The sequence below is a fragment of the Corythoichthys intestinalis genome, chromosome 3, assembly GCF_030265065.1.
Source record: "Corythoichthys intestinalis isolate RoL2023-P3 chromosome 3, ASM3026506v1, whole genome shotgun sequence".
Lineage (NCBI taxonomy): Eukaryota > Metazoa > Chordata > Actinopteri > Syngnathiformes > Syngnathidae > Corythoichthys > Corythoichthys intestinalis.
The window spans coordinates 16,315,873-16,460,051 of NC_080397.1; the positions used below are offsets into that span (position 1 = coordinate 16,315,873).

Genomic DNA, 144,179 nt, shown 5'->3' on the forward strand with positions numbered 1-144,179 from the left:
GCGAACCCTGGGTGAGTTACATTCCAATTCCAAAGTATGTTCGTTTTTTGCCCATCGTGTAATTTTATATTTACTGGATTTTTCTGCCACAAATTGGCGGTCCGTGAAAAAAGGCTTACATCACACCGGTCCGTGGTGCAAAAAAGGTTGGGGACCACTGATGTATAACTTGTATAAAAATGTCAATATTGTGTGTGATGTCCAAAAATGTGGATGCCAGGCTGTGAATTGAGTTTATCACGAGTAGACGTCCATTACGTTTGAAGTGGAAGGATGAACATTCACTGCTACCCTCCCACTTCAAACGGACTGGACGTCTATGTCTATCAGTGTCTGCTAGAGTTTAATTTTGAGGCATTTTAGGTCATTTCCTGTTGATTTTCGGTCACATCCTTTTGGGGGCATTTACCATTCGCTTCCTGTTGATTTTGGGGCATATACAGGTCACTTCCTAGGAACTGACCCCAAATCAACAGTAAACAACCTGTCAATGCTCTAAAATGAACAGGAAGTGACCTATAAATGCCTACAAAAGACTGGCTTGGATCTCCAGCGCTGTCAATGGCAGCCAACGTAGTGAGCTAACATAGACACTATTTTAATGGAAGATTTTGGTAGCACCCTGTTGGTTCCTTTAAATAGTGACGCCTTTTTAAAACTATGTATCGATTCTTGGTGGGTGGGAGCATATCATTAACCTTTTGGTCTACAAAGTATCGTAATGTATCACCTTTTCGAAATATTTTCACACCTCTAGTCTCATTTACAATTAACTCTGCCTGCAGGTGAAATCTACGGAAGGGGGAGGTTATGTATTCGGTTCTGTTTTTTCTGTTTGTGTTCAAGGTCACTCAAGAACAGATAAAGGGATTATTATCAAACTTGTAGGATATGCTTGTAATATGAAGCGGAAGAGGTGATTAAATTTGGAGGGAATGAGGCCAAAGAAGAATTTAGTGCTAACTTGATAAAAGATAAGCTTACTGAATGTAAATTTGTATTATAGGTGAATTGTCTGTATGCTAAGTGTCTAGAAAGTGAAAATTGAGTGCCCGCTCCATCAAATATGGTGATCCTTTGAATTTGGTTGCTTAGGCCTAAGTCTACTCTCTCAGAGTGTCCTTCTAGTTATAGATTTACTGTATATATTTCTTTTGTTATTTATTGTTAATCTTTCTTTTATTTTGTATTTTTCTATGGATAAATACAATTATAAATTGATAAAATGTTATTAAAGGCAATATCAAAACACATTAAAATGAATATAACAGAAATACAATCTGGTTATGGTGCCCAATAACTTTTCAATTAGAAAATTCACAGTATTTTACTCATTGTCTGATAATGTCAACGATAGACGTCAAACTTTAAACTGAGAGAACTGGCTGTGAATTTTCATGTTTCACTGTCATTGACAATGCTAGACATTAGAGGTGCAACGGTTCAGTTAGCCCACAGTTCGGTTTGAACCTCGGTTTTGAGATCACGGTTTTGGTTCGGTTTTGGTTTGCTTTTTGCATTTTTTTTAAACTGCCTTTATTTTGTTTTTAAGAAAATGAAATAAACACTTAAAATGTAAAAATGTTCGACTGTTAAAATGCCTCTTAGCTCTTTGGCTAGTTTAGTGACTGTCTACTGAAATACACACACAGTAGTAAAAAAGTTACTTGGCAAAGTAACTGGTGTTACCTTTCATGTTTTATTTTCCATTTTTTTCAAAAAACAAAACAAAAAAAAACATAGTAACCTTTGCTATGTTTGGACGTCATTTAATGTTCTGAATCAACCGTTAAAGTTGATAAAATTGCTCCCGTTTTTGCCTTAGTTCCCTTCTGTCTACTTTTGACATGTGAAAATTTTAAAACTGTTTCATCATTTAAAGATAGACTCAAGTCAAGATTTTGCCGATTTAGAAGTATTTTAGATAAAAAGTTACCTAAGTTCACTCGGAAGGTTCACGACAACAGAGCCTTTCTGAGAAGTTTACTGCTCTAAAATGGCGGCTGTTTACTAACGCTACTGAGTCTGTCATTTCACATGTAGTTCTATATGCATGAGATATCTAGGCGTACTGTAGGTTGTAGGCTGTCGGCTACAGTCAGGAAATATTGGAGCCACCTAGCCTAGCATCGCGTTTGCTACAGCGTCACAACAAACACTCTTCCCTCTCCGTGCCTCTGACTTTTCTCGCGTCATTCAACCAACGTATTAACGAATGGAGGAAAAAAAACGCAATGCACGAAAAACGTACAGAATTTGAACATAACGTATGGCGTACACATTTAAAAATCAGTGCTCACTTGTACAAATTACGCCGAGACCGTACAACTTGACAGGTATGAATTATAGGGGACTGTCACAGTTAGGTAGTAGCACTCTGTAGCACGGGACGTCCAACTATCAGTGGTCACGGCGAAACTATGTGCTTTAGCGAAGTCATCTTCGATGGCTTTGCGTGCCATTTCATAAATGTCGGGGAATACGTTGTTGGAGAAATATGTCTGCGAAGGAACAAGTCAACGGGTCAAGCAAATAAATTAACGAAGCCCGCCGTGTGTTTTCACTGGTGTCATCTCCGTGGTTGTCCTGCTCTGAGAAAGTGATATCTGTGGGTGATGCCGGTGTTCTGGTGTTCATGTTCTCAGTGTTCCATTAGCATAGGGAACAAGCGCTGAGCAATGCTTGCAAATTGTTTTTTTATTTTTTTCAATATTTTCTCTCCCACCTACTTTCTCTCCCACCGCATTGTAGTCCACGGGGAAACCGAAATGTTGCCACACCGCAGATTTGAAAGAAGCCAGTGCTTCCTCAAAATTCGGTCTCTTCACTCCTCCGCTCGTCATAGCTTTTTGTTTTCTTTCTTGTTTAACTTTCACTTCGCTCGTAAGCGAGAGAGGGCATTACTCGGCTTCTATTACATAGGCGCTTGACAGCGATCGGACATTTACTTGCGGTGGGGCGGGAATTTCTCCACAGCTGTGCTTCACGTCGCACACAGAGCTCAACCAATTCATTCCACAAGCGTTCGGAATAAATTAATTGCAAAACCGAAAAGGCGTGGTTCATAAAGGCGTATTGAACCGTACAGGGCGATACGTACAGTTCGGCTTTGAACCGCAAACCGTTGCAATCCTACTAGACATCCAATTCGTTTTTGCCGTCAATCTCTCCCAATCAAAATAGATTGGACGTTTAGCTCTGTCAATGGCAGCCAGTGAGTTAAATGAGTGCCATACTGCACTACTTGGCTGAAACCAGTAGAGATGCTCAGAATTTAGTTGCAATTATAATTATAATTATTATTTAGCCAAACCACATGATATACTTAGATACAGACAGACAGACAGACAGACAGACAGACAGATAGCTATAGATACATCAATTTATCACTTCTGTTATTTTTGAATAATAATAATAATATATAATCATGTTTGATTAAACCCAGTCAATAAACCAATTTTATGTATTAATTTGAGTTTTTAAGTGAACAATTGAGACAATAATTAATTTGAGTTTGTTGTTATTGTTGTTGTTGTTGTTTTTTCCAAAAAGGTAATCTATTCAATAGATTATTTGTGTAGTTATTTAGTTGTATTCGGGGCCTGACAGCACAAATAGGGGGAGAGAAAAATATATTTAAAACAGAAGCTTTGCACTTTATTTTCGATTACATTTCTATGTTTTTTAAACTTGTTTTGAGCTTTATGTGTCTTTTGTTCTTATTTTATAAAAAAAATAAATTTAAAAAAGGTGGAGGGAGGAATAAACCTGGCAAAAATATCATGAATATGGTGGAAACCACAGACAATGCTGAAACAGTAGTTTCTGCTCTTGCACCCCTCTTTAGAATAAACTGCATTATTTTAAGCCTAAAGAACTGTTGTGTTTAATAGAACAATATGTGTATATGCTGCCGTAGCAGTTTCATGGCGCATTAAGCCACCGAACTATTTTTAATTTGTCCATTTTACCCTGGAGACCTCCATTTACAGAAACCATGCAACCGCTTTGGTTTCAACCCAGCCATTAAAGAAGGTAAGTAATTACATTTACTATTCGAAATGGCTATCATTTTTAGCTTAGAATCATTAATAAATGTCTAATATTTAGTTTGAAAAAGGACTTTATAAAATTATTCACTTGCATATTTTAAACTTTAAAACAAATTGCATCATAATGAAAAAAATAGTGTCTGTAAATAGGTCACAGATATCTACCTCATAACTAATGCTTGCTTGTATTTTTTTTTTCTTAGAGTCGCATTTCCCCCGATATTTAAGATGATAAATAATTGATCCAAACAAAGAAACATTTTGGAAAAAAAACATGTTTAAAAGGGTAAATATTTGAAAAAGAAAATCTCGACCAATCGTTGATGTCTGTGATTTCTGCATTGCGACCCTTGCTATATTATCGTGTTTCACCCATGAAATCCCCAAAAATTCCAGCTGTGGTTATCCACAGCTGTGTCTTGACACTCTGTGAGACATGCTACACAGAGGTTTTGGATCAAAACAACGTAAATATGAGATAATATCTCGTTAAAATCGTGGTGTCTTTAATCACGCTCTCTCATGCATGCTCTCACCTTGAGTTAGGGTTTAGGGATTAATTTATTTTTTATTTTTTTTTAATGCCATCCTGTTCAAAATCTTTCTTCTCCCAGAAAATTGAAATTGTAAGCTTTCCAATGATGTATCACACATACATGCAAATAGGACTTTTTTGAAATTGGGGGTCTCACAGCGGAACTTCAAGTCACTTTGGAACTTCAAGTGAACTAAGGGTTTTCCACCATATATATTTGGTGGGAAAAAAATCGCTGATTTTAATCTTATGCTATATCGTCCAGCCCTGTTGGGTGTTGAAAAAATATATATATTCACTTGATACACCAGCTATCATTTACACATAGACAATCATGAACTGCATTTTCCAAAAATCAACAAATGAATCTTTCCACAGTCCCATAGATTTTCAAGTGTGACAGTCACGCGTGAATTAAGGTCTGTTGTATGAAGAACATTTTCTCAATTTTCACAGCCAACAGGGTGATGTTCTTACACCATCTAGTGAAGAGCAAGAGAACTTCATGTGTATGTGTGTGTAAGTACTCTTATGTTCTGTTTTAAAACGACCCAATTTCGTTCTAAATGCACATTTTAATCATTTTGAACACCTTTAACTCCCCAAATACCTTTTATTTGCTGATTAATATTTGTGAGAGCACAGGCAGACAACATAAGGATAGTGTGTCCTTAAGCACATTAAAAAAAGGAAAATATCTGTCTGATTAAAAACGGAGCGGGAGTGCTTCGGAAATACGTGTGTGCTTTAAATGTCACATTTTCCAGACACAAAGACTAGAATGGCTAATGGCGACAACCGCCCGACAAGGCTTTTTGTGAGGCGAGTCCACAGGAGGCCCGTGAACATCTCGCAAGAATGCGGTCGGACAAAAAAGAGAGACGGCGACAATTAGGAAAACAAGTGGGAGGGTGCCAGCTATTACACAGGAATTAACAGCAGCTCAACAGGAATATAGCATTTCTTACACTCATATTATTAACTCTCTGATGCATGAATTATAAAATTCTGGGTAAATATTTTTATGAAGTGTTTTTATTCTTCTTATGACATGAAAATATGTTTTTTTTTAATTTTTTTTTTTTTTATGTTAGACATGTCCAATTCCGTGGACTCCATGCGCCTGAACAATCAACATGAAACAATGTGAATTTACAGTAAAAATGAATTCAGTTGTGTTCTATTGTAAATATAGAAACGCTTGTTTCTTTTTATACTTTAATAAACAATTTTGGGGTGATTTCACCACTTTCAACACAATCTATAGGCCTGAACAAGAAAACCAATTAAACCTATAGTTGTGACTACTAAACCTATCTAAGCAGTGCACCAATGTTGTTCTAACGCAGCCACTCATCATCACGGTTGTCACTATACCATCACTGGAGCTGGATGGAATTTCCTAGGCTATTCTGTAGTGTACACTGCCTTATTATTTTAGTTTAAAGTAATTTTAACATAGGGCTGCAGCTATCGAATATTTAAGTAATTGATTAATCTATCGATTAGTTAGTTCGAATAATCGAGTAATCGGATTATGAACCTTTAATGTGTTGCAGAATAAATTTTGGGATATGTAAAACAAATAAACAAGTGTTTATGCTCGCAATAATATTTATTTTGGCTTACCCAGATTGCACTTTCAAAAGAGCATTAAATGCGAATACAAAATAAAATACCTAATTGTTTCTTCCAACTAACGCAGAACTGCACTTTCATTTCACAAGAGCAATGAATACATTTAAAAATAAATTAAAGTACCTGATCTTAGCCTCAAACAGTATTTGAAAAAAAATAATAATAATAATAATTAATGAGGATCTAAGTGCAACAAAAGAACAATTGGCTAACTTTCATAGCATACGTCCGCTATCTTAAATGCTTAAAATGCTAAAATTTTTCTAAGCTCTTAACAAATCGTCCAAACTCATATTCCCACAAAAACTGCTAAATATACCTCAAAACTACATTACGAATGCTTAAACAAACATATTAGCTCAAACAAAAATTTACAAACTTACGTTGGTCTTAACAGTGAGCCTCTGGATTCAGCCATGTTAGATGAGTTATGCCGTATTCACTGTTGCCACTAGAGGACATTGTATCCCAAATCAATAAAACTAAAAGCAAAACACTTCCAAACAAATCCTTACAACACCACTCTAATTAAACAAATCATCGAAGCAGCAAGGAAATAGGAAGCCATTAGTAGGCAGCCCAGTTTTCACAAATATAAGATATTGGCCTGATATCTTTATAAATATGGACAGCACACACATTAACTATGGACAATTGCAACATTATGGTTACATTGGATTTTGACGTAAAGTACAGTCGTAGTGTTATCCATAAAATCAGCATATTAGACATACAATGCCAGGATTTGAGCTTTGAGTTTTTTCTTGATAATGGAGATGGAATGTGACATTTTAAGCATTTCATCAAATGCATTCCAAATCTGTGGTCCTCAGACCACAATACTAAAGCTTGTACGCTTTAGCCTTCTTTTTTCCCAGAGTTTTTTGCTGTTTTTGAAGTCTACAAAATAAGACAAAATGCATAAAGTCATGCAAACTACAGCTAATCTGCACAGCTTTTAAATTTAACAAATACATACTAGTTTATAACCAAAACAGCTATTAAAAACAGTGACGCAATTACTTGACTTGTGTTCAAAAATATACTGCATAGGGGATGCATGATGTCCACTTTATTGGACACATAGTTAATTGTACATTTCCATATATTACACACAAATACTTCATATTTCCAAACTGATATAGAAGACATAAAAGTATTGACAGGAAATGCCAGTTGTGGTCGACTGTTTGTTGGCTATGTTAGATTAAGAGGATATTTACTTGCAGTTACATCAATTGACCACTGAATTGACCTCAACAGAGTATGGCAGTAGAGAGCACTCTTGAGGTTAATATACAGATCAACCATAGAAACCAATGCATTAAGAGATAAGTACATTTTATTAGCTGTCCACTGTGAATGTGTGCTCAAGTATTTGCTTTTACACTAACAATTATAACAATAACAAAGAAACGGCTTTTTTTTTCAGGAGACGAAAGTGCACGTCTCATTTTATTCACTCAAATGTGTACATATTTAAAAGCTATCCGGTCTAATTTGCTGTGCTGGAGTGTGATTTTGACAACCACTTGCTGGGAAGGTCAGCCTTTCACCTGGAAGTAGCAAAATTACCCTGCTCTAATTCTTGCTGTCCTTCAGGTGCAGCCTGACAGCCCGTTTTGCATTTTAATGCACACAACCTGATTATTAAATCGCAGTGTTTTTTTTTTTTTTTGTCTGAAAAAATGATTTAGGTTGCCCAGCAACCTGACTTGATCAAACTGGCCCCATCCCCCTGTTTTTAAACACAACTCAAGTGTGAAGCTTCTGATTAAAATAGAGTCCAAACGCTGTATACACTGGTTAACCTTTACATTTACACGTTTAGGAAATTTGAAATCTAGAAAATGATGTCATAAGCAAATACATATTTTTATCATAAAGGTAATGATAAACTTATGATTGTGAGGACTAGTAATATGACAGACTGTTAAGAAATAGAAAAGCGGGTAGGTTTTAATAAGCAAATGCTTCATCCGGCTCCTTTTTGGGCATATTGAATAAATTCTGTTGTTATTATTATTGTCTTGACTATTGTCGTTGTTATTTTAAATGTCTCATTAATTTTGTCAGATTTTTCTTTAATCTTACTCCTGGCAAATGTCCAAAATAAAGCATTAATTAATTGTATAACACTTTATGGGGCAGTCATTTCCCTCATTGGCTGCCATTGACTGCCCTACACATCCAATCCATTTTGACTGGGAAGGTCAAGTCTAAATAGATTGGATGTATTCTGCCGTCAATGGAACTGGAGCATGAGAATTCACAGCTAGTCTTCCCAGTTTAAATAAATTTGGTGAATATCCTTAAAAAACAAAATCAACTGAGTGTTTATGGGGGGATCATAATATACATCACATAAACTATAACATAACATAAAATAACAGATAAAATAACAAATACAGTAATATTGTGTGCTTCTGTTTGGACTAATTTTAATTGTGTTCATTTTCTTTTTAATTAACATTTCATTAACTGAGTTGAATTGGAGTCATTTGGACGCCATTTTTTTCTAAATTACCAAAAATAGTCATTTCCCCTATTTAACAAATTCACTGCTATTAACAATAATAGACAAATTTATTTGAAATGGGATGGCTGGCATTGAGTGATCACATTTCACTGCCATTGTCCGTCCGGGCTCTCAGTCAAAATGGATTGGACGTCTCGCGCCGCAAATGGTAGCCAACGAGTTAATTGTTAATGCCAACTTGGAATACCAATAATAATACCAATAATACCAATAATAAATGCCAAAGCTATGTTTTCTTGTGGCATAAAATATTACCATTTGACAATAAAATATGCTAAAATAAAATAAACAATACATAACATAATACAAAACCTAACAATCACATCCAAATGCCAATGCAGTATAACTGAATTATTTAAGGCCATATGTGCCATTAACCTGTCGATATGTTGTACTGCAATACACACTCCAACAAATGCCCTAAAGATGATAAACAAAATGAACATGCAAAGTAAGCAATAGCAACCTGCGCAGAGCCATTTGACCTAAATATCCCCATTTTCAAAGGGTAACAGCGTTTACAGTGAATACAGTATTTGTTCACTCAAGAGATTGCAAGCATATGATTTCCACCCACACTGGCAAGCATTTACATACAAGCATCAATTATTTAGATTTCAAACCTTTACGATGTTAAGTTCAATTCCCTCTCATGGATTATTCCATATGAAGCGCATTTAAAGTGACACACCTCCCCCATCTTAAAACAAAGGAAATGTTATCAAAGTAAAAATTGTCCTTAAGTTGATACTTCTTTTAAAAGGGCTTGCTTAGCATGAAGTGTTTTTTTTGTTGTTGTTGTTGCATCGATCAAAAATCTATGATATCGCTTTGACTAAAATGTCACTGAAATTGTGACATAAAAAAAGAAGAAAAATGGCTTCTTTCCAGGCCTTGCTGGCTACTGTGGATTGAGTTTAGGCCTCTGTTCACATCAAAATTTAAAATTAACTCGGTGAGTTATTAGTATTTTCTGATTTTGTTATTAAGTCTCAGACAACGTGTGATTCATTTTATATCCATATTCATTTTGACGCGAAGATATTGTTAAACTACAGTGGTTACTTAGTAAAATGAGGATGAAAATTTCATTACTGTCAATTTAATATTAAGTTAATATTCCATGTAGTCAATGGTGAATAATGCAGTTCTGCATGTATATTATTTTCTTTCAAAAATACAGGCTAGCAGTTTGTCAGGTGTTTATCTTTTATCTGTAAGTGTCTCAGCATGAATTAGTGGCTTTGTACTGCAGAGCAAAAGTTTTTAAAGTGTGGTACGAGGGCGCCCTCAAGTGGTATGCAAAAGAATCAGTAACTCCAGTTCAGTTGTATTTCACTTTTTATTTAACCCTTTATAGGTTAATTATGGTATTTTAAAAACAACAACAACAACATCATAAAGGCCGGACATAGACTTATGTGGACACCACATTTTGTCATGTAAGCTGGACTATTATCTTTTAAATAAATCTATCTATCTATCTATCTATCTATCTATCTATCTATCTATCTATCTATCTATCTATCTATCTATCTATCTATCTATCTATCTATCTATCTATCTATCTATCTATCTATCTATCTATCTATCTATCTATCTATCTATCTATCTACCTACCTACCTACCTACCTACCTACCTACCTACTTACCTACCTACCTACCTACCTACCTACCTACCTACCTAACCCCCATCCATCCATCCATCCATCCATCCATCCATCCATCCATCCATCCATCCATCCATCCATCCATCCATCCATCCATTATATTTCTTGTATTATGTTGTTTTTTATGAATAAATACATTTACAAATTGATCAAATATTAAACAAATAAAAAATAAACCACTTATGTTGATTCGCCCCTCTCCGTCAAAAGCATCTAGCGCCGTCTAGTGGCCAAAAGAATGCCTTATAAAGGCTTAAATGTATTTATTTGCATTTTATATTACACGGTATTAACACACTTAGCTACACTGCTATGTAATATTCATAACAATCCTGCTAACTCCATTTTAAGTCATTGCTTCAAATTAATCAACCTAAAGAGCCTTCTTAAAATTTAATTACTATACTGCAGTTTTTTTGTTGTATATTTTTAAGGTGTTAAGATTACTTAACAAATGTGCTTAGTAGTTTTGACATTGTACAAAACGGATTTAAAAAGTACTCCAAAGTTTGAAATTTAGATTCGCGCCCTGAATTGCACGTTCTATGACATCTTTACATGGGGGTGTGACAATATATCGAAAAGGTGACATACTGTATCTTGATATTTTGTAGCCCAAAAGGTTATCGATATGCTCCCGCCAAGAATCGATACGTCATTTTAAAAAGGTGCCATTGTTTTTAAATAAAAAGGAACCACCAGGCTGCTTCAAAAATCATAATCAAATCAGAATAGTGTCTACTTACCTCACTGGCTGCCATTGACGGTGCTAGACATCCTATTGATTTTGACTGGATTGGACATCTAGCACCGTCAATTCCTGCTGATTTTCAGTCACCTCTTGTTGATTCTGGGGCTTTTCTGGGTCACTTCCTGTTGATTTCGGGTTACAGAACAGAAGGAAACACAGGAAAGAATAGGCAGTGACTCAAAATCAACAGGAAGTGACCAGTAAATGTCCTAAAATAAACAGAATGTTACCCGCAAATACCCCAAAAATCAGAAATACTGTGAATGCTCTGGTTTCGAATGAACGAACATTCCCAGTCTTAATGGAAGGCGTCTAGGTAGCAACTTGTTGGTTACGAAGACAATTTTTTAGGGGTGCACGATATCCATTTTTTTTAAACCGATAACGATATTGATAACTTCCTGCTCCTCAAGGCCGATACAAATACGATAACCGATAATATATATATAATTTTTCAATGTATATTAACCTGAGTTTTTGAACACCTGTAGGTCAAAAGTACTAGTGGTTGATTCAGCATAGATTCGCCTTTGACCGAACCAGAATTTTCATGATGATATGAACATTGTTATAATGTACAAAACAAAGACAAGAACAGTTTTGACTTCAAATAAAGTGGCCACATTAATTTTTTCAAATAAATATAATTTGAGTCAATCACAATTAATCAGTCAATATCATTGATGAGGTGTTCCCCTGAACAATGAGCATTGATCTAAAACAAACCTAAACCAAACAGGTTTTGTGTTTTGTCAGCAGATAAAACTTGATTGATTTGAAGAAGTGAGGAGAGGAGAGGAGACTTTTGTCGTGTTGGTCTATGAAACAACTTTTTTAACCTGGCAATTATAGAACAGCAAGCCTATCAATAACCAAAACATAACACTGTAAAATGCAAACATTTGCTAATTGCCATAGTAAGGTTTATAACTCCATGAAGGAAAAGTACGTCCTCTAGAACAGTAACAAAACTTTGCATACTGGCAAAAAAGGAGTGGAAACAAACGCACACATCCCAAAAATATTATTAATAGGCCCCGATAACATATATTGTTATCGGATTTATTGGGATGACGTCATAATTCCTCTTATCGGACTGATAATTATCGGACCGATAATTATCGTGCACCTCTATTTTTTTGAAACAGTGACACCTTTTTAAAATAATGTATCGATTCTTGGCAGGAGCGTATTGATAACCATTTGGGATACAAAGTATCCTGATATGTCACCATTTCGATATTTTGTCACACCCCTGGTGTGGACGCTCATCTCTCAAGTGTTTGTCATATTTTCAGGAAACACTGACAGGATGTGAAGGCTACTTGGTATTCACTTCACGTAAAGTGGGGCTGTGTTCCTCATTTAGTTCTGTACTGTACTGTACAGCTGGGGAGCTGTCTGCGGTACTACGGCACTATGCAAATGAGAGTGTTTGAATGGAAATGGCAGTAGACACAAAGCTCAATTAGAGAATGGTGGTGGTGGGGTGGGGTGGGTGTTGAGTGTCTGCAGGGATGGGGGAAGGGAGGGGAAAACAATGCCAACCAGAGGAAACCAAATATAAGGATGCGTTTAAGCAAATTGGTCATTTTTGTCGACAAACCTGTGGCTTGAAAAATCTTCTTTTTGTTTCAAGCTAAACATAAACTCCCTGATGTGGCAAAATACAGGGTTGATCAGTGGCCATCTTGGTGCTGATGCCCACCTTCAGTGCACATGACTGCACGAGTGTCCTTGGAGGTGTCTCAGAAATCAAGCGGCGGTTACCACGACAACGGAGTACTGGGGTCACGTTGTAATAGAAGGAAGCGTAATTAATATGCACATGAGGGGATTTAGAATCAGGCTTTAATTGTATTTGTTGGCGCGTGAAGTTGAGCTGCTTAAGAAAAATGAAGACCGTCAAATGAGATTTTGTGAGCTCATTGGTCAGAAAAATCATTTGCCTGGCTGCCAAGGTTATTTCCAAATGATTTCTTTTTATACACGAGAGGCAAGATGGTAACTATCACCCGAAATGTGTACAGCTAAGGTGACCATGTACCAATGCATCGTCAGTGATTGGATTTCATGTGACTTTGCGTCCAAGAATTGCAGTCTTTTCATATTTTGTGCATGAAAAGGTTTGTGATATGCGAGCAAAGGCACCATTCAAGGTGGGCGGGAGTCTAACTTGATTATAGAGGCAATAAAGTCAAATATCTGACAGCAGGGGTGAATCTAGAATGGCAACGTTAGAGAAGATCATCTTTCCCCGGCAGTGACTTATAAATATTTTTTAGTGCCATTGATACGAATGAATCTATTTGACGTGTATTGGCATCAATGGCAGTCAGTGTGTGAATGAAATGAAAATATTAGCAGCAGTTTCTCTTTGAAAGTGAAATGGTGACATCTTATGGTCGATATTTTAACAAACCTGCCCCAACTCTCTGCCATTGCACTGAATTTTGTTGTATTTTTATGCGTAAAAGCTGCGTTTAAAGAATGGCTTTTTGCAAGACATTTAGGTATTGTTAATAAATGGGAAGTTCTGGGAACCCCTGGGTACCTCACGGTACGATATGATTTGCAATACAAGGCTCACGATAATGATGACCTCACGATAATTACTGGTACACTGGTCAGGAAATAATTCTACCATATTTATTTGTATTTTGAGTTCCTCACGAGTAGACTTCCAATTCGTCTGAAATGGGACTATCACTCCCACTTGAAACGGACTGGACGTCAATGGCGGTCAATGGCAACCAATGAGTTGAGCATTTCAGGTCATTTGTCATCTGTTGATTTTCAGTCACTTCCTGTTGACTTGGTGGCATTTCTGGGTCACTTCCTGTTGATTTTGGGGCATTTATGGGGCACTTGCTGTTGATTTTGGGCTACAGAAGAGTGATCTGTAAATGCCCTACAACAGGGGTGTCAAATGTGTGGTCGGTGGGCTGGAGGCGACCCACCAGGGGGTTCAATCCGGAGCAATCGATCCAATAATCAACCCCGGTAGGGTTGTTCTGCCTGACAGGCACGTTGTAGCTCTTTTGTACTGTACATACAAAATCACATGTTTTTATTTTGACATCGGACCCATAAAACCAGAATTTTTCCTGTGTGATCGAGTGAGTGCACGACAACTGAACTTGGCTCACTATTGTGTCAGCAGTTACATTCCTTCATTCGCCCACTCCCAGTCAACATGGATTAGATGTCTAGCGCCGTCAATGGCAGCCAATAAGGTAACAAGGAAGTGACCCAAAAGTGCCCCAAAACCAACATGAAGTGACTTAAAATCACCAGGTAGTCACCTGGAAATGCTCCGAAATCAATAGGAAGCAGCCTGGCTATGCCTAAGAAATCAACAGGAAATGCTCCAAAATTTACAGGAAGTAAGTCGTTAGAATCTTCAAATTACAATGAAGTGACGTAAAATGAACTCCTTGCCTGCCATTGACAATGATAGACATCCAATTCATACTGTAAGGAGTGGCTGTAAATACTAATTTCCCGGTGCGACTACCGGTGAGTTTGTTCATTCGACCCTCCCAGTCAAAATGGATTGGATATCGAGCGCCATCAATGGCAGCCAGTGAGTTTACTTATTTGGCCAAAAATAAACTACCGGTTATCCGGCCCAAGTTAAATTTAATCACCATGCCCGTGGGTACAAGACCATTTTCAACTCCTGCAGTTTCTCACACACAAAAAACAATATTACACAATTGACAATACTTAATATGGCTAGTGTTAGGACTACATGGAAAACACCCAGCAATTACAGGGTAACTGGGTCAGGTAACGGTGCGATGGGTGAGGGGGGTGTTCGGGGGCACACTCACCACTATGTGGTGTTTTTTTGCATCAAGCGAATGATATAAAGAGAGCAAAAAATAGCTTCAGATATATACTAAAAGTAGATGACTGACGTGCACTGTGAGCCAGCGGTGACGAACGTCATCACTTGTCAGCCATTTTGTGTCGGAGCTGTTTGATAAATATTATTGTATTATATTATTAGTAATAGTATTATCAACCAAGTGATCAAAACAGATCAAAAGGTTATTACCTGATTGATTGATTAATTAATTGCAGACTTATTGTTGCCTGTAGGCAGTGTTGTTAATAACGGCATTAGAGTATAACGGCGTTATTTTTTCCAGTAGTGTGTAATCTAATGAATTACTTTTGTCATCTTTGCAATGCCGTTACCGTTACTGAGGATGTCCAGGTGTGCGTTACTATGCGTTACTACGTTGGTTGACGACGCGAGAAAAGTAAAAGACACAAACTCACGGAGAAAGCGGAGTGGGAAGTAGGAAAGGAGTTGTGACGTCACTGCAAACGCGATGCTAGGTGGCTCCAATAATACATGACTGTAGCCGATAGCCTACAAACTATGCCCACATGATGCTACGATAGATGTCACATGAATAGAGAACTAGATGTGAAATTATAGACTTGCCGGAGTTAGTAAACAGCTGCCATCTTAAAGCAGTAGACTTCTCAGGAAGAGTCTGTTGGAGAGAACCTTCCGAGTGAACCTAAGTTAACTTTTTATTTTAAACACCCACAAATCGGCAAAATCTTGACTTGAATCTATCTATAAATGATCATGTTTTTTTTGTTTGTTCTTTTGGGAATGAAAAAAAAAACCATGACAAGTAACACAAGTTACTTTACCAAGTAACTAATTAATCTTACATTGAGGTAACAGTTATTAACTCACTAATTGGGAAAAGTAATTTGTAACTGTAATTAATTACTTTTTTCAAAGTAAGATTAACAACAATGCGTGTAGGTTATAGGGGTAGAGCAGGTGCTTAGTCGTAGCTTTCAGCCTGTAGTAGCACATTAGTGCTTTTGTGTTGTATTGCCAACCCCCCCACCCCCCAGTATTTACATAATTTACAATATTAGAATGGGTCTTTAAAAATAGTCGTTTTTGTTTGTTTTATGGGTTATAACAGATTAATAGAATATGCATCCATTTTGATGGTGAAAGAGTTGAGATACACACACGCACAAGCCAACCCCCCCCCCCCCGCACGCACACGCACACACACACACGCACATACTGTACCAAAAAAAAAAAAAAGTGATGCTCTATTTCCCTATCGTGCACACGATGGTCTCATCAATATTGCATGTTTCCTTATGTTTATGCAATTACAGGACGGAGCAAAGGACTGAGTTGAGGTAACCCTGGAACAATCCTCATGTAAACAAGTCCACCACAGATAGACTCAATTTTTTTAAGCATGCACCATAGCGGAGTTATTTCAGAAGCACGTACCTGTTTAAGATGTAATTCCTTACTTGTGGTTTTTGTAGGCTAGCAGGACTGTTAAGGACAATAGCACCGAGCTAGAAAATCAAACCAAAGCTAGGCTGCTATGCAAATGAGCGGCTCCCGCTCAACTCATGTGTATTCATTATTCATAAATGACTCCTGTTTATGCAAATTACGGTGTACAGAAACACGGGTGGGGGCAATGAGTGGCTACGTTTCAAACAATGCCTGTGATTAAGAGCCAGTATTCTTCTGTATCCAAAATAAATGTGTATTTATACATTAAGGAAGCATAAACGTTGTTGTATTGTGAATAAATAAATATTAAAGTAGACGTAAATCCGTCAAAAAGTAGGACTCTTAATAACGATTCATGGGCTCTTACGTTTTTTATTATATTTCGGTGTTTAAGTTTTTTTTTTTTTTTTTTTTTTTTTTTAAACAAGAACTTAAAACACAAATTAATAATTATAAAGATAGCAAACTAGAAAAATCAGAGCACAGCCTGTCAATTACAGGAGCGTCATCAACAAGCGACAATTTGGCGTGACGCAAGATGACGTCATACGAGCGGCCAGTATTTAATGGCTGCTTATGTTTTCTCATGAGAAGAATCACGGACCTAAATAAGCTGTATTGTAAAGAATTGTTATCATCAAAGGTATTTTCTTTTGTTTGTTTAATTTGATACCGAAGCTATTGTTTTCGGTAGACATGTTAGAGAGAACATAACATGCGCGACATCCCTCTTTAAATGCATAATAGAATAGTTGAAATAATCATAATATCTTAACACAATGTAAATGATCTCACGTTCTTCTTGCTGGTTTCATCACATACTATCGACAGTATTAATGAAGTAGATTAATGGGTTTTAAATTTGAAGCGTCAACAAAATGTAATTTTTATCGTCACGTCCTATTTTTGCAGACATGTTCCATGACAGCTCCCAAAGAAAATATTGGACATTTAACAGCGAAGCTGAGCTGGAACAGTTGAGACATGAAGCCAACCAGAAGTTCAGAACAAAGATAAAAGAAAATGGAAAGGTTAATGATATATTATTGACAATATTATACTACTTCTTAATTTCAGACTGCCAACACTCCTTATTTTGTTCTTCCGCAGCAAGTGATCAACGAGTCTATATTCCTAGACCCACATGAAGAAGATGTTCTCTTTCGAAACTACGAGAGGAGGCTTCTGGACTTCTGCAATGTGTTCAAACCAGCCATGCCTAAATCTGTTATCGTATGTATTCTCATTTTCAGACTTCAAAACAGTACTGTAGATAAGAGAAAAACTGTATCTTGTGTGCAGGGTACAGCAATCATGTACTTCAGAAGATTCTACATGAACAACTCACTAATGGAATATCACCCAAGGATTATCATGTGAGTAGGACTTCAATGGAGCTGTGTTCTTCGCCCAATAAAATACCTTAAAGTCCCCCATCACATTTTTTTTTGTTTTCACACTAATTAAATGATTGAATCTTGTCAAAGAGTATCTAAAAATCAATTATCAAAACTCACACAGATTCATAACTATTCAATAAGTTTTATAACGGTTTGCCTCTGCATCGCTGAAACCGATGACATCATCAAGGGCAAGGATTCCGTCAGATGCCATAGGACTCAATGTAAAATAGCAATTAAGACTCATTGACTTTATCGTGCAACGGGTCCCAATACGAAATTGAAAGGGGGTCAGAGTAATTAAGTCCCGAAGAACATGGTTTTGGGAAGATTTTACCATAAAAGTTCAAACCGGAGGCAGAAATTCATCATAACACAGCGCGAGAGAGAGCGTGAAACACGGAACCAAGTGGACTATCATCGGATCTCTAGCGCCTGAATGGTAAATATCTAACCTAAAACTGGGATTTTTTTTTTTTTTTTTTACCAGTACACTTTTGGCGAAGTCTTGTTATTTCGTTCCAATGTCATTGTTGACAACTCTTCATCGGCAACACGTCATTAGTCACATGGTCAAAGTAGTAAAATGTTTTGATCAAAACAACAGAATAATTGCCAACTGGCCCACTCTATGTGCTCAATCAATTCAGCTCATCGTTTGGTCAGACGGAAAAAAATAGAGACTTGTATCAGCAGTATAGGTGTTGGAGCAATTTCCTACACAACATGTCAGTGGTAGAACAAATGTGAACAGGGCCTGGGTGCGATGAACATAAATGGCACCCCCCGAGCGGACCGTCCAACAGGTAGTGGACAACTATTTGCAGGCCCCTGCAGACTTTCGCAAGCCCTTCAAGATTATCGTCCAGTGTGTGTGTTTAAGTAGAAAAAATTTTGCAGGCCACTCCAGACAACAGATTTGATATGTGATTTAACTGAAAATACTAAACCTTTGGAGTCCAGTGGTACCTCTACTTAAGAAGTTAAATTAAATAGTCCTGGAAGTAGCTCTGTAAACTGAAAAATCTGTATATAGAGACGTGCTTTCCATGAAAATGCCCTAATCCGTTGGACGCCCCCCAAAATTCTGACATAAATCATTTAAAAAGCATAACAATGCATCAAAACAAGTAAAAACTACATGTTACAATTATATTATTTTACCCTAACCCTAATAAACATAAAATGAGAGTTGTGCAAAGTGTAAAAAACAATAAGAGTGAAGAATAAGAGTTAAGACATGTAGAGCTGTCAGAACACCTTGTGGCGAATGAAGAGGATATACAGAGATACACACATACACATACAGTAGAGGTCTTAGCCAGTTGAATGCCTTGGAAGATGCTAGGTAATAGCCAATGTCAGAGTAGTTACAAGTATGTTACGTTCAGTAAACTCTGGGAGCTGCAAGTAGCAGCCCATACTGTATTTTTGCCTTTCGAATCCTAAAATTTATTTCGTAAAAAGAAGCGATATTTTCCCGTTGAGCAGTGTTGTAACCTGAAAATTCCGTATTGAGAGATACCGCTGTATTTTGTTTTCGGGTCAAGAATGACCCATTTATAAGTTTGGGTATGTAAAAAGTACTATTGATTTTTGCATACCTTTAAAATGGGTCAATTTTTACTCAACCTTAATATGAGGGTTAAACACTAGATTACAGCTCTGCACATCATCTTACCTCTGTTTGACCCTCCCCCCGCCCAACCACGGCACACTTTATACCAGCAAACCAAGCCCCTTAGAGACCCGAACCCAGGTGCGGTCACACACCCCCAAGTTCCGCCCCTACATCACGTATTAACCATTGCTCTGCACACAGCACATATTAACCATTTTCACAATTAAAATCGATTACATTTCTTGGAAAAAACAGCCAAAACGCTGTCCGCCACAGCAATAAAACTAAACTGAGGAAAGCCTGCCTTTGATTGCATCTCTTCCGTTTACTGACGCCTGCTTACTGGCAAACAGCAAAATGGGATTCAAATTGTGTTGTGCGCTTTTTTTGGTTCATTTTAGACAAAGGGACTAAGGGTTGTGGCTCAGTAAAGTACAATCTATCAAATTCTGTAATTCGTGATACAGGGACTTTAAACTATGATATGCTGGATTTTCCTTTCCTGTGTTTCAGGCTGACGTGTGCTTATCTAGCCTGCAAGGTGGACGAGTTCAATGTGTCTAGCAGCCAGTTCGCGGGCAACCTTGTCCAGCAGAGTCCGGCGGAACAAGAACAGGATTTAGAGCAGATCCTGGAGTACGAACTGCTGCTCGTCCAGCAACTCAACTTCCACTTGGTGGTCCACAACCCGTATCGACCCTTGGAGGGGCTGCTGATTGACCTCAAGGTGTGTTGACTGCATTTGCATGCGATATATTGTTGGATTTGACCTGGCATTCTTCAGACCAGATATCCTACACTTGAGAATCCGGAGTCACTGAGGAAGAATGTGGATGACTTTTTGGCGTATGCGGCCATGACGGACGCTGGGCTGCTCTTTTCTCCGTCGCAGATCGCGCTCACCGCTATCATGAGCAGTGCCTCAAGGGCTGGCCTCAACATGGAGAGGTAAACCATTTACTGCTTTTTTTGCATTGACATCTAGGGGTGGTAACATTTGGGTACCTCACGATACGATACGATTTGTGATACAAGGCTCACGATAAACATGATCTCACGATATGGCGATACAACAATTATTGATACATGGTTCAGGAAATAATTCTAGGATATTTTACATATCAACTAATAAACAGAAAAACAAGGTATTTTCAGCCCTCTGTTGTGAATTTGAGTTTATCACTTGTTAATCCAGTTCAAATGGATTGGACGTCATTGGCAGTCAATGCTAGGCAATAATTTCATTTTTGGGCATTTCCTGTTGTTTTTCAGTAACTTCCTGTTCATTATGGGTCACTTCTAGGGCTGCAGCTATCGATTATTTAGGAAATCGATTATCAATTAGTTAGTTCGAATAATCGAGTAATTGGGTTTCAAGCATAGCAACAAACAAAAAAAATAGCGTTTATGCCTGCAATAACATTTATTTTGGCTTGCTAAAATTGCACTTTCAAAAGAGCATTATATGCAAATATAAAATAAAATACCTGAGTGTTTCTTCAAAATATCCAGATTTGCGCTTTCATATCACAATAGCAATAAATGCATTTAGAAATTAATTAAAATAATTCAGCTTAGCCTCAAACAGTATAAAAAAATGAATAAATGAGGATCTTAGTCGAACAAAAGAACAATTGGCTAACTTGTATAGCAAAGGTCCGCTAGCTTAAATGCTAACTCATAACAAATCGTCCAAACACATATTCCTGCAAAAAGATGGTAAATAAACTAAATTACTAATGGATAAGCAAACATTTTGGCTCAAAAAAAAACTTATGTTGACCTTAGGGATCATCTAGACCAGGGTTTACTGAATCCGGACCTCGGTGCCTTTCCTGTTTTCCATGTCTCTCTCCTCCAACACACCTGAATCAAAATAATCAGGATCATTATCAGGCTTCTGGAGAGGTTGCTGATGACATAATCATTTGATTTAGGTGTGTTAGGGGAGAGAGACGTGGAAAACACGACAGGAAAAGTGGCACCGAGGTCCGGATTTAGTGAACCCTGATCTAGACTCCACATTAGATGAGTTATGTCATATTAAATGTTGCCACTAGAGGGCAGTGTATGCACCCAAATCAATAAAACTAATGCAACACTTTCAAAATAAACCCTTACAACAGCACTCTATGTCCACATCAAATGGATTGAACGTACAATATTGATGATCTCATTCCAAATTCACAGCAGAAGGATAAAAATAGCTTGATTTTCTGTTATCGATAATCTTTGTGTCGCCATATTTTGAGATCATCCTTATCGTGAGCCTTGTATCGCAAATTGTATCGGACCAGAGGTTCCCACCCCAAATTATGTAACTAAAAACAAATGTTACTAAAGAAAATTTGAGTTTCCCAAATTTGAGTTTCCCATACCCCGTAAATTCCGGACCATTGAGCGCCCCGGATTACAAGCCTCACCCAGTACATTTTTAAAGGAAAAAGCATTTTGTACATACATAAGCCTCTCCTGCCTATAAGCCCGCGTGTGGCCACATATTAAACTGAAATATTTATAAAGAAATACACAGTTTTCAAAGTTTAAATACCATACTTTAACGAATCGGGTTATGATACAGCGCGTGACTTACAGGTAAGGGAGGTGCGGAAGAGCAAGAGACGTGCTGTCGTTGTTGTTGCGGGTGTGTCTGTGTGTGTGCGTCGGCTGCTAGAGGCAGCAGTCGTGTGTTGTTCGACGAGTTTTCAAAGTAAAGAATTGCAACCTAACTTAACGGGTTACTATTTGTCATCGTTACAATACCTTAACTTTTCTTTCCAAACAGCGCCAGCAACACGGCACTTAGCTGAGTCCTCAAGCTCACTCCTTAGCGTGTCGTTCTCTTCATCACGCAGCAGACCGGCTTTTCGAAACCCGTTGGTGTTGGTGGATTTTTTTCACGCTGCTCCACGCTGTCAGACTTTGGCAAAAGTTGCTCTTCGCATACGACCACTTTTGTAAACGATCTGACGCCGCTGGCCATCCAAGCCTTCAATTCAACTCGGCACATCATATCCATTTCTTCTAGCATGATGCGGGTATGCTAATTCTTGCCTGGCACGGCCAGACTGTTTTCCGTGTGTTTTTCAAACACTGAGAGAATAGTCTGAGACCCAGCCCATTAAAGCCCTCTCGAGCAAGTACAAAATCAATCGATAAATCAGATTCGTTTATTTGCGTGACGTGCTCTTAACGAGCGGTGTCACTCTTCCGCGTCGGAAGTCGTCTCCACAACACAGATGGCGAACAGGAGAGCCGAAAATATGATCCAATCCACGGTAAAATCAGTTTTAAATTACCAAAAACACATCGACACAAGTCAGTGACAACAGTCTGTCTCGCGCTAGCTGTGTTGAATAAACTCCGCTCTCCTCGTTTGTTTACTTCCGCGCGCAAGTCCCTCGTCCCGTCCGTCGCTGATTGGTCCACTCCGCTGTCTGTTTGCTGTGGCTTGCTCCGCCCTGAAAATTTTATCCGCTTAATGGTGGCCAGACTCAATACCTGGAACAGCGGTGAGTCTGGAGTACCAGGCTATGCTAATTCTACTAATGCACAAAGATGAGGGTCTGCTACTTTTATTCGTGCACAAAGCACAAAGTTAAAATACGGGTAAGAGTGCCAACTAGCGTCTTCCTCGACACACATATTCCACGTGTCTTATGCTTGCATTTTATGCTCGAGCGCTCCTGGCGGTCGTTAGAAAAAATGATAAATTGGCCGCATCATTGCATACGCCGCAGGATTCAAAATGAGGGGAAAAAGTAGCGGCTTGTAATCCGGAATTTACGGTAAACTCTTGAATTACCATGCAGTTTTTTTTTTTAACCGTGTACAGTACTTTTGGGTGCCACTACTAATATACAACTTCTGCATATTATTACGGTACCTAAAATTATGGAAAGGTATATTGGTTTTGGTTCCTAGCTACCTGACCGGATGCATAGGACTGAAGAACGACCAAGAAACGTTGTCCAAGATGTACGACGCCATGAGACGTGAGTAACCTGCCACAAGATGGTGATGTGGCGTGCATTTTCCAGGCTGCTAATTTGCACTATGTAGGGATTAAAAACCTCCTGAAAAGATACCAACTTCCAACACCTGAAGAAGTGAATGCTTGCAAACAGAAGCTGGTGAGAATCCACACCGAATTTGCTCCAAGTTCAAACAAGTAAGGATCATTACCCTCATTTGTCTGTCCATTAAAACGGCAAATGACATGACAGTGTCACTCAAAGCATGCCACATTTGCGTTATGTCACAACAGTTGATTTTATTCGTACCAGGTTGTCGTATCTAAGATGCAAAAAGGTTCAGTTCCAGGTATAAAAATAAAAAGGAACACATTATCCACCGTATGAAATAACAGGGAAGTACAATATGCCGCGCCACGTTGCCGGTCGGATCTCACACGTTGACACTCGGTGAGCTCGTTGAGGTCTGAGGCATTACATGTTGCGAAGGTAAAAATGCTTTGAGCTACATGAGAGGCATGGGTACAAACAAAAGACTTGTCATGGTGAGCAAAGTTATGGGAATTTTCAAAGTTGGAACATTTCCATGGGACTAAAACAGGAATGTACAAAATTGAAATATTTGATTGATAATATACAGTATATTTCATCATAATACGTAACGCCTTCACTGCTGATAACTTAACCCTTTATAGGGCACTCATTCAACTCACTAGCGACGTCACTGTCATTGAAACATTAGCATTCACAAAGTCCTCCCAGTAAAAACTAATTGGATCGTCTATCGTTGTCAATGGCGTTCACCATAGTGTTATTTGTGGCCATAATCAGACTACTGATATTCTGTTTTTAATTAATTTCCTTTTTTTTTAAACATTGTATCAATGTATTTCTTCATAAAAACATATGTATTTATATGTAAAATAATGATTAATACCTAATAGTTATTAAATTAATAACTATTTATATATCATTATTACATAAATGTAAATATGTGATACATATATATATATATATATATATATATATATATATACACATACACAGACAGTATGTATGTGTGTGTATATACTGTATATTTGATTTCAGCTATTACGGTAATTACAAAGGTCACAGAAGTAGAAAAAGCATTTTGCGATAACTCCAGAACGAATAAAGGGATTATTATCAAACTTGCATTCTATCTTTGTTATATGAAACGGATTTAGTGGGGTAATTAAGTCAGAGGTCCGAAAAAGAGTTTTGCAATAACAAATTAGCGTATTTAACTAAAATTTCCAGACCAGGTGTTAATATTGTGACCTACATTAGTGATCCCCAACCACCGGGCCTGGGACCGGCACCAATCCGTGGCGCATTTGCTACCGAGCTGCAAAGAAATAAATCATTTGTTAATGACTGCAATATGGCCTGGGCCCCTTGACACATTAATATGCCTGTCTACTCTATTGATTAATCCGAGGAGAGATTTGCGTACTTTGCTATTTGGCTGCCATAACTGGGGTGTTTGCACACATATAGCAGCCCAGCGTCAGTCAATGCTGCTGTTGGCTGTGTGCTACGGGCGGCGACGTCTTTGGACTGCTTTTTTACGGGGAAAAGGCCACTAGCTGAGCCAGGAGAGGAGCCTACAACCAAGTCCATTCTGCATAATATGTGGCTAAAACCTAGCAACAAAAGTGAATGCACTCAGAGCATCATACCTTGTGGCGAACCATATTGCTAAACCTTTCACGATTGAATAACTCATTATGCTAGCTACAAAGAATATTTGCCGTCAAATTTTAGGTGAGGCAGCCATTAAAAAAAGGTTGATTCAGCAGACGGTGAGTTACATTTTCCTTGCACTAAATGTTCGTTTTTAGCCCCATCGTGTTATTTTATATTTACTTTATAATTTTCTGCCATAAATTGCCGGTCCGTGGAAAAAAAGGGCCCATATTACGCCGGTCCGTGGTGCAAAAAAATTGGGCGCCACCGGCCTACATGGCCCAAAATGTGACGTCCACATATGTAGACGCAAAGTCTTTATGAGGTTAAGTTTCTTGTTTTAATTCCAAAAATCCCTTACTTGCACTATAGAGGGTTACTATAACATCCTGATTTCCTGCTAGCACAGTGGCACCTTGAGTTTTGTGTTTATTTTTTTACTTTAATTTGACAAAACTTTGATTTTTGAAAATTCCGTATGGAAAGTTTCCAATTCGCATTTTAGTATTTTCAAAGATCCCGCGGAAATGGTCAATGTTTTCACTCTTTCGAATGTGACATGATGACTTGCGTACAGGAGAATGGTCAGAAGAATTGAGTGGCGTACTGATCAATTGAAAGGGTGAGACTGCAGCTAAAGCGGGGTACACGCATAGTTTTCCTGATTTAATGACGCAAACAAAATTTGCGTCTAGAGCGCGCTATTTTCGGCATGGGCTCACTCTTTCGCCCGCCCTCACATTCGGTTCTCGTGTGCTAGCTAGCTAAAAAAAGACCACCATCTTTTTTATTCTGTTATTTCTCTTTAATCTTATTCTCCTGACTTTTGGGGTACGCTGCTCCTTCCACGCGCTTTCACTTAATGAATCAATGCCAACTTCCGCATATTCCAAAAAATTCATGCCATGCGGGCTTCTATTCAGTTTTTGCCAAACTTTACGCGACTTCCAAGATACTAATTTTTATGACCAAAAAAAGTCCCATTTTCAGTGACACATTAAATATTTCACCAAAGTGTCATGATTTTTTACTAAAACCTTACAACACGACACCCATGTATGACAATTATATTGATGCCATTGACAACTATGTACGTCAACTCCGTTGGCGCCCATGTATGTCGATGCCAATGACTGCCATACATGTCCAATTCAATTACGGCCATGTACAGTTGTGGTCAAAAGTTTACATACACTTGTGAAGAACATAATGTCATGGCTCTCTTGAGTTTCCAGTTATTTCTACAACTCTGATTTTTCTCTGATAGAGTGATTGGAACAGATACTTCTATGTCACAAAAAACATTCATGAAGTTTGGTTCTTTTATGACTTTATTATGGGTGAACAGAAAAAAGTGATCAAATCTGCTGGGTCAAAAATATACATACAGCAGCGCTAATATTTGGTAACACGTCCCTTGGCCATTTTGACTTCAATTAGGCGCTTTTGGTAGCCATCCACAAGCCTCTGGCAAGCTTCTGGTTGAATCCTTGACCACTCCTCTTGACGGAATTGGTGCAGTTCAGTTAAATTTGATGGCTTTCTGACATGGACTTGTTTCTTTAGCATTGTCCACAAGTTCTCAATGGGGTTTAAGTCAGGACTTTGGGAAGGCCATTCGAAAACCTTAATTCTGGAATGATTTAGCAATTCCATTACCACTTTTGATGTGTGTTTGGGGTCATTGTCCTGTTGGAACACCCAACTGCGCCCAAGACCCAATCTTCGGGCTGATGACGTTAGGTTATCTTGAAGAATTTGAAGATAATCCTTCTTCTTCATTATCCCATTTACTCTCTGTAAAGCACCAGTTCCATTGGCAGCAAAACAGCCCCACAGCACAATACTACCACCACCGTGCTTGACGGTAGGCATGGTGTACTTGGTGTTAAAGGCCTCACCTTTTCTCCTCCAAACATATTGCTGGGCATTGTGGCCAAACAGCTCGATTTTTGTTTCGTCTGACCACAGAACTTTCCTCCAGAAGGTCTTATCTTTGTCCATGTGATCAGCAGCAAACTTCAGTCGAGCCTTAAGGTGCCGCTTTTGGAGCAAGGGCTTCCTTCTTGCACGGCAGCCTCTCAGTCCATGGAGATGCAAAACACGCTTGACTGTGGACACTGACACCTGTGTTCCAGCAGCTTCTAATTCTTGGCAGATCTGCTTTTTGGTGATTCTCGGTTGAATCTTCACCCTCCTGACCAATTTTCTCTCAGCAGCAGGTGATAGCTTGCGTTTTCTTCCTGATCGTGGCAGTGACAAAACAGTGCCATGCACTTTATACTTACAAACAATTGTTTGCACTGTTGTTCTTGGGACCTGCAGCTGCTTCAAAATGGCTCCAAGTGACTTTCCTGACTTGTTCAAGTCAATGATTCGCTTTTTCAGATCCATGTATGTATATTTTTGACACAGCGGATTTGATCCCTTTTTCTGTTAACCCATAATAGTCATAAAAGAACCAAACTTCATGAATGTTTTTGTGACAAAGAAGTATCTGTTCCAATCACTCTATCGGAGAAAAATCAGAGTTGTAGAAAGAACTGGAAACTCAAGAGAGCCATGACATTATGTTCTTCACAAGTGTATGTAAACTTTTGACCACAACTGTACATCCATGCCAGTGATGCTCATTTATGTCCACTCCATTGACAACAATGTACATCAATGCCTTTGGAGCCCATGCATGTCAATTCCACTGACAGGAAGTGGCCTGATATTAACAGGAAATGACCCCGAAGTGCTCCAAATCAATATGAATGGACCCCAAGGGGTTTACCTACCAAAGCAAAGCTAAATCGTATTTTCTAATTAATATTGATAGTTACAGTGGCCTATTAATATATTTTTTTATGTAGAACATAGTTGATTTTAATCAGCTAGCACTCGATTTCCGTAACACTTGGTATTCTCTTGCATGCTAACAGTTAAGTCTGTTTCTTCAGTAGACATGGTTAATTGTGTTAGCTGTGCTATGTTAGTTATCTGGATTCCTCCAAATGTAAAAGTTGCGAGCGTACTTGATTTGGGTAAGCTGGATAAATTATGCTACACCTGTACCCCGCTGAAGTGAAGAGTGGTGATGAACACATGCAAAAGACAGGTTAGACACACACATTTCCTAAACAAGACTAGCTTTCTATGTCATACAAACACATTTTGATCCTCTATCGACAAAGCTGCGTACAAAAGAAATAGTTCAAACAAGTGTCGTGGGATGGACGGTGTGTAAAAAGGGGACTTAAGGCGGTTTGTGTAGTCGTGTTCAAATTCCCTGATGACTGCAGATGATGCTACTTCAGTGCTTTGGTTGCCCCCCAAAATCCATATTCAAAGGAGTTCAATCAGATTTGCAGCTGACTGTAGCTCAGGTCCATCATCGATCGTTCCAACACGGCGTCTAACGCATATTCGGGAAAGGCTTTGGAAGGACGACGTTCACGTACGCAGCAAATGTGTTCCCGCGCTCGAGGGAGGGCGGCCATATTGCATTTGAACTATGGAGATAGTAGGCCACATGCTGAGAAGGACAAGCGGACTTCAGGCTGGCACTTTTGAGTCTCAGGTGGCATTCACATCACTTGGATGGCGGCTGCCAGTGACATGATGGTGCACTCTGTCCTGGAAGATAAAGTAGACATGTTGGGGAAAGGCATATGCTGTCAATATGTACGTGGAATTTAGTTTTTCTAACACATGTATTTGTACTCACTTGATGGAGTGATATGGAGTGGGAAGTACAACTACTACTAATGAAAACTACACATCTAATAGGAGGAGCTTTTGTAACATTGCTTACGGTTCTCGCATTGCATCATGTTGGCGGGTGGCAAGAACCAACGTATTTTACATATAGTTTGATTGTTTTGCATGTTGTGAGGAGGATTCAGAGAGGCATATGGTTTACTCTTTCTGTGTGGTTTCAAATTCTAACTCAAAAAGATTGAAAATTGAAATGGCTGTGGGCGAAAAGAAGATAATCTGAGTGTTGTGTCAGAATAGTGTACCTGTATGAATATATACAAAGGTGGGTAGAGTAGCTAAGAATTTTACGCATGTAAGAGTAGCGTTACTTCAAAATAAGTAAAAGTAATCCAAAAAATGTACTCGAGTACAAGTAAAAAAATTGATGAAAAGAATATTCAAGTAATGAGTACGATTAAGAAACATTTTTCTTAGCAGTTATCTTTATGAACTGTTATTATACTGCACTATAACCTATTACATAGCTACATTAAACCAAATAAAATAAAAAATAAAATAAAAAATCCACATAAATGAAGCATCATTCGTCCAAAGAGCACAAGTGCTCTTTAATTGAGAAAACATTTTCTACTATGAAATTGAAAGGATCATATGTCCGGTTTTCCATGGTCAATCAGTGCCAAATTAACTGTGAGAGAGGAGTAAAAGTAAAACGTATGGTTTAGTGAAACTACTCTTACCAGTACGTTTTTCTCCAAAAGTTACTCAAGGAAATATAACGGAGTAACTCTATATAATACCACTTTTTCACACCAAATATCGCTCAAAATGGTTTATTTTCTGTATTAACATCGATATATTTACAGTATTGTTGTTTCGGTTACATGCAGATTAGTGCCCTACTGCATCTATCAGTAATTATAAGTACAGTGGTACCTTGAAATACGAAAGCTTCTTTACACGAATTCATTTTACAAAATGTTTGAACGTTTTTCCACTTATATTGCAAAGAATTATTCATCAGTTGCAAGATATGTACCGTAATAGATAACTCCCACTCACAGCGAGCCAATAATGTTTAAGGATAAATGTAAACAAATGATATATACACGCAATGATTTTTATATGAAACAAAAGAATATAACTTATAAGGCAAAAACGGCAAGATGAAATACCTAGCAAGCAATGGCTGTTGAAGTTAGCTTGAGTAATCATGTGATAACATATGTAGAATGAGCTGGAACTGAACAAAGTTACACTTAAGCGCTACTAGGGGGCGACAAAGCATTACAAATAAAGACCGGTAATCCGAGGACTTTACAGTAAAGTCAATGTGGTTAGGTAGAGCATGGGAACAATTTAGGTTATTTACATGGAAAACGTGATTCATTATATGAAAAATAGGAGAGGAAAGACACTACAGGACAAATTAATTTCGTATGTTGAGGCACCACTGTATTATAAAGCGCTTTGGGCGACATTTAATGTGTGGAAAGGTGCTATATAAGGATATGCTAATTTGACAACGCCATAATACTGACAGGGTTTGTGAGGCTCACTTTGTTCATTCATTGTATGTTCTTGTGACTTTTTAGAATCCACTTTAATTACAATCAGTTTTGTGCCTAGCAGAAGAAATTTGGCACAACTTTTCTTAAAACCAAACTTCAATTTTGTCGCCAATGCATATTTAAAGATCGGCTGTAATGCTGCCTTCACATCCTCTGGGAACGATGATCCTGACCACTTGCTAATCCGAAGTTACGAGTACATCCTCTTCATGTGCTTTTGTTGTCGTAGAAGAAAAAAAAAAAGACTGATTTAATTTTGTTATGATGCTGGTGTAAAAAAAAAAAAACAACATGCAAATTGACAATAGTTTCTTACAATTCACAACTTCTTGTTCGTGCGCCGCCATTTTGAAAAGTAAACACTCATCCCATTTCGGAAATTCGGGTATCATAATAAAATCCCAGTTTTCCGGTAGAAAATACGACGTGAGGAGGCATTCATGTGTAATTTTCCACTCAACAAGTGGTATTTATCATAATTACATCACATGAAGGCAGCACAAAAGTTTATCGTAAATTTTTTTCCCGCTAACTGTCGCGTCATCACTACACGCCACCCAACCAACCGCGCATGCGCCGAAAGTTTGTCAACAAAAATCCTCGTTTTGTTTCGGTGAAAATGGAAGGTTGGGTCACAGAGCTCAACAGGTCCAGCATGCTCATAGTGGTTCAGATTTCTTCAAAACACACAAAAAAAAATCACTCTGTGTGCGGCAGCAAACGCAAGCGGGGATACGAAGAGGACGGCCACGTGGCAAAGGAGCCGAGGATGAAAGAAGAGGTGAGACCATCTTTGTCACTTATTAAATATTATTTTGAAATGTGTTTTCATTATAGGAATGGACTGACGAAGACCTGATATGACTCCATTTGACCTCCATTTTGCTTTTGAAAATAAATGTATTTTTTTCTACACACCTTCTTCACTCATTGTCTGCCATTTGCCGGCGATAGACGTCCGTTCAATTTGAATTGGACATCTTTTGGCGCTGAAACATAATCGAGTTAAAAGGAACTAACAACCTGTACTACTTTACAAAAACTGTTTAATAAGTGCATGCATGTCTGATACAATCTACGGTATTTCCAAAAAAAAAAAAAAAGCTGTAAACACTTTTTGCATCATACTTGAATTCTGAGCATTTCGCAGGGGGGAAAAAAAGCATAACCGGACAATCAAAATCTGACAGAGTAATTCATTTCGCCTCACTTACTCATGATTCCAGCAAGAGAATTCATTCTTATATAAAATAACCATACTTTTTCAAACTAAAAAAAACAAACAAACAAACAAAAAACATGCTAGTTCAGCACTTGGCGGATATTGTCACAAAGTCAGTCACTACTTACAGTATAAAAGCATCCTCGCTTGCAATCCAGTTACAATAAAACAGACACAACTAGCTTCTTCATGTCAGTTTCCACAAACCAAGCGGGGGAAAAAAAGGGGGGGGTACACTTTGGCAATTTGCGCTGCGTCGCAGGTACTGAAAAACCTTTCAAAATCCAAACATAGTCCCTCATGAGCAAGGCAAGTGTATACTCAATGTTGGAATCATTCACACAGTTTGTAAAAAGTCAGTTTTTCCTGTGCGAGGCAGCTGTCAGTTTCATGTTGCATAGCTCTGGTGGTCAACATTGATGGACACGGGAGCGGGGCTACCGGACGACATGATGAGGCGTGATGGTGTGGGATGGGGTTGCCATGGAGATGAGGGTAGGACATGCGAGGTCTCCACAGCGTGGCGGAGGGAGATGGGAGTGAAGAAGGATGGAGGCAGTACTACCTGTTGCTGTTGGACATGGCATACTGAGCCTGCTTCTGTTGGAGGAGCTCCGTAATGGCCAGCAGCTTTTTTAACACGTGCTGCAACACAAATAAAAAAGCTTTTGCAATTTTTTTTTTCTGGTGCATTTTTTAAACTTACTTTGAACGAATGCGAAATTAAAATACAGTGGTACCTCTACATTAGGGGTGTGACAAAATATCGAAATGGTGATATATCGTGAGACTTTGTATCCCAAAAGGTTATCGATATGCTCCTGACAAGAATTGAGATATCGTTTTAAAAAGGTGTCGGTTTTTAAAAAAAAATTTTTTTTTTTAAAAAAGGAACCATTAAGTTGCTACCAAAATCTTCCACCATAATAGTGTCTCAGTTAACTCTAAGGCTGCGGTGCTTGACGCCCAATCAATTTAGACTGGGAACGTTCGTTCATTCGAAACCAGCGCATTCACTGTCATTCTGTCCGATTTTCGTGGCGTTCACTGGTCATTTTCTGTTGAGTTTGAGTCACTGCATATTCATTTGGGCGATTCCCAGGTCACTTCCTGTTCTGTAACTCAAAGTAAACAGGAAGCGACCCATAAAATACCCCAAAATCAACAGGAAGTAACTGAAAATCAGGTAAATGACCTTAAATGGCCCAAAATGACCTCATTGCCTGGCATTGGCTGCCACTGACAGCCATAGACATTCAATCTGTTTGAAGTGGGAGGGATGGCAGCGAATGAATGAATGTTCATTCGCTGCCACCCTCCCAGTTCAAATGGGTTGGACATCTACTAGTGATAAACTCACTCCAATTCACAGCAGTAGTTTGTCTTTCCTTTTATTAGTTGTTTGTAGAATATCCTAGAATGATTTCCTGACCAATGTATCGCCATATCGTCAGATCATCGTTATAGTGAGCGTTGTATCGCAAATCGTATCGTATCGTGAGGTACCAAGAGGTTCCCACTCCTACTCTACATACAAAGTTATTTCGTTCCAGGACCTTGTTTGTAAGTCGAAATGGTCGTATGTCGAGCAGGATTTTCCCATAAGAATACATTAATTCGTTCCACAGCCCAAAAAAACACTAAATCCTTAATAATAATGTTGTTACTACTGCAAATAGAAATTACGCAGAGCAAAACAAATACATTATGAATAAAAATCATAATAATAATATAATAATAGAAACAATACTATCTGTAATAATGTAACAAATTGGGTTCAAATGTGGTAGTTGTATTTTTGTGTGGTATACCCGTACCTGCGTGGCTGTCAGAATAAGGGAGGACTTTTTACTCTCACTTTACATGTTCAACAGCGACAGACAGTAGGCATGTTGTGTTGTACAAGTTCTGAAATAAATCATTGAAAACCAAAAGAAGCTGGCGATGTCTTTGGTGATGTTACAAAAATAATTATTGTCACCTTGACTTATAAAGACTGGTGAAAGGAGGAGGACCGCCGAGATCATATACAGTCTACGGCCATATTGTTGAGCCAGTTAACGGATGCGCACCCCACGCTCATATTTTTTGATTGTTTCCAACTTCAATTCAATGGAAAGCCTAACCTTTTTCCTTTTTTTCACCACCTGCACTAACATTCTTGGAACCCATGTTGATTTTTCTCACAAGAAAATCCGCCGTGCTTCCGTCTTGCTGGAAAACAAACTGTGGCGCTGTCATAAATAGTCGTATTTCGAGCATGTCATCAGATGTAGAAACAAATGGCGAGTCAAATTTTACGTCGGATGTTGAAAAGATAGTGTGTCGAAGCAATCGTATGTAGAGGTACCACTGTATGAGATGCTAGAGATGAATTACACCGCCCCCAAATATGTAAAACTAGCAGCAGTGAATACTCTTGCAAATGGCACTGACTCATGGAAAACAAATACATTTTCAAGAATGCAAGGATGTATAAACATTACTATAGATCACAAAATAAAGACTTTAGGAAGTATAGATCATTGAAAACTAGCACAAGTATGCTACAGCGACAATACATCGAAAAGGTGATATATCGTGATACTTTGTAGCCCAAAAGGTAATCTTTTTAAAATGGTGTTGTCTCTGTTGCTAGCAAAATCTTCCATTAGAATAGTGTCTACATCAGCTCACTGGTTGCCACTGACGGCACTAGACATCCAATTCATCTTGACTGGATCTGACTTCTAGCGCCGTCAATGGCACTGAAACCAAAGCATTATGTCCAGTCTTTTGTGGGCTTTTACAGGTCACTTTCTATTCATTTTAGGGAGTCACTTCCTATCCACTTAGGGACATTCTTGGGTCACTTCCTTTTCAGTAACCCAAAATCAGCAGGAAGTGACCCGTAAATGCCCCGAAAGTAAAAGGAAGTGACCGAAAATCAACAGGGAATGGAGTGAAACGCTCCAAAATGAACTCACTGTCTGGCATCGGCTGCCACTGACGGCCATTTAAGTCCACTCTGTTAGAAGTGGGAGGGATGGCACCCACCCAGTTCAAACAGAAGCGACATCTACTGTATTAATGATAAATTCATTCCAATTCACAGCACAAGAATGAAAGTAGCTTTATTTTCTGATTATTAGTTGTTTTGTGGAATATTCTAGAATGATTTCCTGACTCATGTATCAATAATTGTTGCATCGCCATATCGTCAGATCATCGTGAGCCTTGTATCGCAATTCGTGACGTACCCAGAGGTTCCCACCCGTAACTGGCTGACTTGTGACCTCCAGGTAACAATAATCAACCCTGACACAAAAAGAATAACAAATCGGGCTCCAAGGATCGGGCAATACTGGCCAATGTTGAATATTTGTCCTTCTTAAAAAAATTAGCATATTGTGATAAAGTTCATTATTTTCTGTAATGTACAGATAAACATGAGACTTTCATATATTTTAGATTCATTACACACAACTGCAGTAGGTCAAGCCTTTTATTGTTTTAATACTGATGATTTTGAAAAAAAAAGTTGAGAAAAAACAAATATCCCCATCTCAAAAAATTTGCATATCATGAAAAGTAAAGAAGCTACTAACCTAATCATCTGAATCAACGAATTAACTCAAAACCCCTGCGAAAAATTCCTGAGGCGTTTAAAAACTCCCAGCCTGGTTCATTACTCAAAACCGCAATCGTGGGCAAGACTCCCGACCTGACTGTTGTCCAGAAAGCCTTCATTGACACCCTCAAGCAAGAGGCTAAGACACAGAAAGAAATTTCTGAGCGAATAGGCTGTTCCCAGAGTGCTGTATCAAGGCACCTCTGTGGGAAGGAAAAAGTGTGGCAGGAAACGCTGCACAACCAGAGGAAGTGACTGCACCCTGAGAAAGATTGTGGAGAAGGGCAGATTCCAGACCTTGGGTGGACTGAGTCTGGAGTAGAAACATCCAGAGACACCGTGCACAGGCATGTGTGAAACAGCGGCAGAAGCGCCTGACCTGGGCTACAGAGAAGCAGCACTGGACTGTTGCCCAGTGGTCCAAAGTACTTTTTTCAGATGAAAGCAAATTTTCCATGTCATTCGGAAATCGAGGTGCCAGAGTTTGGAGGAAGACTGGCAGAAGGAAATGCCAAAATGCCTGAAGTCCAGTGTCAAGTACCCACAGTCAGTGATGGTCTGGGGTGCCATGTCAGCTGCTGGTGTTGGTGTACTGTGTTTTATCAAGGGCAGGGTCAATACAGCTCGCTATCAGGAGATTTTGGACCACTTCATGCTTCCATCTGCTGAAAAGCTTTATGGAGATGAAGACTTCCTTCTTCAGCACGACCTGGCACCTGCTCACAGTGCCAAAATCACTGGTAAATGGTTTACTGACCATGGCATTACTGTGATCAATTGGCTTGCCAATTCTCCTGACCTGAACCCTAGAGAATCTGTGGGAAGTTGAAGAGGACGTTGAGAGACACCAGACCCAACACTGTGGATGAGCTTAAGGCTGCTATCGAAGCTTCCTGGGCCTCCATAACACCTCAGCAGTGCCACAGGCTGATTGCCTTCATGCCATGCCGCATTGAAGCAGTCATTTCTGCAAAAGGATTCCAGACCAAGTATTGATTGCATAGCTGATATAAAATCATCCATATTAAAACAATAAAAGGCTTTAACTACTTCAGTTATGTGTAATGAATCTAAAACATATGAAAGTCTAATGTTTATCAGTAAATTACAGAAAATAATGAACTTTATTACAATATGCATTTTTTTTTTTAGAAGGACTAGTAGCTACCAAATCGGTTCACATATAACAAGAGGTTTAGGACTTCAAAGTTTGTGAAACTTGAGTGACGACTTGACTAGCCTTCAGCCTGTATTTTATTTTTAGTTAAACTTCACCTTACAGGAATAATAAAAACAACTTTGAGATTTTTTTCATTTTCCAGTTAAAAATACTATTTCTTTGAAATGTGCATCTTTCCTCAACGTTTCAGTTAATTTATAAGAACAGCCTGAGCACATGCGTACCTTGACCACTGGATGGCAGCATTTTGCAGAAAATTGTAAGCATTGTTACATAGTGGAAGACTGATTTTTATGTTTTTTTTTAAACAGTCGATGATATAACTTTTTAGGCCGTGTACAAGACAATTTCGGTGTGAGTGTAGTTATATTTTGTCGGTGACAAACGTGTTTGTGGGTGTTAATATTTATTCTTTTAAGAGTTACAAAGGCGAATCAATGCCAATTTTCGTTAGTGCTTGACTGGCGTATTCCAATGTATATTAGCATCAAGCTAGTGACAGTGTGCGCGTTAGAAAAATATAGAAAGATATATTTTGTATTTTAATGCTCAGTACGTGTAATTTTCATAGTTATGTGTGTTTAGTGTTACAGTTTACTTCAATGGAAACGTAATAATAAACGCCTTGAAAACCATCAACTTTGGTTTATTTTTGAATGACTGTTAAAAAGCTAGTCGAAACTAGTCAGTTTCATTTAGCACAGGGATCTGCAAGTCCGGTCCCCGAGCGCCGCTATCCAGTTTGTTTTCCATGTCTCCCTCCTTTAACACACCTAAATCAAATCATCAGGATGGTTATCAGGCTTTTCTAGTGCTCACTGATGAGCTGATCGTTTGAGTCAGGTGTGTTAAAGGAGTGACACATGGAAAACAGACTGGATAGCGGCTCTCGAGGACCGGACTTGACCCTGCTTTAGCACCATGTAATGTTCGATTAAATATTAAACAGACGATCACCTTGATCTGACTACGATCTTAAAATTACCCAGCCCTAATGCGTCATGAAATAAAGCCGTGGCGTCGCTCACCTGCTGAGCCCCCCTCTCGTTACTGAGTGTCCGAAGTTCGTCGGAGTGCGCGGCGCACAGCTCATGTAATGCAGCCAAGTCTCGGGACAGATCTGTCCTAAAGTGCTCTGTGGTTTCGGGGAGATCGCGAACATTCTGACAAGAAGGACAGAATTTCAGCCATTTTCAAACATGGGGGATCAACTAAGGCATCAAAAACAGTACTCACCCCCAACTCGTCCAGAAACATGATCATCCTATGCTTATTGTTTTTGATGAAAGGGTTCACACCCTCCATATAAGGCTCCTGTATGTGGACACAATGATATCAAACTACCAGGCAACAATTGTCATTGTCCAGGTAGGAGTTTTGTACCTTAGCACCGAATTCAACCAGGTTGGCGAGATTCTGAACAGACTTTGCCACCAGTGTGAGGGTCCTGCCGGCTGTTGAAGATGGAGGGTCTGCAGGAAGAGATAAATATGAAGATCATGAAATAATTCAACAATATTTTATAAGTAATTAACAGCTAAAACAAGCTACAGTGAATTGGAATGAGTTTAACACTAGTAAACGTCCAATCCGTTTGAAGTTCATTCGTTGCCATCCCTCCCACTTCAAACGGATTGGTTGTCTATGGCAGTCAGTGGCAGCCAATGCATGGCATTTCAAATCGCTTTCTGTTCATTTTCAGCATTTTACTTTTGGGGCATTCATGGGTCACTTCCTGTTAATTTCGGGTCACTTCCTGTATTTTTTTGTCATTTACTGATGATTTTGGGGTCACTTCCTGTAGATTTTAGGGCATTTCTGGGTCTTTTCCTGTTCATTGGTCACTCCCTGTTGACTTCGAGCATCTATGCTTCGGGGTATTTACGAGTTGACTTCCTATTGATTTCGGGTCACTTTCTGTTGATTTTAGGGCATTTATAGCTCATTTCCTGTTGATTTTGGGTTGCTGAAAAGGAAGATGCGCAAGAATGTTTACAAATGAATAGGAAGGGGCTCAAAATAAACAGGAAATAACCTGTAAATGCCCTAAAATGAACAGAAAATGAAACAGAAAGTGACCTGTAAATGCCCACAAAAGACTGGCTGTCAATGCTCGGATTTCAGTGCCGTTGACGGCGCTAGACATCCAATCCAGTCAAACTGAATTGGAATGTATAGCGCCCTCAGTGGCACCCAGTGAGCTCACGTAAACACTAATCAAATGCAAGATTTTGGTAGCAACCTGTTGGCTTGGTGGGAGCATATTGATAACCTTTTGGGCTACAAAGTATTGCGATATACCACCTTTTGCATATATTGTTACACCCCTTAAGATAACTAAAAGATGTTATTTTTGGAGAAAATGTGTGGCTTATTACTTACTGGCTGCCATCCATAGTGCTAAACGTCCAATCCATTTTGACAATGGATTGGATTGTAAATTGATGTGAATTCGAGAGAAAAACAGTATGACTTGGCTTTATGATGATTTTTTTCCCCAATTATGTTTATAATTAATTTTGTAAATAGGTACATCTGAAATGAATGTTATTTGGATGTGGCTTTGGATGGATGCTCACCAGCAATGATGTTGAACATTCTAGGATTGAGGATTGCAGGACCGATAAGTCTTAGAAAGACAAAACCACTGGAAGACAATAGAACAGAACATTAAGGTTTGCTATAAAAATGCAAAATATGTCTTAAATGCCTTATGTTCTTAATTTGCTACGATAATCTATAGAATCGAAAGTCTTTGTTGTCATTATACAGAGTACGAGATTTAAAGCTTCGACATAACGTGCACCATATAAAACAAAAGCAAAAGTACAATAAGGCTAATTTAAAAAAGATGTTACAGTGTACACAGATTGGGAATAAAGTGAATAAGTGACCAGAAGCAAGTGGAGATATAGTGGTAATATAACAGGGCATGGATGACAATTTGCTCAAAATGCTCAGACTAGGAGACAGATGGCTGACTTGTTATGATAGTTTGTGCATAGATATTGATGTAACAGTGCAAAAATGCTACAATGCAAGTTAAAATATTGAATATGCAGTACCCAGATTGAGAAAGATGTCTGAGAACATATTACTTAGTGACATGCATGTGACAATGTTGTGACATTAGCAGTGCAGTCACAGTGACATTTCAGTGCTAACGAGTTGAGTATGGTGACTGCCAGTGTTGTTTTTGGCAGCCCTTTTAATTTTCGCCCTAGTCTAGTCAAAATACTAATTAGTCTTAGTCATATTTTAGCCATTTCGAAATGTGTTTGTCTTCGTCTAGGCAACGAAAACCCCGACAAATTTCGTCTTGTTTTAGTCGACAGTTACTCAAAATGCTTTCGTCTGTAAAATTCAAGTTTTAGTCCAAAAATAAATAAATAAATGTTTCCAACAGCACACAACCAAACACTGCTACAATGCATGCTAACTACACATACGATAAGAAAATGTCACACATTTTGAACATATGACGGAAACTATAGCGCATTTTCACCTCGTTCTCATCTCGTCAGAGGAAAACTGGCATTCGTCTCGTTATGTTTTGGTCTCCCTAGACACATTTTTAGCGCGTCATCATCACGTCATTGTCATGAAAAAATGGTTTGTCAACGAAATATCTTCGTAAACGTCATCATTGACGAAAACAACACTGGTGACAGCTAGGCATGTGCCGGTATGAGATTTTGACGGTACGATAACCTTGAGGATAGGGGTGGGAATCGAAATCTGATTCCAATTCCGAACCGGTTCCTAGTGTTTCGAGGCCTCGACATCACAATGAAAAAGCCTTTACGATTCCTAAAGACGCATATGACTATGACTATGACTATCTTGTTGTCCAGACGCATCAAACTAGCATGGCGCCAAGAACCACCCGCTCCAAGGTTTGGCTACACTTCACCAGGAAAGAGGGTGAAAATGAAAGGTTACGAGGTTTAGCGCAAGCATTGCAGCCGTAAACACAACAATGACAGCACGTAGGTTCAAACGCTCGAAAGTGTGTCTTCACTTCACGAGGAAAAATTACAACAAAATGACTTGCAGTCATTGCCAGGTGGAGATAACTGCATCGGGAGGGAATAGACTGCACTGTCCTCACCGAGACAGCTATACAGCTAGCTAAACTCCGAAATGACGATACAGTAGACGTTGGTTATAATTTGTTGACTTTATTCAACCATCACTTGAAGAGTAAAACTAAAAATAGAAATGAAATCAATTTCATCCCCAATAACAAACAGGTTTGCATCAACATAAATTAGCGATGATTAGCTGCTAATACAATAAAAACAGAACGGTTAGCATGCGTTCGCTAGCATTAGCACATCATTCAAACCACTACACAACTGGATTTAAGTGTCCGATCACGAGTGGAAACACACAACAACAACACAAAAGATGATACATACAGGCGTTGCCTCTGTAGATATTTGACAAACATTAACAAAGAACGTAAGGTCGTGGCACTGCTTCCCTCTCTCACTAACTCGCTCACTCGCTTGGATGCGGCATTTCTTCTTCGTCGCGTGTAAGCGCGCTCTTCTTCACATGAGCGCATTCTTCTTCGCGTGAGGAAGTGCAAGAGCGCCCCCACTTGAGCGTGAAAGCACCATAAAAAGTAAAAAGGCATGCATTTCAATATATTAGTGAATAATACGCTATACAGGGGTCCCAAAACTACGGCCCGCGGGCCGGACACGGTCCACCCCGACATTTGGTCCGGCCCCCTGAACAATACTAGAGAGCATTTTAATTTTTTTTTTTCTCAATAGTGTTATTTATTTTCTGGCCTTTTTCTGTGAAGAACTCAGAGAGGGTTATTTGGTTATTATCTATTTGATTAATAGTGTTATTATTATATTATATTATTATTTTTATTTTATTTACTTTTGTTCCGTGAAGAATCCAGAAAGGGTTATTTGATTGTGGCTTTCTGAAAAACAAAAATTTTTTACATTTAGGCACTCCTGCAATCGTCACACTTTTTCTGTTACAAAGTGACCACAGCCCCTCATCAGAGAAGGGAAAAGTTATGTGGCCCTCACAGGAAAAAGTTTGGGGACCCCTGCAAGTTTAACACATATTGCCAACGGCAGACCAACGACCTACAGTGCTGCTCGAAAGTTTGTGAACCCCACAGCGATGGTCAGATTTTTTGTAAAAAAAACTAAAATAACCTTATTAAATGTTAAGTTATACCCAAATCCACAATACTGACATTCCAAATAATGGACTGAAACAAAAGAAATAGTTATATTGTCATTCTTTATTTAAAAAAAGTGGTTGATTTAAGAAAAACTCAGATATCATGTGTGCAAAAGTATGTGAACCCCTTCAGTTAATAGGATATTGCGCCTCCTTTTGCAGAGGTTACCTCAACCAAACGGTTTCTGTAGTGACTAATCAGCCTCTCACATCTACTTTGGGGGATTTTTGCCCATTCTTCCTTGCAGAACGCAGTCAGTTGAGAGAGGTTTGATGGGCGTCTGGCATGAACTGCTCGCTTCAGGTCCCGCCACAGCATTTCAATGGGATTTAGGTCAGGACTTTGTCTGGGCCAGTCCAGAACACGAATCTTCTTCTTTTTCAGCCATTCCTTGGTTGTATTGCTGGAATGCTTTGGATCATTATCATGTTGCATGATCCACCTTCTGCCAAGCTTTAACTTCAAAACAGATGGCGTCAGGTTATGTTCTAGGATTTGACAATATTCCTCAGAATTCATGATTCCCTGGACTATGTGGAGTTGTCCAGGTCCTGAGGATGAAAAGCAAGCCCAGATCTTGACATTCCCACCTCCATGCTTCACTGTTGGGAGAAGGTTCTTTTGGTGGTATGCAGTGTTGACTTTTCGCCAGACATGGCGGTTTTGGTTGTGACCAAACAGTTCAATTTTGCACCTACATCAGTTGATGAAAACTCTTTTTAATTTAGACTCGACAACACAACTGTTAAAAAAACAAAAAAAAACTACTGAATTGATTGATTAGGAAATCAGGTTGAAATAATAGAAAATTCCAAAATGTTGAGGGGGTTCACAAACTTTTGAGCAGCACTGTATATGCCAATATATACCAATATTTTTTATTTCTATTAGAAAAATGTTTCAGTAAAATGTTACACATTCTTGTGCATTTGCCACAGTTAATATTGAGGCTTTGGGCCTCTTTTGATGTCGTTGTGAGTTTGTAAGGTGGTGACTTCTGAATAAACAAACTCGATGCCAATCAAAACGTTTTTCTTCTTTTTCCCCAAATTAGAATCGATAAGAGAATCGATAAAGCAATATCGATAATGGAATCGGAATCGTAAAAATCCTATCAATTCCCATCCCTATTTGAGGAAAAATACCGCGGTTTCACAGTATCACTGTATTGCAATTATAGCTCCAAAATGTGTTATTTTGAGATGTATGGGTTAAAAAAAAAAAAACTTTTTTCCGGGATTTTTTTTTCCCAGAACATATTTGCAAATTGGAACATGAATATAATGTTAAAATAAATAAACAAAAATATAACAAATATTTTAAATAAAATTAAAATCAATAGAACTTACAGACTACCCACAGCCACAGCTCAGGTTGCTCAAGATTAGAGCAAGAACAAAAACAATTGCAAGAAAAAAGTAAAAACACTTCTAAATAAAATTAAAATATATCTACTGTACGACTTTTTTTTTTGAGGAGGCAAAAAGCTCAAGTGAAGTTTTGCCATTTTCAGCCACTGTGTCAACTCTAGTCTACATGTCATGACTTTGTGTTAAAAAGACAAGGATTTCATAAGTTATTAAGTTAAAAACATATAAGTTAGTTAAAATGTAAATATTGTTGTGTAAAGGTTTCATCTATAAAAAATTGGGAGTGAGACCTCTCCTTGTCCTGCGAACGTGCATTTGTGCTTAGAGCAAGATCGTCTTTGCGATTAGCAATCTTTGATCTTACCCCTTTTCCTTCATACAAGCTTGTTTCACAGTGGCCGTGAGATTTATAACCTCGACGAAGTTGCTCTCACAGCTAAGACAAGGCTAACATTCGTCTTTGTAAGTTTTTAGTTTGTTTTTTGAATTTGAAAGGAAAATGTGTTTTATTTTTGGTGAACTTTTTCATGATGTTCATGGATATGACTTCCTCACATTCTGCTGTGTTTGTGCTAATGAAGCTACTCACATGTGTAAAAATACTATTGTACAACGTTTTAAATGTATTCGTTTTGTTTATTTCAGTTACCATGATTTGAGACGTCCATAAATTCAAGAAAAGTACGCCTTGTGTTTGTAGTGTTTCTTTTTTGGTACGCTAGCTGTATAGCAGAATAGCGTCACTGACACGCACAGCAACAACCGGAGAGGGAGGGGTGAGCGCTGCTGCTCCAAGACACTTCTGGCTGCATTTTTGGGAAATGTATAATAGCGAATACCGTACTACGGTCTGACGGAAAATTTGAGTGGCTTTTAAAACGTGACGTTTTCATACCACGGTAAACCTTGAAACCAGTAACCGGCACATGCCTAGTTACAGCTCTCAGAAAGAAACTGTCTCTCAGTCTGTTTGTTTTGACTAGGAGCGCCTTCCAGAAGGGGCAGGTTGAAGAGGTGGCAGCGGGGGGGCGTGTATAGTCTTTTATGATGCTCCTTGCCCTTCGTCATGAGATCTGAGTAAAATGTGTTTTTTCCCTCTGTATTTGGTAATTAAGTTATAATGAGCATATCACACGATTCAGTTTAGTGAGGCGAATAAGCAGCCATAATCTTATTGCGATTACCTTACAACTCTGGTCCGCATGGTGGTATTAGTGGGCCATTTCTGCTGCACGGATTTTTGCAAACAGCCATAAATGAATCTAAGCGTCCTGCAAACAATAACAACAACAGCTTTATTCGATTCTCTCTGTCTCTCCCTCGAGTATCTGAGGCGCAAAAATGAAACCGCTTTTGCATGCTTACGGCGGAAGGATCTCGGCAGCCATGAAGATCTTTTCAACCAGTTCGGACAGGATGTTGAGGAGGTGAGCCAGGTTCAGGTTGACGTCCTCATTCTTTTCCAGTTTGGAAGGATTCAACTTGAATGATATCAAATACGATCTCAAGATATGGCGATACAACAATTATCAATACATGGGTCAGAAAAGAGTCTCAGATATTTTACAAAACAAGTAATAAAGAGAAAAACAAGCTATTTTCATCCTTCTGCTGTGAATTGGAATTAATTTATCACTAGGAGACGTCCAATCGATCTGAAGTTGTAGGGATTGTGACGTCTATTGCCGCCAATGGCAGCCAATGCCAAGCAATTTATTTTTGAGGCACTTCACATCATCTCCTGTTGATTTTCGGTCACTTCCTTTTCCTCTTGGGGTGTTTGCGAGTCACTTCCTATTGATTTCGGGTCATTTCCTTTTGATTTTGGGGTATTTCTGGGTCACTTCCTGTTCACTGGTCACTTCCTGTTGATATTAGCGCATATTCGGGTAAGTTCCCATTGATTTCGGGTCACTTTCCGTTGATTTTGGGGCATTTCTGACTCACTTCCTGTTTATTGGTCACTTTCTGTTGATTTTGGGTGATTGAAATGGAAGTGACGCAAGAGTGTGCCCAAATGAATAGGAAGTGGCTCAAAATCAACATGAACTGACGTAAATGCCGTAAAATGAACAGGAAGTGACAGTCAAAGTGAAGTGGATATCTAGTGCTGTCAATGGCAGCCAGTGAGCTAAAATAGACACTACGTATAATGAGATTTTGGGAGCAACATTTTGTTTCCCTTTTTTTTTTTTTTTTTTTTTTTTTTAAAGTCACACCTTTTAAAACGATATATTGCTTCTAGGCAGGAGCATATCGATAGCTTTTTGGGCTACAAAGTATAGCGATATATCAACTTTTCGATATATGGTCACATCCCCACTTACAACAGGAGACAACGTTACGTTACGCATGTTGTTGTAGTTCTATTTTAACTTTCTGCCTCTAAAGTGAGTTTTTCCGAGATTGTTCAGTGAATGCATGTTTCAAGTAAGTTTGCGTTTACCTCGCAGGACTGTTTGCTCTCCATGATCTTGAGAATGGTGTCCTTCAGAGCGTGATGGACGAAAGGCGTAGCCGTGGCTTTCATATACTGCTCCATTAGCGTGCTGGCCAGTGTGGTGGCCCGGAACAACGTTGTAGCTTCATCTATCCACCAGAAAAAAGTATTAGCTCAATGCTACACTTAACCCGTTATTTTATTTCATTTTCTTACCCTCCATGTTAATCTCTCTGTCATTCAGAGTCCTGAGAAGTGGGGCTTCAGCCTTTTCGTGTCTGAATATCCTAAGGAGAAGGCTCGCCAGTAAGGTGCGGTCCTGACCGCATACGTGGGCCAGAGCGTAGATGACATGGAACTCTTTCTGGAGTATCATCTACACGAGGACACAAAAACATGATGTGTGTGTGATGTGTTGGATTTTGTCAAATGATAGTCCCCCAAAAATGTGACTAATAGATGTTTTTTTCCTCTTCACTGCGCATTTTTTGCCTGGTGCGACTTAAACTGTTACTTATAGTCCAAAAAAATATGGTATTTTGATAGTCAACGAACCTGATTATTTTTGCCATTAGTTGACTACTTTAATTTTCGGACAGAAATCCCTTCTTTTTTTGTGTGTGTGGCCTTTTGGGTGTAATATCCCATAATATAATGTGGACACCTGAGGATTAATAGTCAAGTGCCCCAAAATCGAGGCGCATTAAAGGTATCATCTCGTTTTTCACAAATAGGTACAATTTCGCTAAAAAACTTTGACAAAAACATCCCGTTCATTTTCAGTGGCAAATTTTCCCTCCCACAAAAACTTTTCCATTCACTCCAAATGATTACCTACATTAAACAACAAAAATAATCTCCATTCGTTTTTATTTTTGACCAAAAAATAAATAAACACTACACCAAATTGCCCCCTAAATGAACAGCAAGTGACCTATGAATGCTCCAAAACCAACAAAGATGTGGCCCAAATTTAGCAGTTGTCATCCCGGAAATGGCCCAAAATTAAGAGGAACTACCCTGAAATATCCTAAAATCAACTGGAAACGATACAAAATGTACATGAACTGACTCCGGAATGCCTCAAAATGTATAGGAAGTAAGGCTGCAACAACTAATCGATTAAGATCGATTAATAAAATAGTTGTCAACTAATTTGATAATTGATTTTTGCCAACAGCTATGAACTGTCCCATTTGGGTCCTTGTTTGTCTGTAATGTGATGCTGCACGCACACACGCAGCCAGTGGTTTGAGCCAGAGAGAGAGTTCCCAGTGTCAAGCGTTAGATTCTTTGTGTTGTTGGATCCAGTGTGCCTCCATCAGAGGTGAGTAAATGAAGCCAATTGTATTGTTTGTATACTTTGTTGATGAGATGTTACTACTTAGCACGGAGCGCTAGGCTAGTTAGCGATTATGCTAATAAGTGTCTTACGGGTAAATTATCCGTTTGTATTGTGTTTTGGGAGAAGCATATAAGCACTTGAGTTATTGTTAGATCGTCAAGTTGTCTCATTTGTTTTTATAAAGAAACCACACACATAAACCCATTCATATAACAGCTTTCAACACAAACTCGTATTCAAACTGTAAACTTTTTGTTTTGTACTCAGAACCTTTATTAAAAGCTAACAAGTTTTATGTACTTAAAACAGTACAGTTGTAGACTACATTTGAGTCGGGAAGCTGTAATAAAATATTTTTGAAGGAAATAGTCATCCATTTTGTCCTAATGTTACCGTACTTACAACATGCCTAAAACAACTTAAATCGTACAAATTAAATTGTGAAGGTAGTTGAAAGAAGTGATATTTAAGCAATGGGAGGATTAATACATTTTACTATACAATTACAAGTAATAAACAGAAAAACAAGCTTTTTTCATCCTTCTGCTGTGAACTGAATTGAGTTCACTAATTCACTAGTAGTAGACGTCTCATTCGTTTGAACTGGACGTCTATAGAAGTCAATGGCAATCAATGAGTTTAATTTTGGGGCATTTAAGGTCTTTTGCTGTTGGTTTTCAGTTACTTCCTGTTGATTTTGGAGCATTTCTGGGTCACTTCTTGTTGATTTTGGGTTACACAACAGGAAGTGACCTGGGCATTTCTCAAAATGACTCAAAATCACCAGGAAGTAAAACCTGTAAAACCCCGAAAATAAACAGGTAGGGTCCTGTAAATGCCCCAAAAAATTGGAAAGACTGGTTGCGAATGCTCTGGTTTCGAATGAACGAATGTTCATTCGCCCCTCCTAGTCTGAACAGAGTGGGCGTCTAGCGCCATCAATGGCAGCCATTTCAGGGGAAGATTTTGGTAGCAAATTCTTGGTTCCTTTTATTCTTTTTTTAAACAGTGACACCCTTTTAAAACGATACATCCATTCTTAGGTGCATATTGATAAACTTTTGGGACACTAAGTATCATGAAATATCATCATTTCGATATTTTGTCACACCCCTAGTTCATATATTTTTTAATTAATCAAGAGAATATTTATTGTTCTTAATTTAAAAAAAAAAACGAAAATTATATTAATCAAAAAAATAATAATAATGTTATTGGTTTAACAATGTCTCTAAACGATACCTTGACTATTAAAATAGCTGCGGATTAGTCAATGAATCCATGGCAATACTAGTTGGTTTGATGTTTGTATTGGGTTTTGTGTTGTTTTTGTATAGGGTTTTGTTTTGTTTTGCTTGGTTTTGTTTTTTAACGTGTCCTATTCAGCTGTTTGGACACAGAGAATAAGAATATGACTGTCCTTACGGACTGAACAGCTTTAACGTGGGTGTTTGATATATTCCCAATGTGTCTGTGTTATTTCTTCATGGTCTGACCTCTTTAAACTCGCTGTATTCTTCTTCGGGCATGATCTTCTCCATAGAATAGCGTGCGCGTACGCGCAAGGACCCCGGCTCAATGCCCTTTAGAGGCACGTGGGAGCTGAGAGGGAACCACTCGTCGATCATCTGGCCCTTCTGCAGACGGTTCAGCTGGCAGCGCATAAATACTACCAAAACGGGAAAATTTTTAAAACATGAGACTCCCCCCTCCAAAATCCAAGAACACATGTTCTATTAAAAGACAAAGATGCACATACAAATGTCACTTTCTTTGCTCTTTTTCGTTTTGTTGCTAAGGCTGATCTCAAATCTGTTGATTTCACTCGAGAGATCACTATAAACAGACAGAAATTATGTTTAATTAAAGAACAAAAAATGTCCAAAAATTAGGTCGAAGGAGGCTCACTCAAAAATGAACTCCTCAGTGAAGACGGGGTTCGGCCCCTCCCTCGGGTGCGTTTTGGCCACCTGGACGTTGTTCAGGTAGATGTTACAGTAGGGGTTGGTGAAGTATTTCACTGGTAGCTTATGGGCCTCCTCCACATAGAGCACCAGGCTGCTCACCTAAAAGAAAAAAATACAGTACAAAATCCAATGATGTCATGATGGGTTTGAAAATCTAGCAGTGCATTTATTTAAATGACTGACGGCAACAAATGTCCAATCCTTTTTGTCTGGCAGCCCTCAAACTTACAAATAACAGCGATTTTAATGTTAAATATGTTGTGTAAATAATTTTTAGCTCAGGTGTCAAAATCGCGGCCCGGGGGCCAGATCAATTTGTGTGGCTTGCAAAAATAAACATGTGTGTCGACTTAAAATGTCTGCAATCATCAACGAAAGATCAAAGACTTGCAATGTTTTTAAAAATTTAAATAAAGTAGGGCTGGCCGACTTAAAATGTCTGCAATCATCAACGAAAGATCAAAGACTTGAAATGTTTTTAAAAATTAAAATAAAGTAGGGCTGGCCAATGGGTAGAAAAATGAATCACACAGATTTTTTTTAAATAAAAAAAAAATAAAATAAAAAATAAAGATATTAAAAAATAAAGAAACTTTTTTTAATGTAAAGATATATATATATATATATATATATATATATATATATATATATATATATATATATATATATATATATATATATATAAAAGAAAACAGACAAATATTTTCTGGTAAGGGGCTCAAAAAAAAGAATTTGGACAATTTTTAGGTCAGCAATGTCCCGAAAATCCATTGACTATCAAAACACCATTTGATAGTCAGTTAGTTGTGTTGTCAATTAATCGTGGCAGCTCCGGTTGGCAGACATAACTGCCCTCCGAAGGAACGTACAACTACAATGTGGCCCACATCAAAGGTCAATTTGATACCCCTGAGTGTTTATTCATGCGTACCTGTCTCAGCCTTTTGTTGGGGGTGGACTGAGTTGTTTTCCGTAAATTACTGCAGAATGTTTGAAGGCATTTCATCCAATCCTATTAAAAAGACATAAAACAAAATTATAACTCCAACTGTTCCCCAAGAAATTAACAGATACATTGAGGACTGCACGTCCTTGATAACATGAAGGCTTATGTCACTCCCTTTTAATACCTGTGCCTGCTCTGGAACCTCGCCAGCAAAGTAGAAAATATATTGCTCTTCACTAAAATGCTGGACAACAACCTGGAAACAGTTTGGCCTGAAAAAGATCATACCATTACCATTTAAAAAAAAAGAGAGAAAAAAATACATTTATAACTTGTTATCTACTCCCACACAGTTAAAAAAAAAACAACAACAAAAAACTTAAGAACCCATGTCACCCGATTTCACAAGTTATCGCCAGAGACTAAATTTTCAGTAAACTGAATTTATGTTCAGTAAGCACAACTCAAAATCTTAAGTAAACTATGGAAGTAAAATGTGAAGTTAATCCAAACAGGTTTTAAACCTGTGTTTCCTCAATTACAGTGCAATGCGTAGACAATTGAGCTAAACAGTTTACACTGTTGCCACCACACTCCCATAGGCATCAGAAGTGAGGCTTAATTAGGCTAGGTTAGCACACGTTAGCGCTGCGAGTTAGCATCACTTGACGCTCAGGTTTAGCACCACTTGACTTTCCGATTTAGCACCACTTGACTTTCCGAGTTCGCACCACTTGACTTTCCGAGTTCTGTTCAAACAAAAATGTAAGATTTGTCCCAATATTTTAAAAAAATCAGGTTAACAACTCATCGTTTCAATTTAATTATGTTAAATCAAAATAAGTTACTAAAGAAAACTTGTTTACGTACAATCTTAAATGAGCATAACATATTGGAAGTTTTATTTTTTTACAGTGCAATCGCCTCACTATAATACAGTCATGAAGAATAATTGAAACCCTTACCTGCCAAATAGACTGTCGTGCACACCATAAACAGAGCACACACTGAGGTCGATGAGCCCTTTGGGTTTGGTGGCTCTTTTCTCACTCTCAAAGTAGATTAGCTGGGCATCATTACCCTCCAGGATGAAGTAAAGGTTCTTCCAGCGTTTGCCTTTGCCTAAAAGCCATAAAATGATAGAAAATTCATGACATTGGAGGAGAAATGTTACACTAAAGACTAATCAGGTGACATACCTTTGTTAAAGAGGAGGTAGCCTTTCTTAACAATATTTTTGTAGAACGCATCTTTTGGTTTTAGTCTGATTGTGTTGTAAATTTCTCGCCCATCCACCGTGTCAGTGATAACTTGTTCCTGGTTCTGATGAAATGCAAACTTACTAATTATTAATTAAAACCAATTTATTAATTAAACAATGACATCATTGATTCAAACAATACCTGTACTGAAACAGGATCTTTCAAGTTGTAACCCTCGACAATCTGCTCTTTTTTATAATGCTCGATGATGTCGTCAACGCTACCAAACGAGAGCACAGATGAGACATGTTTTAATACACTTTTTATAGTTTAGGATGTATGTAAGTTAACACCAACCTGTTATAGTACCTCCCTCCCATCATGTACTGGTTGTTGGGGGTTGGTGAGATCTTAAACCTTTGGATGTTTTCATTGGTGCGGAAAAAGAGGGAGTAGTCCCCGGGTGTGTTATCAGATGGTCGCACAAGGAAACTGCACACCTGGCCAACTATGTGTTAGTTGAAGAGAGAGGGGTGCTTAAATCTGTTATACTTTATGAATAACTCACATGTGTGCTACCTGTCATCAGCAGGTTGTAGGCCTCTTGTTTGGTGATCTTTCCATGATACCAGCTGTGGGAGATCCAAAATTAGTCTCTTTGTTAACGCCTAAGCTTCCGTTGACGGCAATAGAATTAATCCAACTGGACGTCTATTGCTGTCAATGGCAGTGATTGGGATAAAATTCAGTCAAAACGTCTACCAATAACATCAAAAAACCCTTACATTTTTCCCTCATGTGGATCCTCTTCCCGGCACTAGAAATGTATTCATACAAAGTTAACAATCAATACATATTACGTTTGTACTATTCAGCTCAGCCAACAGAACTAATAATGATATTTTTACATACAGTATTTTTCTGACTGTAAGTCGCAGTTTTTTTGTTTTGTTTTTGTTTTTTCTCCGTAGTTTGGCCATGGGTGCGACTTATACTTTGGAGTATAATGAAGAATCTGAATAACTCTTAATGAGTATGTCACGTTAACATACCGGGCACATTCTCAGTTTGTTGTTTATGTGTCATGTAATGTTAGCATACTGCACACTTATTCAGCCTGTTGTTCTCTATTCAATTTTCAATTTAAAAATTGTCTTTCAAGATGACATGTCTGTTCTTGGTGTTGGATTTTACCAGATAAATTTCCGCAAAAAATTCGACACATACGCCGATGTGACTTATGCATGTTTTTTTCCTCTTCGTTGCGCAATTTTTCTCAGGTGCGACTTATAGTCCTAAAAATACAATACTTGGTGTAAAGCGCTAGAATAAACTGTTGTATTTATTGTAACCAATAACAATATCCTGTACTAAATCGAAAGTAGGATGCGCTTACCACCTCCTCCACCAGATCCTCCACGATGAGGCCCTGTTCCTCCGTCCGAACGTTGGTCACCCACATCCAGCCGTCGTCCAGTTCGTTGTGAACGATGAACATGTCTCCCTTCAAGAAGCTGAAGATACATTTGGTCAGCATAGATCCATGTGGTAAAAGTAGGTTCACACCGTATGTCTTAATGCACAATTCCGATTTTTTGTCTTATCTGTTTTTATGGCGTGCCTGTTCAGACTGCCTTTGTCTATCGAGTCCGTTCAATTATTACGCATGCGCACTAATTCGCAGTCAGACACGCGCTGAGCAAACTGACCCACATGCACAGAAGCATCAAAACAAATGAGTACACATGCTCATTCCAGGGTGATCAGCTTTTGATTTCCAAAATGAGGACACAGATAACAGACATTAACAATCCCCGTTTAGTCCTACATTCAAAAGTTTATATGGATTAATGCACTGTGCATGCATGACGCACACACATAAGCCTTATGTGTGTGCGTCAGTTTGCCCAGACTCGGCCATGTAAGCAATACTGAAATATTGCATATTTGGCGCACAGAAAGAAAACCGAGCACTATTAGGCTTATCCTTTTTTGTAATTTTATTTTATTTTTCATAACTGGTCAAGCGCGCCTCGTGCATAAAAGCTGAGTTCAAGCTAGGCACTAACGCTAATGCAAGGCTACATCGCTGCCCTCCTGCCTGCCGCTCTCGCTCTTTGCTGACGTAATTGCTGCATGGATTCCGATTTGGGAGAATTGACAATTAAAACCACCGCCACATTCTGGAAAAAAATGGGCTCAGATTGGTCTTAAAGTGCATGTGACACAAAAAAAGCATGTTTATTTCATAATACACACGGTATTTTATGCTCCTGAATGATATGGATGTGTGTGGAAGCGATGGCTATATTTAGTTAGTTTTTTTTAATCCCACGCCATGAAAATGAGTGACTTCCGGCTTCGGTCTTGCATTGAGGAGGAGGGCGCTGTGGCGTGTACGGTTGAAGGCGTCCTCTTCACTTTCCAGCCGTACTGTTGTGTATGAGGACTAAGGATTCAGCTGATTTTGCGGATTAATATGTTTATTTTTCGCATCACGCCAGCCAAACGGCTGCAGAAAAATCTTGCTTTATAAGGGAGAGGCGTGTGCGCCTTTTTGGAGTTTCAAAAGGTTCCCATTCACCGTGGATATTGGCCAAAACAAGCCCGACTACTGCGGGAACATTGGACTTACACGGTAGTGAGTAAACATCTTGTTCTGTGTTATGTCAAATACGAATACAACGATTACAAAGTAAACAGTACAAACTTACTTTAAATAAAGGACTACTTACGTTTGATCATTGATAGGCATGTAAAAAGCTCTCCTCATGCACATTAGCTGCACAACAACTGCAGCCGCCCTCCTCCGGGGAACGAGCTGTAAATTGCTCTCCGCCGGGCGGTTTGCCGGTCCACGAAGACAATCGACAACCCAGTTGTCATGTCAAATAATCCGGGCTAGTTATGTGTGATTTCCGCTTCGAAGACTTTGAAACATCACTCGGTTCGGGTTAGCATGTCGGCTAGCTGTCAAGCCTCTTGGTTTGTTTACATTCTACGAAGCCGGGGAAGGGAAATGACATATGTCCGATTTAGGCGTCATAAAATATTGTTCGGGAGGTGCGACAGTAAAGGTGAAGTCGACAGTTTTGACCATTATGGAGTAATTTTGCCATGTCGTCCTGAATAAGTGCATTTTTATGATTTCATATTCCATTTAGCACAAGACTGTTGTTATTAGTCATGACCATGCCATTTATTTAGCAATTGGGGAAAATAATTGGATAAAAAGAATATCCTGTAAAAATATTGAAGTAAAGAGACAGAAACAATGACATTTTGCAGCTCTCTTTGTCGCATTTTCATCGTTGTGAATACTTCCCCCTCGACGGGCTGACTGGTCCTTCTCGAGCCACTTATTTAGCTATTGTGGAAAAATACTTGGATAAAAAGAATATCCTGTAAAAATATTGGAGTAGAGAGACTGAAGCAATGACATTTCGCGGCTCTCTTCATCGCGTTTTCCTCGTTCTGAATAATTCCCCCTCAATGGGCTGAATAGTAAAACCGATGAGCCCAGTCTCCCGCTGACGTCATCCACCTGTTGGGGACGCTCGAGCCCTATAACGGTAGGCGTGGCTAACCGGCAGATTAAAAGACTAATTTCTCATCATCTGCGCTTTGCTAAATTGTTGTATATGGTCGAATCGTCTCAAAATATGATTCTAATTCACATAATAATGCTATTTAAGACTTTTTTTCTCCTGTCGTATGCTCTTTATCTTCAAACCACATACAAAAGTGACTGAAATCGGATTTAAAAGGGTTCAGTTATATGCGACTTGTCCCGTTCAGACTAAATTAATGCCTCACTTGAGTCGGGAAAAACACACAAAAAATCGGATTCGTGCATGAACACCTACGGTCTGAACCTAGCCTAAACCTCTGTGAAATTGGCTCACCTTCAGACGCAAATTCATATAAAAATTATGTCAATCGTTTGCGGTACGTTTGTGCTGTAAAAACATTTGTTTGTACTGCTATAGTTTTTTTTAGATATTTACAATTCTTTTCCATTTCGATAAAAAAATGGCTAAGAATAATGTCAATCGTTTGTGCTTTGTTTGTGCTGCAAAGGTTTTGTAGATAGTCTGCTTTTAAATTATAGTAATGACATTATGCAGCCACTCATTTACTGTAAAATAGACCCGAAGAGGTGTCATTTGTTTGTGCTAGTTTGTGCTGTAAAATTTTCGTTTGTGCTGCCATGGCTTTAATGTTTTGACGTTTTTTTCTTTAGGTCATCAAGAGTTCAACTGCAAACAAAGCACAAACGATTAACACCATTTTTAATCAAAATGGGGGGTTGGTTGACCTCAAATTAACCCATAAAAGAATTGTAAATATCTCAAAAACGATAGCAGCAAAAACGAAACTTTTTACAGCACAATCGACTGACATCATTTTTATATAAATTTGGGGAGTCAACTTAGCAGAGCTAATTACTAGTCATTTTCTGGAATTACTGAAATACCACAGACTAACCAGAAGGGTTCAGAATTGCTCTACATTTGAGGTTTGTAAGGCTCAGTTATTAATAACAACAGAGCAAATTTACACCATGTTCAGTATACAAAATTACATTTTACCTGATCTCATCAGTATCTGGCACTTTGGTGTATGGCAGTATGGCTCTTACTCTCCTCCTGTCTTCTACAGGCTGTGTAAAGAAACCAAAAATAAGATGTAAAGATTGTCACCTTCAGAGAGTGACACTAGTGCTTCAGTATCTGTACTCATGCAAATTACTGATACCGTTTTACTCAACGTCATGTGTTTGAATGCAGTTTATCTCAAATTCTCTATTATTTTTGTACAATGCCAATAATATTTCAGCAGTAGATGTACTATCTAACCTCAGGAGGGGCCACAGGCCACTGCAGCTTTTCTCCTTTGAGCAGGCAAGACACATAGCTGTAGTAACCAATCAGGTCTGATAAGGATGAGAACCGCCTCCCGCCAATGTAATAGTCTCCACACATGGCAATTATCCTTGAAAGAGAACACACACGTACACAAAAATACAAAAATGTGAGCAGTCAGGTTGATGTGTTTAAATTGATGTTTATAATAAAATGATTCTGACAAAAATAATAATCAAAAATGATTAAAATTAGCCAGTAAAAATCATTTTTAATTTTGGTCCAACAGAATTATGTTTTAAAACAAAGTCCTGTTAAAAATGTCATCCCTCGGTAAGATTCAGATTTATGTCAAACAACCATAGAGGAAACCATTACCTAAAAAAAATAAATAAATAAGAAAATAAAAAAAATAAAAAATTAAGGAAAATATGCTTATAAACCAATTGATAATCGGAGGCATGCCAGCTTCTATTATTTTGTACTAAAACAATAGAGGCACGATTATCGATGAGCAGGTTTGCAAAAATACAATTTCCCTTCAAAAAAACAACAGAAAAACAAGACTGGAATTTTCCAAACTGCATGTTGACAAAGCTTCTGCATTAAAAAACAAATCTGGAATATGAAAAAAAAAATAAAGTATCGGCTAATATATGTACTCTTCACTGTACATTCTAAGACAATACTGTCAGCCTGACAGAAAAAAAATGGTTCACCGGAAACCAAACTTCCTTGTCATGTCGTCGCTTTGCAATTTCGGTGGTTTTCTTAAGGTTAACCTGATCTGATTGAATGTGAGAAAACTTGTCTAACAGTAAAGGTAGCTAGCTAGTATTGACTTAAGCCATTGACAGTGAAGGGAGAGCTGGTAGTGAATGGGTCTAGGGTTTAAATGGATTTGATGTCTGCTATTGATAAACTCATTCAAATTTGATGCACAAGGATAAACAAAAATATGATTGGATTTCCATCATGAAATGAATTGTGGTTGCCAAAATGAACATGAATGTTGAGAAAAATGGTGAACAGATAAATAGTGTGACCTTGGTTGCAAACTGTTTTTTCTGACATTCCCACGAGATAGGTGTTAACTTACCTGAAATGGTTTACCACGTTGGTCATGCTGAGGAAAGACAGAACAAAGGAACCGGGCCGGCGGTCACTCTCCCTGATGAGATAGCTGCCATGGGTCCGGGCCTGGCGCAGCCGCTCCTCAGCTATGGTTCGGTCTAGCTTGCCATGGTACCACCTGTGACAATCACAAGACAAAACAAAGTTGATTTAGATAAAATGGCTACAATTCCAGTGTGCTCATGTACAGTCTGTACGTACGTTGTACCGGTGGGATTCCATATTGTCCCAAAACAAAACAAAAAAACCTACAATAGACCTATCGCAAAACCACGCCACCAAATCACAAAAGTCGGACACCAGAGTTGCATAGGATAGGAATGTACTGTGTGGTCGTGACTTAAAACATCTTTTTTCTAACTTTAAAATTGGGGGGCAGGAGCGATTCCCCCTCTCCCTCCCGGCGCTTGCCGTCACCCCCTCCAGTCCCGCGGCCCCCGAACGCCGGAGAGTCCATCGGGACTGCTTGCCTATCTGGTGACTAACTAAAATAAGGGAAGTATAAATGTAAACTGTATGCACAACAATTCTAACATTAATATAAAAACTAAGGTTACAGGGTACACAGATTGGGAATAAAGTGAATAATTGACTAGCAGCAAATTGTGAGGTACTGTATAATAATATAACAGTGCGTATTAGGGATGTCCCGACCACATATTTTTGCACCCGAGTCAGAGTTACCTGATTTTGAGAATCTGCAGAGCCCGGATCCAATACAGAAAAAAAAAGTCATGTTAAAAAAATATAATAATGACATATAAAAATAATAATAAGTAGAGGTTGGAATCTTTGGGTACCTAACGATTCGATTACGATTCAGAGGCTACGATTCGATAATGTTGGCAGCAGTCAGGTACTAGTTTTTTTTTTTAATCTAGCGGCATGAATTGACCCAGAGTCGTGAGTTTCATTACCCGGGTAACGACAAGCATGATGTTTACTCTCGGTCCGTTCCTCATTGCGTCCCGAAGACTGCGCTGTGTTTTAGTTTCACTTTACTTGACATATTTTAATAATCGGAATTTTGATGTTTGTGAATCGTTCTCGAATCTTCCACGGCCGAATCGCAAATAATCTAAGAATTGGACATTTTGCACAACTCTCGTAATAGGTTCCAAACATCTTACAGTACTGCACTGTTTACAGGAGAAGAGGGGACGCACCACCAACCCCCCCGTCCACCAGAACCACAAGCCGCAGGGCGGGAGAAGTGCCAGGGCCCCGATCAACCCCCGCCCCAGACCACCCCCGGCGCACCCGAAACTGCCCACGTCTCCCCCAGTCGAACTTTGACAACTTTCACTAAGGGGTGTACTCACTTTTGTTGCCAGGGGTTTAGATAATAATGGCAATATTTTGAGTTATTTTGAGGGGAAAATAAATTAACTCCATTATATCAGCTGCACTTTTCATTACTACTTTTAATTTTGTCAAAGTGTCATTTTGTCAGTGTTGTCCCATGAAAAGATGTACTTAAATATCTGCAGAAATGCGAGGGGTGTAGTCACTTTTGTGAAACACTGTATATACATACATACACACACACACACACATATATATATATTATATAATCGTATATAATGCTCATGTAATACGTTATTATGCAATGCAATAACAAAAGTTTATATAGATGAAGTTGTGCTGAGGAAAAAAATACAGCATCATCAATAAAAAACAGACATTGGAAGCAGTTACTTACAATGTTACTCATTACTTGAGTATTCTTTTCAACTAATATATTTTTACTTGTACTTGAGTAAATTTTTGGATTACTTTTAATTAAACAATATTTTTTAGGGGTAATGCTACTCTTACGTGAGCAAAATTTTTGGCTACTTTAGCCACCTCTGTGCTTAAGCCTCTGCAACACTCCAACATTCATGAACTCGAGGCGTTGTTGAAATGTGCCATTTCTTTGGTCAGATCCTCATATCAAAATAATCGCATTATGCAACATTGATTTGGAGGAAAACATTTAGTGATATTCAGTTTTAAAGCATTTCAAAAGTACACTTCCTTCCTTGCTTCTTTTTTTAGTTGGCTTGTTAAAATTTTCATCAGGTGGGGCTGAATCTTGATGTTCCTTTCCCAACTGGGGTAAAAAATTAACATGCTTTATCCAAATTTAGGCTATGAATACCTAACGGGCAGCTGTACTGCTGAGGAGTGTTGGCAGGGTGTCGGCAATACTTCTTGAAACAGGAGAGCTAAAAGGACTCCCGTGTAGTTTTCGGACTAGTGGGTGTCTTTTTGCAAAGAAAGTGTGATAAACCTGCAACCAAGGAGAGTTTGCAAAAAGGAAGCTAGGAGCAGGAAAGTGAAGTGTCTGCGAGAGTGGGGACTTTGGACGGATTTGTGTGATAAGAGCATTGAAGAAGGAGATCGAGTGCAGCTGGAAAGCTGGGCCAAGCCGCATCCAGGAACCAAGACAACGGTGGGAAATAATGCTGAAGAAAGATATACAAGTGCAGACGAAGGGACAAAATCAAAGTGTCAGAAAGCATAGCTCAGCACATCATTTTACAAGCTGAAGTGGTTGCCGGCTCCAATTATGACAACGTGATGAAGTGTAAGCGCTTACTATGTGTACACACTGACCCTGATTAATTACAAATATAGCATTTAAAGAACACTAATTATATGCTGTACATTTAAGGCTCGCTTAATAGCCAAATTGCATTGTGACACGAAAATCAACAAATTCTTGGCTGCTACCACCAGCAGAGGCAGTTAATTTCGTTTCTGGTGTAAGCAGTAACGAGACAGGTTCACCAAGTTAGCCCCTGGGCTACACAACAGCATATCAACATTATTTAAGGCAAACTCAGTTTTGTGAGCGGGCCACATTTATGGCAATTAGATCTCTTGTGGGCCGGACTAGTTTATTTTTGACTGGTTTGGACAATCTAGCACCATCAATAGCAGTGACACCAGCGCATTCACGGCCATTCTTCCGGTTGTGTGGGCATTTACAGGTTACTACCTGTAAATGTCCCTAAATTAAAAGGAAGTGACTCGTAAATGCCCACAAAACTAACAGGAAGTGACCGAAAATGTACAGGTAATCACTAAAATTCCCCAAAATTAACTAATTGCCTGGCATTGGCTGCCACTGACGGACATAGACGTCCAATCCATTTGAAGTGGGAGGGTAGCAGCGAATAAAAAAATTCGCTGCCACCCTCCCATTTCAAAAAGATTGGACGTCTACTAGTGACAAACACATTCCAATTCACAGAAGGATGATTATAGCTTGTTTTTCTGTTCATTATTTGCATTGTAGAGTATTGAGGCCTGTAAGCTAAGCTTTTAGATCAGGAGCACGGGTGCTCGCATATTTAAAAAAATTAGGAGCATAGAAAAAAAATTAGAAGCATTTTTTTCTAATAGCGAATAGTCCACTTTTACGATACACACCAAATAATATAAGCATACAAGTACTATATTGGTATCTAGGCATGTGCCAGTATGAGATTTTGACGGTACGATAACCTTAAGGAAAAATACCACGGTTTCACGGTATCACGGCATTGCAATTATAGCTCCAAAATGTGTTATTTTGAGATGTATGGGTTAAAAAAAAAAAAAATTCCAGGATTTTTTATTTTATTTTTCAGAACATATTTGCAAATTGGAACATGAATATAATGTTAAAATAAATAAACAATAATGCAACAAATATTTTAATTAAAATTAAAATCAAGAAGACAAAGACAAAGAATTCATAAGTTATTAAGTTAAAAATGTATCAGTTAGTCAAAATGTAAATATTGTTGTGTAAAGGTTTCATCTAAAAAACATTGGGAGTGAGACCTCTCCTTGTCCTGCGAACGCGCATTTGTGCTTAGAGCAAGATCGTCTTTGCGATTAGCGATCTTTGATGTTATCCCTTTTCCTTCATACAAGCTTGTTTCTCAGTGGCCGTGAGATTTATAACCTCGACGAAGTTGCTCTCACAGCTAAGACTAGGCTAACATTTGTCTTTGTAAGTCTTTAGTTTGTATTTTGAATTTGAAAGGAAAATGTGTGTTTTGTTTTTGGCGAACTTTTTCATGGTGTTAATGGATGTGACTTCCTCACATTCTGCTGTGTTTGTGCTAATGAAGCTACTCACACGTGTAAAAACTATTGTACAACGTTTTAAATGTATTCGTTTTGTTTATTTCAGTTACCATGATTTGAGACGTCCATAAATTCAAGAAAAGTACGCCTCGTTTTTGGAATATTTCTTTTTTGGTTCGCTGGCTGTACAGCTGAATAGCGTCACTGACACACACAGCAACAACAGTAGAGGGAGGGGTGAGCGCTGCCACTCCAAGACACTTCTGGCTGCATTTTCGGGAAATGTATAATAGCGAATACCGTACTACGGTGTGATGGACAATTTTAGTGGTTTTGAAACCGTGACGTTTTCATACCACGGTAAACCTTGAAACCGGTAACCGGCAAATGCTTATTGGTATCTAAATACAAAAAACATCAATGCCCCATTTCTTACAGTTAAGTCGCCACACAAGCTTGGCTGAATTCAACTAGCGATCTACGGCAGGAGTTGGGTCAAACTCCTCTAGAATTCCCCCAAAGAGTGATCCTCATTAGGTCCTCTGTGTATGGCTACGTCTACAGTAGGATGGATAATGGCCCAAAATGTGTAATTAGACTATGCGGCATGTCAGCCACACTAGTATACCACTTGTCCAGATTGTTACTACACGGATAATTTGGGTGGGTAATATTACCCACGGCTTAATATGGACTGCTGTCCCCATACAACAATCAGATACTAAGGAAGTGACATCATGTAGCGTGCCATCGCCACTTTTAGTGCGGCATGACGGCATTGTAAACAATGGAGACAGACGATCAAGAATTGGCGTTCCTGCTCCTCTTTTCTTTTCCACAGGCAGGTTGGCTCGACTTAAACAAGCTTTTATGAGCTGATCACGCATTCACACATTTTTCTAGAACCTTCACATGTACGTCGCAATAATATGCTTCAATTTAAGGGCCCATTTGTGGTCCTCCCATTGCGGATTAGTTCATTGTCTCCAATCAACCAGCTGCGGGGCTGGACCCTCCCAACACAGTGCCGGCTGAATTGGAGAATATAAAAATGCGTAGAGGAAAATTAAACCCCGAAAAATGAACTAAGTCACAGAAGTGCTAGATCAGATTCATTTTGATGACATTTCCGTCTGTCAAAACGTCGCCACTTCCAGGAGCGCACTGTAATGCACAAGCCCTCCTTGCTGCAGTTTCCACTTCCAGGAAATATACGCAGCGCTACACCATGTGTTTCTGTTTGTTATTTTTTCAAGTAGTGAGAGCGTAACTGAGCATCGATTTTAACATCCCAAGTAACAATGTCAGGCTTTCGTTGTTGTTTTGTAAAGATTTATTTCAATCACAACTCGGCGACTGCTCATAAAAACCGAGCGTGCCCTCCCTTCAGTCACTCACGCTCCTGCATTAAACATACTTTAAACGAAGTGTGGCCAGGTTTAAAAATAGTCTGCAAAATACCCTTGAGAAAATCATCAGTCCTAGTGTAGACGTAGCCATAGATTATGCTAGGCTGCTTCTTTTGGAGCTCTTAATCCCAGCTGATATAGACAGCACCATCAGGTCTACTACTAATATTCACCAACCTTGGCCAGAATTTAATGAAAATTGTGGATTTACAGTAACACAAAAATGAGAACTAAACTGATTGAAGTTCACATGCAGGACTTTTAATTTTTCCAAATATTCCTGCAGTAAAAATGAACAGTTTTGAGTACAGCAGTAGTCAGAGAGGTTTCACCAATATTCACCAACCTTGGCCAATACTGATTCAGATTTGTGGCTTTACAGTGCCACAAAAATGAGAACTGTAACATACCGGCTACTAAAATGACATGTTGCTTAGAGGAATCACATAATATTGTACTGACGTGACAGCTCACATAGCGCACATGTAGAGCGGTTTTAAAATAGACTTTATTTCATTTTTAAATGATGACGATGGTGGCAACAATATTTTAGAGTGTTGAAAGTTTTTTTTTGTTTTTTTTTTGTTTTTTTAGGAGTTGGGAACAATGCGAGCACACGGACGTCAACTGCCCTGTCGCTCGGTCAGAATATATTTACCCTAACGCGCTAATTTTATGAGCCGCTCATTTGACCACGGGAACACAAACGTCCGCGGGCTTGGCCACAGTTTGCTTCTGCCCTTTGCAATATTTATAGACCATAAGATTGTCTTCTAGCGATAGCCAAGGGGAGAGATTGAGCCAATCCGATCTGAATTTGTAAATCTCGCTAGCAGTGTCACTGCTCACACTGGCTGTCAGCATATCTTCAGACTAGATACTGTCAGACCAAGAAAGCATCTCCTACCACCTCTCCAATCTGTTATATTTACAGGAGCAAAATGCGAATTAGAGATATAAAATCTGTGCTCGCACTCTTACTCCCATTCTTTTTTCTCTACTTGCAACAAATTATATTTAGGCGCAAATGCAAGCAAAATGCCTGCACTGTACAACCCGAATGATTTCCTGACCCATTATTGTTGTATTGCAATTAGGGGTGTGATGATAAGCTCGTGCCAAGTATCAAGATATCGTTTTAAAATGGTGTCAATGTTTAAAAAAAAAAAAATTACATTAAATTAAAAAAAAAAAAAAAAATTAAATAAAAAATTTTAAAAAGGAACCAACAAGTCGTTACCAAAATCTTCCAACATAATAGTGCCTCAGTTAACTGTCTGCAATTGACGGCACTCAACGCCCAATCCATTAAGACTGGGAAGGGCGAATGAACATTCGTTCATTCGAAACCAGAGCATTCACAGTCATGATTTTTTCAGTCCGATTTTCGGGGCATTTACAAGTCACTTTCGGTTCATTTTAGGTCATTTACAGGTCACTTCCTGTTGAGTTTGAGTCACTGCATATTCATTTTGGAGATTCCCAGGTCACTTCCTACAGTGCCCGCCATAATTATTGGCACCCCTGAAAAAGATGTGTTTTTTAGATTCTAATACATATATTTTTTTAATTCAAATAATATGGGACCTTAATGGAAAAAAAAGAGAAAAATCCACCCTTCAATACAAGTGCATTTATTCAGTGGGGAAAAAATCCCACATAAAGAAATAATTATTTGACATCAAATAATGTGTGTCACAATTATTAGCACCCCTGGTGTTAATACTTTTTACAACCCCCTTTTGCCAACAAAACAAGGTCTGGGGACTGAGATGGCCATGGGAGGAGCTTGATTTTGTGTCTGGTGAACCATTTCTGTGTAGATTTGGCCATACAGGGTGACCCAAAAAAAAGTTTACACTGCCATAATACAACTTAAATGCCATGTTTATTCATCTTAGAATTAGAATTGAATCACAAATTATACATTATTGTAAAGAACATGTACAGTACACTCTATTTTTCAATGTGTCTTCCCTTAAGTGTCACAACAGCCTCCAGGCGCCTGCGGAACGCTTGACAGGTCTTCTTTATGTAGGATGCTGTCATCTTTTCCCAAGATCTAACAATGGACCTCTCCAAGGCTGCCACAGAAGTTTGTGGCTTCTTACAGGCACTGTCCTCCCTCCACAGTTGCCCATATGCTATAATCCATGGGATTGAGATCTGGTCTCTGGGGTGGCCACATATCACCTTGTCAATCAACTTTTCAGTCCGCACAGATAGTCACTTCCAGACCCAGGTTTTCGTGAGGCTGTTCCAGTATCTTTCAGCTTCTTTTTAACTTTGTAGACTGCACATTTGGATATTCTCAGATTTGCTGCAATCTCAGTAGGTGTCAGACCGACACGCAGCAATTCAGGTACAGCTAAAGTTTTCTTCATTTTCAGCAGAAGCACAGGAATTGTAGAGACGAGAGATTACCAGCTGCATTGAGTGACCTTAATGTATCACTTAACCATGACAATCTATTTAGATATGTTTCAATGGCTTTTAAACAAGCAGTCAACTGAGTGTAAACTTTTTTTTTGGGTCACCCTGTATATTTAGGGTGATTGTCTTGCTGAAAGACCCAGTGACGACCCATCTTCAGCTTTCGAGCAGAGGGCAACAGATTTTGATTTAAAATGTCTTGGTATTTCAAAGGATTCATGATGCCATGCACCCTAACAAGGTTCCCAGGGCCTTTGGAAGCGAAACAGCCCCACAGCATCACTGACCCACCCCCATACTTCACTGTGGGTATGAGGTGCTTTTCAGCATGCGCATCTTTCGTGGCATGCCAGACCCACTTAGAGTGTTTGGTTCCAAAAAGCTCAATCTTGGTCTCATCTGACCAGAGGTTGCGCTAGACTTTTTCGTTGTCTGTCATTTTGACTGACAGGGTCATAAAAATCCGGTCATAATCTATTTTTACCCGTCACTTAAATTTTTAAAATGATGATAATGACATTGTGGTGACCCTTTGTTTGGCATAATTCACCTTCCGTACTTGTGTGTCCATTTGGCCGAGCACGTTACCGGCTACGACAGTCACGTGACAGAGACACTTAAGAGCCGCGCGCGTTCCGGCTTGAATAGAGAGTTCACAGAGAGCAGCAGATACAGCGGCTGGACACAGCAATTCGAGCTAACAAGACTCTTAACATTGCATACCGCTTCAACATATTCAATAGTATTTAGTTTTCATTCATTTTAAATTAATATTCTGTCCGAACAAGCTTAACAGAGAATCCACACCGTGCCATCATCACACATCAAGCAGATGAGGTTACAAATGGAACAATGAAATTAACAGTTCACCTGCTGTGGCCTGAACGCAGTCTCACACTTTCCTCCTGGTGCACATGGACTTGAATTGCATGCCCTCTTGTGCAGTCCCTCTTTTTTCACCTCTTTTATCAACACCATCGTCATTTTGGGGCTTTTTGAAGAAACTTCGGACACTCATTTGCCTTGACATTTTTCAGAGTAAGGCCAACGACGTCATGCATCAAGAGAGACAATGCTAATTAATATGCTCACTCGCCACCCTGTGGTCTGGGGTGTGAAGTGCAACCTGTCAAAATGACAGATGGACTTCAGTTTTTTCCGTCACCGTTTTAAAAAATCGGTCAACGACGGAAAATATTCGGTTAACGCGACCCCTGCATCTGACCAAAGCACACGGTCCTAGTGTTTGGTTCCAAAAAGCTCAATCTTGGTCTCATCTGACCAAAGCACACGGTCCCAGTCTGCCAATAATTATGGAGAGCACTGTATTCTCTAACCCAAAATTAACAGGAAGTGACCCATAAAATGCTCCAAAATCAACAGAAAGTTGCTGAAAGTCAACTGTTAATAACCTGAAGTGGCCCAAAATTAGCTCGTTGCCTGGCATTGGCTGCCACTGACCGGGGCCCGTTTGAAGTAGGAGGGGTTCATTCACTGCCACCCTCCCAGTTCAAATGGATTGGATGTCTACAAGTGATAAACGTACAGCAGAAGGCTGAAGATAGCTTGTTTTTCTGTCAATTAGTTGTTGAGGTCATCGTTATCGTGAGCTTTGTATCGTAAATCGGTCCCACCCGTAATCGCCATAACATGAGATGGTTATCGTGAGCCTTGTACACGGGACACCACTTATTTAAGGGACTGTAATCATTGGACCATAAATAATGATGTAATTAGAGTTATTAGAACATGTACATTTAAAAGTCATGTCTATATTTTTCCTTAATATGGGGCAGGGATGCAGAAGCATCGACCCAGCAGTGATTATGGGATCAGGCTCAACGATGAACTTGAGGAATGCCCAGTCATGTCTGAACATGAACAGCGAGCAGCACAGTGACGTCTTTCTCTACCTGACTGACACTGTACTCGAGGGAAGCCATTATTCTGCATTTTCCTTCACTCACAATATCAAAAGCACAATAAGAACATTTAGAACACTCAGAACATTCAGAAATGGGTCACGAGAAGACGACATTCAAAATCAAATTAACGCAAGACAGCAACACCAAAATAAGTGAAATGGCCTACGGTGTCCTGTCATGTTGAGGTAATATGAAAAGGCAGATTATTTTGGCGTTTCCTGTGAGCAAGTTTGTGCGATACTGTCGGCTGTCAAGTAAAGTATCACTCAGGGTTGTTGAAAGTGAATACGTGATCCCTCGCTGGGTGGTCAAAGACCCACCGCATGCACTCTGGATTCAAATTCTGCATCATGGCAAAAGCAGTGGTTGAGTGATCAGCCATTCATAAAAACAGTTGCTTAACTGCGCGAGAGTTCAGTCAGGTTGGACCACATCATTCGGGTGTGCGGCAGGCTTAACAGAGTTTAACATAATTAATTATAATGAAAATTTTGACAAAACTACTGCTTAAAAGTATATACCTAGAAAAAAAATGATTACACTTTTTTAAAGTGTTATTCTATTTTACAAAAAGAATAAGCACATCTGTTCTGTTTGTGTGCACTTCATTGTCATACAAATAATATAACAAATGTATATTTACACATTTGAACATCAAAAACAGTAGAAAAATTTCACTGTGTGTGTATTAAATCCACACAATTCATTAATGGGTATTTTGAGGATTACCGGTAAGTTGTACGCAGCCCATAAAAGCGATTAGGCAATCGGCAATAAATGGATTAACTTAAAACGGAATAGTTTACCTACATAACTAATCAAAATCGTAAATCATGCATTTAGATTTTAAACCGACAGAAAATGTTCCCAATCTTTTTAAATATATTTATCTCTAGGAGTGTGACAATACATCGAAATGCTGATGTATCGCAATACTTTGTATCCCAAAAAGTTATCGATCTGTTCCTGCCAAAAATCAGTATACAGTGGTACCTCTACGTACAAAGTAAATTCGTTCCAGGATCTTGTTTGTAAGTCGAAATGATCTTATGTCGAGCAGGATTTTCCCTTAAGAATACATTACAATTCCATTCATTCGTTCCACAGCCCGAAAACCTACACTTACTTAATCCTTAATAAATACTGCTGGTACTATTGCAAATAGCAATTACAGAGAGCAACACGAATAAATTCTAAATACAAATCAGAATAATAACATAATAATAGTAATAATAATAATAATAATAATAATAAAAATAATAATAATACCTGTAAAAACGTAACGACTCAGGTTCTAATGTGGTGGATGTGTTTTATGTGGTGTATCTGACTGAACGCACCGCGTGGATGACGTGACAGAGTGAGAGTTTTTACTTTCACTTTTTATGTTCTTTTGCTGGCGTCAACTGCGGTGAACAGTAGGTGTGTTGTGTTGCGCAAGTTGTGAAATAAATGATTAAAAACCTGATGAAGCTGGTGATTTCTTTGGCGATGTTATAGGTCAGAGGAGGACCGTCGAGATCATAGACATTCTACGGCCGTATTGTCAGGCCAGTTTACGGACGTGCACACCACCACGCTCAGATTTTTCTATCATTTCCATCTTCATTTCAATGGTAAGCGTCACCGTTTTCCGTTTTTCACCATCTGTACGAACATTCTTGGAACCCATGTTGACTTCTCTCACAAGAAAATCCGCCGTGTGTCCGTCTTATGGGAAAACAGAAACTGCGGCGCTGTCATAAATCGTCGTATTTCGAGCATGTCCTCGGATGTAGAAACAAATGGCAAGACAAATTTTACGTCTGATATCGAAAAGATTGTGTGTCGAAGTAATCGTATGTCGAGGTTCCACTGTATATAGTTTTAAAAAAGTGTCACTGTTTGGGGGGGAAAAAAGCAACCAACAGTTTGCTACCAAATTCTTCCAATAGAATAGTGTCTGCATTCGCTCATTGGCTGCCATTGATGGCGCTAGACGTCCAATCCACTTCAACAGGGAGGGTGAAAGATAGATTGGATGTCTAGCGCCGTCAAAGTCACTGAAACAAGCATTCACAGTAGGGCTGAACGATATTGGAAAAAACTTACATTGCGATTTTCGGGGGGGGGTTGTGATATATACCGTAATTTCCCGAATATAACGCGCACTTTTTTCCCCCAAAATCAACTGGTAAAATCCTGGTGCACATTATAAACGGGCACATGGATGGAGACAGAAATATATATATATTATATGTATATTGTATATAAACTGATTTTTTTTTTAATTGACACAGCCACGTTGTGTTGAAGGAACGTATGCGGCGATCCGTTGCCGACCATTACGGTACGTGACGTCACCATTTTGTTTCGGTAATATGATCGAATGATTTCGTCTGTTAAATTCTGCTTTTTTCACCCTTCATAAAGCACAGAATTTAGTTTCTTGAACTCATTTGAGTCAACGTTTATTGCAGCTTCGCAACTCGGACCATAACAAACCTAACAACACAGACTTCCTGTGTGTGTCCGTCAACTATATCTGTCCCTTGGGAAACTCAAACCCAAATAACAATAGTTCCTATTGTTACTGGCGTGTCGACAGCGATGAGCTCTCTCGGATTTCCGACTTACGTTCTCACTTTCATTTTACTTTCATCATGATGAAACGAGCAAGTTATACAGCAGCCTTTAAAAGAAAAGTCACATCTGTTTTGTTTTCTCCTAGATTCTGTTAAGTTAGAGAAGTTGTCAAATCATATTATTACCGTAAATATTGTCAGTTAATGGTAATGTTTTGAACTACGAATGTGCTATGCTTGTGCTGTTTCGCCAGTAAGTAAAATGACATTTCTGTATCTGTACACGAACTCTGTTTTCTTGTATTCTTCTATTTATTGGTGCTAAAATTAGGATGCGCGTTATAAACGGGTACAATAATTTCCCCTAGATTTTACAAGTAAATTTGGGGTGCGCATTATACACGGGGGAGCCTTATATTCGGGAAATTACGGTATTGCGACAGTAAAACAAGCAGAATTTTCACCAGACTTGACTGTTTGGAAAGACTTTGGTAGACTCACTAAGACAGGGGGGCCCAAGTCCAGTCCTCGAGAGCCCCATCCAGCTTTTTCCCCCATTTCTCCCTCCTCCAACACACCTGACTCAAATAATCAGGATCATTATCAGGCTCCTGCAGAGGTTGCTGATGAGCTGATCATTTGATTCAGGTGTGTTCAAGGAGGGAGACATGGAAAACAAGCTGGATAGGGGCTCTCGAGGACCGGACTTGGGCACCCCTGCACTAAGACTACATAATGTATTAGATCCGATCACTTGATCGGAAATCGGGCCGATTGCGCCATTTTTCAGAGGATCGGAATCTGGTGAAAATGATCGGGTTTTTATGCTCATACAGGCTCTCACACTCTCTCCTAAAAAGCAGTGCGACCAAACTGTTTTTCTTGGTCACTAGTGCAGCTGGCATTTGATACTTAGAGTTAACGATGATTGACAGGTTTGTAACTTTGATCTGGCCAGAGACGTTTTCTACGATCAAAGGCACAATTATGTTAATCATTGTTAAGCTTGGTACACACACACTCTTAAGTATGCTGTGGCGACTAATTGTGCAAGTGAGAGGCTGTTCTCGGCAGCGTAAGCATCAAAGCAAAAAAAAAAAAAAACAAAGTTTTTTCGGGATCGGATCAGGACTCTGTGTTGGCAGATTCTCAAAATGAGGTGACTTTAACTCTGACTCGGGTGTAAAATCGCACGTCCTGCAATAGGACTATTGCGCAATGCGCACATTGCGATGCCGATGTTCAAACAATATATTGTGCAGGCCTAATTCACAGCCAGTCATCTAGGTTTGGGGGCGTTTCTCAGTCACTTCTTGTTCATTTCAGGGTATTTACAGGTCACATCCTGGTGATTTTAAGTCACCCCCTAATCATTTGGAGACACTTCCTGCTCAGTAACCCATAATCAACAGGAAGTGATCCGTGAATGCCCCAAAATCAATGGGAAATAACCCAGAAATGCCCCCAAAACAACAGGAAGTGATCAAAGATCAATATATTGTATAATGATGTCCTGACCCTTGTATCAAAAATTGTCGTATCACCATATCATGAGATTATCGTTATCATGAGCTTTGTATCACAAATCGTATCGTGAGGTACCCAGAGGTTCCCATTAGTGCTGCAATGATTAATCGATTAACTCGAGTAATTCTATTAGAAAAAAACTTCGAATACAATTTTGCTGCTTCGAGGATTCGTTTAATTAGAGTGGCTTTGTAATGGAAAATTGATTTAGGTGGATACACTGCCCTCTCGTGGCAACAGTGAATACAACATAACTCACTAACATAGCTGAATCCAGCTGCTCCCTGTTAAGAAGAACATAAGGTACATTTTTGTTTGAGCTAATATGTTTATGAATTCGTAAATTAGTTTAGAAGTGTATTTTGCAGTTTTTGTGGGAATGTGAGTACGAACTATTTGTTAAGAGCATTGTAAAAACTAAAAACGTTAGTATTTTAGAGCATTTTAGCTAGCAGACTTTTGCTACGCAAGCCAGCCAATTGCTCTTTTGTTGTACTTCAATCCACATTTAGTTATTTTTTTATACCGTTTGAGGCTAAGATCAGGTATTTTATGTTTAAATGCATTTATTGCTCTTGTGAAATCAAAGTTCAATTCTGCATAGTTCGAAGAAACACTCAGATATTTTATTTTGTATTCGCAATTAATGCTCTTTTAAAAGTGCAATCTTAGTAAGCCAAACTAAATGTTATTGTAGGCATAAACACTTGTTTCTTTGTTTTACATTTCCTAAAACTTATATTACTTGGATTTCTTGGTTATTTAAACTAACTAATCGATAATTGTTTACCTAAATAATAGATAGCTGCAGCCCTAGTTCCCATCCCCATTTTTCACTCCTATAAAAAAATGCAAGTCTAACAATGAAAAGTACAAACATCATTAAAATCAAAAAGTAATCAAAGGCTGTACTTAGAATTACACACAGTATATTTGAACTTCAATAATATACAAGAATACATTTTGGATCAAAGCATTGAATCCAGTGCGTTGTATATTCGTATATCATTTTTAACACGAGTACACGACTTCAGTGGACCAAATCGTCACCTACTGTCAGACGCTTGTTTTGGAGTTGAAGTATGGCTTGTGGATTTGAACGGACGGCCCACTTACGCTGAGTTCACCCTCTGCTGCATCTCCCTCCCGTGGTCTTGCAAGCTGCGCCCGCTCCACTGATGCGGCTACCGCGTGGCCGACTGTGAGGTTTGACGTAGGAAGCAGAGCTCAGGCAGCTTGAAATCCAAACAAGCCATAATGATGTGACGCCGCTGATGCCTTGATGCATTCATCGCCATCAACAGCCGCAGAAATAGGACGCAAAGAATAGTACGTTCGTCTTTCGTGTATTTTCTATTTACACTAAAAATGCTTGTTATCCATTCGCAGAAAAATAGGGTTAGTCGTTCTCATATTGGAGAGAGAGGCAAAGTGTTGCCCCTGCAGTTGTTGCGCTTATTCTCCTCTGACTTTCTGCCTACTTCTCTTCCCATGTTCCCCTCATAAAAACCACGAGCATGAAGCCGATTGGTTTCTGACTCAGTGAGACAGAAACGGCAGGGAGTGGCAACTCGGCACTCAGACATATATATGAATACGCATTTTTGCTGCACATGGACATCTACTCATCATCTTCATCATCTATGACATGGATAGCATTTAATATAAACATAGCTTCTGCCTTGCCCTGAACATCTAAAAGAGAATATGGTGAAAATGACATGGTTAGCAATAACCAGACGACTGACAGTCTACTTTGATTATAGTCTGAACAATTTGGCTTGTCTGATGAATTCATGTCATCTTTCTATTTCGTGTTCCAGGAGCAATATAAAGCACTTTCAGAGTAAATTATTAATAATTAACAGGTTAATGTGCATTGTTGTTTTCGTCAACGATGACTTTAACGAAATACATGCCTGTAATAATAAATGCTTGTAAATGCCCGGAAAAAAAAAAAAACAGGAAGTGACCAGTAAATGCCCCAAAAGGAAAAGGAAGTGACCGAAAATCAATAAGAAACGACGTGAAATGCCCCAGAAGGAATCACATGCTTTTATTTTGAAATTGGCATCGTAAAACCTGAGATTTTTTTATTTGTGTGATCCAGTGCATGCACTACTGAACTTGGCTAACTTTTGTGTCCGCAATCCATTCCGTCATTTCACCCCTGCCAGCCAAAATAGTTTCCTAAAATGACAAGTAGTGACTAAAAATGGCTTTGGCTTCCATTGGCAACGATAAACATCAAATTCACTTAAACTGGGAGGAATGGCTGTGAATGCTTATACAGTGGTACCTCTACATACGAAGTTAATTCCTTGTTTCTAAGTCGATATGGTCATTTGTCGAGCAGGATTTTCCCACATGAATACATTATAATTCCATTAATTCGTTTCACAGCCCGAAAACCTGGACTAAATCCTCAATAAATACTGCTAGTACTATTACATGCGGTGGAGATTTTACTTTCTCGTTTAATGTTTTGTTGTTGGCGTCAACTGCTGCGGACAGTAGGCGTGTTGTGTTGCACAAGTTCGAAAATAAATGATTAAAAACCTGACGAAGCTGGCGATTTCTTTGGCAATGTTACCACAATAATAATTTTCATCTTAACTTAGACTGGCGAACGGAGGTCAGAGGAGGACCATCGAGATCGTAGACATTTTACAGCCGTATTGTCGAGCCAATTCACGGATGCTAGCACCACGCTCATATTTTTCTATCATTTTCATCTTCATTTCAATGGTAGCGTCTTTGTCTTTTTTCACCACCTGCTCCAAACTTTTATGAAGCCCTGTTGATTTCTCTCTCGAGAAAATCCGCCTTGGTTCCGTCTTGTGGCAAAACAAAGAAACTGTGGCGCTGACACAAATCCGCGTATTTTGAGCATGTTGTCGGATGAAGAAACAAATGTCGACTTAAATTTTACGTCGGATGTCAAAAATCCGTGTGTCGAAGCGATCGTATGTCAAGGTAACACCGTGTTTCAGTGCAATTGATGGCGCTGGACATCAAATCCCTTTTGGCTGGGAGCGAATAAACTTAACTTATTTGGCCAAAAATAAACTGGTCCGGCCCACATAGGATCTTAGTGCCATGAATGTGGCCCAGGAAAGAAAATGAGGTTAACATCCCTGGCCTAGCATCTTCCTGGCATCCAATTAGCTAAGAGGGACTTTAACTGTGTGTGTATTCCAGCGCCCTCTTCATTAACCATGTGGTGTTCCAACAGCTTTAAGTGAGTGTATTAACTTTTATCCTTTGTTCTTTACATGATGCACAACTCTTATTTTATGTTTATTGTGCAATAATTAATTTGTAGCATGTATTTATTGTATTTTTTAATATATTTTATGCATGCTTTATAAAAGATCTATGTCCGAATTTTGGGGGGCTTGGAACGGATAAGGGCATTTACATGGAAAACGCGTCTCTACTTATAGAAATTTCAGTTTACGAAACGACTTCCAGAACCAATTAATTTCATAAGTAGAGGTACCACGGTAATGTCACACCTGTAAAAGAAACTATAGGCTACATTCTTATCAATATGCAGCATAAAGCTTAAAATACAGGGGCCTACGTTGAAAATTTGTATTGTAGAGAAGCAACTGAAAACATTTCTCAAAAGGGAAACTGCTATTTTTTTTCTGTCACACTATATTGAGTGCAAATGCCATTTTTACATGCAACTAAAAAGTCAGGTAACTCATTCACACGACTGGCAATGATCATCAAATCCACCCCTTTTCTCCTTGACTAACAACTGTGGGAAACCCTTTCTGACTTAGGCAGCCTTTAATCTTCGTGGAAACTTGAAATCTACCACTCATTTCCCAGTGTTGTTTGTTTAAGCCCAGGCATTAAGCGCTCACTTTCTCCAGGCAGTAGCAAAGAACTCTTGCGGGGCTCATTGTAGCTTTGCATTGTTAACCAGCCGTACTGCATACACGAAGTTTATGAACGGCACGACCGTTGCTAAAGGTGTAAATGAATGTTTTTCGCACACCCCCACCTTGCTCTCTGACGCATATTTTCTCTCAAAGCACAATGTGCTGAGTTCAGCGTTCACGGTCAGTGTGCAACATGCAGTTAAGACCACTAATACCAGGGCAAATATTTTCCACTGTCCACTCTTGTAGAATGCACTTCACATGCCGCTAATTCAGAGGAATTGAATATCCCCCTGTCCTGGTCCAAATAAGAAAAGACATACAGGGCATGCGAGTGAGAAACTGAGAACAATGCTTATTTTTTTCACTGTCACAGACAATCTGTCAAAAACTTTGGTATTCGTCACAGGTTTTGAGAAAATTTCAGTTAATTTCATTGTACGTGGGTGAGGAAATCCTTCTAGGATATTCTACAAAACAACTTGCCTGGCACGGCCAGACTGTTCTCCCTGTATTTTTCAAACACTGAGATAAAAGTCTGGGACCCAGCCCATTAACGGCCTCTCGAGCAGGTACAAAATCAATCGACCAATCAGATTCGTTTATTTGCGTGACGTGTTCTTAACAAGCAACGTCACTCTTGCGCGTCGGAAGTCGTCTCCACAACAACACAGATGGTGAACAGGAGAGCCGAGAATATGTTCCAATCCACGGTAAAATCAGTTTTAAATGACCAAAAACACATCGACACGAGTCATTGACAACAGTCTGTCTCGCGCTAGCCATGTTGAATAAACTCCGCTCTCCTCGTCTGTTTCCTTCCGCGCGCAAGTCCGTCGTTCTGCCCTCGTCGCTTTACTAACGTAACCTCTGCCCGTCGCTGATTGGTCCATTCCGCTGTGTGTTTGCTGTGGCTTGCTCCGCCCTGGAAATTGTATCCACTGAATGGTGGCCAGACTCAATAGCTGGAACAGCGGTGAGTCTGGTGTACCAGGCAACAAAACAACTACCGGTAATTAACAGAAAAACGAGCAACTTTCATCTCTCTGTGAATGAGTTTATCACAGTGGTTCTTATACTGGGTTCGATCGAACCCCTGGGGTTCAGTGAGTAAGTCTGAGGGGTTTGGCGAAGGTAAAGAAATGCAGAGCCCTATTTTCGTATGCTGAATAAATCTAGGCAAAGTGGCTTTTTAGACCAGGTTTTGAACTGGTTTGCTCACAATTTACAGGCTTAATCCATTCCTTTTAACTGCTAGTCCTCGATCTGACAGGAGGACATGGTTTGCCCAGTGGAAGGTTGGCTCACACTTGGTATGAGGGAATACAACAGACCAATGGACAGTAGGGATGGGAATTGATAGGATTTTTACGATTCCGATTCCATTATCGATATTGCTTAACGATTTGATTCTTTGTCGATTCTCTTATCGATTCTTATTTGGGGAAAAAGAACAAACGTTTTGATTGGCATCGAGTTTGTTTAATCAGAACTCACAACCTTACAAACTCACAACGAAATCAAAAGAGGCCCAAAGCCTCAATGTTAACTGTGGCAATAAGTGGCAAATACACAAGAATGTGTAACATTTTACTGAAACATTTATCTAATAGAAATAAAAAATATTGGTATATATTGGCAGATAGGTTGTTGTTCTGCCTTTGGCAATATGTGTTAAAGCAGGGGTCCCCAAACTTTTTCCTGTGAGGGCCACATAACTTTTCCCTTCTCTGATGAGGGGCCGGGGTCAGTTTGTAACAGAAAAAGTGTGACGATTGCAGAAGTGCATAAATGTAAAAAATTATTGTTTTTCAGAAAGCCACAATCAAATAACCCTTTCTGGATTCTTCACGGAATGAAAGTAAATAAAATAAAAATAATAATATAATAATAATAATTAATAATAAAAACACTATTAATTAAATAGATAATAACCAAATAACCCTCTCTGAATTCTTCAAGGAAAAAGGCCAGGAAATAAATAACACGATTGAGAAAAAAAAAAAAATTCAAAATGGCCGGACCAAATGTGGAGGCGGGCCGTATTTGGGCCGCGGGCCGCAGTTTGGGCACCCAAAGAAATGCCGCATCCAAGCGAGTGAGTGAGCGAAGTGAGAGAGGGAAACACTTCAACGAGCCTACGTTCTTTGTTAATGTTAATATCTACAGAGGCAACGCCTGTATGTATCATCTTTTGTGTTGTTGTTGTTGTGTTTCCACTCGCGATCGGACACTTAAATCCAGTTGTGTAGTGGTTTGAACGATGTGCTAATGCTAGCGAACGAATGCTAACCATACTGTTATTAGCAGCTAATCATCGCTGATTTACTTTGATGCAAACCTGTTTGTTATTGGGGACGAAATTGATTTGTTTCATTTCTATTCTTAGTTTCACTCTTCAAGTGATGGTTGAATAAAGTCAGCAAATTATACCAACGTCTTCTACATCGTCATTTGGGAGTTTAGCTAGCTGTATAGCCAGAACTGAGCTTTAGCCTCTCTGTGAGGACAGCGCAGTCGTATTCCCTCCCGATGCAGTTACCTCCACCTTACAATGACTGCAATTCGCTTTGTTGTAATTTTTCCTCGTGAAGTGAAGACACACTTTCGAGCGCTTGAACCTACGTGCTGTCATTGTTATGTTTATGGCTGCAAAGCACGTGCTTACCCGTCGTAACCTTTCATTTTCACACTCTTTCCTGGTGAAGTGTAGTCAAACTTTGGAGCGAGTGGTTCTTGGCGCCATGCTAGTTTGATGCGTCTGGACAACAAGACACCTCACGACGCAATACGCGTCTTTAGGAATCGTTAAAGGGATCGTTAAGGCTTTTTCATTGTGATGTCGAGGCCTCGAAACACTCGGAACCGGTTCCGAATTGGAATCGGATTTCGATTCCCATCCCTAATGGACAGTGTGGTCTCAAATTTTGACCCGTTTATTAAAACATGCTCTCAAAATGAGAAGAATTTTGAACAGGAGTTTGCTAAATTATTAGCTCACTAGCTTATAGGGGTGGGAATCTTTGGGCACCTAACGATTCGATTACAATTAGGATTCGGAGGCTCCGATTCAATTATAAATCATTATTGATGCACCCCCCCTTTTAATTTTTTGTAGATGAGTTCGAAAATTGTTCAAATATCCTCTCAAGCTAAACCAAACTACTACTTTAGTGTCAAGTTAGAAAACAGTAAATAAAATACTCAAGTCCCCATTCTGTATCAGCAGCTTTAAACTACATTCAATTTAATTAATTCAATTTAATGTTGTCAATCAACCGTTAAAGTTGTTAAAATTGCTCCCGTTATTCCTTAATTTCCCTTTTGTCTACTTTCTACAGTTTTAAAACTGTTTTATCATTTAAAGAAAGAGTCAAGACAAGATTTTGCCGATTTAAGGGTTTTTTAGATAAGTAATTAGGTTCGCTACAACAGAGCCTTCAAGAGAAGTCTACTGCTTTAAGATGGCGCCTGTTTGCTAGCGCAGGAAAGTCTGTCATTTCGCATCTAGTTCTTAATACATGTTCTAACACGGCCGTCGTCTGTCATTTCACATCTAGTTCTAGATATATGTGATATCTACCATAGCCGTATTTTGCCGTATGTTTGTAGCAACTAGGCGCTGTTTGTAGCGGCTGACGGCCGCAGTCACGTATTACTGTTTTTTTTTTTAATCTAGCGGCATGAGTCGAACATGATATTTATTCTCGGTCCGTTCCTCATTGCGTCCAAAAGACCGCGCTGACTGTGTTTTATTTCCATTTTAACTAGTATAATTCAATAATCGGAATTTGAATGTTTGTGAATCGTTCTCGAATCTTCCATGGTCGAATCGCGATTAATCTAAGAATCAGAAATTTCGCACGCCTCTACTAGCTTAGATATATTGGTTTTGAATTTGAAAAACATGCTTTATTATCCAATACTGAAGGGTTCATTGATTCCACATGTGAAACTTGTGGGGTTCTGTATCTATAGCAAGGTTGAGAACCACTGGTTTATGAGTAGTTGACTTTCAATCCGTTTCAACTGGGAGGGTGGCAGCTAATCTGCCATCCCTCCCACTTAAAATGGATTGGACGTCTATGGCCGTCGGTGGCTGCCAATGCCAGGCGATGAGTTCATTTTGGGGCCATTCACGTTATTTCCTGTTGATTTTTCATCACTTCCTGTTGATTTGGGGGCATTTACAGGTCATTTCCCTTTGATTTTGGGCATTTACAGGTCACACTCGTTGATTTGGGGTTACTGAACAGGAAGTGACTCGAGAATGTCCCCAAATGAATAGAACATGGCTCAAAACCAAGAAGAAGTAACCTGTAAATGCCCTAAAATGAACAGGAAGTGACCTGTAAATCCCACAAGACTGGCTGTGAATGCTCTTGTTTCAATGTCATTGACGGCGCAAAATGTCCACTCCAGTCAAAAAGAAATAAATGGATGTCTAGCGCTATCAATGGCAGCCAATGAGCCAACGTAAACATTATTATCATGGAAGATTTTGGTACCAGCCTGTTGGTTCTTTTTTTTTTTTTTAAATAATTTAAAGTGACACCTTTTTAAAATGATTTATCGATTCTTGGTGGGAGCATATCTATAACCTTTTGGGCTACAAAGTATCGCAATACATCACCTTTTCGATTTATTGTCACATCTCGCGTGATAGTAAAGGTAATCACAGAGACTTCTTATTTTGACCTAAAAACAAACAGGGAGCTGCTCACTTTGGGTGTTATTTTTTTAAATGAATGATGCACCATTTACATTAGTCAAACCATTAACCAGGTTCTCCGCAAGTACTTGACTTTTACATGAAATGTGTGTTTGTGTTTGTTGTAATATGGTACTAGAGGTTTTTAGTTGAGGATATATACACAGAGAAGAGATTTTTGCCTTGAAGAAGCCAGCAGAGCATTTTGCTTTTCTCTAGAATTGTCTTAAATAGTTTTATGCTGCAGCGTGCTCGTTTATGTAATATTTGCTCGCTCCCCTTAGTTCTGGTCAGTCTCTATGTGACGTCATGGGAAGATGACAACACCAGTGATTTTAAGGATGCTTGTAACTTGTAATAGTACCATAATTCAGTTTTATGAATGATCTGCACATTGTCGTCAACGTTATCTTTTAAGCTTTTCAAAATTACTCACACCTGCACTTTGATGGTATTAGAGCAGAGTCAGAGACACTTCCTAATTTCAGTTGTAGAAGGTTAAAATGACGATATAACGCCGATACATCCTTAAGATTTGATGCGCTCGATTCAGCGCTTATTTCGGATCCCACCCTACATTTCCCTGTCGATTAGATAAGAAAATGTTTGTGGTGTAAAAGTCTATCAAAAACAAAACTAGAGTATCATTCTTTACTATTTAATATGCACATATAACAGTTCATTCAATTGGTAGACGTGTCTACTTTTATTTTCTTGGTCGGCTTTCGACTACCGTTTCTGGTTCTCTGCTGATTATCGCACAGCATGAAGCTTAGCAGTTGTCACGTCTAAGTTGAAAGCTTTCATGTGTTGAGTTTTCTTATTCTCGTGGGGTATTTGAATATGTTGCTCAGGGTAATTGAACACTGTAGGTTTTAGGAGTGTGACAATATATCGATATGGTGAAATATTGGGATACTTTGCATCCCAGTAGATTATTGATATGCTCCCGCCAAGAATTGCTTTACCATTTTAAAAAGATGTCACTGTTTAACAAGGGAACTAACACGCTGCTGCCAAAATTTCCCATTCGACAAAAATTGTCCACATGAACAGTGGCTATATACTGTAAACTCATTGGCTGCCACTGGCGACACTTGACACTAGGGGCGTGACAATATATCGAAACGGTGATTTATCGCGATGCTTTGTAGCCAACAAGGTTATCGATATGGTCCCACCAAAATCTTGCATCAGCATAGTGTCGACATTAGCTCACTGGCTTCCATTGATGGCTGTAGATATCCACCTCATTTTGACTGGATTAGATGTCTAGCGCCATCAATGGCTCTGAAACTAGAGCATTCACAGCCAGTCTTTTGTGGGTTTATAAGTCACTTCCTGTTCATTTTTGAGCATTTGAAGATTACCATAATTTCCTGAATATAACGCGTACTTTTTTCCCCAAAATCAACTTGTAAAATCATGATGCGCATTATAAACGGGTACAGGGATGGAGACAAAAAAAAAATATATATATATATATATATATATGTATATATAGATAGAGCCCAGTTTTATTTTATTGACACGGCCAAGTTGTGTGGAAGAAACGTATGTGGCGATCCGTTTCCGACCATTACGGTACGTGACGTCACCATTTTGTTTCGGTCGTGACGAGCTAGGGAAGGAGTCGGAGGCGGAGTATCAAACAACGGAGCTAATCCGTGTTGCTTTATTGACATTTAGGCTGCAACAAAATACTGTATGGTAGCAATGTCTGTCTCACATGCAACCCGCGGAATATAATTATCTTTCCGGCTGTTCCCTCAACAAAATACCTCCCCCCGGGAACTATACAATGTGCCAACATAAGTTCCGCCGGTGATTTCTGTTATAACTCGTTACACAGGAATACTTCACTCTGATTGGTCGAATGATTTCGTCTGTGTTAAATTCAGCTTTTTTCCTTCTTCATAAAGCACAGAATTTAGTTTCTTGAACTCATTTGAGACAACGTTTATTGCAGCTACTCAACTCGGACCATAACAAATGTAACACAACACAGACTTTCTGTGTCCGTCAACTATACCTGTCCCTCGGGAAACTCAAACCCAAATAACAATAGTTCCTCTTGTCAGTCTACAGCGATGCGCGCTTTCGGTTTTCCGACTTCTAGCCTCACTTTTACCGTATCTATCCATGGAAGAAAAATTTATTCATCATGATGAAACGAGCAAGTTATACAGCAGCCTGTAAAAGGAAAGCCACGTCTGTTTTGTTTTCTCCTGGATTCTGGTAAATTGGAGAAGTTGTCAAATCATATTATTACCGTACATATTGTTAGTTTACGATAATGTTTTGAACTATCAATGTGCTATGCTTGTGCTGTGTTTCACCAGTCAGTAAAATGACATTTCTGTAACTGTACATGAGCTCTGTTTTCTTGTATTCTTCTATTTATTGGTGCTAAAATTAGGGTTCGCGTTATACATGGGTACAATCATTTTCCCTAGATTTTACAAGTAAATTTGGGGTGAGCGTTATACAAGGGTGCGCCTTATATTCGAGAAATTACGGTACTTCCTGTTGATTTTGTGTCATTTCCTATTCTCAGAAACCCCAAATCAACAGGAAGAGAGCTGTAAATGTCCCCAAAGTGACCCGTAAATGCCGAAAATCAACAGGAAAAAATGACATGAAATGCTTAAAATTAACTAATTGCCTGGCATTGACTGCCACTGACGGCCATAAACGTCCAATCCACCGCCATCCCTCCCAATTCAAACGGATTGGACGTCTACTACTGATAAACTCATTCACAGGAGAGGATGAATATAGGTTCTTTTTCTGTTTGTTAGTTGTTTTGTAGAATATTCTAGAATGATGTCCTGACCCATGTATCGATAATTGTTGTATCGTCATATCGTGATATCATCGCTATCGTGAGCCTTGTATCTCAAATCGTATCGTATTGTATCGCGAGGTACCGAGAGGTTCTCACCCCTATTGGGGACTGTAAGCAAATGGTCATGACGCTTAAAATGAATGGGATGATGCTTTCTCACATGATAAACTTCGAACTCATTAAGTGTGACTAAAGTACTTCATTGTCAAACATGCTACTCTTAAGCATAAGAGTAAAGTAATACCAAGTAGAAGCCGGGGAGGATAAAAATATTGATAATTGCATCACAAAACGCCTCACCACAATTCAATAACTATTAAGCAAATCTCCTGAATCAATTCACTATCAACTAAATGTCGACAAAAGCAAATTTACAACATTGGATTATTTTGCAATTCCTGAACATGAAAAGTAAAGTATTTTGTCAATTATTAGATTTGGGTCTATTTGAAATTCTGTATGATTCCGGCGCAAAGGATAAAAGATGGGGCATTCGTACATTCTCAGATGTTTTAATTCCTCAAAAATGAGGCGACAAACTACATATTTTCACATATTTCAAGCAGTTAGTATTTTTTTTTTTTTTTTTATAATTATAAGCACTAATTTAACTCATTGGCTGGGATTGATTGTGTTAGACTTTCAATCCATTTGAAGTGGGAGGGCCTGGCAGCGAATGAACAAACATTCAATAAAATGTATTCTTCCCCAGACCAAGAAGCACCCTCCCACGAATTAGATTAGCAATGGTATACGTCCAATCCATGTGAACTGGAAGGGTGGCAGCCTCACTAGCGCCGTAAATGGCAGCCAATGAGTTATGAAAAATGCAAAAACATCCTCCATTACTATCAAGTACAGTTGTCCCGATCTCATATTTTTGCACCCAAGTCAGAGTCAACTGATTTTAAGGATCTGCTGATACATAGTACCGATCAGATACCTTGTTAATTTTTTCTTTTTTTCAGCCCCAGCTGAACAAAGTAAAAAGTCCTCCCTCCCTCACTCTGTCAAGTCAGCCACGTGGTGCTTTCTTTCAGGTACACCACGCAAAACACATCTGCTACATTAGAACCCCGTTCGTTACAATACTACAGGTATTATTATTATTAGTATGATTTTCATTCGTAATTTATTCGTTTTGCTCTGTGTAACTGCTATAGGCGAATTGTATCAGCAGCATTTATTAAGGATTTAGTGTAGGTTTTCAGGCTGTGTAACAAATTAATGGGATTATAATGTATTCTTATGGGAAAATCCAGCTCAACATGCAACCATTTCAACTTACAAACAAGGTCATGGAATTAATTAACTTCGTATGTAGAAGTACCAATGTACTTAAAAATAAATGAATACAATTTAAAAACACGATCTTTTTCACCCGATTCCGATCACGTGATCGGATCAGGGACATCTCTACAATGACAACAAATGTCTGGCAAAATAAATAAATAAATAAATAAATAAGTATTATTATTTTTCCGGGTACAATATTGTAGTACCGACTAAAGATGCACGATAATATCGGTTACCGATAATTATTAGCCGATAATGGCAATTATGACATCACACAGATAATCCAGATTTTTTTCAAAAATTCAACCGATAACGCAATCTGATAATTATATACTTGATTGAGACTCCAAATGTCCGTAATCGAAACAGTTTTGTCCAATTCTGCACCGCCGCCTCCTCAACCCCTCCTCCTTCTGAAGCCACTGTCTCATGAGTGACGCAGTGTTTCCCACAGGATTTTAGGAGACTGTGGTGGGAGGGTCTCTGACCCTCGGGGTAGGGTGTGTGTGTACATTTTCAAGCTTGGTGTATCTCTTTAGGGCATTTTGAGACCACTGAATGTAATATAAATTGCTGTATGCGGTGTCGCCGGATCGCGCCAAATGCAGCAGAATGTAGCAGACAGTGGTCCCGTAGCCTGGTACACCAGACTCAGCGGCAATATGTTCCAATCCGCGGTAAATTCGGTTTTACATGACCAAAAACACATCGAGTCGCTAAAACCAACAGTCTGTCTCGCGCTAGCCATGTTGAATATGTTGAAATGTCTCTCGCTAGTTTCTTGTTGCTTAACCGACGTCGCGTCAGCCCGTCGCTGATTGGCCCGCTCCGCTGTCTATTTGCTGTGGCTGCCTCCGCCCTGGAATTTTTTTTCTGCTTAATGGTGGCCAGACTCATACTCTCATAGCCAGGCATGAAAATGGGTCAGGGGTTAAAAAGGTGAGAAGGGTGTGGAGGAAATATGTTCCAGTACACTGTACACCCCAACAAAATATTGAGCTCTGTCGACCCACACTGTGTTTCAGCAGGGCCGTGCAGAGACCGGTGGAGGGGCGGGTGCTCGTAGATCAAAAGGGGCACATGAACAAGTATTTAATACACCTTAAAACAACATAACTTCAATTTTAACCAGCTTTAGATAATAATTGGCTGCGACTGTGACATACTTTAATTGGGAGGGGGCAACAGTGAATAGAAATCAAAACTGTCATCAACACTTTCTGGCTGAGAATCAGTCAGTCTGCCTCTTTTCTTCCTTCAACCTCTGCATCAAAACTTCCTTCCTCAAATTGTTTATCTGAGAACAAACCACATCAGATGGTCACTGAGCCACCAACAGCTCAGTTTTCTCAAAACTATTATTTCATTATTATCCATACTTAACAACTCTAGCACCTAATGATTAATAAAGCAATGACATAAAATCTTATAGAAAAATAACATTGTAATTGTGTTTATAATTGTATTTAATACCTGACTATCCTTGCAAACTTGTTCTTACCAGGTCTGCTATTCACCAGCTGATGAGGTATCCACTGCCTTTAGCAGCCTCATCTAACTCCTTTTTTTATCCCTCAATCTCCCTTCCCTACGAGGCATGTCTATGTAATGAAATATAAATATTTAAAAAAACAAAAAAACAGACTCCCCGGTGGCTTTTAGTTTTAAAGCTTTCTTAATTTCTTTCTCTCTCAATAACAATGGAGGTAGATTTGTGTTTTTATTATTCAATCTAAAAACAAAGTTGCTTCAATCAAAATACAGTATATACTTTTAATCCCCAAAAAGTCACTTCAATAAAAAAAATTGTTTTTGATTGCAAAAATAAATTTGAGATTTGCTTTTTGTTTTCGCAGCTTTGCAATGCAACCAAAGGCTCTCCGGGCACTCCATGTTCACGTAGGGAGTGCGCGCGTCTGGAATAATGCAACGCAGCTTGGGCCGATGATTGGTTCTCATCAGCGAAGCATCTAGAAGGATTTGCTGACTGTCCAAGTGTCACTTTTTTAAAGAACCGATTTCTTAAGTGCTCAGTTTACGTACTAAGTTAATCACATGATGATAATAACAATAATAATTAAATAAAACCTCCCGACCCCCCCCCCCTCCCAAAAATAATTTCTCCTCGGATCTACGCAATTCACGTAGGTCGCCCTTTTTGACTTCAAAACGGCGAATTTCGCCGAAAGGTGAGAGATTTTCATGCCTGCATAGCACAGCTATGAGTCTGGTGTACCAGGCTAGTAGTCCCGTCTATGAGCGCGACCTGTTGGCGCGTGTGTCTGTGTGTGTGTGTGTGCACGCACGCGCGCGCTCTCGCTCGCGCGCGTAGTAGAGTGGAGTGGGCTACAGCTGTGTAATCGGCTGACTGACGCATCTGATTTTTTTTTTTTCTCGGCGGGGGGGCAAACGAGACTGTGGCGTTCATTGGTGGGAAACACTGTGACGCGTTACTAATTCTGCGCCGCCGCCTCAACCCTTCCTCCCTCAGAAGCCCCTGTCGCATGAGTGACGCGTTACACAACATGGTTGAGGCACTTGGATATCATGGCGGCTCTGTCACCAGCGTGGGGTTGATTTTTTTGTGTGTGAAACAAAGGATGCTTTCACCATCTGCAATACATGCACTGCAAAAGTTCCACGAGGCGGAAAGAAAGCGTCCTCATTCAACAATACTAAACTGATCAGCCATTTAAAGCTGCATCACAAAGATTTTTGGAACGAATATGAGGCTGCTGCTAGCGCGTAGGCTGAAGCTAATGTAAACAAACATAAACTAGGCTAAGTTACGAGGCTTGTGGCGATCAGAGACGCTTTTGACAGCAGCGCCGCCGCCACTCATCTCCGGTTCAACTCATTAAGCACCACGGCCTGACTGGGGCCTGGCGCGGTGCACAATTCATTTAAAAAAAAAAAAAAAAAAAAAAGAAACGTTAGCGCAAAAAAAAAAAAATTTGCTCATGTTGGTCTTAACAGGTAGTAGCTGGATTCACCCATGCGAAATGAGGCAGACCAGAGGGCAGTGTACCAGCCCTAATCAATAAAACTAAATGCAAACACTTTCAAAGTAAACCATTACAACGCCACTTTAATTAAACGAATACTCGAAGCAGCCAAATTTAATTCGAATCTTTTTTTCTAATCGAATACTCGAGTTAATCGATTAATTGTTGCAGCACTATTCAGATCGTTCATTGATTTTTTTCATTCATTTTCCATTCCATTAAAAATTGGTCCTTTTGCACCTAAATCAAGGAAAATTTGCTTTCAAATGTTTTGAATCATACCTATTCTTAAATAAAGAACATTTCTGACACACAAGTTTTTTTAGGATTAAAGATAATAATTTATTGCTTAAAATAAGGCTGTTAAGCTAATTTTCAGCTAGCTATTTTTCATATTTCAAGAAATCTGAGTGAAATAAACGAAGCGCTGGCAGATAATTTCACTTCTTTCCAATAAATTAGAATAGTTTTAAGGAAGTGTGTTATTGCAGTGTAGTAATGTTACATATGTTAGGAATGGTTTACTTAATGGTTTACAGGCCCCCACATGGTGTAAACCGGAAATACATCTCGCTGACGATAGCACCAGCATATTAGTAAGTAGTTTAGATGTTCAATGTATTTCTTGTTGTTGTTTGTGTATGTGTTTCTTTTCTTTCTTCTCTTGTATTTCTTTTCTTCTGTCCCCCCATAATCCCTTCCTGTTCGCTGCTTTGTCATAATAAAAAGGTATTTTGAATTATCACAATGGGAGTATGTCAGACTCTCCATGTGAAACATTAAAACTGTTCAGAATCCGGGCACTTACACTTCCATTCTCTGTGTCAAACAGCTGAACAGGACAGGTTTTAAAAAAAAAAAAAAAAAAAAAAGGAATGGTTTACTTTTAAAGGTGTTTTTGTGCAACTTAGGTATTTACTCTGTAAGTAATTGTTGCCAAAAGTTAACCATTACACAATGTCAGGCAATCTGTCATTACTTAGATGTTGGAATTCACTACTTGTTTGATGTTGGGGGGAAAAAAGAGCAATAAATTTTATTTCTGCACAGTAATATTTGCTGTTGTGAATACTTTAAAATGTTACATATATATTTTATGAGAATTATCGGCTTGACCTTACAGGTTATCGGCTAGCACGAGGAGGAAATTATCGGTTATCGGTTGATAAATGTATTATCGTGCATCACTTGTATCGACACTTTTGACAACCGTAACTGTAATTGTTGTACTCACTGGTTTGTAGGCGGTGCAGAGAGGGGGAAGGCTACCTCTTCCTCCTCGTACTCCGGTCCATCTTGGAGGTCGCTTTCATCCACCGTACCGCCACATCCTGGAGGGGGAAGAGGAGGGGGAGGTAGTGGGGGGAACTCGGTCACCCCGTCCGATGTAGGCGAAATCCGACAGGCCGGTGCCTCCGATGTGGGAGAGCCGCACATGCCGCCCACGTTCCCTGAGCTTGTTCCTTGGAAAAGCGAATGTCCACCTCCGCCACTCCCTGCTGTGCACAGGGCTGCTCCACTGACATCCCCACTCGACATGGGATAAATCAGACTCATGTCCGGGAGAGAGTCCGGTGATGTGTTGGAGTGTTGGCGGAGGACCGGCACCGCTCCCAAATCCGACACTCTCGGTCTGGTTGACCTGGCATAGACAGGGAAAGGGGCCGTCTCCGGGCCTCCTCCGCCTGTCCCCGTTGTGACCGAGGCGGTCTCCTCGCTGCTCACCTCCGCTGCCATGGTTCCGTGGGGGAATGTAGAGGGGGAAAAGTCCAGAAGGGAGCCCGCCCTTCCCCTCTTTTCTTAGAACACTCCGTCAGTGTTTGGGCTCCCGGGGAACAAGCGCAAAAGTTGAGCAGAACGCCGTTAGCCCCCAAGCTAACTAGCACGCGTTAGCTTTCCCTCGCATTCGTTCGAAAGCAGGAATAGCCCAGCTAAGCAGGTCCGAGACACTTGATGACTTCTCTCTCTTCGTTACGTCGTCATTGTTTCCCGAGCTTAAAGTTCACACCGAGAAAGCACATGTTGAACGCACCAAAACAGAATATCACGTCTGAATACTATTTCCTTCCTTGGTGCTCACCTTCGCAAATTGTTGTTGTTTTATTGACACTGCTGTGTGTAATCCACGTCTTTTTCCCCCCTTTTACCACTGTTGTTGTTTTCTGGAGACCGATCGTCGCGAGTGTTGTCCAGAAACGACCCGCTCGTGACGCCTACACCCACGGCGCGGTGCGTTGTCGAGCGACCCCGAGCATATCGCTATGTCAAAGTAGACATTTCTTGCGTGTTCCGAGCTAAGTTTACGTTGATTTCCAGGTTTCTGGGCTAGTGGCTTACCCGCTCTCTCGCTCCCGTAGCCCTCCCTAGCCCACTCCCCTCACATACGGAGCAGACAAAGGCAAGCGAGCACAGAGCCGTAGTGCAACTCTTCGATCCATGCCTTCTGCAATCACTGGGAGGGCTGAACTATATTTTGTGGTTCAAATAACTGCAAATTTAACAACTACAAATGCTTACTAAAATGTGATGGCCCCATTCTAAACAGGAACCCTCAAATTAAGTGGACATACGTCCTAATTTAAGCAGGGCAATCCAACATTTAACCCTTTATAGGGCAGGAGACTATTTTTGGCAGCCCTTTGTCATCTTAGTGTTTTGGACCAAAATACTTCTTAGTGTTCTTAGTCATATTTTAGTCATTTCAAAATGTGTTCGTCTTCATCGAGTTTCCTTTTTTTTTCATTATGTTTTATTTATTAGGAGAAAGCAGCGAGAAGGAAGGGGTTATGGGGGACAGAAAGAAAGGAAGCCAACAGAAGAGGAGAAGAACAAACGACAAAAATAAATACATTGTTACACGCCTATGCTACCTATAAATATAGTGGTGCTATCATTAGCTAATTATTTAGGTGGGATGGAACGTACACAATTCAGCAATGTGAGGTGGGGAACCCAGTATTATGTAAAGCACCTTCACCCTATGCTCTCTGATCCTGGAACCGGCAATCTTTCTAATCGCACCCAGTCGTGCATGAGCACACTCAGACATGTTATAGTCCTGCAGAAAAGTGGAAAACTGTGCGGGGGCCGCCCCAGGACTCCGACATTGTCCCAGTTAATCAGGGTGGAGGGGGGCGAGTGTAGCTCACCCATCCTCCCCAAGCTCCGGCAAAGGGGCCAGCATCATTACCCCGGGACCCAGAGCAGTCCCCCAGACCATCCGTGACTCCATTAACCAGCCCTCAGGGAAAGTATTAGGTGACATAGCCACTACTGCCGCCCATCTGGACCCCCAGCCACCAACGCTGCTCACCACGGGACCCTCATAAGGCCTGGGGCAGGAAAGGATCCCCACCCGGAGGGGCGACACCCTGCTGTCCCGCCTGAGATCCACATCGGGACACAAGGAAAATGCCCTGATAGTAAAGAGAGAGGAAGGCGGAAGCAGTAGAATGCCGAGAGGCTGACACGGGGCAGCGTGGGACCGGAGCCCTGACCCACCATCCTGCAACCGATCGCCCAGATGAAGAGGAGGGCCCACCCTGGGAGCTCCACCACAAACTTCAGTAATGGTCTGAGGGCAACTGTTATCACCATATTCCAAGTATAGTACACAAACAGTCTTAAAAATAGAATACAAGACAGGTTCCTTGTTGCCCATTTGAATTCTACTGTTTCTAGGTTTTTTAGGGCTGGTGATCATTCGCTGCCAGCCTCTCTCAGTTCAAATAGATTGTGAGTTTCGAATACGCAATGTGTGGCAGAAAATTACAGTATAATACAGTATAATTACAATATAAAATAATGCTATGGGGCTAAAAATGAATATTAAGTGCAGGGAAATGTAACTCACCATGCGCTAAATCAACCTTTTTAAACAGCGGCATCTCCTAAAACTTGACGGCAAATATCCTTGGTCGCCGGCATAATGAGTTGTTCTCCAATCGCGAAAGGTTTCTTGGCTCTATCAATACAATTCGCCACAAGGTATGAGGCTCTCAGTGCGTTTGAGTTTGTTCTCTCATATGCTAGCTTTTAGCAAAATATTATGAAGAATGGACTTGGTTGTCGGCTCCTCCTCTGGCTCAGCAGGTAGCCTTCTCCCCGTAAAAAGCAGTCATCTTCGCTAACATGTGGGCTTATTATTTCCGGGAACAAATCTGATCATTATCGAGGACAAGCACACATTGATAGCTAATCTTGGCAAAACGAAGTACAGGAAGTACCCCGTCTGCCATTGCTAAGGTGTGCCGCCCACAGCATACAGCCAACAGCAGCTAACGTTACTGTTTACACTGACTGAAGCTGGGCTGCTATATTGTAGGTGCGCAAAAACCCCAGCAATGGCGGCCAATCACTAGAGGGTGAAGTACACAAATTTATTCTCGGTTTAGTCAATACGTGAGCAGGCATTTTGATGTGTCAAGAGGCACAGGCCTGATTGCGGTCATGAACAAATTATTACTTATTTCTCTGCTGAAAGGAATCAAATGCACCACAGACCGATACCGGTCCCCGGCCCTGTGGTTGGGGATCACTGATTTATAGGACGTCAAGGTCTTACTGCTGCTCAGCATGTTAGTCACCATCTTCTGTCTGAATGTGACAGTGTTCTGTGAATCCTTAAACTGAATGTAATAAGATTTTAGACAGGATGCGGATAATTGGTTTTCCCTGACTGACCAAAGAATCTAGACAGTGGACTTCACATAAAAATGAAAATCTATTTAAATATGAAAAATGTGTTTGACATAGACATTAATTCGCCAGAATTTACCCTGAAACAAAATTATTTCAATATAAATTATATACGCAATGAATTTGTATTTTTACTACTAGATAAGAAAACTCAAGAACGAATAAAGGGATTACTGTGTTATCAAATTTGCAGGATGTTTGTAAGAGGGAATGGATGAGGTGATTAAAATTCTGGGTGATGAGGTCAAAGGTCAGAGAGGTTGGTAAAGGAATTTTGCGATAACTTGTTTTTCCTGATGTAATAGTGTTTCATGAGAAACAAAAATGCTTTCGTGGATTGGATGTTTGAAAATCTAGGGACAAAACAAATGAGCCATTACTTTTTTTTTTTATATTCTTTCATCAAACAGGAGCCCCAGTAGTGCACGGAAGAACCACAAGTTCCACTGCTGGGTCTTTTTTTTTTTTTTTTTTTTTTTTTATCGTGTGGTAATATGGCATAACAGAGTGGACACTAAAAGAGGGGACATTTTGTGTTTAAGTTAGCCCTTAGCCTAGCTTTGCTAGTATAATAACTAACATGACTGGATACTTGATGAGAAATCTATCATTTTACAAATAAATCTTTTGAAATGATTCAATTCAATTCATTTCTTTGATATATAACTTCAGCAGAGTGGACACGCTATGATCAACACACTTTTTTTTTTTCCTATTAAAGGACTCGGTATAACATTCCCCAGGACTATGCATGGCAGGGGTGTCCTCCTCCCTGAGCCAAGCTTGCACCTGACCGCATACCTGGATGGACTTGAAGCTACTGCTTTAAGGCTCTGCTCAGCCACTGAGACACATCATGTGCTGAATGTACTTCATAAAACCGCAAAATCTGACTTGTAATTTTATTTTACGGAAAATATGGTTACCATAGCTGAATTTCCCGCCACTGGAGTGAAGTTATCACAGAAGATCACTTCGTGTTGGTTTTGGGGAATTTTTGCATGGCTTCCTTGTAATTTTAGGGTATTTACTGGTCACTTACTATAAATTTCAGATAATTTTCTATTGATATTTCTGGGGCGTATCTATGTACAGAGGGGCAAATAAGTATTGAGTCAACCCCCAATTGTGCAAGTTCTCCTACTTGAAAAGATTAGAGAGGCCTGTAATTGTCAACAAGGGTTAACCTCAACCAAGAGAGACAGAATGTGGGAAAAAAACAGAAAATCACATTGTTTGATTTTTAAAGAATTTATTTCCAAATTAGAGTGGAAAATAAGTATTTGGTCACCTACAAACAAGCAAGATTTCTGGTTGTCAAAGAGGTCTAACTTCTTCTAACGAGGTCTAACGAGGCCCTACTCGTTACCTGTTTTAATGGCACCTGTTTTAACTCATTATCGATATAAAAGACACCTGTCCACAACCTCAGTTACTCACACTCCAAACTCCACTATGGCCAAGACCAAAGAGCTGTCGAAGGACACCAGAGACAAAACTGTAGACCTGCACCAGGCTGGGAAGGCTGAATCTGCAATAGGTAAAACGCTTGGTGTAAAGAAATCAACTGTGGGAGCAATTATTAGAAAATGGAAGACATACAAGACCACTGATAATCTCCCTCGATCTGGGGCTCCATGCAAGATCTCACCCTGTGGCGTCAAAATGATAACAAGAACGGTGAGCAAAAATCCCAGAACCACACTGGGGGACCTAGTGAATGACCTACAGAGAGCTGGGACCACAGTAACAAAGGCTACTGTCAGTAACACAATGTGCCGCCAGGGACTCAAATCCTGCACTATAAGACGTGTCCCCCTGATGAAGAAAGTACACGTCCAAGCCCGTCTGTGGTTCGCTAGAGAGCATTTGGATGATCCAGAAGAGGACTGGGAGAATGCGTTATGGTCAGATGAAACCAAAATATAACTTTTTGGTAGAAACACAGGAAACACAGGTTCTCCCGAAGAACACCATACCCACTGTGAAGCATGGGGGTGGAAACATCATGCTTTGGGGCTGTTTTTCTGCAAAGGGATCAGGATGACTGAACTGTGTAAAGGAAAGAATGAATGGGGCCATGTATCGAGAGATTTTGAGTGAAAATCAAGAGCATTGAAGATGAGACGTGGCTGGGTCTTTCAGCATGACAATGAACCAAAACACACAGCCAGGGCAACGAAGGAGTGGCTTCGTAAGAAGCATTTCAAGGTCCTGGAGTGGCCTAGCCAGTCTCCAGATCTCAACCCCATAGAAAATATGTGGAGGGAGTTGAAAGTCCGTGTTGCCCAACGATAGCCCAAAAACATCACTGGTCTAGAGGAGATCTGCATGGAGGAATGGGCCAAAATACCAGCAACAGTGTGTGAAAAGCTTGTGAAGAGTTACAGAAAACGTTTGGCCTCCGATATTTCCAACAAAGGGTACATAACAAAGTATTGAGATGAACTTTTGGTATTGACCAAATACTTATTTTCCACCATGATTTGCAAATAAATTCTTTCAAAATCGAACAATGTGATTTTCTGGATTTTTTCCCCCACATTCTGTCTCTCATGGTTGAGGTTCACCCATGTTGACAATTACAGGCATCTCTAATATTTTCAAGTGGGAGAACTTGTACAATTAGTGGTTGAATAAATACTTATTTGCCCCACTGTATCTGTCTGTCCTTTGATCTATCTTTCTTTCTATCAATTTATTTTTTTAGGATTCAATTTCTCATTTTGAATGGTGTATGCAGCATAGGCTGGGAGTTTATGGATTTCTGCTCTCTTACTCATTGATTTACACACACAGCATTTTTGTGTTTTATGATATTTGAGAGTAACTTTTTACAAGAAGTGCTTCTAAGGTCCATTCTTTTCATTGGCCGTTGGATAGCATCTTGAATTCACCTCACTGATGGCAGATGAGGAACTGCCTGCAACTGTGGTGCCAGTGTGATGTCATCCAGTCATGAACTTGGGCATTGAGCCACACAGTACATTTTCAAATAGAGGTAAGACCTCATTTAATCAGGACGTTTTTTTCCCCCTTCAAATATTGATCCAAATGGTAGATGATTTTAGATTGTCTTATAAAATGGGAGCGTTATACATCTTGAAGTAAATTAGGCTTATCAACGTTAATAGTAAAATATTACTCCAAACCTATAAAGCTTAACAGAGCTTGTCTTATCGATGTTGTCCATTAGTTGTAATTGTAGTCGCTCTTTGGTGTATCGCTTGTTCATCTACTTGCACTTGAGTGCGTTTAATCCCCCTTGGAGCCCATTTGGACGAGACGCTTTCCGAGCAGTATGACAAAGCACAATTGTGTCGATGTAGACCCAACCCAAGCTTGTTTACCAAATGGTGTTTTATTTTAGCTTCAACTACACACTATTTTAACTCGATCAGGGGTGGAACCACAGGGGCACTAACCCCACCTCTAATTTGAATGGCCCCTGAACTGCCCCATTCCCATTTTAGCACAAAGCATGGCAATCGTCGAATACTTCTTTTCTGAAGTGAGATAGAATGAGATAATGTTGTTTCTAGAGTATGTTAAATATTAATTCTGCCATACTGCTAGTAAATTGATAAGATGGCATTTAATTTCTCTTTCATTTCTTATTTCAACATCAAACGCCAACGCGCATCTGTGCGATTGTCTTTATCAGCAAGAACAGGCACCTTTCAAGACACCTTTGTAAATGTTGCAAAAAGAAGCCTTTCTAGTGAAAACGGAAGGCTGTAAGACCGTAATGTTGATAACTTGAAAGTTTGGAAAACGGCCATTACGTTTGAGTAAAAAGATGTCGTACGTCGCCATGCATGAAATCATGTGCGACTTATACAGTAGGCGTATGACAACCCAGATTAAGGGTATCCAACTCCAGTCCTCGAGAGCTACTATCCAGCTTGTTTTTCATGTCTCCCGCCTCCAACACACCCAACTCAAATAATGAGGATCGTTATCAGGCTCCTGCAGAGCTTGCTCATGAGTTGATCATTTTATTCTGGTGTGTTAAAGGAGGGAGACATGGAAAACCAGCTTGATAGGGGTTATCAAGGACCGGAGTTGGATACCCCTGACCCAGATAGCAAAATATAACTGGAGTGGACACATGCCAGATGTACTGCAAATTTCGGCCCAATTCCGTACGACACATGTGCCCTATTGTCTTTTTTAACAATGGCCCAAACTCTGTATGGATTTACTTGCCTGATCAGCACAGTTTTGGGCCAGAACTGTTCCAAAGTAGCAGAAACCACATTAATATATGGCCCAGATATGGCACACGTTACCCAATCTGGGCCAACACTGGGCCAGATTTGTATCAAGACTGTTTTCAGTATTAAATTTGGGTTCCATTTTTTCAATGTGTCATACTGTAGTGTGTTTATATTGCAAATCAAATTTGTATATTTAGAGCAATGATGACACTTCTTTTTCATGGCATTTATTAATGCTAACATTATAGCACCACAACATTACAACATTTTTTTCACAAAATATTTTAATTGGAAAAAGCAACTCCATATTAAAGATGACCCATTTTAGACTGTAAACAACATATTGTATTTGTAAAGGTTCTGGGGTAACGGGAGACCTAAGCGTGGAGACCGGAGGCAAACTGGCAGTGGTACAAGAGTTAATTGACGATGAGAGGGAGTGGAAGATGATGTCCGAAGAATCTGGTGAGCAGTTTGGTGATAGAAAAGGTGACCGGGTGTTTAGGGAGGAAAAAAGCCAAAAAAATAAATCAGTATAAGGATTTTAAGACAAACTCGTGTAGTTGAGTTGTTGATCTGGCAATGATGTGAGGCCAAAGACCAGTTTAAGTAAGCTGCTGACAATGATCACCGGCACCTGGTCCCAGGCTCACCCATCTGTTCAATCCTGCAATCAAGGCAGTGACACACAAATACAAGGAAGAGGAGCGGGGCACGGGCCCTAACAGTATTCCAATATTGGAACATTTACAGCAATACAGAGTAAATGCTTTCTCCCTCCATTTCTTCTGCAACAAATTTTGAATTACTTAACTTGGAGACATGGCAGATCACTTGAACACACCGGCCATTTTATTAACGCGCGATTGAATAACTGCTTTAACAGTCAAACAGTGACTTCAAAATGCGATTATGATGCCAAATCGGTTCAAGTATGTTCTGGAAAACAGTGAGGCCAAAATAAAGCAGTACCGTATCCTTTTCCGGCAGGATCTGTATTGATCTGTTTTCTACATTTAACAGTATTATGACAATAATAAATTCAATGGCTGATGGGGAAGTTGTCTTTCCCAATGTCATTCTGTGTACCCGCGTTCAAAACCTTTGAGACACTTCACTATTCAGTAGGATGAGAAAGTATCGCAAAACTTTTGAAGATTGAAATCGGAATGTTGTCCGCCATATTGATTAACGTTGAGCTGGGACAAGCGGAAATTAAATCCACTGTTCAAATAATGAGAATGAATATAATTCTGAACAAAATGTCTCAGTTTGAGTTTTTTTTTTTTTTTTTTTTACTATAACTCAAACGGAGATGCACAGCTGTTCTTTTCATTCTTTGACAATACGTCAACACAATACCTCCTTATCCGAACACATTTGCGAGGATACAAAGGCATGAAGATGCATAAAAGTACTATGGTTGTGACAATATATCGAAAAGGTTATGTATCGTGATACTTTGTAGCCCAAAAGTTTATCGATATGCTTCCACCAAAAACTGACATATCGTTTTAAAGAGGTGTCGCTGTTAAAAAAAAAAAAATATATATATATATATATATATATATATATATATATATATATATATATATATATAGGAACTAACAGGTTGCGACCAAAATCTTCCATTAGAAATGTGTCTACGTTAGGTCACTGGCTGCCATTTCGGCTACAGACATCCAATTAATTTTGACTAGATTGGACGTTTAGTGCTGTCAATGGCACTGAAACCAAGGCATGTCTTTTGGGCATTTACAGGTCACTTCATGTTCATTTAAGGGCATTTACAGGTTACTTTCTGTTGATTTTGAGTTACTTCCTATACATTTGGGGAAATTCTTGAATCGCTTCCTTTTCAGTAACCAAAAATCAACAGGAAGTGACACGTAAATGCCCCAAAAAGAAAAGGGAGTGTCCGGAAAAAGGTTGTGTGACCCTAGTCCCTCTCCTTCCTATGAGAAAATTATTCTAGGACAGAGCTGCCACCATCCTTCTCTAAGTGTGACTGAACTGGACATGTGCTTGGCCAATCCCCAACCCCCAACCACAGCACCACTACTCTGCCCATATGTGCACTCAAGTGGCAGCTGCAACCTTCCTCACTTGCAACCTTGAAGAAAGAAAACTGAGAAAAGAACGGAGATCGCTAGTAGGGGAGGGAACCTCTGGGCACCTCACGATACGATACGATTTGCGATACAAGGCTCTGAATAACGATTATCTAACGATATTCTGATATTGTGGATACATGGGTCAGGAAACCATTTTAGGATATTCTAAAAAACAATTAATAAACTGAAAAACAAGCTTTATCCTTGTGTTGTGAGTTTATCACTGATAAACGTCCAATCTGTTTGAACTGGGAGGGTGCAACTCCCACTTCAAACGGATTGGACATCTATGGCTGTTAGTGGCAGCCAATGCTCGGCAATGAGTTCCTTTTGGGGCATTTCAAATCATTTCCTGTTGATTTTCGGTCGCCTCCTTTTCCTTTTTGCTTTAGGGCATACTGTAGGCGGAGATTGACTTTTGGGGCAGGGGGGGTACAGCATGTTGATGACCCCGAAACGCAGTGTCAGCAACAGTGTTTTCGTCAACGATGACTATAATGAAAATATTTCATAAATTTTTTCATGACAACGACGAGACAATAACGAGCTAAAAACGTGTTATGGGAGACTAAATCATAATGAGACTAATGCCAGTTTTCGTCAGACGAGACGACAACGAGACGAAAATGTGCCATAGTTTCCATCAAATGTTCACAATGTGTGACAGTTTATGTGTATTTAACCTGCATAGTAGCAGTGTGTGGTTGTGTCACTCATGTGATGTGCTGCTGCTCTCCAGTCTCCAGGCTTGCACACATGGTAAGATTTGTTTTCATATCTTCGCCAAAAAGAATATGCAATGTTGCTTGAGCCTTTAAAGGTCTATCTATGCTGAGTGATCACTACACACTAAATGTAACTCGTAGCGTTAGCATAGCATTTGCGTTCAACGCCATGGCAAACTCACGTTAGCATTAGGCTAATGCTAATGGGAAGCGTCATCTTAAACTGTCGCACAACTATATTTTTTACACACAGTTAGTGGCGTCCAGGTGGGTATAATTAACTGAAAATAATATACTGTTTTCGTGGCGTCCAGGTGGGTATAATTAATTGAAAATAATATACTGTTTTCCTGCCCATTGTGTCTCATCTCCAAGTTGGCGTTGTTCTTGTAGACGCTACAATATGTGCTCGTATGCCAATGTTCATTCGAAATAGTTGGAAACCTTTATTTTTGTAAAGAGTAAATTTTTGTAATTTTACAGAAGAAAACACTTTTAGTTAACGTCGACTAAAACTCGACGAAATTAGTCTTGAGTTTTTGTCATAAAAAACTAGACAAAGACAAACACATTTTGAAATGACTATAATAGGACTAAGTTTAATAAGTATTATCGTCCAAAAGACTAAAACTAAAACGTAAATTAAAAGGGCTGCCAAAAACAACACTGGTTTGCAATAAAATTAACTTACAAGAATATTTATAATAATAAGTTGAAAATGAGCTTTTTTTTGTTTCCCATCATTCTTGGGGGGAACTCTAAATCAGGCTGCTTAGGACAGCTATACTTTTCACGAAGATCGTCATCCATTGGGTATGGTACACCAGCCGGTGTCGTGCCAATGTGGTTGCCCCCGTTAAAAATTGTATCCCCTGGGCGGAGCGAATGCGCTGCACTGATTTGCTTGATTTTCATGTTTTGGTGATGTAGTTATCTATGAGGTATTAAAACATAGCCCAAAAGAAAAAAACTTTTGTTTCTGTCGTATAACGTAACATACTGTCCATACTGAAAGTAAAATAAGTGTTGAAAGTGTCAAAAAATTTTTTTACTCTTTTACCCGTAGGATGACCTGTTCTTACTGTAATTCAAGTCCTGTATGGAGTTTCTCCAGTTTAATAAACGTTGATGTCCAAAATATGGTATATGGTATATAATGATTGTTTTCTGGCTTCAATTAATTGTCTAAGTCAACATAACTCATAACTAATGTGTATGTGGTTGTGTCTGTGTGCTCTCGCGGCCAGGGGATACAATTTTTGACGGGGGTAACTACATTGGCAAGACACCGGTGGTGGCTCTGTTGTACAATTAGCGTCTTTATTGGACCGAATTGAAACTCTGCTCACCATTTTGGCGATCCTCTCTAGCATTTCATGGTCCACATTGTCAATCCCTGGTTCTTGCTCAGTAGTTTTTGTCGCTTTTGAAAGCGTAGGTTTGAAATAATTACACATATTCATCTTGCCTCTTCGGTCCTTGGGTAGTTTGAGCGAAGCAAAGCAAATGTTCGAAAATTTTGACCCATTATAAAAATATCTTTTTTTCTTCATTTCATTCATTTTTGTTGTTTGTTTTATTGCATTACAACTTTTATAAACAATATTTTACGAGAAAACTCTTCATTTCAAAATCATATATAGGAAAGTCAATTACATGCAATGACACTGTATGGCCCCCCTTAAACTCCACGTATGTTTTAGGGGCATTTACAAGTCACTTCCTGTTGATTTTGGCTAACTGAAAAGGAAGTGACAGAATAAATCAAGAATAAATCAATAGGTAAGTAACCTGTAAGTACCCTAAAATGAGCACAAAGTGACCTGTTCCCACAATGTCCCACCTATGACTGGCTGTTAATGCTCGGGTTTCAGTGTCAATGACCTCGCTAAACGTCCAATCCAGTCAAAATGAATTGGATGTCTCGAGCCGTGAATGGCAGCAAGTAAGATAACACAGACACTATTCTAATAGAGGGTTTTTGTAGCAACCTCTTTGTTCCTTTTTTTCTAAACAGTGACACCTTTTCAGAACGATATATCAATTCTTGGTTGGACCATATCGATAACCTTTTGAGCTACAAAGTCTCATGACATATGACCTTTTCGATGTATTGTCACATCCCTAATTGCTAGTGTCTGTTACTATTCGTAAAAGCTATTAGTTATTATTGAAAGCAACAAACAGGTACAATATGGATAGTAATTAGCTGCCAGGAATGGCGATGGACGTCCAATCCATTTGAACTGGCAGTTTTGGCAACCATCTTGCAGTCTAAATGGATTGCATGTCAATCACTGTCAATGTAATACATTCAAATTATTATCAAACTATAGGACTTAAATGATGATTCAATGAAAATACATTTCACCTAAAAATTAACAGAATGTACTTAAAAAACACTTAAACACTCGAAAACCTTCCACATGTTTTTTGTGTTTGTGTGTGGGTGTCACGACTGGTCGCCAACGGAAGCTAGCGCGCAGTCTCGACGCCCACGCATGTAATCTTTTAAACAGCAGCACGGAACTGCTGTCTTTGCTGCACTTTTGAAATGAGGAACCTGTATGTAAATGATCACACCATCAAGCATTAATAATATAAATTATCATAATATGGTATGTTCCAAAGCTGGACCAAGCAACCATCTGTCTATTGGCAGAAAAAAAAATGTATACATGTATGAACACTGAAGAATGTTAATTAAATAGCATTCAAGTGAATTATGTACTGTAACTTTAACAGGGAAATGTCCTTGCATCTTTTAAAATTGATGGTAGCTTTGCTTGTAATGAAAAAGCTACCATCTGTAATGTTCCCTTTTTTCCCCCTAAATGGCATTTTTTTCCCCAGCCAAAACAGTTTGACCCACTGACACAATTCATACACCAAAACGACCGGAATTGTCTTTCGTTTGACACTCTCAAAATGACCTTTCACCCAAAAACGTGTTTGTTTAAAAAAAAATAAAAATAAAAAAAAAAATTGAAATTTCAAAACGCTACTTGTCCTATAATTTGTGTTCAAATCAAATGACTACTAGTACATCTAAATATTCAGGGTGCTAAAAGGCACAAAGTTCTATACAGTTCTTACTAAAAACACACGGTTCAGCCAAAATGTGGAATAACCATACCCATTCGTTTCTAATGGTCCAGATTTCCGATTGATTTCCAATGGCCCTATTCATCTGACATTCATTTACATTCACTTTGATTCATTTCCAACTCAAGTTACCTGATCAACAGAAAGTGACCCTTAAATGCCTCCAAATCAACAGGATATGCCCAAATATGAACGGGAAGTGACCCTGAAACGCCCCCAAGTCAACACGAAGTGACCTGATATCAACAGGACGTGCTCTGAAATCAACCAGAAGTGACCCTAAAATGTCCCAAACCAACAGGAAGTGTCCTATTATAAACAGTTAGTTACCCGATATCACCATGAAGTGACCTGATATAAACAGGAAGCGACCCTGAAATTACCCCAATTCAACAGGAAGTGACCCGATATCAACAAGAAGAGATCCTGAAATGCCCCAAAATTAACAGGAATTGAGGCCGAAATTCCCTCAAATCAAAAGGAAATGACCTGATATAACTACCATCAAAGCAAGGCTACGTCCAAACAAGCTAATTGTGTCGTTTTTTTTTTTTTTTTTCTTTTTTTGTGAATTACTTAATATTGCGTGTCGCATTTGAAAAATCCCCAATGACATTAAACTTTTAACAGCCTGCATAACATTGTACACAGTACATGGGCAAATTTCCCATGCGAGCAATGTTGGAAAAGCACACGCTTAATCCCAAGGACCTTCGCTCACGCCATTGATGCATTTGTCGCTTACTGCCTTTTTAAAACTTTTATGTCAATGCTATGAATTATTTACTCCAAATCCTGATGTGACCTTAAAAATCCTTGGAAGAGGAGACCGAATGGAGTCATGCATGGACCCAAGTACATTCTTAAACCTGTATCAACACTTGTGAGATTTTATTAGCGTTTGCTGAATATGCTAATCAGTCACTCATTAAGTACACGGGCTCCAATAAACGAGTCAACCATGAAAAAAAAAAAAAATTGGCACCACTTATGAGTATAGCCATTGTGTGTAGGGGTGGGAAACTCTGAGTACCTCGCAATATGATACGATTTGCGAAACACAAAAACGATTATCTCAAACACTAATATACGCTATAGGAAAAAGTAGCTCTTTTCTTCTGTGAATTTCAAAGAGTTTTTCACGAGTAGACGTCCAAACCATTTAAAGGGAGAGGGTGCATACCTATTAAGTTGTGGAAAGTCAAAATAGGGAGATTTTTTTTCTGTGCCCGACATTGCGCGCGCGACAAAGATACATGCATATCGGAATCTAATTTGACATTTTATTGTGTATTGAACCTTCATATGAATACAAAGAGCAAAGAAAATGATTTTAAAAACTATTAAATTAACTACTAAAATATTTTGTTTAGTAACATTACAATACAAACTTATATTTGTCAATTTTTTATATCTATTACATTTTGCTGTGAGATGATCATTGCTAAAAATGTAAAAATATCAAATTCTCTTAATTCTATATTATTATTTTGAAAAATTACAGAATGCTAATTACATACCTGAACGATTGAGTTACTAACTCAATCATGCACCCACTTTATGCACACAGCACAGTGAGCAAAAAGCAAATGTCACTATCACTTTTACTTATTCAAGAATAGTCCTTTTGCCAAGCTGCTTGATATTTTGATTCTGACTTTCTCTTCTTTTTGCATTGCTTCTCATCAGCCATATTACTACCAATACTACAGTATTTTTTTTCTTTTAAATCGGGAGATTTTACTGGTAAATCGGGAAGCGGGAAAATTAGTAAATAATTGGGAAATTCCCGACTAAATCGGGAGACCTAATAGGTATGAGGGTGGCAGCCACTTCAAATGGATTGGAATTCTATGGCAGTGGAAATTGGGACAGAGAGAGAGAGATTCACATCTTATTTACATGATAGGGATTTCTTTGTGTCAATCGGAAACCATCGGTCAGAACAACGCAAATTCACGTGTGGAGTCACTCAAGGGTCCATTCTTGGACCACTCTTATTTAACATCTATATGCTTCCCCTAGCTCAGATCATGGAACAGTATGACATCTATCACAACTATGCAGATATATGACCACCTAAAAAATATAGCCTGAATTAAGGGGCTTCTGAGTCAACAAGACATGAAAAAATTGTGCATGCATTCATTTTCAGTAGATTGGACTGTTGCAATGGTATATTTACAGGTCTTGATAAAAACTCAGTCAGGAAGCTGCAGCTAGTATAGAATGCTGCTGCCAGAGTCCTTGCAAATACAAGGAAATCGGACCACATTACATCGGTTTTGAAATTGTTACACTGACTCCCAGTGAGTCAAAGGATAGACTATAAAATACTACTGCTCGTCTACAAAACACTTAATGGCCTTGGACTAAAATACATACTCGATTTGTTGGATCCTTATGAAACATCTAGACCCCTAGGGTCATCTGGAACCGGTCTCCTGTATGTTCCAAGAACAAGAACCAAGCAGGGTGAGGCAGCATTTACTTATTATGCTCCTCACCTCTGGAACAAATTGCCTTAAGGTCTGGAGTTTGCTAAAACTGTTAGCTCCTTTAAATTAGGGCTAGAAACGCTTTTGTTTATCAAAGCATATCCGTAACTGTCTACATATTTCAAACTTTAAGCTATTTGATTTTTATTCCTTTTCTGCTTTATTTGCATTTCTGATTTCAATTTAATTAAATTTTTATGTATAATTTTATTTCCTGTTTCGATTGCCTTTGTTTTACCGTTCTTTTGATTTAAGGTCATTTTTATGACCTTCATGTAAAGCACTTTGAATTGCCTTGTGTTGAATTGTGCTATACAAATAAATTTGCCTTGCCTTCTATGGTGGCCAATGGTAACCAAAGAGTTTAATTTTGGGGCATTTTAGGTCATTTGCTGTTGGTTTTTAGTCTGTTTCTGGGTTACTTCCTGCTGATTTTGGGGCATTTATGAGTCACTTCCTGTTGGTTTTGCGTTACGGAACAGGAAGTGATCCAAGAATGTTCCCGTATAAGTAGTGACTTGAAAGGAAGTAATTTTTATGGTCGTCAGGGGCAGCCAATGCTAGGCGATGAGTTCATTTGGGGCATTTCATGTCATTTCCTGTTGATTTTCGGTCACTTTTTAAAAAATTTTTTTGAAACGTAATAACACGATAAACAGACAAATGGACAATCAACAATAGAAACCAAAAGCAAAACAAAACAAAACAAAACAAAACAAAACAAAGCAAACACAAATATGCCAGGGGGTATAAACATTCCACATCAGAGGAGAAAAAACAATGAAAAATACTGTAATTAATTATTCACAAAAAAGTTTTTGTTTTTCACAAATATTAACTTGTAAATGCCTACAAAAGACTGGATGTGAATGCTTTGGTTTCAGTACCATTGACAGCGCTAGAGGTCCAATCCAGTCAAAATGAATTGGACTTCTTACGCCGTCAATGGCAGCCAGGGAGCTAACATAGACACAATTCTCATGCAAGATTTTGGAAGCAACCTTTTGGTTTATTTAAAAAAAAAAAATGTTTTAAGACAGTGCACACCTTTTTAAAACGAGATATTGATTCTTCGCGGGAGCATATCAATAACCTTTTGGGATACAAAGCATCGCCATATACAGAGGTGGGTAGAATCATCAAAAATTATACTCAAGTAAGAGTACTTCAAAATAATACTACTCATGTAAAAGTAAAAGTAGTCGTCCAAAAAATTTACTCAAGTACAAGTAAAACATTATTTGGTGAAAAGAATATTCAAGTCTGCGATTGGCTGGCAACCAGTTCAGGGTGTCCCCTGCCTACTGCTCGTAGTTAGCTGGGATAGGCTCCAGCACCTCCGTGACCCTTGTGAGGAAAAAGCGGCATGGAAAATGAATGAATGAAAGAATACTCAAGTAATGAGTAACATTGTGAGTAACCGCTGATATTTTTGTTGGATTTTTTTTTTTTTTTTTTTTTTTTATAAACAATGGTATTTTTTTTCTGAGCCCAAAGTTATCTATATGGACAGTTGTTATATGATACTGTACAATAACCCATTACATAGCTACATTAAGCCAAAGAAATACAACAACAACAAAAAAAATTAAGCATTATTCGTCCTGGCCCTCTGGTGGAGAAAAGTTTGAATAGGAGTTTGAATAGTGAAGAGTTCCTTCATAACTTACTATTTTGAAATTAAAAGGATTATATTTCCAGTTTTCCATGGTCAATCAGTGACAAAATAAAAACTGGGAGAGAGGTTAAAATCTGCGCTTTTGAGTCATGTTGAGGGCAGCGCATCTCAAATACTTCATTTTTTACAGTGGTTTAAAGACACCACATGATCGAACAGGCTGGCGTGAAGATAGAAGGGCAAGCTTGCGTCTAATTGGTATAATGAAGTCATGTGATTATTGTTGTGACATCTCATTGGGGAAATCTCCAGAGCTACCCCGGTAATACACTAGGCATGTTTCTACTCTTGGCATCGCTGGCCCAAAAAAATAATAAATCTAACATGTAGAATAAAGAGGAAAAACGTAACGACTCTTGTGTAGCCCAAAGTAGCGGAGTAAGAGTAGCGCTTTTTCTTCACAAATCTACTCTTGTAAAAGTAAAAAGTATAGCTTAGTAAAACTACTCTTAGAAGTACATTTTTCTCAAAAAGTTACTCAAGTAAATGTATTGTAGTAAATGTAATGTAAATGATCACCTTTTCGATCTGTATTGTCACACCCTTACTGTACACACTATAGCATATAGCAAGCTACAATGAAAAAGACAGGGAAGAGTAATGGTCCAACCAGCAACAGCAGCCTTAATTTAGCCAGAGAGACATTAATCCCTTCCTGATGCACATAAAACACAGCAGCGAAGATGATGTCATACATTGAGCCTACAGTCAGCGGGGAGTGTGATGTCTCAGCTGTTGCTCAAATAGGCCGGCAACGGGCGGCTTCTGGTGTCATCCAGCATGCTCAGACGGGATGGATGGATGGGATAACCTCATTTAGACTCTTACTCACTGATGCAGCGTACCAGCGTGTAGAAAGTAAGGCCCATAAAAAAGGAGAAAAAAGCCATCCCTGCTTTAAGTGAAGTAATACAATTTGACTAATGGGTATTGAGGTCACATGCCATTTGATGGATGCTGACCCCCCCCCCCCGCCCCCCCCCCCGCTTTGTGTACACACACCAGTGGGTTTTTAACACAAATGCATGTCTATTATCAAGCTGAACGTTTCTTTTGCGATAAACCCATGATGCATGCTAAACTCATACAATGTGTATTTGCTCGGGAGATTTTTCTATTGGTTAAACAGTCATCATAGGCAGCATTATGAAATAGAAGCAAAAGGGAAACACTTTTTAAAAACATGCTAACCGCTGCCATGCTAACATAAAAAACAAAAATTAAATTTACCTAGTATCGAACACTCATTAGCTGCCATTGACAAAGCAAAGCCCTTTGAGACAACATTTTTGTGATCTAGGGCTATACAAATAAAACTGAATTGAATTGAATTGAGTTGACGGCCCTAAATGTCCAATGTGTTTTGACTGAGAGGATTGGCAGCAATCAACACAGCGCTGCAGATTTCTACAAGAAAGCTATACTCCTATTTAACATTAGTTTGGATGGGAATATTTAATTGGAGTTCTAGGCCGTTATTGGCTCTGAAGCCAAAACATTCACACCCAGTCTTCCCGGTTTTGGGGTTATTCGCAGGTCACTTCCAGTTCATTTTCGAATATTCCCAGTTCATTTCCTATTAATTTTGGCATATTCCTGTTCAGCTACCAAATCTCTAAAGAAACCGCCCCGGTAAATGCCCCTAAATCAACAGGAAATGACCTGAAATGCCCTAAAGTTAACTCAATGGCAACCATTGACGGCTCTCGACATCCAATTCATTTTGACAGGATTGGACGTCTGGTGCCTGGAGCATTTACAGCCGGTCTTTTGTGGGCATTTACAGGTAACTTCCTGTTCATTTTAGGATGTTTACAGTTTACTTCCTGCTGATTTGGATTCACTTCCTATTCATTTGGGGACATTCTCTAGTCACTTCCTATTAGTCAACCCAAAAATCAACAGGAAATGATGCATAAATGCCCCAAAAAGAAAAGGAAGTGACCAAATAACAGGAAATGACGTGAATTGCTCCAAAATTAACTCATAGCCTGCATTGGCTGACATTGACAGAGCTAGACGTCCAATCCAGTCAAAATGAATTGGACGTCTGGCGTCATCAATAGGGTTGTGACAAAATATCGAAATGGTGATATATTGTTATACTATGCATCCCAAAAGGGTATCGATACGCTCATACCAAGAATCGAGATATCATTTTAAAAAGGTACCAATCTTGAAAAAAAAAAAAAATTAAAAAGAAGGCCTGCAAGTTGCTACCAAATCTTCCACTATAATAGTGTTTCAGTTAACTCTGTGGCTGCCATTAATGGCGCTCGAAGCCCAATCCATTCAGACTGGGAAGGGCGAATGAAAGTCCATTCATTTGAAACCAGAGCATTCACAATCACTCTCTCCGATTTTCGGGGCATTTACAGGTCACTTTTTGTTCATTTTAGGGCATTTACAGGTCACTTCCTGTTGAGTTTGAGTCACTGCCTATTCATTTGGGACATTCCCGGTTCACTTCCTGTTCTGTAACCCAAAATCAACAGGAAGTGACCTGTAAAATGCCCCCAAATCAACAGGAAGTGACCGAAAATCAACAGGAAATGATGTGATAAAACACATTAAATGGCCCAAAATTACCTCGTTGCCGAGCATTTGCTGCCACTGACGGCCATAGAAGTGGGAGGGGTTTATTTGCTGCCACCCTCCCAGTTCAAATTGCAGAAGGATGAAGATAGCGTGCTTTTCTATTAATTAGCTGTTTTGTAGAATGATTTCCTGACCAATGCATCGATAATCGTTATATCCCCATATCGTGAGATCATCGTTATCATGAGCTTTGTATCGCAAATACATTCGTATTATGAGGTACCAAGAGGTTCCCACTCCTAGTAGTCAATGGCATTGAAACCAGAGCATTCACAGCCATTTTTTGTGGGCATTTATAGGTTACTTCCTGTTCATTTTAGGGCATTTGAAGATTACTTCCTGATGATTTTGAGACATATCCTATCATTTGTGGATATTCTTGAGTCACATCCTTCTCAGAAACCCAAAATCAGCAGGAAGTGACCGAAAATCAATACGAAATTGCGTAAAATGCTTCAAAATGAACTCATTGCCTGGCATTGGCTGCCATTGACGGCCATAGACGTCCAATCTGTTCGAAGTAGGAGGCATCGCAGAAAATGATCATCCTCTGCCATCCCTCCCACTCCGAACGGATTGAACGTCTACTAGTACTAAACTCATTCTAATCCATAGCAGAAGGATGAAAATAGCTTGTTTTTCTGTTTATTACTTGTAAATTGATTTTCTGACCCATGTATCAACAATATCGTCATATCGAGAGATTATCGCTATCGTAACCCTTGAATCGCAAATCGTATCGTATCATGAGAACTCATAGCTTCCCCACTCCTAACGTACAGTATGTTGCTTTCTTGTATGTCTTACAGTCTCCTTTCTCTTACATCCTCTCTTTTTTCATCTTCGTCCTGTCCCTGCAGCCTTTCCTTCCTGTCTCACCTCCCTTTAGCCCTTAGGGCCGTGCGGTTGGCGCATTGCAATCTGTAGCCCCGCTTCTGTCTCCGTCAGGCCTCGCCATCACCCGGTACCTTCCCCCCTCTTGTGCTTTTAGGCCCCTCTGTTTAATTTATGAGCTTCCTGTAGCTCCTGTCATGTCTCATCGGGGTCACAGGAAGACACCGTGTAAATAATGGAGCGTCCCCAAAGACGTGCTGACAGTCACAGCTGCAACGTGCGCTTCCATGGAGAGGACATGTACCTCTGTGTTGCCTTACTTACCTTCACACATATGTCCTGCTCAAAACATGATCTCATGTGGGACTCACAAAGCATCACTAAAGTACTTAGGTATAAATAGTATATTCTCTTCTGTATCAATCATTATTTTTAGAGTTTTTATTCACACGATTCACAGTACAGGTAAAATCAATGGAATATCTCCTTAAATCCACACAACTCAATGTGATGCTGAGAATACTGGGATTGTGGAATAAAAAATCAGCAAATTAGGGCAGCGGCAAGGAAGCATAAAATTAGAGATGCAACCAAAATTCGGTGGCTTTGGTGGATACCTCTGCCACTACCATTAAGTGTTGTTTAAATTTATAGTAAACTGGAAAATGCAATTTCTGGAGGAACTGTAATGGTAGTTTTGACGCAATGGTGTGTATGTCGAGTCACTTCCTGTTATTTTTTAGGCATCCCGGATTCTCTGTAGATATCGGGTCACATCCTATTTATTTTAGCACATTTTGGGTTCACTTCCTGTTCATTTTGGGTTACTTTATGTTGATATGGTGGGATTTTGGGGGGGTCAGTTTCTGTTGAAATAGAGCCATTCTAGGGTCAATTTCTTGAGGTATTGGGTCACTTCCTGTTGATTTTGAGGAGCCCCGGACTTCCTGTAGATATGATATTGGCGATAAGATTTTAAGGCATTTCAGGGTCACTTCCTGTCGGTATAGAACTATTCTAGGTAGAGGTTAGATCTTGAGCCCAAACCCAACCTGACTCGGCCCAAAATATCAATTATTTATGGTCGGGTCGGGCCGGACTTCTCTCTTGCTAACTTTTTAAAAATAAATATATATTTATATATGTATACTAAAATGATGTATATGTTAAACAAAGGAATACTTGTCATAATGCTTGCCCCGACCTCTTTTTAATCTCCCCCTCTTGCCCTGGTGCCCTCCGCGAGTCCGTATCCTGGTATTTCCTTTTCGGTACGGAGCAGCAAGAAGTGAAAAATAACTAAAGACGTGGGAATTAAAAAGGCAAACATGCACCGGTAGGAGTGTGGTATGGAAAGGCTTCAAACTGATTGTTGAAGATGCTATACAGAAACCTGTGTCGGCTTCGCTGAACGTAAACGAATGTGGCGCTTTGCTCTCACAGGAGAAATATATTTAACAATCTTTTCCAGCGATATTTCGTTGTGTAAATGCATTTATAATGATCATAAACATATGTAGACTATTTACACAATGAGAAAACTTTTTTTCGTTTTCGAGAAAACATTTTTTTCATCCAACTCGAAGAGATTAAAATAAATGTCAAATCCACTATCCGACTGATAGAACAGACACACAAATATAAAAAGTCTTGTTTAACTGGGAGAGTTCATTACAAAAGACAGGTTTTGATTTGTTATCATTATGCACAGGCATCGTTAAAATGTGATCACACAAAGCACAACCACGCATCGCATCCCTGCATTTCCACCTTCTCCTGAGAAATCACAAATACAACATCACATTTTGGTGGGTTTTTGGGCTCGGGTCTACAAACAAAACATAAAATTTCGTGTTTTTTTTTCTAGGCTTGCGCATACAAATAAAACATCTCTGTTTCAGGCTCGGGCCTGCCAATCAAGTTAATTGATCGGGCTCAGGCCGAGTAGTGCTTTAATACCCGTAGGATTTTTAGGCCAAATTTAACCTCTAATTCTAGGGACAATTCATGTAGATATCGGGTCACCTCCTGTTTATTTTAGGGTATTTTGGGTTCACTTCCTGTTCAAATTAGGTCACTTCGTGTTGATAGGGGGGATTTCAGGTTCACTTCATGTACATATCAGGTGACTTCCTGTTCATTTTGAGGCATTCCTGGGTCAGTTTCTAGCTATCGGGTCACATCCTGTTGATTTTCAGGCATCTCGGAATTCCTTGAGATAACTGGTCATTTCCTATTTGTTTTGGGGCATTTTGGGTTCACTTCCTGTTCATATTGGGTCACTTGCTGTTGATATGGACGGATTTTGTCTTCACTTCCTGTACATATTAGGTCGGCCTGTTGATTTTAAGGCATTTCAGGGTCACTTCCTATTGATTTTAAGGCATTCCAGGGCATTTCAGTGACCTCGAAATTTCCCCAAATCAACAGGAAGTGACCCAACATGAATAGGAAGTGAACCCGAAATGCCCTGCTATCGTTTTCTAGTTTTAAATAATATTGCCATGAATGACACTGAAACATAATCATTCACTGCCACCCGCAAAACATATTGGATGTGCTTTGCCGCCAATGGCGGCCTTATTTTTTGGGTTAAATCTTTATATCCTAAATCCTTAAATCCTTATATTAGCCAATTGTCGTTTAATGACAACTTCCCTTAGGGAGTAACAAACTGTTCAACAGAGCATCGTGTTCATTGATCAGTAGAACCTTTCAGCAGATTCATCACTTAGACCGACTGTGTTTTACTATCACCTGTGCAATCTCTCACAGTGCAACCCTGCTGTGTATGCTGTTAACACTGCTTGATATTGACCTGTTGCAACACTTTTGAACACTGTATATATTTGTATATAAATGTTAAATCATATATTAATTTTTATCCACCTTAATCCCTCTCCTTTTGGTCCAGCAGTACATGAGTATTAAAGACTATGAAACCCAGCTCTTTTTGTGCATTTCGTTAATTCTACACCGAAACAGTGAGAGGCGCCTCCTAAAAGTAGGTCAGAGACCAACTAAGAACTGGAGCTGTAGCAGACTCGTTGATCATTCATTATAAATATTTCATTTTAAGTATGAGTTCACTTCATGTTGCACATTTGTGCTTAAATGAGGTCATAATGATGGATAATGATAAAAAGTCATGCACCTAAATAACATTATGCATCAACTAGATCATGTGAACTGCTTGACTTTCTGGCTACTGTTTTATTGAATTCTATTCCTGGAAGGTCAATATAGTCCAAAGCATGTTTATACAGTCCGGAAGTATAGTGCTGCCACCTAAAAAAGAATATAAGTCCAGTTTTACGATTTTATATGATAGTTACACGTTTTAACATCATATTTATCACGTTTTTACAAAATAGTAATCACATTTTTACAAAATAGTAATCACATTTTTACATGACAGTAACATTTTTACATGATAGTTATCACATTTTTACATGATCGTTATTATGTTACGTTAGCGTCATGTTTTTACATATAGTTATCACAGTTCATGATTGTATCACGTTTTTACATGATGGTATGATGTTTTTGTATGGTAGTATCACAGTTTTACATGATAGTTATCATATTTTACGTTTTAGTATCACGTTTCTCATGATAGGATCATGTTTTCACACAATAGTTATCACGTTTTACATGATATCACATTTTTACATTAAAATTATTATGCTTTTATATGATAGTAACATATTTTTACGTGATAGTTGTTTTCACATTATAGTTATCACGTATAGTGTCACGTTTTTACATAATTATCATGTTTTTACATGATGATCATCTGATCATCACGTTTTTACATCAGAGTATCACGTTTTTACATAATAATTATCACGTTTGTACTTGATAGTAATCACATTTTTAAATGATAGTAACACATTTTGACATGATAGTTATCACGTTTTTACATGATAGTTATTACGTATAGCGTCACGTTTTTACATAATTATCACGTTTTTACGTGAATATTATCGCGTATTTACATGATAGTTATCACGTTATTACAGTACATGATAGTATCACGTTTTTACAAGATGGTATGATTTTTTTTCATGATAGTATCAAGTTTATACATGATAGTATCAGGTTTTCATATATTAGTATCACATTTTTAGATGACAGTTATCACATTTTTACATGATAGTTATCGCGTTTTACATGATAGTATCACATTTTCAGATGATAATTATGACGTTTTTACATCATAGTAACACATTTTTTACGTGATAGGTTTCATGTTTTTACATTATAGTTATCACGTATATTGTCACATTTTTACATAATTATCACGTTTTTACTTGATAATTATCACATGCTTACATGACACTATAACGTTTACACCACACTATCTATTTAAAAACATGATAACTATCATGTAAAAACGTGATACTGGACTTTTCTTTTTTTAATAAGTGGGAGCGATACACTTCTGTAATACAACATCCGCAAGCTGTTTTGGAGGTGTTTGTTTTGCTTTTTCTCTTTAGAAGGAGCAATTGTAGATATGAGTGAAAAAGAAGGACACCGCAGGTGGAGAAATCTAGGACAAGCCTTCAGATGAGGAATGCCACTTATATTTGCCCGCGGAAATATTCTCAGAACATCTCCAGAAACAAATTTGAATTGAACTGATTCCTGAGGATTACATTAATCATGTGCTTTGATTTCATTATTCGCAGTTAGATTTTATAGTTATGAAATATAAAGTTCCCTGCTCATTCTACATTCACTATACAACATTCTTTATCTAAAGTTAATCTAAATGTTGTTCTTTTCTCGATTCAGCTCTTAAATTGATTTTTAATCTTTACAACATCTTTCCAAGTCCCTCGGCGTCAGGCTAGCCGCACCCTAAACAAATAAACAAACCTCATCATAAGGCGTATAATGAAAACTAAAGCTGTGCATTAAGGCACTATGCCTCAGGGATTTCTGAGCACTTTTTCATGTCCCATGTCTTTCAGAATTAGAGCTGATGTCCACTGAAAGCAAAAAAAAAAAAAAATGTAGCTCCTAGTCAAAATGGATTGGACGTCTCATGCTGTCAATGTCACTGAAAGATATGCATTCACAGTGAGTCCTCACTGTTTAAAGGAAATGGACATCTATCATTGTCAGTGGCAGGCAACGAGTTAATATCTTCTCTTATTTCTTATTTTTTTATTATTTTTTTTTTTACTTTTTTTTTTTTTTAATTAACTTTTGTTATTAAAAAATAGCTTGAATATAAAAGATAAAGCTGCATTTATTTCCTTCATTTCAAATGTTTATTATTTTATATTTTCTTACAAAAAGGGAATTTAATTAATTTTTTTATAAATGTTATTTGTAATTTATCAACTTTGGAGTTTTTTTGGGGGCTGTAACAGGACGGCATTTTATCAAATAATTTTAATGGTTCATTTAAAAATAATAACTATAACATTACAACTAATTGAAAAGAAATAAAACTAGAAAAAGCAGTTTCTGGAGAAATAGTGATGGTAGCTTTGCTGTGACGGATGTTATATCGGGTCACTTCCTGTTGATTTTGAGGAATCTTGGACTTCCTGTAGATATTGGTCAATTCCTGTTGATTTTGGGGCATTTCGGGATCACTTCCTGTTCATATCGGGTCACTTCCTGCTGATTTGTGGGCATTTCAGGTTCACTTCCTGTAGATATTGGATCGCTTTATGTTCATTTGGGGATTTTTCAGGTTTATTTCCTGTTTGTAGTTGGTCAATTCCTGTTGATTTGAGGGTATTTCGGGTCACTTCCAGTTCATATCGGGTCACTTGGGTTGTAAACCAATAGAAGTGAATGGTTTTGTGCTATTGAAATGAATGGAAATGAATGTGTATGTTTTTGGATAATTTTTGCCAAGCTGTACGTTTTTTGGCAACAAATTGAATTAACCTTTTTGCATCTAGAGTCCTGAATTTTTGATATACAAATGGTATGATTTGGACAAAAAATGTCGACAAGTAGCATTTTGAAACCCTACCCCCCGCCATGCTCCACCCCATTTTTGGGGTGTCAAATAAGGAAGAGGCCGCGTCGCATGAGAATTCCCGTCGTTTTGGTGTACGAACATTGCGGTGGGTCAAACAGTTTTGCCTGGGAAGAAACCCCATTGAGAAAAAACAAAGGAATATTATAGATGGTAGCTTTTGCATTACATGCAAAGATACCATCAAATACAGTGATCCCTCTTTTTTCGCGGTTAATGGGGACAACAACCTGCCGCGATAAGTGAAAAACCACAAAGTAGCGCCCCCCACAAAATGTATTTAATGTATTTATTCAGGTCTATCATTGGAATGAGAAACACTTTTTTCCCCCAAGGTATAATTAAAAAAAAAAAAAAAAAAAAAAAAAATATATATATATATATATATAGATAGATAGATAGATAGATAGATAGATAGATAGATAGATAGATAGATAGATAGATAGATAGATAGATAGAAAGAGAGAGAGAGAGAGAGAGATGTTTTTAAGCACTTTAAAAGTAATAATCATAAGTTTTAAACATGTTACTGTCCCACAGAATTATTTTAAAACAAAAATTTAAGTAGACGCCCAGTCCATTGTTAAAAAAAAAACGCTTGTCTTTATTAGGTGCTTCATTGAGTGCCTACTAAAATCCACTCCAGCTGTTCACTTACACACATTGAGTTGCCACAGCAACAGTTTAACAAGTTAAACGATGATTGACGCATGCAGCCCTTTGAAGGTCGAGTCTCTGGCAAAATCAAAGCTTAACCGTCTGTCAATCATCATTTACTTTAATAAGCAACTCTAGGTCACTCTCTGACGAACAAAGAGCAGGGAGAGGGATGGAGCAAGCGTGAGACTAAGGCTACGTTCATACCGCAGGTCTTAATGTACAAATCCGATTTTTTGTCATATCTGGTTTTTTGGCGTGCCCGTTCAAACTGCCTTTGTCCATTGAGACCGTTCAAGTATTATGCTCTAATTCGCAGTCCGACACGCGCTGCGCAAGAAGACCCGCATGCGCAGAAGCATCAAAACAAATGACCACACATGCTGGCTTTCATCCGTCATTCTAGGGAGATCGTATTTTGATTACCGAAAAGAGGACACAAATAACAGACATAAATAATCACCGTTTAGGCCGATATTCAAAGTTAATTTGGATCGATAGCATGCACGAACTGTCCGTGCATGTCACACACACATACAGGCAGTTTGCCCTGACTCTCGGCCGTGTATGCAATCTTGAAATATTGCTCATAGAGAGCAGAAAGAAAACCGATCATTCTCAGGCTTATCCTCAACCTATTTTTATTTTTGAATGACTGTTGTCAAGTTCGACCCTTCCTATAAAGCAATGTTCAAGGCATTCTAGGCGCTAACGCACAGCTGCACCGCTACCGTAATGCGCCATCTTTCTAGATCTTTGATGACGTAATTGCTGCATGAATTCCAATTTGGGAGACTTGACAGTTCAGATCGCGTGCGACATTCTGGAAAAAAGTGGCCCAAATCGGTTTTAAACCACATATGAAAGTGACCCAAATCGGATTTCAAATGGTCCACTTCTATGCAAATTGTCCCGTTCAGACCGTCAAGTTAATGCCTCATTCGAGTCGAAAAAACACCAAAAAAATCGGATCCGTGCATTAAGACCTGCAGTATGAACCTAGCCTATGCGATCGGCTCGGGACAGCTCATCTGTACTTTTTTTTTCTTATTTTAATTGAAAAAAAAATCATCGATGGACTGAGGGCCTGAAGTTTGAAGCGTGAAGTAGTGAGGGATCACTGTAATAACGACTATGCACCTACATCATATTTTGTGTCATGTCGGCCATACCTGCATTGTGACCATGACCTAAAATGTGACCTAAAATGTGATGTGATCCTAATGTGACCTAAAATGTGATGTGAACATCAAGTCTATATGAGGCTACGGGTTTTAAATCGCCCTCTAAAGTTTTTAATCGAAATACAGTGGTACCTCTGCAAACGTAGTTTTCTGGTTATGACACGCCTCAACGGGAAAATATTGCCTCTTGCTATGACGGACATTTCAGGATATGAAAGGCAAAAATACAGTATGGGCTGCTACTGAACGTAACATACAGTGGGTTACATACAGCGGTACATGCAGGTTAACATACAGTGACAATGGGTTTTCCCATTGTCAGTGTATCAAATACTTGTTCTCCCCACTGTACTTATAGCTGCTTACATCCAATTGGTTAAGAGGAACCGCTACTGTATGTGTATGTGAATATCCCAGCGTCCTCCCATTTGCCCCTCAGGCCATGAGGGCTTCTGTCAGTTTTATGTGAGTGTATTTATTCTTTACTCTATTCCTTTCTTTTCTTTTTTCTTTTTTTACATTATGCACAACTCATTTGTGTTTATTGTGCAATCATCTAATTGTAACATGTATTTGTTACATGTTTTAGGGCATTTTTATGCTTTATAAAAGTCTGTATCTCTGAATTTTGATTGGCTTGGAAGGGGTTAGGCCCGTTAGGGAATTTACATGGAAAACGTGTCTCTACTTACAGAATTTTCAGTTTATGAGACTACTTCCAGAACCAATTAATTTCGTAAGTAGAGGTACCACTGTATTACAATATTATTATGCGTTTTCAGTAGACTTTCTGTCTTTATAAACACAAACAAATGTAGTGTGTTTTAATTAAGAGGACAAGCCAGGATCAGGGGAACAAAAATCAAAATTCCAACTAGGTCATTGCATGCAAAAACAACTTACAAACAATTTAATGGATGGCTTTGTTGTTCTACAACCACAAGACAGGTTTGAATGAGCTGGTCATTGAAAAAGAAAAATCCATTCTAAACCCTGATTTGCAATGGGCTCTGTGGTTTCTTAAGGGTGTGACGTTCACCGAAAAATGGATATACAGCGTCCTCTTCTGGAAAAATTCGTCGTGACGTACCGTACTGCAACTAATAATATGCACACTATTACATTGTTCTATTTAAGAAAAATAAGAGACACTAAGAGGAAAATTACATCAATGCATCTGTCGAAATAACACAGATATTACTAGTATTTGAAAGTTATTTAAGTAAACCAGCATGAACATTTTAAACCGTCCAGTAGACGGCACTGCTGCTGCATAGATGATGCGATTATCTCATGCTGCAACACCAAGATAAAGTCTTGTAGTGATACACATTACCGCATCCTATTACAGGGTATGCTTAAGACATTTTAGGTGTGAAACTAGTTGATGACAAATGTATTAGAAAGACCATTAAAATTACTACATCATATAGTGCATCACTTCCATGTACAATTATTTGTAAAGTTGAGTTTACCTTCCATAAACAGCAATTGTGACTCGAACAATGCATTTCTCATATCTTAACAATGAGAACAAGATAGAAATTACAACCTATCTATTTTGCCCCCACTGCGACTGTTTCTTCTTTGTCTGCTATAGCAACTGTAAATAAAGATAATTGTGCAAACACTTAATTAAATGACATAAATTCTTTTTACAACGTCTGATTTAGTGAACCATAAATTAAGAGGAGGGCGGCAGCATGCGCGTGTTTAAAATGCATCAATCTCTCTCCTCCATCGACACCATTTTTACTGTGTGTCTTTTTTTAATATGGGCTTTCACACTGTGGTTAATCACACTATTTCATAAGTTATATCAGGGCTGAAGGTGTGATGACCCGATATCTTGAACTTGCGACCCCTTGAGAACTTGCTGAGCAAATGCAGAAGACAATATCTGCTCTATGTACTTTATACCATTGTTCAGCAAAACGGCACCTTTTTTTAAATCTACGATCTCAGCATTTTCCTAACTCAGCACCACTAATAGATGATTAGATAATAGATTGGGCTGTTGTTTCAGGACCATTACAATACTGATTGGGCTTCAATTTTTAATGAAAAGTGCGACAACAATCCAAAGTTTCCGGCGGGCGAGTTCATGCAGTGCTGTTTTGCATCATTAGCGACTCTCACAGAGACAAATTGGTTGCATTAGCAGCTGTCTCATAATAAGGTGCCGGGTATGTGTACATGTCTCATAACCAGTTTTGGGCACGTTACTTTAAAAAAGTAATTAGTTATAGTTACTCACTATTTCTTCCAAAAAGTAACTGAGTTAGTCACTGAATTACTCTATAATAAAGGTAACTAGTTACCAGGGAAAGTAACTATTTCCATTACTTTAAAAAGAAGTTGTTGTATGTCAAAGAATTTGAAATTTTTTGAGCAGTATTCGAGTCAGTTCAATAGAGAAGAACAGACAGGTAGTTGTGTTATAGAACCTTGTAATATTTATTGCACCTCACCAGCAACAGATTTATCCTACACTTGAAGCGCAACAAAAATAAACTGATTTGAATTGCTAACCACAGGTGTCGACAAAAGCTTTGCCCTGGGACATAAATTACACTTTACATGCACGTTCTTTCCTTTAATTTCGACCAACTTGAAATCGTGTTTATATCTCCACCTCGTAAAGGACAAATTTTCCTCTGAATGCTCTGCCATCATATCCCTCTGCATCTGTTTTGCGTGTGTGTTTGCCGCACGTGCTGTTCCGGTTTCTGTGTGAAAACACCGACTCTGAAGTACGTGCGCTATTAGGCTCGAGCGTTTACGTCACAGAATGGGGGATCAAGTGAGATTTGATGACAACACAGCCCTATTGGAAGTAGGTCTGGCTCACGGTACATTAAAATTTAACTTGCCAGTTCGATACAGAGACAAACTCGTTACTAAGGCGAAGAGCAGATATGTGATCAAACTTAAGGATGTGAACAATGTTGACCCTTACGAGCAAGCCGAAGACAAATGGAGTAAAGATGTCGACGAGGTTCCACAATTATGCGAAATGGACATTCTGCTGTATTAATTGTTTGGTGTATGTGACTAATCTCATCAGCGATTCCGAAATTACAAATCGCTGCAAAGCCATGAACAGTTTTGCTGCAGATGGGTGCAGGACCTGCACATTATGATGCTATCAAACGGCAACTCCATCGTTCTTGCAAAGGTCGGCTATGTGTTTTTACTATTTTCAGTGCCATGAACCTGAACGCACCCCAAGTGTTGGATGACAAATAGAGCAGAGTAGACTCGCTACGGCTGGTAGTTTCTTCAATTTATTCAAAGTAAGTAACGCACCGCTTTTGACTGTCAGTAACGGTAAAGGCGTTGTAATGGTGGAAAAAATTATTAGTTAGATTACCCTGTTACTGAAACAATAACGCCGTTATGTAATGGCGTTATTTATAACAACGTTATTCCCAACACTGCTCATAACTGGTTATGATATGCAGAACATCCACACTGTTTATAGCAGTCATTTTTGGTTGCTAAAGGTAAAATGCAAATGCATTTAACTTAACTCACTGACTGCCCGTTGATGGCGATTGACATCTTTTTAAAGGGAGGGAAGGTCACGTATTCTTCACCTCGCACTGTAATTGGGCTCATACACACTCACTCAGGGCTTTTGGGAAGAGTCGAAACAGGGCAATACAATTCCGTGCCGACTCTACCTTGATTTTAATGCATCATACACCAAGGATGTGGGGTGGCTGGGGTCGGTTGAGTAGGGTCACAGTTGCCCACCCGCCGCCATCCCCGCCACTTCTACGCCTCTTTTAATGCACCACATATACTATTTTCCATGGGGTAGGTATGACGGTCCCTCAAGACGATCGTCCAGTGTGTGTATGAGTGTATGTGAGGTACAAGTGGAAATTTCTGCCTCCCCAGACAACCGGCCAAGCGGCTGGCAGAGATATTTTAACACTTGAACACTGTATAACAGCTCAGCGCAACATCTTACCTTTCAGTTTGACAAGAGGTGGGTAGAGTAGCCAAAACCTTTACTCAAGTAAGTGTAGCGTTACTTCAAAATTATGTTACTCAAGTAAAAGTAGTCATCCAAAAATCTGCACAAGTACAAGTAAAAAAGTATTCTTTAAAAAGAATACTCAAGTATTTAGTAACAGTGTGAGTAACTGCTTACAATATCAGATTTTTTAAAAATATATTTTTTTCTCAGCACAACTTCATCTATATGAACTATTATTATTGTAATGTACTATAGCCTATTAAATGACCATATCAGGCCAAACAGATCACACAAAAATCATCAAATTCAAAGAAGAACAACACTTACACCAGGGGTGCCTATTACATTGATGCGATTGACCAGTCGATCGCAACACTAGTGTGGTTAACTTGCGGCGTTAAAACAACCCCCCCCCCCCAAAAAAAATATTTTTAATAATTTTATATCATTTTTAACAATGAGCATCCCTGACCTACAGTACGACCCATTACCCGTCCAAAGAGCATGAGTGCCATCTGGTGGAGAAAAACATTGTTACCTCCTATTTGTATATTGGAGTAATGTGGTCATTGTTGAGACATCTCATTGGTGAAACTGAGAGAGCCACTGTCGGCATCTCTAGCAAAAACAAAGTCAATATATAGAATAAAGAGGAAAAATGTAACAACGCTACCGTAGCTCAAAGTAGCGAAGTAAAAGTAGTGTTTCTTCTTCACAAATCTACTCAAGTAAAAAGTAAAACGTATTGGGTAGTAAAACTACTGTCGGAAGTACATTTTTCGCAAAAGGTTACTCTAGTAAATGTAACAGAGTAAATGTAAGGTGTTATTACCCACCTCTGAGTTTGACCCTCTCCTCGCCCAACCACGCCCGCAAACTGGGCCCCTTAGAGGCCTGGGCTGGGGTGCGGTTGCACCCCCAGCACCCACCTAAGCCCTGCCCCTGGGTGGGATGTGTGACGGTCCCACTGCCCTCTGAGCTGGGCTCCCCTATTTTATTGCGAACGCTGCAGTACTCTCCCCACACAACCCTATCACTGTGCTGAATAGTGGCTGCCAGTTGGGAATCTGGCAGCCGCAATAATAATGCGGTAGGTGGGTCACACACTTTTATGTATTGCAGGGGTCCTGGGGCGGGGCCTACTTTTGGTCTGGGCTTTCCGTTGCTGGGGTTGGTTGCTGGGGTGGTAGCATTGCATTACATGCAAATCTACCGTCAATAAAAAAACAACACATGATTAAAGATCTTATTATAATTTATCCAGGACAATAAAATCATAAAATCATAAAAAATATTTTGGAATTTTTCTACTTACAGCGTACACAAAAGTGAGTACACCCCTCGCATTTCTGCAGATATTTAAGTATATCTTTTCATGGGACAACACTGACAAAATGAAACTTTGACACAATAAAAAGTTGTCTGTGTGCAGCTTATATAATAGAGTTTATTTATTTTCCCCTCAAAATAACTCAAAATATAGCTATTAATATCTAAACCACTGGCAACAAAAGTGAGTACACCCCTATGAAAAAATGCACATACCTAAATGTCCAAATTGAATACTGCTTGTCATTTTCCCTCCAAAATGTCAAGTGACTCGTAACAGGAGTGCTGTCAGCATTGCTGCAGAGATTGAAGAGGTGGGTGGTCAGCCTTTTAATGCTCAGACCATACGCCGTACTCTACATCAAATTAGTGTGCATGACTGTCACCCCAGGAGGAAACCTCTTCTGAAGACGGTACACAAGAAAGCCCGCAAACAGTTTGCGAAGACATGTCAACAAAGCACATGGATTACTGGAACCATGTCCTATGTCCTGATGAGACGAGCGGGCTTTTTTAGATTCCAATGGCCACAAACATATCAGCTGATTACTCATCTTTCTTGTCTTTTCAGTACACTATTGTTTGCCAAGCCATGTTTTTGCCAAACTCATGGTGGCGCCAAATTGAATGTTTACCTGGTCAGCTCAACATTGTGATTGGACGGCGTAACATCACATGACCAAAACGATTGCAAATTTTACTGTCAGACCAAGGCATATTTTTCGTCAGGATTGAAAAAAACCCCCAACAAAAACAGGTGTACACGTGGGGAAACTTTTAATTAAAATTGTCCGATATTATTGGTTAGCTAAACATATCGTCCGATAAAAGCATTTGAAATGATATTGGATTATATCTACATCAGTTTTTTATTATCGGTTTTGAATATGCATGCTGACTTCAAAGTGAATGTATAAACCTTCTACCTTTGTACAAGGGCTGGTCACAGCTTAGCAAAGCAGTTATGCTTATTGACTATTTGATGTCTCCAAAATAAGATGCTTGGGATTTGTTATGTGAGCAGACCGTTTGCATTCATGGTTCAAAAATTAAATGAACAATAAATGATTGAAAAATAATGAATTATAAACTCATCACATACGTCATTCACTGTACTGAAGCTGTGTGCCTTTGTTATTAATTTGAGCCAGAAGCACTGTGTGAGCCATATGTGATATGGCAGTGATGTTTGCACTATTTTGATTTCTATAATAAAGTGGTACAATATAGGTACTTTTCCAATAATTTCAGTTGAAGTTGTTATCTTATTTTTCACAAAATATTAATTGGAAAACCTTGAAGTTGTTACATTTACCATTATTAAATCACCCAGTGGGGCATCAGGATACAATTAGCCATGTTAAGTCCATGACTATACCGGTATCAGATTTTTGGAGTTGGACAATATCAGACAATCGGTTAAAAAATCATTATCGAACAACTCAAATTTCATTGGCATAGTTTAATAGTAGTGTACTTTCAAATAATAATAATGAAATTTGTACTAGGAACTCTAATGGCACTCTATACAAAAATGAGCCACCTAACATTGTGGTAAGTTTTTAATACATAAAATCATTGCATGTGACATCGCCATAACCCCGAAGAGCAAATGCAGATATAAATAAGTGCACGAGAGGACCTTTTATGTCACCATTATATTTTAACAACTCACTTAAAATGAGAGTGGGCTGTTTTAAATAGCACGTACAAGGGTTTGGGCTGTTCCAGAAATGTATCTGGATAACTTTTCTGTCATTGAAATGTTGAATAATTAACATGCAGGAATAGAACTGCTCTCTCTTAATTCATTTTTTTTTTTGTCTCTCTCACCGCTAATAGCTCAGAGTAAGAACTAAGTAGTAGCTAAAGCTCGGAACAATGTAGATCAAATTTCACTACACACTACAGTGACAGGCACCCACACGAACCAGTCCGTTGTTTTGGCTAGCAGATGAAAACTCTGCAACACCGCTTGCACATCGCTGCGGGCTATATCTCACATTCACTGTGTGGCAAAAAAAAAAAAAAACGTGCAGTGAGAGCTTTTGAATCAAGGGGAAAGGAATTAAAGTGTAAATTTAATGAGGGCAAGTTAAGTGGGAATCGCCGCATTGGAAAACCTCAATGCACTTGCTGGCTGGGAGAGAAAAAGTGCAGCCCAAAGCAAAGAAGCTGGAACAAATCTTTAAACTGATTTGAGCATTCTCGGTGAGCCGAGGCATCCTGGTTCCTTTTAAGAGAGAAAATAAATGAATTCCAACATAATCGCCCAAGCTCCAAGACTAAGAGATACAACGTGTACAAGAGGGGAACTCCATAGGGGTGATGAGGCCTACATCCTTCCCAGGCTTATCTTCCTCAGCATTCTGTTGGCTTGAGCCCAAACCCTCAATATTAAGACCTGCTCAGCTTCTACATGCAGTGGATTATGATTGTATGTCGCTATTCTCTCAAAGGTCAAGGGATGCGATTAGTCTTTCTACCACTCGGAATCCCAATGGTGTCTGAGCAAGGATGATAGAGCAGTCTTTCCCCACTACTTCCTCTTTTTCTGTCATTCATTTGTTTCTTATTCTAAATAATGTCAAGCAAATACATGTGTATTTATTTTTCACCATTGATGGCGATAAATGCAAGGGTGATGGTGGGCTGAAACTGTCCGATTCACAGTACTGGTACAAGATTCGGGGCCGGAACTATGCTTGCAACCAGTGGCAGAACAAATGTGAATATAGCTCAGGTGTGATAAGTATAAACGGAACCCCCAAGGTGAACCTCCGGCGGGTGAAGGGTCCTAGTGCATAATTATTGGCAGGTCCCTCCACACGTTCGTGGGCCCTTCAAGATGATCGTCCAACGTGTGGGGCCCCTCCAGACAACAAGCCGAGCAGGGTTGGGGGGAGGTTGAGATAATTTAACACTTAAAAACTATTTTCCAGCCATGCACATCATCTTACCTTTCTGTTTGACCATCCCCTTGCCCAACTACGCCCTCTTTACGCTTGCAAACCGGGCCAGAGAGGGGTGTATCTAGGCCTGTTGCGATAACAAATTATAGCCAACCAATTCAAACCAATTCTACTACTAATGTAGTAACAATACATCCTAATAAATAATCCATTCAAATGCAATAGGTTGTTATTATTGAATAAAACACAAACAATATTAAAAATAATAAATATAAAAAAAAAAAAAAAAAAAAAAAAAAAAAAAACACACACACACACACACACACACACACACACACACACACACACACACACACACACACACACACAATGCATAACGAGTCATTTGAAAGCTAGCTAAGTGCAGAATATGAAATAGGTGAGAAACCCAATGCCATTTTTGTTCTCTGCCAATTAGAGCCCATCAAAAGTTTTTATTAGATCCAAAATGACTGCAAAGTGAATATTAGCAAATTTGAAGCGTTTGAAGTTTGGAGTATTTTGTGTAGAAACTGAAGTATGTGAGATTAACTCCAGAAATCTTGTTTTTTTTTTTCATGTTGAACATGATGTGCGTTTATTTTAAAATGCTCACTTGAAGTCCGTTTGCCATACTGCTAACTGTAATCTTTATATTCCGTTAAAAAAAACAAACAAACAAACAAAAAAAAAACCTGCTCTTCTCTTTTGTCATGCATATGGTGTCAGTAAAAGAGTTTTTTTTTCTTTTTTTCCCACATCGTTTGCAAATGCTGGAAACCAACGGGTTTTCATGTTTGAAGTGTAACCTTTTAACTACTATTTTGTGTTTTGGAAAAGACTGCCAATGTTTTATAGCAGGCTAAGGTTAGGACATTGTCGTTTTTCCATTAGCCTCAATGTAGCAACCCTAACGTTTGTTAGTGTTTAATATAGAAGTGTTTCCTCATGTTGTATGTCTGAACTTTAATTCTACGGCGTGTTGATGACCAATAAACATCTGAGAAAGGACCTGGAGTCTCATATGCAATCAACGTGCACGTGTTTCGAGTACATGCAGCACACGCAAACACACACGCACAAATGTATGCACGCATGCACGCACGCGGCGATCAATCGCAGCCGGGAAAATTACCGTCCTCATTTTTATTTAGCCTTGCGATAAACTGACTTATTGCTTATCACAACATGCTTAGGGGTATAGTTTACCATTTAAACATTATATTACAGCTCAGCGCATCAGTGTTTTCGTCAACGATGACAAAATTATTTCATTGACGAACAATTTTTTTCGTGACAATGACGTGACGACGACGAGCTAAAAACGTGTCTTGGGAGACTAAAACCTAACGAGGCGAGAATGAGATGAAAATTCGTCATAGTTTCCGCCTTAAGTTCTCAATTTGTGACATTTTCTCATTGTCCTAGAATGTATACTTTGCTTGCATCGTAGCAGTGTTTGGTCCTGTCACTCATGTGACATGCTGCGCCCTCCCCATCCCACACACACGCTTACTCACCGGTGTCCTCAGTCTCCAGATTTGACTCTTGTGAAACACGTCATGTGCTGCTTGCTAAGTTTTGTTTTGTTATCTTGGCTAGATATGCCATGTTGCTTTAGGCTTTAAAAGTCTGTGCTGTGAGATCATCACACTAAATGGAACTTGTAGCGTTAGCATTAGCATTATGTCATTTTAAACATCCATCTCAAACATTTTACATATAGTTCGTGGCATCCAGTTGAGTTTGATTAATTTAATTAAGTTGTTTTTTCATTTGTTTTTGTTGCAGTTTTTGGGTTTTTTTTTTGTAGTTTTGCCAACTTTGGGGGATGTTTTTTTTTTTTTTTTTTTTTTTCTCGCAGTTTGTCACGTTTTTTTCCCCAGATTTTTCTAAGAGGATTTTAGGCATTGTCACAGGTGTTTTGCCTGCATATTTTTTTTTTTGTGTTTTACGTGTATTTTTTTCAATTTTTTGAGATTTTTCATGGTATTTGAGCGTTTTGTTGTTATTGTTGTTGTTTTTTGCAATTTCTTTCTGGTTTCGATGGATTTTTTTTCATGTTTTTGTGTAGCTCCCCCTGCTGATGAGTTCCCGTCATTGTGGAGGAATATCAAGTTAAAATGGATTGGATGTGTACTAGGGATAAACTCATTTAAGTCCACAACAGAAGGATGAAAACAGCCACATTGTTGGACGTCTATCATCGTCAATGGCACTGAAAGACTAAAGCTGATGGCACCGTACCGATGTTTGTCTTGTCGCATTACACCTGGAAAGGAGTCAGTCTGTTTGTCTAAGGCGAGAGAAAGTTTTTTCCTCTACTTGCACTATTCTTTTATTTGTTTTGCTCCCTAGCCGCCACATTTTTTGTTGTTGTCTGCCGCTGCTGCCACAGATTGGATTCAACATTTTCGGAGTAACAAAATTCCCAAATGCTCACCCTTCGCTGCTTCGTTCAAGGATGGCAGCTGAAAGGAATTCCGAAGCCAGGGAATCTTTGCATCCTCTGCTGTAGTAGGTTCTTCCAACACAAAATATCCCCATAGCTTAGTTTGTATCCTCTTTGCTCGAGCCCTTTAGAGGGCAAGAAATTGCTGCCACAGAAGAGTTTGGTATAGTAATTTTTTGAATATTTTTTTGTGTTGTTTATTCACAAAACAAAGCCAGACAGAAGAAGGTTTAACCCTTTAGGTCACTCATTTTAAGTCATTGGCTGTCATTAATGGCACTAGACTGTGAGGTGCTGGCATTGCAAGTATTTTTCCCTGCCTTTTTATTGTGCCGAACTGTATCCGAAATTACATTTTAATGTCCCGTTACACCCCTACTACCTATAAGTAGTGTTGCAAAGTCATTATGATTTCCTTTACTGAGGCATAGACTTCATAATACAGTATATTGACGGGACATGGGGCGCGGGGCCGATTAAAAGGGGGCTTGTCTCTGTCAAAGCTGACCGAGTGGAAACACAGACAAAGAGCTTTTTACGTTGAAAATTCTTGTGAACAAATGCTTAAGTCAATTCTTTATAGATATGGACGTAAAACAGTCTTGATCCTTGGTTAAAAGCAAATAATGGCCAGTTAGCATTTATTTTACGTAAATATGTTGAATGTGCTGCTCATCTTTAAGCCACTGTGGCGTCGCATTATCACCGCAAAGAGCTTTTTACGTTGAAAATTCTTGTGAATAAATGCTTAAATTCCTGAATTCTTCATATGTACGGACGTAAACAGTCTCGTTTCTTGGTTTAAAGCATAAAAAACAAAAACAAAGAACCGGCAGTTAGTATTTATTTTACGGAAATATGTCGAATTTGCTGCTCGTCTTCAAGCCACTGTGGCACTGCCTTATCACCACAAAAAGCTTTTTACATTGGAAATTCTTGTGAGTAAATGCTTAAATCCCTGAATTCTTTATAGATATGAGTGTAAACCAGTCTCAATTCTTGGTTAAAAACAAAAAAACGGACTGTTAGCATTTCTTTTACATAAATATTGCGAAATATGACATTAGCGGTTAATTTCTCCCATTGATTTTATTTACAACGTTTCAAAATGCATGCATGGTACGAAAAATATAATAATTACCTTGAATCCTGGAACAAATCACTCATAAGACAATCCTTCCTGTTTGTATGCGGTACAGCTTTCGTACTTTTCCAACCTAAATCCGATGTTGGATCGCTGCATGTGTTTTAGAATAACTGCGACCGACTTCGACCGACTGAAGCGTAGTGTGGGACGGCCCCCTACTTGAAGGCGTGGCACAGTGTCTGGGGAATGTGTCCCGTGTAGTAATGTATTGAAGAACAAAGCCTTCTTTTCTAAAGCTATAATTTGATCGCATGCATGACACATACGGTACGTTGAAAAGATGTTATAAGAGATATGTTACTTGAAAGGGAGTAATTTACATTTCAACAGGTAAATGAATTCAAATGTAGAATGTTTTTTAATGAAGGTTATAGACGTCAAGTTCAAGTGAATCGCTGTCAATGGCAGCCAAGAGTTAATAATGAAGCAAAATAATTGTCTCGCCGCACAATAGTGGGATTAATTTCACCTTGCAGCAAAGGTATTTGACGATACGGCAGCTAGTGAATAGCAATACACGCTTTGGCCCATAAATGCCCATTACATACAGCTGAACAACTCCCGCTGAGAAATAAATTAACTTATGAGAATAGACATTAAGAACAAAGACACTCCAGACCAAAATCACATTTAAAGTCAAAGGACTTCGCTTAATTGCATTAGCCTAACTTTGAAGTATAGGTGAAATCCGATTTCAAAGCAGAAAAATAGCAGAGCTGCATTGAATTAAATCTTACTTGGACGTATCCAGTGAAAATGACACCAAAGTATTGAAACATTTTGATATCGCAAAGGGGGAGCTTTTGAAGAATGGATGAAAACAATTACTCACATTAAAGGGATTTCACTCTATGATGAGGTTGCATTGATATAATACTGCCACTGGAAATGATGAAACAATCCTGTAAATCTAGAAATTTTGGAGTAACTAATTCTTAGAAGAGAATATTTTTTCTCCCTCTCTTTACTGATTGGCTAAATTGTTATCAGTGCATGTCAGAGAGTATGAACAGATCTTGCTAATAGAAAATGTCTAAAAACACATATCAATCAACGGTCCCAAGTGAATTCCTAGAAACAGGCAACTGAGTCATGCGTTTGTGGTTTACTTCATATATCTGTGATCTGACACAGTAGGTGCATCCAAAACACACACTTTACAATGATAACATAGCTCATTTTTTACTTATGTCTGTCAGAAAGGTTTTTATTTGACTTACTTGACCATATCTACCATCTTTTGGTGCGAACTAGCAACTACTTGAGACACGATATTTGAAGCTCTGGCCTGCCGAAGTCAACAATATTGCTTGTCACAATTTTGCAACTTTGGCGCTTAAAGGGTTAAAACGCAAATAAACTCATTTCCCATGAATATTAGCCATTTTAATGGAGAAAAATGCAATTGATCCATCCTAGCCATCCCAGACAAACAACAATTCTGTCTTTGGGTGGAACTCCCCCAAAAAATTCCATTGTATTTGGAACGATTGGAACAGGAAGAGTGATGATAGGACAGATTAGGGTATGACAGGGGAGAGTAAGTGCACAAGCAGTGCTAAATATGGGTGGGAACCTCTGGGTAACTCACGATACGGTACGATTTGCGATACAAGGCTCACGATAACGATGATCTCACGATATGTCATTCTAGGACATTCTCCATAGAAAACCTAATAAACAGAAAAACAAGCTATTTTCATCCTTCTGCTGTGAACTGAAATGAGTTTTCCACTAGTAGATATCCAATCCGTTTGAACTGGGAGAGTGGCAGCGATTGAACAGTCGTTCCTTCGCTGCCATCCCTCCCACTTCAAACGGTTTGGATGTTTATGGCCGTCAGTGGCAGCAAATGACTGGCAATGAGCTCATTTTTGGGCATTTGGGGCGCGAGGAATAGGAATCTGAGTGTACAGTGGAATAAAAAAGTACCTGAACCTTTTGGAATTTCTCACATTTCTGCATAAAATCACCTTTAAATGTGATGTGATCTTTGTCAAAATCACACGGATGAAAAACTGTGTCAGCTTTAACTAAAACCACCCAAACATTTATAGGACTCGCCGGACTCGCCGAGCAGACAACGCAGAGACTCAAAAAATCCATCTTTATGAGACAGGCAACGATGAGGGAAAAGTTTACCCGGCTGGCACAGCGACAACAGCGTCATCTCGGCGACAACAGCATCATCTCTCAGTTAGTTATGTGTAAATAAATTGTTACTTGCCTATCAAAAGCTCTATTTGTCTTGTTATTTATGATATTTTGTGAAAGGAAAACATTATTCAGATGTTTTGGATGTAACTAAAGCAAAAAATAGCTGTGTTAAAGTCAAAGTTATGTTTGAAATGTATGCTTTCACAAAAAGCTCAATTTATCAGTTTTTTTAATCAGAAAATGGAAAATTGCTCAAACTAAGCTATTTTCTAATGCTGATTTCTAAAGAATGGAAAAAGATATGAACTTACTTTTTTTCCTGCTGAAAGAAGAGAGTCTAATCTTTCTTTTGGTGGGTTCCATGTTTATATACTGTAGCAATAGAACAGAATTTTCTGTGGGCCTTGCAAAATCAGTCAAAATCCAGTAAAACAGCCGGGAGCGAAGGGCCTTGCTCTGGTGAAAAGGGCTGGGAGTGAATGAATTAATGAGGATAGTATGCAAACAATGACATAATGGGGGAAAAGTCACTGATGAATGGTTTAACTCTAGAAAACCCAGCAAAGGCCGAATCGGCCTTTCCCCAAGACAAGTACTCCTAATATTCCCATATATGAATGGCTCTTGTCTGTCAGACAACGACTGGCCAATTCAAAAGCATTTGGGGCATTTTGGCCAGCTCTGGGTTTTTCTGGGGTAGAGGCCATTGCTTGGGACTATTAGGAGTACAAGAATTCTCTGGGACTTCTAGCGTTAAAGCTTCCCTGCCCACTATGAAACATACAACTAGTAAGAAATGTTTTGATAAAAAGCATTGTCTGATGTGCATCATAGCTTGGTAAAAAAAGACGTCTGAATATTTGTGATCAAGGATTCTTTATTTCTATAAAGCTAGGAAAGGATACAAAACAATCACTAGAAGTCTGGATGTTCATCAATCAACAGTCAGAGAAGTTGTCTACAAATGGAGAGAGTTTGGCACTGTTGCTTCTCTCCCAAGGAGTGGCTATCCACCGAAGCTGACGCCAAATTTCGCAGAATACTCAGAGATGCAAAAAAGAACCCTAGAGTGTCTGCTAAAGACTTACAGAAATCCCTGTCACAGTCCAATATCTCTGCACACATCAACGATCTCTAAAACTGTGGCCAAGGATGTTGTTCATGGGAAGCCACGTAGGAAACCACTGCTGTCTAATAAAAACATTGTTGCTCTTTTAATGTTCGCAAAAAGGCACTTGGACATTCCACAGAAGTTTTGGCAAAATATTTTGTGGACTGATGAAACCAAAGTAGAATTGTTTGGGAGTAACATACAACGTCATATGTGGAAGAAAAATGGAACAGCTCATCAACACCTCATCCACACCGTGACGCATGGTGAAGGGAGCATCATGACTTGGGGGTGTTTTCTGCCTCAGGGCCTGGACAACTTGCAATCATTAATGGAAGAATGAATTCAAAAGTTTATCAGGATGTTTTGCAGGAAAACCTGAGGCCGTCTGTCAGACAGTTGAAGCTAAAAAGAGGATGGATGCTGCAACAAGACAATGATCCAAAACACAGAAGTAAATCAACTTCAGAATGGTTTCAGAAGAACAAAATACATGTTCTGGAGTGGCCAAGTCAAAGTCCAGACTTGAACCCTATTGAGATGCTGTGGCATGACCTAAAGACAGCGATTCATGCCAGACATCCCAGGAGTCTGACTGAACTACAGCAGTTTTGTAGAGAAGAATGGGCCAAGATTGGTCCCGATCGATGTGCCAGATTGATCTGCGGCTACAGGAAGCGTCTGGTTGAAGTTATTGCTGCCAAAGAGGGGGCAACAAAATATTAAAAGTGATGGCTTCCTTACTTATTTGTCCCCCTTTTGTCATTGTTTGTGTACTATCCTCATTAAAATATGAAAACCTATAAATGTTTGGGTGGTTTGGTAACACTTTATAATAACTATCCGTTTTACTAGTTAATAGATCATTAGTAAACTGTTGATAAATGATTTATTGTTGTTTTGTGAAGTATTTGTTAACAGTTTATTAAGCATTTACAGGGTGTTCTTAACCTGAAACACAGTTTGTGTAGAAACGTTTCAAGTTTTTGTGTGTAACGTTTGGCATTTCTATCTTTTCAGGTTAAGAAATGTCGTTCACTTCAAAAGAAAAGGCATTTTGATAAAGCATTTTTCAGGCAGCGCTCGTGTTGCACATTTATGAAAATCTGCCATAGAACCAACAAATATTTGTACTTTTCTTTGTATATTTAGCCAATAAAACTTATGACCTTCAACATAAAGTGTATATACTGTGGTTTTATTAAGATCCATCAACTAGCATGGGCATTTAGAATGGGGTCAACCATATTGAAACACCCTGTAAATGCTTAACAAACTGTTAACAAATACCTCACAAATCAACAATAAATCATTTATCAACAGTTTACTAATGATCTATTTACTAGTAAAACGGATAGTTATTATAAAGTCATACCGGTGGTTTTAGTTGAAGCATCAGATCACATTTGATAGTGATTTTATGTAGTAATGAGAGAAATTACAAAAGGTTCAGTTGGTCTGAACAATTTTAATTATCACATGGGAGTTTGGTATACTATCATTGTGGTTATTCATTGTGTTTTATTTATTAGGAGAAAGCAGCGAGCAGGAAGGGATTATGGGGGACACAGAGAGGAAAATAGAAGAGTAAAGACCAAGACAGAAGAGGAGAAGAACAAACAACAACAATAAATACATCAAACGGGCGCTCCCAGGTTTCCTTTTCCTTTTGGGGCATTTACTGGTCACTTTCTATGGATTTTGGGGCATTTACAGGTCACTTCCTGTTGATTTGGGGGTATTTACAGGTCACTTCCTGATGATTTTGGGTTACAGAAAAAGAAGGGACTTAAGAATCTCTCGAAATAAATAGGAACAAACTCAGAATCAGCAGCAACCTGTAAATGTCCTAAAATGAACAAGAAACTGACTTGTCAACGCCCACAAAAGACTAGATGTGAATGCTCTGGTTTCAGTGCCACTGACGATGCTAGACATGGAATCCATTCAAAATGAAATGGATATCCAGTGCTGTCAATGGGAGCCACTGAGCTAACGTAGACTCTATTCGAATGGAAGATTTTAGATGCAAACGTGTTGGTTCCTTTTTTTAAAATTTTTTTAAAAAATTCTTGGCGGGAGCATTGTGAGATACAGTATACAACCTTTTCGATATACTGTCACACCCCTTGTCTATAGTATGTAGGTCACTTTTGACAAACCTCAAATTGGAAATAAATTAAAATGCAAAGACAAAATTTGGCAAAGAACTACAGAATGGCAGTTTTATCAAAATGAACCTTAATTTAAGTAAATCAGAAATTGAGAATTGCGTTTATGTCTTTTGTTTTCCACCATCACAGTCCTTTGGAGCGCTCCAAGCATTCCCATTAGAAATTCAGCAGATGTTTCTCTTCACTCGGCTTCCTCATTTGCCATGCAAGCTGAGCTGTCAGGAGGAGGCCCACAATCTTTCCTTCAGTCCTTATCGTGCTTCCTCTCATCCATCCCATTCTCTTTGCTTCACTTTTCCCTGAGTGGCTGCCTACCCCTGCCATGACTTTGTTCACCAAATTAACTTGGGCACCTACTGTGATTGGGATCAGCCTGCGGAAAGTCAACTTTAACCTTGCTTATTAATTGGATATCACAACCTCTTTTACGAGAGTAAAGAGTGTCTAAAGAAGATTACAAACACACACATACACGCACAGACGACATATCAGTGAATTTGAAAAGTAGAACAAAAATCCACATCCTCCTTTAAATGTTAAAAATGAACAATAAGAAAGCTGTCCCATCTTCATCTGAACAAATATTGCTACAAACTCCATCAAAATAACGCTTGTGTAAGCCCCCGAATGACTTGATTCTCATCCATCAAGCAGATGGTTCTTGAACTTGAAACGTTTTTTTCCACGTTTGTCCAAATGGAGACGCTATTGAGCTGTTCTACAAAATGAAAGGAAGGCTTTTTAACCTCTCTGGCTCCAGAGAGATCACAGTTGAGCTCTTTCAAAGATCCTTACACTGAATAGATGATAAACTCACTTGCAACAATCATAAAAGTGCTGACTCTTAGACTTCACAAAAGTTGGCACAAATAGGGGGCAATGACACTGCAGCTGAGGAGATTTTTCAAAGATCTCTACTTTATTTGAGTTAGTATTTTTGGACCACTTCTTGCGTTTCCTCTCTACGTTTCAAAATACTTTCACTTCCCTTGCTGTACACTCAATCGCTGTTTTGATCTTTGTTGATTTTAGGGATTTAGAAGAAGAAAGAAGAATCCTGTGCCAGACTAATAAAACACCACTTTCTGAAGTTAGTTTTCATTCAGATCTCAGTTTTAACACTGCAGACTGAGCCTTTAACCATATCAAGGGCAAGTGTCTATTTTTGGTAGTTAAACAAAGCAACTTCGCATGATAAAGACCTGGCTGCCACATAGGCGGACATGACATTTTGAGACATGTAAGCTACAATACTAACATTTGGTATAAAATTGTTGCCTACATGACTTAAAAATTGATGTCCATAAATGTGGACACCAGGTATTCATACTAATAATATAGGGTGGTGCAATCCATAAGGGGAAAAAATATAAACATTGCTTATTTTTGTACACTACACTGCAAAAACTCGAAATCTTAGCAAGGATTTTTGTCTAATTCGGGGGTCGGCAACCCGTGTTTTGAGAGCCGCATGTTCTTTAGCGCTGCCCTAGTGGCTCTCTGGAGCGTTTCAAAAATGTTTGAAAATGGAAAAAAGATCGGGGAGGGAAATATATTTTTTGTTTGAACATGGTTTCTGTAGGGGGACATTACACAAACAATCGTAACGTTTTCCAGTGCTGTAAAAATGTGTAGAATAAATATTACGTTTCAAGATTTATGTCAACGTTGATTTGCATCATATCCTGCGACGCACGATTTTATCAGTAGGGCGGCTGTTGTAAACATACATTTAGCTGAATTTTATTGGAGAGCATTTCGACTCTTCGGCCAATCATATAGAGAGAATAAAGAGTGGATAGTGTACTTACACCGGCGGCTATATGATGGGACATGGACTCCAAAGAGGAAAAGAGAAACAAATACTGAGAAGAATAGAGGGTTCAACGTTTCTTGGGCCGAATCAATTGCATTCATTGCCAAAGCAGAATGATTTTCTGAATGTTTGCTCTGTAGCGAGAAGTTGTCAAATCACAAAAAGAGGAATGTGGACAGACATTTGCAGGGAAGGCATACTACTTTTGCAGCTGAGTACCCAGTAAGTGCGATTGCATTACTTCTGGAGAAATAATAGGAGTGCAAAAATAGATTTAAAAAGTGGATTGCATGTCCAAACTCCACTACTGCTTCAAGTTTTGTTGCAACCCGGGATAAATAAAGCGTGGAAAACCCTTCACAGATGGTGACTGGTAAATAAAGGATTCATTCATCAACATATCAAAACACCTGTTTGCAGACTTCAAAAACAAAACCGAGATAATACAGAAAACCAAATACATGCCTCTCGCACTAAGACAGTGAAGGAAAGGGCCATGAAAATGGCAGGCAACCGGAATTGCGACATTGTTCAAATGGAGACGCAAATGCGAATGCAAATTTGAAATTTTTCATATTCTTGGAGAGTCATCATGTAAACGGCCCCTTAGTAGTCGACTTCTCTGTGTTGTTGGCTGGATGGCTTCCAACACCGTCCATGAAGTGGGCCAGTCTTTCAATGACTCGCGGACGACTTCCCCCCAGTGCGGCCCTGGTAGTAGCTTTAAGTACGTGTGCGTGAGCACCTTAGGCACCTGTGAAAATTTGGCACCAATTCAACTGGAAATGCTGATTGCTGACAACACCCGAACGACAGTTTAATTTATGCAACAATGCATAAATGCATGTGTTCGCAAAACACGTGGCCTTGGCATAAATGTGACAGAATACGGTGGGCTGCTTGTCTGTTTGTTTCGGCGCACAAAACACACACACCGTTTGAGTGGCGTGTCTGTGGATGTACTCGAGCAGTGTTTGTACATCTGTTTGGGGGCTTAAATATGTGTAAACACAGATGTGAATAGGGAGGTGCGTGGCAGCGAGGGCAAGTAGACAGTGGGCTCCAGTAACGAGGGAAGGAGGGGGGGAGAAGTGGAAAGCGGCAGACAGACGCCGGCCTGGAAAATCTTCCGATATTTTCCTCTGTAAACGTCGGTAAAAAGAACTCGTCGGCAGTGAAAACAATAAGAGCCGTTCAGCTTTGTGCCTTTTATTTTCACTCGCCATCTGGATTGACCTCACATTTTTAGACCTCATTCCCACGCTGCACGCATGCTGTTCCAGTACATCTGACGGTGACTAAAGGGATGTTTCACTTGAGAAAATAATATCATTCGCTGTTGGGTTTTTATCGTCTGTGCAAGTCGCGTGGAAGCAAACAATCACATTCCTAGTAGGGCTCTTCTTTGGTGTTAAAATCATGTTGTTGTTTTTAACTCATACAGTACAGTATTGTAGTATTTTGGCTATTATTGAGCAATTGTTCCCCCAACAATAAAACTGGACGAACAATTATTACTGCACCGATACAGCACTAAAATACAGGCATCACTTCCGTGCTTTCGTATGCAAATAAACCATTCAAACAATGGCAGTTTTAGGAGGGGGGCCACAGGGGTACTGGCCCACCTCTAATTTGAATGGCCCCTGAAGTGGCCCTGTTCCCATTTTAGCACAAAGCATGGCAATCAGTGAATCCTTCTTTTCTGAAGTGAGAGCGAATGAGATAATGGTTTTTCTGGAATATGTTAAATATTAATGGTGCTTTTCATGTTTAAAATGGACTTTCAAAAAAGTGATTCAAATTATTGCACCATGTATTGTATCCTTACTTGCTCACAGTATGATTAAATATGAATGATAACTAATTTTACTGCTTCATCTTTGCATGGCAGTGTCAAGCATATACAGTATGTTTTTACCACAACATGCAGGATAATCTGCATACTGCCTTGTTGACCAAAACAAACACTGAACAAAGATGGCAGCGACAATTGGCCCCTGAGGGTTACATGTGGGTTAGACACCTTCTTAGCCCTTTTCAGAAAAATCCTAATACCGCCACTGCATTGAAAACCCTAACTTTCCATCCACCTCTGAGCAGTAATGTAAATATAGCATCTTATTTTTTTTCTTTTTTTGAATGTATTCAAGTTTTTGTATATAAAGTATTTTGATGTAAAATTGGACTTAATGGCGAAATCGGGCGTCGCCAGCGTGGAAAGGAACGCGTTTGTAACTTGTGGACTCCTTGTTTACAGACCTGTACATTTTGTAGGTTCTGTTTTTCGGTAAATTCAACAAAGGATGGAAGTACAAAAGAAACCTTAAGGCTACGTCTACACGAGGACAAATATTTTTTTCCAGGGTGTTTTGCCGACCATTTTTATGCTTGTCCACATTTACATTTAAGGTGCGTTTAAGGCCACCCCACCTCTGCAAGATACTTCTGCATTTGCGCAAACTCCATATGCGTAGAAAGGAGCAGCCTTATATGTTACGTCATCGCCTCTAAACCGGAAACTCGTTTCTTGCCGGCGGCAAATTTAGAAATTACTACACCTTCTAGACTATCATTATTTTGTGATCACTGTTTCTTTCATGAAGGCAATTGAACGCATCACGCAGGAGCGAGTTTAAAGGGAGGGTTTGATCGGCTTTTATGAGCAGTCGCCGAATTGTAATTGAAATAAGCCTGACATCGTTACTTGGGATATTGATATTGATGCTCAGTTGCGCTCTCACCACTTGGAAAATAACAAATAGAAGCATATGGTGTGGCGCTGCGTATATTCCCTGGAAGTCACAACCAGGAGTGCTTGTGCATAACAGTAGCGATCCTGGAAGTGGCAACAGTTTTGACAGGCAGAAATGTCATGGGAAAAAAAAATGATCGCACCTCTTTGACTGGGAGTACCACGCAGGTCACTTTTTGGGGTTTAATTTTCCTCTACACATTTTTATGTACTCATGTTCTGTCGGCATTGAGTTGGGAGGGGCCAGCCCTGCAGCTTGCTGATTGGAGACAGTGCGGGAGACGAGCGCAAAACGCACATCTCCGCTTGATCCACGATGGGAGGACTACAAATGGACACTGAATTGAAGCATATAGTTGTGAAGTAGTTTGAATGTTTAGGAAAAATGTGTGGAAAAGAAAAGAGGAGCAAGATTTCCACGTCGTGATCGTCCGCCTCCATTGTTTACGATGCCGTCATGCCGCACTAAAAATGGCGACAGCATGACGTCCCTTCCCAATATCCGTTTGTTGTACAGAGACAGCAGTCTATATTAAGCAGCGTGTAATATTACCCGCCTACATTATCCGTCTAACAACTAATCCAGATAATGGGCATATTTTTGTAGCCGACATGCCATATAGTCCAACTAATTACACGTTTAAGGCCATTATCCGTCCTATTTTTCCAAATACAGTGCTACCTCGACATACGATCGCTTTAACACAAGATCTTTTTGACATCCGATGTAAAATTTGACTGGCCATTTGTTTATACATCTTCTTCTTCGACATCTACATTTTTTACATCAGCGCTGCATTTTCTTTGTTTTCCCGCAAGACGGACACACGCGGATTTTCTTGTGAGAGAAATCAACATGGGCTCCAAGAAGGTTAGTGCAGGTGGTGAAAAACGGAAAAGGGTGACGCTTACCATAAAAATGAAGATGGAAATGGTAAGAAAAATATGAGCGTGGTGTGCGCGTCCGTGAACTGGCTCAACAATACGGCCGTAGAATGTCTACGATCTCTATAGGTCTCCTCCGACCTCTGTTCGCCAGTCTTTGAAAGTTAAGGTGACAATTATTATTATTGTAACATTGCCAAAGAAATCGCCAGGTTCGTCAGGTTTTTAATCATTTATTTCAGAAATTGTGCAACACAACACGTCTTCTGTGCGCCGCAGTTGACGCTAACAACAACAGGACATTAAAAGACAAAGTAAAATCCCTACGGCACCTGTCACATCAGCCTCGCGGTGCGTTCAGGCACAACACGCAGAACAAGTCCGCCACATTAGAACCTTATTCGATATATTATTACCGGAATTATTATTATTAATTCTTATTATTATTATGTTAATCTTCCGATTTGTATTTATAATTAATTTGTTCTGCAATATGCAGTGTTGTTAATAAGGCGTTAGAGTATAATGGCATTATTATTTTTAGTAGTGAGTAATTAATTACATAATTAATTACTTTTCTCATCTTTGCAACGCCGTTACCGTTACTGAGGCGTTACTGAGGATGGAAAGGCGTGCGTTACTATGCGTTACTATGTTGGTTAAATGACGCAAGAAAAGTCGGGAGACTGATTCACAGAGACGACAGAGCAGAGCAGGAGTGGGGAGGAGGCAAGGAAGTTGTGATGCTGTTGCAACGCAACGCTAAGTGGCTCCAATAATACCTGACTGTAGCCGATAGCCGGCTAACTACGCCCACATGATGCTACGGTAGATATCACACAGTATTCATACGGGAAAATTCTGCTCGACATATGACCATTTTGACTTACAAACATGGTCCTGGAACGAATTAACTTTGTATGTAGATGTACCACTGTATTTAGGATAACATACTAGTGTAATAACATTGAACTCAATCCTTTTTTTCTTTGTAGACTAGTGATAATACTCAAACATAAAAAATAAAACTTATATAAGCTGCCTTTTTTTCTGAACATTTTGGCTGGCCACCAAACACTGTGTGACTATGGGCACATTTTACAAGTCTTGATGTACCATGGCAGTTTTCGCGGTTGTGGGTGCTCGACCAAAGAGGAAGGACGCAGGTAGTTTCATCTTTCTGCATGGGAAGTTCTGCACTTCTCAGCATCTTTGCGTGGTAAACAGAGACAGAAGCGGATAAGTGAATGTGATTAGCAGGAAACTTGAGTGTGTCCTTGAAACTCAGAAGGACTGACAGAAAATCCTGTGTGGCTTTTCAAACACTGGCGCTCACTTTTACCTGGCGCCGTACGTTTTCCTGACATTAAATCAAACAATAGAATAGAATAGAATAGAATAGAATAGAATAGAATAGAATAGAATAGAATAGAATAGATGCATAACAGGTCCTGTTCATTTCAGATGACTTCTTGTAGATTTTGGTTCATATCCAGGTCACTTCCTATTGATATTGGTTCAATTCCAGGACACTTTCTGTTGTTTTTTTGATATATCAGGTCACTTCCGAGTGCTTTTGAGGCATCTCGGACTACCTGTAGATATTGGGTCACTTCCTGCTGATTTTGGGGCATTTCAGGTTGTCTTCCTGTTCAAATTCGGTCACGTCCTGTTGTAATAGGGGGATTTTGGGGTCACCTCCTGTTGATTTGGGGGCATTTCAGGTTCACCTCCTGTACAAATTGGGTCACTTTCTGTTATTTTTGGGGCAATCCAGGGTCACTTCCTATTGATTTTGAGGACTTCCAGGGTCATTTCTGGTTGATTTTTGATGCATTTCAGGTCACTTACTATTTATTTTAGGTCACTTCCTGATGACTTTGGGGCATTTTAGGTTCACCTCCTTGAACATAATGGGTCACTTCCTGTTGCGTATGAAGCAGTACAGCGTTGCTTCCTGTTGATCTTGAGGACTTCCAGGGTCATTTCATGTTGATTTTGAGGCATTCCAGGGTCACTTCCTGTATATACCAGGTCATTTCCTGTTGATTTTTGGGCATTGTGAGGCACTTCCTGTTGATTCTGTGGCATTTTCAGGTGACTTCCTTCTTTGTCCTTATTTTCCAGAGGGGTATAGAATAGAATAGAATAGAGTAGAATAGAATAGAATAGAATAGAATAGAATAGAGAGCCTTTATTGTCATTGTACAGAGTAAAACTAAATTTAAGACTTTGCCATAATGTGCACATCATTAAAACAAAAGCAAAATTACAATAAGGCTAACATAAAAACACAGGTTATAGTGTGCACAGACTAGGAATAAAGTGAATAAGGGACTATCACCTAATAGTAATGTCGTGGTAATATAAAGGCCGAGTTATACCTCCATGTCAGACCTGCCCCGTCAAGGAAGACCCGATTTACGACCCTTTGCCGTAGCCCTACGTGCAGCTCCACAATTTTCTGACTGGTCGACGCGTCAATGCTTGTGACATAGCACAAACGGACTGTGATTGGTCCGCTCAGACTGTTGTCCGGTTCAGTGCGAAATCACCGCCATTGTTTTGCTACAAGCAAAAATGGACCAAGCCGACGAGAGTATACTCGAAGAGAAAGTATGACAACTTCTAAAATGTCTCGTCAAGACATTATACACAGTGCCCTCCATAATTATTGGCACCCCTGAAAAAGATGTGTTTTTTAGCTTCTAATAATTTTTTAAATTCAAATAATATGGGACCTTAATGGGAAAAAAAAGAGAAAAATCCAACCTTCAATACAAGTGCATTCATTCAGTGGGGGAAAAAATCCCACATCAAATAATGTGTGTCACAATTATTAGCACCCCTGGTGTTAATACTTTGTACAACCCCCTTTTGCCAACAAAACAAGGTCTGGGGACTGAGATGGCCATGGGAGGAGCTTGATTTTGTGTCTGGTGAACCATTTTCTTTCGTCTAACCAAAGTGTATTTTTGTGCGAGACCAAGATTGAGCTTTTTGGCAACAAACACTCTAAGTGGGTTTGGCGTGCCACGAAAGATGCGCATGCTGAAAAGCACCTCATACCCACTGTGAAGTATGGGGGTGGGTTAGTAATGCTGTGAGGCTGTTTTGCTTCCAAAGGCCCTGGGAACCTTGTTAGGGTGCATGGCATAATGAATGCTTTGAAATACCAGGACATTTTAAATCAAAATCTGTTGCCCTCTGCCGGAAAGCTGAAGATGGGTTGTCACTGGGTCTTTCAGCAAGACAATGACCCTAAACATATGGCCAAATCTACACAGAAATGGTTCACCAGACACAAAATAAAGCTCCTCCCATGGCCATCTCAGTCTCCAGACCTTGTTTTATTGGCAAAAGGGGGTTGTACAAGTATTAACACCAGGGATGCTAATAATTGTGACACACATTATTTGATGTCAAATATTTTTTTCTTTATGTGGGATTTTTCCCCCACTGAATGAATGCACTTGTATTGAAGGTTGGATTTTTCTCTTTTTTTCCATTATGGCCCCATATTATTTGAATTAAAAAAAAATTATTAGAAGCTAAAAAACACATCTTTTTCAGGGGTGCCAATAATTATGGAAGGCACTGTAAATTGCCAAATGGCAAGGTCACTGATTGCATAAAAAAATGGAAGATCGACCGAGACAAGAATGTGTGTGTTCGGAAGCGAATGGCCACCCGAAGCGGTGACACAGTCGGCCAAAAACTGCCAGCTTTTTATCACTTTATGTCGTATTTTTGGTTGATGCACTTCATCATTTATTGTGTACATATGTTTGCTGTGAGTCTGTGACTTATTTACGTGTCACGCTTCAAGTATGTGAAGAATAAAGCACAGGTTTGGTGTCAAAAAGAGTTGTTTTGATCTTTAATTTTCAGCAACAGTTCACGCACACTTGATACATCATCACTGATTGAGAGTGCCTCCGATCTTTACTGATAACGGATGGGGGAAGAAGGAAAAGAGTCGATGACGGCTTTCCCACTTTATTGTGGCAACAATAAAATAAATATCAAAATAAAAGCGGGTTGCCGCAACACGCGACCGCTAACTTTCGCTTCCCCCCGTTCTTTCCACTCGCTTCCGTCACCACTCCCCAGCCTGAGTGCCTCTTAAAGGACCCGTGCATAGTTTTTACATTATGATCAACATTTATTATTCAATGTTGATGAGCAAAAGATCCACATTCAAGCGTTCCATCTCCGTTGGTTATTGTGTATGCGTAAGCGGAAGAAAACTAGAGGAAGTCTACAAGAGTCCCCCCAAACCGTGCAAACACAACACCACACCCTTCTTGTGGCTTGACGCGTTCCCTTGCTGCAGAACTATCGAATTCTCATTGACGCCGTAGTAGCTTTGCCGTCACCGCAACGCAGAAGCATAACTCAGGCTTAACAGTGCATATATGACAATTTACAGTACTCTGAGTAGAAGGCCGATGGCTGACTTGATATG

General features: G+C 39.2%; 2 protein-coding genes across 4 annotated transcripts; one reads left to right on the forward strand and one right to left on the reverse strand.

Moving 5' to 3' along the window:
• Positions 1-16,996: 16,996 nt before the first annotated feature.
• On the forward strand, positions 16,997-31,386 carry ccnh (cyclin H). Its single transcript, XM_057831025.1, has 10 exons — positions 16,997-17,133; positions 17,403-17,521; positions 17,601-17,723; positions 17,793-17,866; positions 20,025-20,238; positions 20,296-20,459; positions 23,436-23,506; positions 23,574-23,682; positions 31,189-31,252; positions 31,309-31,386. Exons 2-10 carry the CDS (start codon positions 17,405-17,407, stop codon positions 31,333-31,335), a joined length of 963 nt encoding a protein of 320 aa, XP_057687008.1. The 5' UTR covers positions 16,997-17,133; positions 17,403-17,404; the 3' UTR covers positions 31,336-31,386.
• rasa1a (RAS p21 protein activator (GTPase activating protein) 1a) lies at positions 27,783-89,024 on the reverse strand. Of its 3 annotated transcripts, XM_057831021.1 has the most exons (27): positions 88,730-89,024; positions 87,884-88,643; positions 56,936-57,088; positions 55,831-55,966; positions 55,564-55,634; positions 52,368-52,485; positions 51,757-51,788; positions 51,551-51,603; positions 51,329-51,479; positions 51,173-51,251; positions 50,969-51,092; positions 50,735-50,891; positions 49,954-50,041; positions 49,755-49,835; positions 48,765-48,922; positions 48,616-48,692; positions 48,353-48,525; positions 45,728-45,887; positions 45,518-45,660; positions 44,437-44,552; positions 44,256-44,342; positions 39,063-39,130; positions 37,867-37,955; positions 37,720-37,797; positions 37,512-37,646; positions 32,259-32,338; positions 27,783-28,816 (listed from the first exon to the last, which is right to left on the reverse strand). In XM_057831021.1, exons 2-27 carry the CDS (start codon positions 88,384-88,386, stop codon positions 28,768-28,770), a joined length of 3,159 nt encoding a protein of 1,052 aa, XP_057687004.1. In that variant the 5' UTR covers positions 88,387-88,643; positions 88,730-89,024; the 3' UTR covers positions 27,783-28,767. The 3 variants fall into 3 exon arrangements, with proteins under 3 accessions (XP_057687004.1, XP_057687005.1, XP_057687006.1); XM_057831022.1 differs by having other exon boundaries at positions 52,371-52,485; positions 87,884-89,024; XM_057831023.1 differs by lacking the exons at positions 87,884-88,643; positions 88,730-89,024 and adding an exon at positions 72,010-72,742.
• Positions 89,025-144,179: the final 55,155 nt, after the last annotated feature.

Bases quoted from the DNA above. Each gene is read 5' to 3' on its own strand.
- ccnh (XM_057831025.1), top strand. From the start codon at position 17,405: ATGTTCCATGACAGCTCCCAAAGAAAATATTGGACATTTAACAGCGAA. The intron at 20,239-20,295 runs GTGTGTTGACTG...GGCATTCTTCAG, and splicing joins GGCTGCTGATTGACCTCAAG to ACCAGATATCCTACACTTGA. The intron at 20,460-23,435 runs GTAAACCATTTA...TTTGGTTCCTAG, and splicing joins GCTGGCCTCAACATGGAGAG to CTACCTGACCGGATGCATAG.
- rasa1a (XM_057831021.1), bottom strand. From the start codon at position 88,386: ATGGCAGCGGAGGTGAGCAGCGAGGAGACCGCCTCGGTCACAACGGGG. The intron at 49,836-49,953 runs GTATTAAAAGGG...TCTTTTTAATAG, and splicing joins AGGTTCCAGAGCAGGCACAG to GATTGGATGAAATGCCTTCA. The intron at 45,888-48,352 runs GTCAGACCATGA...GTCCTCGTGTAG, and splicing joins AATACAGCGAGTTTAAAGAG to ATGATACTCCAGAAAGAGTT.